General features: G+C 44.8%; 1 protein-coding gene across 10 annotated transcripts; it reads left to right on the forward strand.

Moving 5' to 3' along the window:
- Positions 1-5,922: 5,922 nt before the first annotated feature.
- LOC308368325 (pleckstrin homology domain-containing family A member 5-like) lies at positions 5,923-118,561 on the forward strand. Of its 10 annotated transcripts, XM_080842478.1 has the most exons (29): positions 5,937-6,029; positions 6,137-6,213; positions 7,249-7,306; positions 77,814-77,897; positions 84,568-84,691; positions 85,032-85,136; positions 87,086-87,158; positions 90,294-90,394; positions 91,921-92,036; positions 94,012-94,587; positions 96,007-96,517; positions 96,967-97,050; positions 98,973-99,092; positions 100,504-100,557; positions 101,609-101,689; positions 104,747-104,812; positions 105,110-105,190; positions 105,987-106,136; positions 106,358-106,459; positions 107,658-107,769; positions 108,946-108,989; positions 110,854-110,974; positions 111,226-111,341; positions 112,291-112,515; positions 112,782-112,955; positions 113,184-113,317; positions 114,210-114,352; positions 116,239-116,346; positions 117,541-118,561. In XM_080842478.1, the coding sequence occupies exons 1-28, from the start codon at positions 5,938-5,940 to the stop codon at positions 116,331-116,333; spliced, it is 3,819 nt and encodes a 1,272-aa protein (XP_080698604.1). In that variant the 5' UTR covers position 5,937; the 3' UTR covers positions 116,334-116,346; positions 117,541-118,561. The 10 variants fall into 10 exon arrangements, with proteins under 10 accessions (XP_080698608.1, XP_080698604.1, XP_080698603.1 ...); XM_080842482.1 differs by lacking the exon at positions 101,609-101,689 and having other exon boundaries at positions 5,923-6,029; XM_080842477.1 differs by lacking the exon at positions 101,609-101,689 and having other exon boundaries at positions 104,750-104,812.
- The last annotated feature ends 623 nt before the right edge of the window (positions 118,562-119,184 follow it).

The following is a 119,184-nucleotide window of genomic DNA, read 5'->3' on the forward strand; positions in this document are numbered from 1 at the left end:
CTGGGATCTCCCAGTAACGGTACCATTAGAATGCCAAGCTATTATTAGCTGAACAGCAATCACTACGGTTTGACATGATCCAGAAACCCACATTTACAGTTTTGTACGTAGATTTTGGAGGTAAATGTTTTTATGTATCTGCCAAAAAATGTCGGCATATTTTTGGTTTAATTAGGCAGCTGTCATTGTTAAAGTCTACACGTACAAAATGTCTGGTCTTGTTAGGAACGATATAAAAACAGATAGGAACTGGCACTCAAAAACAAGTCTTTAATTACATCACTTCCACTGTGATCACCTAAGTAGTCCTTAGAGACAAGTGCTCCCTTTCCATGTCCGGGTTTAATGACACCAAGCATCCTGGAGATGAATGAATGCCTGGCAAAAGGGAACACTGGCAGGGTGTGGCCCCGAAATTGAAGGATTTCTTCATTTATAAGAAATTGAAGGATTTCTTCAGTTCTTCACCGAGCACCCACTGTATTGTTACACCATTTTGTTGTTTTCTGGAACACAATTACAGGAGAGGAACATGTCAAAAAAAGCAACGTTAATTGATTAATGTCTCAGATGTATTGAGGCCATGGCTGCTCATATTTTACGAGCGTGGAAACAAACTACGTGACCATTTTATCAGTGCCATTAAAGCAGTAGTGCATTATATACTAGCCTTCTTCAACATTTAATTGTAAGTCATGTCAGGGAGGTAGAGAGTTTGAAGGGTTCATAGTTACCCCTGCAGTGACATAATCACCATGCTTTCATTTCAAGAATTTTGATATATGTGGTGTACATTGAATACAAGATTTTAAGGTTATTTTGACTGCGTTGAAGTTTCAGTTACAAACTAAAGAGCCCAGGAGAGCACTAGGGACATTTCCTCTTGAACACTATCAGAGTGTAGCCAGCTATCGTAAGTTTTACAAACAGGTGCTCTAATACTGTATTATTTCTTATGCTTGAATGCCCTAACGCACACAGTGTGTTGTTTATTGATGACACACAGTATAACAGGGGATTAGGTACTGACAAAAGAACGTTTTTAGTACAACATTCCTAGCATGCTGATTTAGTGTAACATACCACTGGCTTTTCATATAGGCATTCATAATTTTTCTGAGAACACCTAAAAATCTACAGAGAAAACTGACTGGAAGCTTGAAAGCTTTTGCCTTTTTGGTAAATGAGAACATGCTTTTCTCCATACGTGTGTGTCATCAAGTCATCTTACATAAAAGTCCAACTTCAAAGGCTAATAATATAAACTGTCTTGTGTAGTGGCCTCTTAGGTAGGTGCAGTATAATAGCTGTGGCAAAGAGGCAAATACTGAAAACGCCCAGCCTCCTTAAATTGAATTATGTATGCGCTCCATTCTTGATAGGAGAAACAGCAAAATACAATACAAATTTGCACTTCTAAAACATAACCCTCTGTCTAATCAACAATGTATTACCATATCTCCAATATTACTTGTTAAGTCAGACTCTACGGAGAGCTGGGAGCGCTCCAGTGGCAGGTTTACATTGTCAGCTGGGCAGCAGGGACTGTATATAAGGAGTTTCGTAAACTCTGTCTGGCTGCTGGAAAATATTGTACTGTCACCTCTGAAATGCCCTTTGACAGGTTCCAAACAGAAAGAGAGGGATGCTGAGGATGGAATCATGAGGCTGCCCTACTGAATACTAACCACTCTATTCTGCAAGAATGATGTGAAAAGAACACACTAAAACAGAGTGAGAGAGAATTTGAGAATTTGTTTTAAAGAAGTCATTAAACAGTGTTGTGCTCTAATCAGGAGTGGTGCCCTCGAGTTCTTGCCCTTCTCAGGATGACAGGATTTGCTTGGTGCGAGCCCAGCATTGTGATTGGGCTGCTTTTGGACTCCTATTAAATGAAACTATGAAAGCCTGCACTTGTCTTGTGCTCCCGTGAGCCCAGCGTGTGGAGGGCTACGGGGACCGCTGGGCTGGCACTGCAACAAAGACCTCAGACAGCTGTTTGATAATGTGCAACCATTAATTATGTGTTGACGCCTCAAGTGTGACCCAAGACGATGAAAACAGTATTTTTTGAAAATAGAACTGTGGTTCTATTATATAATGTAGTGTTGAAGAGCCATGAGAGATGCCTTGAAAACTTAATTTCTAATAGCTGATGTACAGAGAAGAGAAAAATACTGGGTAGAGATAACAATTAACAAGCCAGTGTCTGCATGTCTGTGCACGGGTGGTCTGCGTGTGTGTATGTGTATGTGTACACCTGCGCGTGCTATGGCTAGTCTGGTGAAATACAGCATCTTCAGCTGTGTCAAACAAGCCAGCAAACTGGCAGCTTGATTTTGGACCTCAAACTTGATGTTAATAGGCCTTGTAACTCAAGTTGCAAAGAGCAGTGAAGAGAAGAATAGCATTTGGCTAGTATTTTGTTTGTTTTTCCAGCCATGGCTATTTGGGCCATGTGTGAGTGTGAGTGAGGCGTTGACACCGTCATTTATTAGGGCAAAGAAATCTTTGACTACAGGCTTTTTACAGAGGGGATTGAAAAAAAAAAACTCACAAATCACAAAGGGCCAAAAGGTAATAGGTGTCTCTGCCCATCTCCCTTAGTTTTCCTTTGTGAAGAGCCCTTGGACTTGAAGGACATAAAATTGCATTGTTTTATTTGTTGTTGTATTTAAGGGTTTAAATATTTACCACTCTCTCTTTTCACAGTTTTTCTAAGCTTTTTCTTACTACCATAAAGCACATAGTATGTTGAAAAGTACACTTGCATACAGAATTGTGTCCAAAATAGACACAAAAGGTCTATGCAAGGTGTACAAGAGCTGGAGGAACTCCTCACAACCTTAGACATGTCGACATGCTCAAAAACTGAGTGAGGTGAAAGAAGCATTTCATGCAAATTAGAAATAGACCAACTGATCATTGAAAAACATTTGTGGCAGTAAGAGTAACAAGGGATTGGTGGGTTTATTCTATGGCTATCCTCTTAGTATTGAATACAACATAAACCAAGTCCAAGTCAGATCTAATTCAGCTTCAGATTTTGAGATGAGCTGAAGACATACATGAAACACTTAATGCTGCTCTTTAGTGTTTTCCACAAGCTCTTTTACTCTTTCTGACAGGTCTCTTTTTGAACACCTTGAAATGGTTGTCTTAGAAAAGCATCTGTCAAGACAAACTGGGTAAGGCTCCTGGCAGTTTTGATCCAGGGCTTTGTGCTTTGGCTGTTGGGAATGGGGCAGAGAGAGTTTAAACAAATACTTGAGACCTCCCTCAACACCCCTCTCCTATCTTCATCTAGGGCTGCTCTGTGTAGTGACTGCTGGTGGGAGAGGATTGCAAGCACACACTGTTTACCTTGGATATAGCCAGGTAAAGAGGGATCCAAAAGAGAAACCAATATTCCCAGAGTAGAGAAATTTGACTCATGTCAATACGGTGAGAGGAACAGTAAAACTACATGCACAGTTCATTTAACCCCTTAATTTCCCTGTAGAATAGCCCTGGTTGGATACAAAATCAATTGGACAGCTAAATTCATAGGAACATGGATGAACTGGGATCACCTCACTCCCATTGCAGTGCTTGTAAAAAAGCTTAAGTTAATGCACCACACAAACCTCTTAACCACCAAGTCGTTTTTAATGAGGCTAACGATAACAACACAATGTCCCAAAAGGATGTTTTTGTTTTTCACAAAACATTTCTTTATAAATAGTCACTTGTACCACTGGTAAGGGAGAACACATTAAACCTTTGATTCATTCTGTGTCTTTATGTTCTTATTAAGTCTGCTCTCCCTCAATTGGACTCCAGTATATCACAGTTTTCACAAGTGGGTCATTTTCCAAGAAAGGGAAACACGTGAACGTTGTCTACTTGTGACATCATGGACTCTTTAGAGAAGTTATGATAAAATAAATCTGTTGTTGTTTCATGCTAATGTTTTGTATACCATCAATGATATGGACTTGTTTTTCAATACAACATAGTTTAAACCAGCACATTATTTGGAATCTACCGATATTTAATGCTCTGTTTAGCCCAGGGGACCTCATATGTGACCACCTATGTGAGCCTCCAATGAGCTGCAGAGGATTATCTGCCCCCCCCCCCCTTCTTTTTTGTGCAAATCAATACAAACCGAGTGAAGACGCTGAGCCAAAATGAACAGGGCATTTAACAGTGTTGACATATTTCTGCTACAGCCAAGTGGCGTAGCCTTGTCTGACCTGCTGTGATCTTCCACTCCTCCTTCCATTTGCTCACTCTCGGCACTGCGTTCCCTCTGCTCTCTTCACTGTGCATTTGCTTCCCTCTTGCTGAAACTTCATCCCACACAAAATTAGCTAACCATACACTGGTGCTTCCTCAAGGGCTAAACTTCTACACAAAAAAATGCCTTGAGATTAATGCATTTTAACAGTTTATCCACTCAGCATGGAAGAAAAGGTAAAGAGAAGATATTGTAGGCTACTGATGTCTGTAATGTTACAACTAACCGCAGACTGTATTTTTGAAAGTATTGTGGCCCCACACACAGAGTCATATTGTGTTAGATCGCTATGACTACATACCCACAGGACTGAATTATTTCATGAAACCTTATTTTAGAAGTCAAAGACAATGACTTTACTTTGGTGCAAAGCTGTGTAGGCATCCTAGGATTGAGTGTTGTTGATGTTTAATCCACATCCCTGAGAATAGAGTGCTGACAAAATTTGATTTTCATTTCAATTTACTTTTCAAACCCATTTGTCTAACCACTGGTATTTATGCTTGGAAGTGCGGCTCAACTGACCCACTGCCTCACAACAATTGCGTTACCTCAAAGGCAGTTCACATCCGATCCAACGGGCTCCTTCAAAAAGCTGGCACCTGTGAAAAAAAAGTGCCTGGTAAGCAAAACGGCACAATGCCACCCGGCACAATGACCCCCCACAAGCTGCGCACAATCACTGTGGTGTTGAATATCTATTGTTAAGGTTGATTGTATAACCACCCTTGTGAAAAGCTGCCTGACACCCAGATCTGAGAGATTAATACAAATATGCATTAATTATATGTTTGGAGGATTACAGGGTCATCCTGGGTAGGGGAAGCTGTTGTTGTGTTCTTCTTGCAAACAAACTATTTTAACCATGCTTTGAGATGCATGACACTTCTTGTTTTTGAAAACAGCTGGTGGAGAATACTACCTTTCTATTATGCACCAAATGCAATGCAACAATGCATGCATTCTTCAGCAGAATATGGTTATGTACACCTGGACACTTAATTCAACCAATGTTTTACACAAAGCACTAAAGACCAGAGGAAAGACCTGCTTCTCATGTTCACACTGAGCAGCAGGGTCAGAAGAGCAACAGGTCGATATTGCCTGAGGTGGGAAGACAAAAATGAAGAAATCACATCACTGGCATCATACATTTTTTATGAATGTGAGTGTAAGGATGTAGTGGCAGAGTTAGCAGAACACCAACTATACTGGCAGAGTAACAGTCCAAGATATATTACTGCTGCAACAGAAACAGACAAAGTAAGGAGCGGAAAACCAGATCACTCATACTTGATGGGATTAAATATTAATCATTTCACACAATGCACAGGCAAGGGAAGAGAGTTAACACAGGAGTGCCAGCTAGGCCCACCTTTCAAACTCAAAACAACTGTAAGAACAGTGATGTCTTCATAGGATGTGATTGTGTAGCTCTATTGTCGGTGGCGTAGGCCTACTGTTTGGTCGTGAAAACCTTCTCAGTTCCACTTAGACCCGAACGAAGGATAAAAAAAAAAAAAACACCCTCTCTTCGGAGTGCTCCCGCCCCCCAGAGGTTCCTCTACTTGGATTTTCACTCTCTCGTTGCCAGGGTTTCCGTGTACGCGCGGCTCGAGCGGAGACGCGCAGCTCAAATCCGTGAATAGCCAGACATGGCGGCGGATCTAAACACGGACTGGATCTCCTGTCTCCCTTCTTCGTGGAGTTATGGGGTTACTCGGGACGGACGTATTTTCTTTAACAAGTAATTATCTACTGGATACACAGCCTGGATGTATTGACCATTCTTTCGACAGTAATTTTTACTCGATTTCCCCTCTCATGTTCACCTTTCCCGTTTCTTATCAACAGTGAAGAAGCAAAGAGTACAACCTGGCTACATCCAGTCAGTGGTGAGGCCGTCATCACAGGGCATAGGAAAACTCCAGGTAAGTGTCCACCTTATTAAAGTTTCCAGTGTTTCAGCTAGACTTGGGCTGTTTTAACACCAGTCATCTTTAAAGTATCAAACTCATACATGATCTCAGTTCCAACAGGGTAACGTGGTCGTAGTAACGTTAAGTTAACGTTACTGTTTTCATTTGAGCTGTGTCAAATTAACCACACATTCTTAATATTAACCGCGAGTCCGCTAATGTTAGCTTAATTTACCAGCTTCAGTTGTGCCAGCAGCCGTTAAAGTGGACACGTTAAACTGCTAGTCATTTTTAGGTGAGGTTAGTTTCGTTAGCAAGCGTTGCTGAGGTTGTCACAGAACCACCTGGCACTGCAGGTCGCGAATTTCATTACATTTAGAGACATCTCTGTTTGAATACAGATGTTGTATTGAATCAACGGCTGCCGTTATAATTATCCCGCGAAGTTGGAGCCTGTCAGCGCTAGAACACACACTGCGGTTTTTGAATTTAAAGCCCTGCGCGCGGTGATTGACAACCATGCAGCTCATTAGTGAGAGTTATGTGCTCCTCAACGTGATGAGCTAGCAAGCTACTCTGCGTTGAACTAGACCATACGGCGGGATCAGATAGCTTCAGCAGCACCACTGTATAATCAAATAAATGTGCACATTACATAATGTACTACTCTATAAGGTTGCTGCGCTCTTCTGTTGGCAAAACAGGAGACACTACTTATACAAGCAACATAAAGACTTTTCTAATTGACTTACAATGAAATAACAATAGGTAACATTTTGTGAGTACATAAGCTGATTTTGATGCAGCAACGAGCAGCATAGATTCTAGTAACACTGACGTCTACCTTGCTGCAGGAGGTCGGACAGATCAAACGGCTGGCAGCACCGTTTGTGTGACCATTTAGGAAGTGGTAGTGCAGACTCCACACTAATAACATGTAAGCCTTTAAGGGGTCTGAAGTTCAAACTTGATGGCCATAACCCCAGAACACAGGTCATTACATTCATGCTGATCTATGCTACTCTCTCTTTGTCCCTTACAATCCAGATTTACCAACTGGATGGGAGGAGGGATATACATTCGAGGGAGCCCGATGCTTCATCAAGTGAGTCAGTTATTCAAATCTGCAGGGCAGTCGGAAAGTTTTCAGACCCTTTCAAGATTTCCACATTTTGTTACGTTTCAGACTCTTAAAATGAATTGATTCAATTAATTTTCTTCCCTCATCAGTCTGCCCACAATACTCCAGAACGACAGAGTAAAAACAGGTGTTTGTAGTGCTTTGCTAATTTATTTTAAATTAAAGACTGAAATATAGAATTTACAAGTATTCAGACTCCTCAATTAGGACTTGGTTTAAGCATCTCTGGCAGAAATGACAGCCTCAAGTCTTCTTGGGAATGATCATACAAGCTTGGTGCATCGTTCTTTTAAAAGTTTCTCCCATTCTTCAGAATTCTTCAAGCTCAACCAGTTTGGATGGAGAGCGTCGGTGCACAGCCACTTTTAGGTCTCTCCAGAGATGCTCTATTGGGTTCAGGTCCAGACTTTGGCTCAACCACTCCAGGACTTTCAGAGTTTTCCCTGAACCCGCTCTTGTTTTCTTGGCAGTATGCTTCGAGTTGTTTTCTTGTTAAAAGGTAAACCTTTGTCTCAGCCTGAGATCCTGATCACTCTTGAAATGGGTTTTCACTCGGGATTGCTGTGTTTTTCTGCATCCATCTTTCCCTCTATCCTGACTCGTCTCCCAGTCCCTGACACAGAAAAGCATCCCCACAACATGATGCAGCCACCACCTTATTCGACTGTAGGGATGGTGTCACTGAGGTGATGCTCAGTGCCTCCTTTCCTCCATACATTGGGACTTGTGGCCAAATCATTCTATCTTAGTTTCATCAGACCAGAGGATTTTTGCTGCTGATGGCCGTTCAGGTGCTTTTTTGGCAAAGCCCCAATGTGCTAAATTCCTGGAGCCTTTCCTAATTATGTCCAATGAATTCAGTTAGGCACAGGTGGAGTCCAATCAAGTGGTACAAGCATCTCAAGAAGTAGGATGCACCAGAGCTCAATCGAACTATCAAGGGTTTGAATACTTACGTAGATGGGATAATTTGTCTTTATTTTTAATAAATGATCAAAACACTCATAGTTTTGCTATGTCATTGTGGTGTATTGTGTGTAGATTGATGAGAGAACATCAATTTAATCCATTTTATGATGAGTCTGAAATGTGCCAAAATGTGGAAACCCTGAAAGGGTCTGAAAGCTTTCAGAATTTGCACTGTATCTTCTTCTTGCCCTTCTCTGTCTCTTACCAAAAGCTGACAGCGAAGACCTAACACATGATGGAGATTGTCTGTCCTGGATTTTGGATGATGGACATGCTGGATGTTCAGTCCTGAATACTGACACACCCTGCCATCACTGTCATTGGATTGGACATGGCTGTCAGATATTGACGGGGGCAGGGTTTCTGGAGAGCTATATAATAAAGCAATAAATAACACTGTCACCAGACCATACAGATGGCTCTCAAACATTAAGTACTATAATACATAGTTATCTCGGAGCAGATGAAGTGTATGAGGTAAGATTGGTGAACACCTTTGCCAAGTGTAACTGAATGAAAATGGGGGAAAAGGAAGGGTGGGACTGGACACAGCTCACATGGACAACTCTGAGTCCAGCACATGGTTACATGGGAACCTTTACTCTTTTGTTTGCATGTTATATCTGCAGAGTTAATCATTACCACTCCACATGATTGCCCAGAGTGACAATATTGCTGTGGATTGTCCAGTGAGAGCAGTGTGTTGAATATTTTGAATTCAACTTCCTTGTTTGTCCTTTACCAAGGCCCTCCTTCCATGTTTAAATAAGCAGCCGTTAATGACATCACACTTTATGTTTATGCTCAAAATACTCCGTTAGCATTCTGTATGAAAGTAATTGGAAAAAGAGCCATGTGAGCCCTCCATACAATCAGGTGTTTAGAAATGCAGTTCTGCGGCAGAAGCTGTGTACTGTCTCTGTTTGAGATCAGTACTGAATGCAGTGACACTTGTGATCTTGGGCTCATAGAGGTCATGCTCATATTACTTGCTGTTCTAGGCACAGCATTTGTTGACTGACAGGTTTCTGTCATTTGTGCGTTCTCTCACACACACACACACACACACACACATAACACACACACAATATTCCTCTCTCTTGTACTCTGTCTTGCTTTATCTGTCTGGATGTAGAATCTGTAGTGTCAGCCACAGCTCAATTCTCTTCTACTGAAATGATTGTCAGCCCCAGGGGGCCATGCCAGCTTTGGCCCTGGTCCTCCTTTTCCCTGCCATGCCAGGAGGCTGCGTCGGTGCTGAGACTGGCTGTGTTGCACGGCGGCAGAGTAGACAGAGGGAATTGGTGGCACCAGTCTGTAATAAGCTCAACTACTGTTTGCAAGGAGTTTGGTTGAAGGAAGTGAGGCAGGAGAGAAGTCGCAGCTGCTACAAAACCTCCAAACAACGTCATGAAACATTCATGGAGGAGAGCTGCTTTACTTGTTTTGCTCCAACACCCCCCCCCCTTCTCTTTCTCTCTCTCTCTCTCTCTCTCTCTCTCTCCCTTTGCCCCTTTTTGTCATTTTTAGTCTCATATTACATGCGAGACAGATGGCAGATTGCCAGAGATCTGAGCTGAGAGGCAGCCGTTTAGTGCTGGGGCACTTGTGTCGAGGCCCTGGCCAGCCGGCGTGATGTAGATGACAGAGAGAGCCTTTTTATCAGCTGGCTGAAGTTTCCAGAGGTTCTTAATAAGGGCCTTCCATTCATCCTGAATAATGCAAGAGTGTGTGAAGGAGAGCTCTGACAGAGGGGTGGCCACTGGGGACCTCGACATTTGGCTCAGTTGGACTGGATGGTCAAAGATCCAACACTATGGCCACCAAATGCGCCGTATGCAAAACTCTACCCTCTCAGTTCTTTTTATTGGGAATGCTAAGCCAGGTCTTGATCTACTTTTGCCCTCTGGGTTCCCATTTTTCTGGCCTGGAAGGGGCTGGTGCGTGGCTCTCTGATCCCTGCAGCTCACACCTCTGAGCCCGTGGGGAGGGAGGGAGGGTGGTTGCGCCTCAGCTGTAACCTGCTAATGAGCACGTCAGCTCGGTGCCCGAGACGACAGCCACCGCAGGCCCTGTCACCACGAGCTGCATGGCAATTACAAGAGATTTTCATTGTAAAATGGTGAGGACTGGAACGACCTCAAAGGTTCGCAGGCTAGTTGAGAGGGTCTTGGGAGGAATTACTTGCGAGCACCCAGAGGTATCTCAGCTTTGAGGGAATGGTGTGAGGTTAGGTTAGGTTTGGTTGCTTTAAGGGGAGACAGGCACCAGAGGGAATATTAGTGGGCTGTGGTTGTGATGTATACATTCTTTTTGATCTTGGCTAGGAAGCCCCTGCCGCCCCCCCCCCCCCCACCCACCCAACCCCCCCACATCAGTTAACTGTCTCGGAAGATTTTAAGGCTTTGCCCATGGCATAATGCTGGCTTTCCTGATGCCTCAAAGAGACCTTTCAAGAGGTCAGTTGGCCAAGGTTGGAGGTGTTTTCTTTCACTCTGATGAAAAGAGGCATTTGTTATGGAGAGCCAGTGGGAGTGGCCAGTGAGGTTAACTCAGAGCCAGGGGAGAGTGATGTTGACGGCTGCCTGGGTTGAGGATCATCAGGACACGTGAACCTGCGGTGACAGGTCCCTGTCTCAGCTGCCTGGCCATGTTTCATCTCTCCCTCCATATCCCTGTCTTAGCCTGGCTCTTTCTTTTAAACCATGGTTTGTGGCTGTGGTGAGGTTGATACACAAGCTCCAAGAAGAATTGTTATTTGTTGTAAACTGAAACCCAAATTACTACCCTAACAGAAGCAAGAGCATACGGTTAGAAAAACACCATACGCACTGTCGCACAGTCTGTATATTTTCCCTGAGACCTGACTTAATTTTCAGAAACATAATTATGGTTTTGGCCAAGTTTTTCTCCTTGCTGGGAAGGAACTGCTTTGATCCATTTTTGGTTAACTTTGTGAGGGTGAAGAGTGGGTATAGGGCTTCATTTCTGATTTCATTATTTTTCTGTTGTTCCCTCCATGCCACTCTGTGTCTGTCTGTCTATAATTATCAGAAGTTATAGATAAGACTCTCTTATTGGAGCATCTGTTCAAACAGTTTCAAACTATTAATTACAAGAAGTTATTTGCGTGTTAGACAACTGAAATATTGAATCTTCCATTAATAGTTTTCAAGTTAATGAAAGAATTTAGGGATTTGACTCTGTCCCTAGTGTGACTCATTCTCTGTGAAACGAGACTTAATAAAGATGTCACAGTGTTGCGATCAAAAAGGCTAAATTAACTAAATTGGTTAAGTGCCATTTTGGGAGGAGGGAGACACTCAGGGCATGGCTGCTCTGAAAGACCGTGTCAAGGCTGGCGACCTCACAGCAGGCCCTATTAAAAAAGATATTGGTGCAGACGATGCCGACCCTTTGATGGAGTGAGCAATAGAGAAGAGGATGGGGTACTGAGGTCCTTACTGTGATAGTGTGTGATCGTGAGGGGTGACTTGGTTTGTTTCTTGAGTCTTAGCCTAAATGAGCAAAGCTCACCTGCGAATGGTAATCACGTAACTGGGCCAAGTATTCAGCGGGCCAGCCGATGCCAGAACACCTGAGCAGCCTTTTGCTTCTCCAGAGAGCGTGCAGCTTCAACTGACCCTATATGAAATGGGTGGGTAGTTACTTTAGTATGGAGACCGCTCTCATGGCTGTTATGGATTTGCCTCTTTCAGACAGAACTCTCACCTTGTGATGCACATAGAACATAAAAAATGCTGTCTAAAAGATCATCATCATGTCATCTCTGTAGTTTATGAGGCCTAAGCCCTTAGTCACACAATTATTACATTATCTGCCCTTTTTTCTTCCCCTGGTGATTCACAGGTGGTGTAATCTGTCCCATAATCTTGTCCTGTAATCTGAACCGATATAAAAGGCACACCTTTTGGGGGAGGGATGTGGGGAAGTGAGAAGCAGCTGTTTGGTGATTCAGGTTGTGTTCCATGAGTATCTCTCCTCTCTTTCGCTCCCTCTCTCTCTCTCTCTCTGAGATGGAGAGAGACAGACCCTCAGTCATTCTCTCAGTGTGGAGCCAACTTGAGATAGTTACGCTCAGTGAACCCTGTTATCACTGGGAGCCTCCGCAACCCGGCCCGCCTGTCTCCGCTCAGCGCCCCCGCTGTGAGAGCCGTGCTCTGAGTGAGCTGTGCTCTGAGTGAGCTCTCCACCATGCCACGGTGGTTAGGTAGAGGGAGCCATGAGTGGCACTGAGATAAGTTTAGGTGAGGTTGAAGAGACACGCCCCGGTACTCTTTCCCTGTGTGTGCTGCATGCAAAGCTGAGTCTGGTTTCCTTCTTACTGTCTCCCTACTACAGTTCATATCCGTCCTGTTTTGATTGTGTATTTGTAACTGCTTTGTTGACCGTTACAAGCAGGACAGGAAAGCAAATGGTTTAGAAACATAAGCGACTTCTTGCCCAGACCTTACAGTACTTTTGAGATCAGAAATACTTGGAATGCAGTATAGAATTTTACATATAGTACCAGGGAGTGATAGAGACTTAAACAAGTCAGTAAACAAGTCAAACTAGGCGATCAGAGGGCATACGGGGAAAGGCTCTGTGTACACACGGTTCATCCTCATAAGCACAAATACTGCACAGGAGAGGTCATCGTATTTCCCTCTCCTCCCTCCCTCCCTCCCTCCCTCCCTCTCTCTCCCTCCCTCCTGCTGAAGCATCAGCATGCCTCGCACCATTGCTCGTTGTGCTCCTGCACTGTCTGACTTGCACACACAGCGTTCTGCGTTGGGTAATTGATGACCTCATCCAGAGAAATACTATAGTGGCAAACCAGAAGAGCGATGTCAACTGATCCTGTCCCATCAGCGCACCTAAGTGCCTCCATGATCACGCAAAGAAACCCTGCCAGAGGGTGGCGGTGTCTGTTTTTGTTATTATTGTCAAGATTATTGCATCAACAGGCCCTCCCGACATGCTCAGACGATCCGTTCAGACAGATTTAGATCACATTCCTGCTGGCTCTTTTAGCTCTGTCTGTTCACACTAGATCTGATGAGAACTCTGCTGGAAATAAGGACATAGTCTAGAGTGTGTGTGTGTGTATGTGTGTGTGTGTTGAGTGGATTCCCCCCCCACACACACACATACACACAATCAGATGATCCCGAGCTTCCTCTGGGCAGCAGGCCCTTCTGGCAGCAGAGGCCGTGAATCTCTCAGCAGAAGGGCTTTATGGGTCCTGCTGTGGCGCTCCCAGCTAATGGGATAATCCAGATATCAGTGAATCAGCCTCCTCGCTTTTTCAAGCGCGCACTTTCCCTGTCTCTCACACACACACACACACACACACACACACACACACACACACACACACACAAACCTGTCTCTGCTTTGCGCTCACTAAAACTCACAAACATACACACAGACACACATAATCTGTCTTTTTCCAACTCCAGTCATACACAAACACACGCACACACACCATCCTGTTGTTCACCTCTCTCTCTTGCTCTCTCTCTCGCCTTCAGCACCACTCCCCCTCCTGTAGCTGAGCTGGAAGACTAATCACTTATCGAACATGCCTACCATCCCTGTGCAGGCTTTCTACAGATCAATGGCACATAGCCCAATCCTCTCCACCAGGAGCGACACACACTGATTTATGTCCCAAGCCACGTTGACTAATCTCATTCTTTTCTTTCAGGTCTACCGTGCGCTTTGAGTATTATTTTCTAGGCTGTATATTTTCTTTAAAAAGCCACAAACAGTCCGGAGAACACCAAAAAAGCATTGCAGTTTCTTATTGGGATTAATTATGCTTTGTATTTCTGTTAGACCTCAGCTTTCTTCTTCATTTACCTTCATGACTATTTATTTCCTACAGAGTGTAATTCATTCAGTGGTCTTATTAAAAGAGTTATGCCTCAACCAGTCATGATTAGAAGTTGGCAATGAAAGCCATTATGTTGCAAAGAAAGTCTAGTGTATGCCTCAGGTGCATTGTGTTTTGTGTTACATACCAAGGTACTCTTCCAGCTGGTTACATATAAGAAATACTCAAATTAATGAAAGGAGGGCAATAACGAATGTGCGTGCGTCCGTGCGTGCGTGCGCGTATGGATGGAGTTAAAAAGACAGAGATGGACAACGACAGAATATGTCTTTGTTTGTAACACAGGGTGGCCGCGGGTCATTTAAAAGTCTTAAAAAGTCGTAAATCAATTTTCATCAAAATAAGGCCTTAAAAAGTATTAAATTGTCTTAAATTCAGATTGCATTGGTCTTAAATATTTTTGTGCCATGTCAGTGCGAAAATGCAGGCAATTTGTTCTGCCAGGTCAAATATTATTTTTCCGGTAGCCGGTGCGCTGCGTTGTCTATGGTTAAGTCAGTGCGTAGACTACTGCGCTCAGCTAAACATACAAGTGACTAGATAGCCTACTAGCTGGCTAGCTTGCTAACTAGCTCTCTAGTCCTGTCAGTGCTATTTCCACACACTACACCACGCCCGCTAGCAATGTATTAATTTTACCTTACAACGAACTAACAGTTTATGGAAATTAAACGGAGGTCACATATTTATCACAGTGTGAGACGGCAAAAAAACACTTATTAGCCAGCTGTGCTGTAATCTGCAGTTGCTCTGATTTTGGGAGGTGGTCTACCTGTTGCTTTGATCGCTAACTTGCCAAGTGGCATCAAAACAGGTGATTGTGTCCTTGTAACCTACGAGGGCAAGAAGTCCAGGAGGGAATATGTAGGCCTTGTCACAGACCACGACCAACATGGAGTGGAAGTTCAGTTTTTGAGAAAAAATGATGAGCTGGGCTTTGTCTACATCATGCCAACAAAGGAGGACAAGTCATGGGTGGTGAGGAACCAAATTATTAGGCGCCTCAATCCTTTGGTGGACAACAGAGGCAGGCACCACTTCAATGAGGCTGTGCAGGCGGAGTAAGGGGGAAGAAAGATCCTACACTTCTTCATTGTCTACAATACTTTTGACAAACAAACATGTGAATAAATTATTTATTTATTGATCTTACCTCATGTCATTGTCAATGTTTATTATAATTGTAACACAAAATCTAAAGTGAACTGTGATTATGTAACAGACAGACGTTTACGCTGAAATCCATGCTGTTTTGCAGCCATCTTGCAAATCTTATTTATGAACTTAAAGATTTTAACTGATATTCTCTTAAAGATTTTAACTGATATTCTGAGGAATTTTTGGTATGATCAAAGGGCTATGATGTTTAAATTGTTGATTTCCCACACAGATGCCATGTGTATTTCAGACGCGTCACATCCATAACGGAATTACGTCACATCCATAACGCTGTTTTTTCCTTCTAAAACTCCACATGAAATATAAAATATTTAAAACACAGCTGTTTTTATGTTCAATGTGGACCCCTTTATCAAATGGATATCTTCATTTTGATATTGGTCTTAAATGTTCACAGAGTTTAATGAAAATGTATAATCACCCAAAAAGCGCTGTAATTTTCTGTCACATCCATAACGCACGTCTTTTTTGGCATTTTCTTAAACCTTAAACCTTATATGGGAAAACTGTTTTTTTTCTATCAATTATCCAAGATAGGAAGCCCTGAAAATATGCATCACCTCTTTAAATATTGAAAGAGAAAAAAATCTAACTAGGTCATTACAGTTGTCATTTTGAGTTCAAATGTCACGTCCATAACGCTGGAATTGCTACACTGTAACTCAATCCCTGGAATGCTTTGAGTAGTAGAACACGAACAATGGCCTATGTTTCCATTGTGCACTTTATTTGCAAATGTTATTTTCTTGCTGTCGTTCAAATGATCGGAACTTCTTGCTTTGTTTAGGGCTGAATCTCGTAGCCTAGACTTGAGGGGATAACCCCACCCCCCGGATTGCGCCACAGCCAGGGCTCCTGTTTATTGGTTTATCATCGTAGCCAGGGCTCCAGCCTGTTCCTTTATAGATTTTGGCGTTTTTTAATTTATTTACTTGATTTTATAAGCATGGCTCTCAAGTGTCACGCATTGAGCGTGACAGCCACTCATTTCGGTCTTTAGCCACGCACTCCCGCCACACATCGTATTTCTCACGCTCAAAAAAAAACCTCTAGGCTGTTTAATGTCCTGTAGCGCGCAAACATGACCTGGCCATGGAGGAATCAAGCACGTCTCCCCGAATCCCCTCGAGTTCTGCCGTAAGGTGGACAATAGCCAATCAAAAAAATATGTATCTTTTGTATCTGGGTAAGATTTAATCCAGGAACCAATGGAAATAAAGCATCATGGAATGACTTGACTGCAGTTAGAGAATATTTCCCAGATAATTAGCAAGAGCTTTTAATGAGTGTTTGTAGCCAACACAGTTTTAGGCTACAGTCTGCCTTTTTACTATAGCTTTGACTCCTAACTTCGAAGAAACAGTGAAGGAGATGGCTAGAACAAAAGGGAGAAAAGTCCAGGAGCAGCCACCTACAAGACCTCTTTTGATAGTGAATGGACCTCTAAATGGCCTTACTGTAGGAAGCACCAGTTCATAATACTGGTGTTCTATCTGCCGCCAAGAGAACTCCTGTGCCCATCAAGGTGTGTGGGATGTCATAATTCTCTCTCTCTCTCTCGCTCTCTAAGTGTGGACACATGTGTCCAATTTCCGATTTCAGTCCGATTTAAATTGGATATTGGACACATGTGTCTCCCCAGAACTAGATTCATTGTGTCCGACTTGAGTCCGACTGGACTCCGATGTAAACCCCTGGACACACGATTCGATTCCGCTGGTAATTGGACTGGGCGCGCATGTGTCTCTCGTATCTGATTCAAATTGGACAACAACAACTTTTGCACGTGCTTGAGATCGTGCCCACAGACATATACATGCATCATATATAATGTATATGATATGATAAACGCTGCTAGACGCTCAGTTCTTGTGCTTCCTCTCATTCACGTTGAAATACTGAAAGCGAAAGTGAAACTTTGAAACTGGAACGCAACTGTTTGGGACAGAACGCTAATTCAGTGAACAAATATTTTCATATTACTTTCCACCAGTTGTTAGTCATGTAATCCATTCATATCGATGTGAATCAATCAATACTAATACAACTTTAACTGTGGTGTGTTTTTGTTTAATTTCACAACGTATTTACTGTATAATCAACGGTAGCAGATGTGAACATTCCGCATTTGATTTGAACTGACACGGCCAAGATCTAGATTGGTCACTGCCATGTGCTTTGAGATAGAGCAGTTAACCCCCCATGGAGACCCCATGGAGAGAATTGGATGGGATCGGAGTGCTGCCATCATGTGCCCGCACTGTGTCTCTCTCAAATCGAATACATACTTTGTAATTGGTCGAATTGTAAGTGCCATGTGTCAAATCTTTCCTGCAAGTCTGAGCAATTATTATTAACAACAACAAAACACTAATAATAATATGGGGGGGGGGGCCTGGTCTGTGGGCATATGGAATACAGCATATGGAATAAAACTTGAGAGCCCTGCAGCATTTGTTTATGGGACCTAAATGCTCTGAAAATTGAGGACTGATGACATTTTTGTGTTATCTTTTCGCATTACACACATTTAGCCGGTGTTCTTAAACTCAACCGGTTATTATCAGACATCAGTGTGTTTACTTGGAAAGATTACTGTATTTTTCAACTTTTGATTTGTTTTTCCATCGTAAGTTTGGTCTTAAATTTCATTTAGAAGTGGTATTAAAAAGTCAATTCAAAAGTCAAAAGTGTAATTTGTTTATACCTGTAGACAGACACCCTGGTAAGAGATAGGTAGGATGTCTGTCAGTTCATATTCTAATTTATCTCTGTGAAGTTTGTTAGAGCTTTGCTGCCTAAATTTGCAGATGTTTGTCTGTCTGTAAACAGGAATATGCAAAAACTACTGGCTTGATTCGCATGAAACGGAAAAGGTGTAGCAGGGGCCAAGGAAAACCCCATTTGATTTTGGAGCAGATCCGATTTGCAGGGCTGTTCCAACTTCCATGAATTCAGTTTCACTTTCACTAATGTTACGGGATGCACGGATTTAGCCCTCACCGGTTCCTCATAATTGCATTTAAAGGGATAGCCCAGCTCTACTGAGGGACTGTCAGCTGACCGCAGCAGGTACCAGTTATTCATTAAACAAAGATAAACAAAATATAAATTAATGTACTTGTACTTGTGTGTGTATACTTGTACGTAGCAGTTGTACCTTTAGTGCTAATCTGGAGGGTCATATAATCCCACCATCCATCCCATATGTAATCTCACTCTCACCAGGTAGTAAAAAGGAAGAGATCTGGGGCCAGGAAGACGAAGATAATTACCCCGACCTGTGAGCGTCAGTGTTAGAGTAGAGGTTGGGACAGAACCTAAGTACTCTTCATAGAAATGAATGCTCTTTCTTAGTTCAGGGGTCATTTATTCTGTTACATGGACTACTGCACTTTGTCAGACTTCTCTTGCCTTCCTTGTCAGTTGCATGTCCATTGTCGCTTGCAGTGCTTGATCGTGCCTCCATGAGCCTCCATCACCGTGGGCCAGCTAGGGAAATCTGGTGTTTGAGTTGGTGTCAAGGTGAAGGGTGGGCTTACTGGAGCCAGAGAAGAGAAGGTGGTCAGCACATGAAATTGCTTAAATGCAAATCTAATTTGTTCCTGTGACTTAAAGCCTGTGGTAAAGGGCACGGATCTCCCTGGCTCACACTGGCCCGATAGTGTAAATGCAGCTATTCACAACCTGCTGAAAGTCCTGGCTGGCTGGCTGGAGCCGTAATGAGAAACCAGCGAGGGGAGTGCTGAGAACCTGCTGGGCTGCTATTGAGCTAATGAAGCGTGTGCCCGTGAGAGTATTAGGGAGAGCCCCTGTTTTAGAAAAGGGCTTAGCGGGATTTGTTGAATTAAGAGCCCGGTCAAGCTGGGAAATGCGATGACATGGGAAGTGTTTGCAGTAGAAAGGCCAGTGAATTTCAACACCAAGCAATCTCCACCTCCTTCCACTGCCCGACCCCCCCCCCCCCCCTAGTTTCCCCCCCTCCTTAAACCAACAAAGACAGTTTCCTTAATGCATCAATAATTTCCATCCACTCCAGTCTATCCATGCCATCCTTAATTTTAAAATACTGAAGTATAGTGCTAGGCTAGCTAGTTCAGCTGGTGCATAGTTGGCTTAATCAGTGACTAAAAATGAGTGCCTATAGTGATAACTGCTGGATTGTTTACTGGAGTAGGGTAATGAACCAACCAGAGACTTGAAGGCTACATAAATGAAGATCCTGAGGTGGACCACTCTAAACCTCACTGTTAGTTAAAGCATTTGCATGAGAAGAAGTTGTTTCCTACAGTAGTGCCATGCTAGCCTGGATACCAGCCTGAACTCCGCCCACAACATTTTTGGTCTGGGAGATTCAGTCTGGAGTCGAGCTAGTTGGGAGGGATTAAACGTTTCAGAAAAGTTGAGAAAGCAATCTAAACCAATCAAATTGTAAGGGCGGGCCTTATACGTTGATGGACAGATATAGATAGAATATACATCGAACAAAGATGGCGCCGTCTCGGGAGCTTAGTGGGACATATTTTATATGATTTAAGCTATCTACACGACTTTTCTTATGTCTACATTGACTCGGTTAGTTGTGTATACGCAACGCGAATGTTGCCGAGGATTGTAGGTCTTAACTGAAGCACTCTAGACCATTATTGATAGGTTATGCTAACTCATAGACAAAAAAAACATTGAAACAAATGGTAGCTTCTAGCCTTGAGTGCTAATTAAGTAACGTGAGCAGGCATATCTCAACAGATATTGACAGCGCATTCATTTTGAAAGAGGAACAGAGAAACGCGATCAAGACATTTGTCGATTGAAAAGATGTTTTTGCCGTCCTTCCTACGGGATCAGGTAAAAGTTTAATCTATCAGATGGTAATAGCCTACTACGTTGCTCTGGTTCTAGGTATCCAATTCAGCAAAGAGGAATTGTCTTTCCTGGTTCGTTGAAACACGCCCCATAATCACATCCCAATGGTTCGGTCTCAGACTCATATTCTGACTAGAATTGAAGTGTTTGTTTTAGTGAGTTCCATCCAGCCATGTTTTCTTGGAGGTGATAGCAGGCCAGCACTCAGTGACCAGTCTTGCACAGTTTAATGTTTATATTAGGGCCGGGACTTTAACGCGTTAATTTAGATTAATTAATTACACAAAAATTAACGCGTAAAAAAAATTGATGCATTTTCACTGCAGCACATCGAGTATCACCTCAATGCAAAGCCTGACTCCGGGTACAATCCACACACAACCAACACTCCACCAGAGATGTTTTCTAACAGTCTAACAATATTCTGAATGTACTTGAAAGTATTGTGTTTTACTTAAAAACCCCAAAGTATTATAGTCTACAGAAGGTCTACCTATCTATAGGCTACCTGAATTTCTGAAATGTAGCCTACTACATTTCTAAATGTGGTATTGCTACACTTAATGGCAAAAATTGCACTGGTCTGTTGGACTTCAACAAAAATAAACAATATTTTTGTTGCTTAAGCTTATGTATTCAGTCATTATTCAATGGTATACTAAAAATCCATGTGAAAAAAATTACTTCTCACTGTTCTCAGGTCAAATATTTATATGCGATTAAAATGCGATTAATTTCGATTAATTAATTACAAAGCCTCTAATTAATTCGATTAATTTTTTTAATCGAGTCCCGGCCCTAGTTTATATGCTTATATGGGCCATTCTACCGAATTGATGCAAAGTCATGTCGGATATATTTTGAATTTTTTTATGGTTTATTCCCAAAACTTTGTCCGTATGTATATTGTACCATATCTAAAGTACACATATCTAGTAAAAGAACAGTCAAGTTTTATATTGTATTTTCAGAATGTGTTGGAATGTTTTTCCTCTTCCAAAAATTGTCACTACCGAAACATCACATTTACTATAGTAAAAAAGTATTATTATTGACCTGTTCGGATTGTGTTTCCTTCCCTTCTCTGAAGAGTATTTTTACAAATATTTCTTGAAGGTTTTCACAATGAAATCCATAGAAATACATTTTTTACCAAATTTTCAAGTTCAATTTATCTGTTTCGGTAGTGACTGCACTGTTTCGGTAGTGACTGCACTGTTGGATGGATGTTCATTTCTCTCCCAAAATCATCCAAAAGGTGCTCTGGGCCGCCCTTTAGTCCACACAACACATTTATTTAAAAATTATGGGATTGAACTACTTACCATTTCATTTTGTCACTACCAAAATCATCTGGTCACTACCATATGTTTCGGTAGTGACTGTTTCGGTAGTGACAATTCTAGCTAACTTTAAGCATAAATAAAGAATTCTAGCAAGCACACGGCTTGCAAACACATCTTTGAAGAGGTTAACACACATACAAACATAAGAGTTTCCATGAAACCCCAAAAGATTTACTTAATTGAAGAAAACATGCGTTTCGGTAGTGACAATTCTTAAGGTTACACGTCGATTTTCAGACTTTGGAACACATTTATATAAAAACTGTGGGATTTAGCTACTTACCATTCAACCATGAGGGACAGAGATGCAGTGTCACTGCATGGTCAAAAATGCAGAGTCGTGGCTAAAACACAGGCTCAGCCAATGGACTAAAACTCTTGTGTTTCGGTAGTGACATGTAAACTAGGGACATGATTTTTTGAGTATAGTAAATTGATTTAAAAATTAAACCCACAATAAATCTAAATATTCCAAGTTCTGTTTCAACCCAATCATAAAGATCTTTGAAATTAAATCATTGAAAAAAATCTAAATAAATTGAAAAGTGTTATTTTAAGGCATTGAAATTTAGATGTCAGGGTTGGGGACAGCTACTTCCCAATAGAAAGTACCCTATAAATGATGATTTTGTATATATTTAGCTTATCACTATCTCATGTAATGCATTGGGTTTATATAGACCATAACATTTTCTAATTAAATATCTATGCCTAAATACCTAATTGTTTTGTAAATAGTTTTTATTGTTGAGGGACTGCATATTACACGAATTCGGTAGAATGGCCCATATACTGTATCTGATATATTTTTGAATGTATTTTTAATACCCGTTGATAGTCATCTGGAGGAATGACCTCACCTCCTATCTTTGTGGGAACGCTTAGCTCTTCTTGTGTAAACTGGGGCCTCCTGCAAATCTAAATATTTGGCTAGTCTGAGCCAGCTACCACATAATTTCTGTCCTTGAATAATTCATAGCACGGTAACCAAACACAGCTTGCCAACCAGAATTTTGGTGGTCTGTGTTTGTATTTGCTTTCTCCTGTGGTGATGACTGTAAATCTTCATCCCTGACTGCAATTTGGAAAGCCGCAAATGTGTTTTTTCTGCCAGTAGTCCAGATCTCTCTAGTCAGAGTAGATTGCTGATGGATGCTTTTAGGGGTACTTGATGAAAACAGTATCGGGTGGATGTAATCAAATGATTTGAATTGGCAGTTTTCGCTATCTTCCACCAGACTTCCACGCTATAAGGATTCACTTTTCATTCCCTTAATGAGCAAACGTGAAGATCGAGCAGGGATGCCTGTCTGTCTGTGTAAATGTTTGATTGTAATACAGCAGGACCAGTGTTGAAATTGTACTTGCTGATTACAGCCTAGGAGAGTTCCAGAGACTTTTTTTCTCCCTCAGACCATCTTCTTTTGTGATGGATATCAGTATATGAAGCCAGCTGGCTTAGCCTAAGTATTCCAAAAAAGGATTGATTCCTGCAGCTTTGATACTGATATTAGGCCTGCACATCACTTGAATAATAACGATTCTCTTTTTGCATTAGGACGAGAACAGAATTCATTCCACTTTTGGTATCTGTAGCCCTCATTTGTGGTATAAGATATTCCATGGACATACTTGTATCTTGTGTTTAGACCATAATGCAGTTTTGTCTGAGATGTCTCTTTCCTGAAGGTGGTAATTATTACTTCATGTTCTTGTCCTCTGTTAGTCTCCCATCTGTCTTTTCCTCTCTGTCAGTGTGATTTGCCTTATGTACTTTCATATTGTGGGTTAGTTTTTTTTTCTTTCTACCTTTCTCTCTCTTTTTAACGCTTCATGTCTATTTTTTGCCATTATGCAATCTCTCCCTTTCTCACTCTTGAGTTTAATTCTGTCTCCCTCACTTTCTTTTTTCCTCTGCTTCTTCGTTATTCCCCTTGTCTGCCTCTGTCTCTCTTTGTGAAGTGCGTTTCTGAAGTTAGATCTCGGGCTGTAAAGTGCATAAGCTCTTATCTGTGCTTGGTAGGCAGAGAGCATGGCTCAGCACCAACGTGGAGGATTTGGGTTTCATTTAGATGAGTGACATGCACTCCCAAGTCGGGGGGGCGGGGGGGGACATAATCTTCCCTTCAGACAGTAGAGGCACTTGTAGAAGACGACCTGTAGAACCCGGGCAGCAGCAGCCGATCTCATTTCATTTCACTTAGCCCAGAGGGGCGCTCCAGAGGGAGGCCGTGCCAGGCCTCTCAGGGCACCGCTGATGTGTGCCTGGTATCTGGAGCTCCGCAGGACAGGGAGAGAGTCAGAATTAAGCTGACGGGTTTAGGTTCTTCTTTTCTCTCTCTCTCTCTCTCTGTTTCTCTCTCTCTCTCTCTCTCTCTGTCCCTCTGTCTCTCTTCTATAAGTACCTGAGAGTCATGGGTAGGAGGGCCGCTTGCACGTAGACAGGATTATGCAATAGTTTCACTTAGATCTGCCTCACAGATCTGAAGGGATTTGAGATAAGGTGAGGTGTGGGAAGAGGCAGGAGGAGAGCAGGTAAAAACAGAAGAGCTCTGATGAGGCATGCTGTGTCTTTCTCTCCTTGGTAGGCTTCAAGACGCTTCCCTGTTTTGGCCTGTGGATGGAAACTCCCATTTTCTGCATTTGTCAGCTTATGTTATTAGGGGAAGTTTAGAATTGAGCAACTGTCCAAAATCCCATCGTCCTTTAGGAGGCCATAAGTGGAAGTGATGCATATCCTTCTAGCACTGAAGTGAAAAAGGAGTGCTTTCCCCTTTATCACTGCTGATGCATCCAGATTTGTGTTGAGTCACACTGTAGCAATGAGTCTGTAAATGGGCAGAATGTGTTTTTCGTTTATGGCCATTCATTACCTTACATCATCAGTTTTTTGTTTGGATCTTTCCCTGTGAACGAGTCTCACTGGGGTCTCAGCCATCTGGCGTACGGGTAAAGAGCGTGTGTGTGTGTTTGAGTGAGTGAAGAGCGAGTGACTGTGCGTGCTCCATCCTATTTGCAGATTCTCATGACATCAGTTGGTATCTCAGTGAGAAGCCAAGTCTGATGATGCCCTCTTTATGTTTTATATCATGTTGTCTCTCTGCAGCAGAATGACCTGCAGTAATACGGAACAGTCAGTCGGCCTGCCTGATTCATTTTGCCCTCTGAGTGTCGTCTTAATCGTCTCCTGCTGGTGATATTTCATCTGACACTCCTTAACAGCTCACTGTTGGAGTGGAGGTTTGGGGGGGGGGAGGTGGTAGTGGGGAGTTACACAATCAGAAACAATAGTAACTATGTACTGTAGACTACACGTGAACATTAAAGGCTGAGGTACACTTCTGCACTGCAAAAATTGCCCCTCTAGATTTAAGACAAATGATAACATATTTAAGCCCTTGGCAAGGTCATCAGTGGGTTATTGCTGACTGCCAGAAGCACATTTTTGGAGTCGATGAAGAGGACAGGACTACTTAAAGGCCATTTACGCAAGAAGACCTCTGATGGCTGAAAGCAACAAATTGCTGTGGTGGATTTACCAAAGTTGATGTGCTGAATTGACAAGCAGGCCTCACCTGCCATCACCTCTACGATCAACAGAGAGTCCAGACTTCTGTTCAGCCCTAATGTATAACCTAATTGTGTGTGAGGAGGATCTGCTGATGTGGCTCTTCCTCATGAATGTTCTCACCCTGACACTCTCTTGGGAGCACCAACTCACTGGGGCCTCAGCAGGCTGCTGTTCTCCCAATGGATCACATTTCATCAGAGGAGCGTAATTGCATTTGCCAGATTTAATGGACTAGACTTAGTAACAGAGATTGCAGTAATGATACAGGACCTGGTGGCTTCTGCTGACGTGGGATGGTGCTGTATGCTATGGCTGTCCTTTGCTGACCTTAGCAGAACCATAGATCACTCAGACAGTTAGGGGGAGATGGTAGTTGAGGGGGGAGGTGGGTGGTCAGGGTCCATTTGTGTGAGATGGAGGTCCGCTAATGCTGTTTGTTGCCTACCTGTGAAATCTCATGTGGTGGGGATCTAGTGGCAATACGTTAGGAAACCTGGTGAAAATTGAGCTCCTCCAACATTAGGTGACCATCTTGTTGCCAGATTGAAGATTAATCCCAGCCTTCTTCTAGCCTTTTACGTTTAGAATGAAGATCCTACATTCAACCAAATATACAGAGAACTCTGGTATTTCTTAATCCTATTTTCACATCTTTTTGGGTCCACATTTTTACTAGGGACAAAAACAATTGGTGAAGTATTGAGTTTGACCAGAAGAAGAGAAATGTAAACTGATGACTGTAGACACAATCATTTTCTACAGCTTCTTTACATTAATTAAGGGAAACAGACATGTCTTATAATAACATTATTATAACAACATTATGAACCTATCAGTGGCAAAAACAAGTGGTTCACCTTGACGCTGATGCTTGACCCATAAGATTACATTATATAGCCATTTTGTAGTTGTAGTTATAGCGTTCTATCTCTATAATGGACCAATTTTGATTATCTTTGTCCCTAGTAAAAATGTGAAAAGATGGGAAAATAGAGCTCAGTTTAAGGAATACTGGAGTTTTCCTTTATTCCCTGTCTCAGGCAGACACCTCTTTGGTTAATGAGTTCTGCCAGGCTTGATCACAAACAGGAAGGCTTGAGTTTGCGTGGGGAGCTCATTTTGCACCTCCTTTACATTTGGAAGAGGCTGCTTTTCTTAAAGCCTTCTCTGGCGTGCCTGTGACCACTCTCGCAGACTCTCGGCTCCCATTGATGCCAGATTTTGAGCCTGTAAGGTTTGGAGGCAGGCCAGCATTCATGGTTTTCTTAATGATAATTCTTTGACTGTAGTCTCACCCTCTGAACAGCCATCATTTGAGGAGTCGTGTTTGGAGTAGGAGACATCTACATGGAGCTGCATGTAGAAGACTAAACAAGCTTTGTCTCCACTTTTCCCAACCCGGCCAGGGTTAAGTGATAGATAATTGACAGCTACGAAGCCTCTTAATCTGAGTATCTACTGTAGTTGACTGAACCCCATGAGGCCTGGTGCTTAACGCTAATCTCTGACATCATGTAGCTTGTCTAAATTAAGGATCATCAGTGATGATCTTAGTTGGGGTGTTGGCTGGGGTTTCTGGCTGAGCGCTTTCAACTAAAAAATCAAGAACCTGGTACAATGGATTTGATCGGCAGTGCGAAGTTGGGGGTGCTCTAATTATGATTCAGTGGACAAGGTTGAACCCCCAGGGGGTCACTTCATCCAGATTGCCTGGGCCATGGTAACCAGGGCATGTCATAGGAAGCCTCCCAATGCCCCTGTGAGCCTGACTCAATTTTCTTCAAGCTCTTTCTGTCATGATTGAGCCGACAGGTTTCATTTCAGCTCCGCTTTGCACAGAAGCTGCCATGTTGTTTATGTAATGAAAGCAGGCCCTAATGAGCAATGATGTGCCCTGCGTTATGGCCTTCGCTGCTGTGCACTGACACATTGTAATTGCTTAGCCGTTATTATTTTCCCTGTGGCAGTGACTCGTGGCTTGACTCGGCCCATCAGGCAATGGGCACTAGCCGCATTTATTGCTCTGAAGACGCTCAACAGCACCATTAGGATGTCAGAAACTCTACCTCTGTTCTCATTAGGGACGTTTCTGTATGTTGAAGAGATGCTGATTACTCTTTTATCAATTCACAGGGGTGTCCTTAGGAATAGCAACTAAACACTTTTCTAACAAGCTATATGCAGACATGTAGCTGACACAAGTGTTCTTTAAGTTGTTTTTGAAATCAAGGGAAGGTTGTGGTTTTAAGGGAATGTGTGACATTTCTGTTGGATATTCCAAGGCTTTGATGAGGTGTTTGCTGTTTGCTGCAGCAGGCTGAGTTCTGTGAGGCTATAATTGTGGACAAGCAGGCGGGGGGGGGGGGGGGGGGGGTCATGGGTTGTTTACAGAGCTGATGACACCATCTTAAGAGGAAACTTTGGCCAGCCCTGTTCTCAATGCCAAACAAGCAGAGGATCAGCTGGTTTCTTCCAGCACAGCTTGCATGGGGCCTAATCAGTGATACTCAGGTGTGTGTGTGTCTCTCTCTCTCTCTCTCTCTCTCTCTCTCTCTCTCTCTCTCTCTCTCTCTCTCTCTCTCTCTCTCTCTCTCTCTCTCTCTCTCTCTCTCTCTCTCTCTCTCTCTCTCTCTCTCTCTCTTTCTTGCTCCTCCTAGGTCTTTTTGAACAGGAAATTAGTCTCCCTTTGTGCAAAGGTCTCAAGATGCCTTTTCTTCTCTCTTCAGCTTCCTGGAGGTTTTTAATCTTCAAAAAAAAACGTTTTTTTTCCATGTACTTTTTTTAGTCCTAACCCTGCTCCTGTCCCCCTCCATTTCCCAGTGAGGCATTGGTCTTGATGAGTAGCCAAGAGCCCACTTTGTTGGTGGGTCCCAGTCATTATGAGGCCTGTAATGGGCCTGCCTAATGAGACCACCCCCTCCAGCCTCTCCACCTTATCCACCTTCTCCCAAGGGAGGTGCGGGACTGAACACCTCCACAGGGAGGCTGGCCGGACTGCAGTAAGAGCTGTGGGGCCTGTGCCTCTCATTAGGGTGAGAAACCCAACTTGTTGCAGCTTATTAAATCTCCCCACAGCTTTGGCCCACTCATTGGTCCCCGCAAAGCACAGCAAAGGGTATGTGGTGCTAAACTGTAAAAAGTTGTATGATCATTTTCTCTCTTTCTCTCTCTCACACACACACACACACACACACACACACACACACACACACACACACACTTTGTATCATTCTCTCTCAGTCCATTGAACATTGCCAGCCAGTTGCACTCCAGATGGGTCCGGATGATTTGGGCTTTTGGAGAGCTTCGCTCCACAAATTCTTAACAGCTGGGCATTTTTGTAGCTTTGTAGTGCAGTGCCAGTGCTGAGCAGGCTCTGTACGAGTTACGCATGAGAGGCCTGAAAGCACAAGACGAGTTCCCTTACTGCAGGCAGCTTCGTCTGATGTCATTTTGAACGGCTGTTGGTGTTTTTCTCTCTCCACACTGAACATAAAGACAATATGTTTTTTTGCTGTTCGGTGTAAACACAAGAGTCAAGCCAATCAACAGATATTGCAGGACAGAGCCAGAGTGACAAAGGGTGTGCAGAGTACAGCGCATGCAGACACAGTTTGTTCAGAATGGCCTTTTGTGTCTGTGCTTTTTCATTCCCCAGTCTAAGGCGAGATGGTATACACGCTGTGAGGTTTTCAATTTAGTGGGAAGGGAGGAATTTAGTTCCACTCGGTGGTGTGCTGAAGTGCCTCATACCCTCCCCTCTAGATGCTCATCTCTTTGGCCCTCTGGCCTCAGACCTTTCTGTGTCCTGTCCAACCTACACTGTGTGGCAGCCTGTCCTTTACCCCACTGTCTCTGAACTCTCACCTCTGACCTCCACCAATTTAACCCTACCCTCTCCTCAGGGCAGGAGGGCAGTGGTGCATATTTAGTTCTGTTGTCTCATGGTCAAATTACACATGTAGTCTTTGGAAAACACCAAATACTCAGTGATATCATAGCCTGTTTTATCGTTCTGACATTATCATTGTATCAAACAAGATACGCTCCCTGTTATGATGGTTGCCGATGCAGTCCCTCTGTTGTCCTGTACATCAGCAGAGCCCTTAACCTAAGGTGTATCTTTGCAGGAGGAAACAAACCCTGATCGTTGTATCTCGTGCAATCCTCTGCTTGTTGCATTTCAGGGATCTGGTCAGAGACCTGGGAAAGCCTGATCTTCTAGAATGACCTTTTCTGGTGTAGCATGATTTGTAGGCCAGGGCTGAGGCATCAGTTCTGGGCCTTCTCCACTATCAAACAAGCTGCTTTTAAAGCTCCATTCATCTTGCATACCACACACACTCTCCCAAAGCTCTCTGCTGACATCCCAATCAGCAAATAAAACCCAGGTGTCTTCATGCTCTTATGGGTGGAGTACTTGAAGGGCTCCTGAGGTCAACCAGCTAATAACTGCAATAGCTCGCTGCCTGAGGGAAGTCTGTCTTTTGCTTGTGTGTGTGTGTGTGTGTGTGTGTGTGTGTGTGTGTGGCTTTATAGTAGCAAATGCAGTTGTAGGACTGCCCGTGTGTGTGTGTTTGAGTTTTTCTTGTCTCTGAAGTTTAGTACTTTACAGACAAGTAACCGGAGCAGTTGAACACACAACCACTTGAAGAGTTTCCAGATGTCAACAGTGAGATTATATCCAGGGAAACAATTTGTCACCATGACTGTGTTCCTGCATCCCTGAGGTGAAGGGAACTCTGCTTCACTCATTTGCTATGCTGTTACCTCGACATAAGATAACATCAGACAGTTCCTCCCCCTGTAGGGGTTTACCTTTCAGATTCCTAAAGGGTTTGGTGTGTGTGTGTGTGTGTGTGTGTGTGTGGTCCTCTTAGCCTCCCTGTCATGTCAGAATGAGAGAAGACCACACATTTAGAGGGTGTCCACATAACACATAACATTACAATGGTAAAAACTAAAAAGAGTTTTTGCGTCCACACAACAACAATGTTTTCGATGCTCGAAAACGGTCTCCAGAGACTTTTCAAAACACAACCCTTACTCTGCTGTGAAGATGTGAAAACGATGACGGCACGGCCCCAACTTTATCCAGTCACCTTTCATTCTCAGTGAAGCTTCAGGCTGAGCACTGCTCTCTAAAGCCTCCACCCCGTTCTCAGTAGCAATGAATAGAAGGAATATTTTAGATTGTCAGATGCATCATGGTTGTCAGTCAAGTTTTGCTGATGTTGAGGATGTCGAAACGATTTAAAGTGTAGGAGCCATTTCGGTATTTATTTGATATGTTATTTTAATGTTTCTATTTTCCGAGGATTTGTGCCCTCTACAGATCAGAAGGACAATAAAAAGGAGAGTGACCTGTGGGAGGGGCGGCTGATTGGGAGCACAAAGCTTTTTGACCTTGCAACGGTGATATCTTTGGCGAGGATAGGCCTCGTTGCTTTGTGCCTTAAACTTTATTTATTTATTTTACAACAAGTTGTACCATCTTTTGTTGTTAATAGATCAATCAACTTGGAAATTTACACGGACCTCGTTGGATTTAATTTCTTTCACAAAACAAGCGTCAAAAATAACCTAATCAACGCCAACAACAAAGGGACTCTCAGGATAAATGGTCACTATATAAAGGATTTATCTAATTTAGTAGTGTCATTGCTCTGATAATAATCGTGTAGGCTATAACATGCAGCATAGACTATGCTAGAAGTGTGATTTTCATACGACCTAGCTAGCAACACATTTTCACTTGTTTTTGTGAGTCCGTGTGGACGAGAACCGAGCTCTCAAAACGTTGTGTGAATGTGAATCTTTTTGAAAACACAGGAAAAACATTGGTTGTAACGTGGACGGCATCTTGGAGACATCAATTGAGTAGTGGTGTTTGTGGTCAGACCTGAGGTTGACCAAACTTTGTGTTTAGTCCTGCTAACGGTTGGGAATCTCAGACACATGATGCCATGGCTTCAATTTTCTCCCCACTCCTTTTGCTAAAGCTCCCCACACCATACAGTACCAGGACAGCCAAGACTGCAGATGAAGCATTTAGCATCACTCAGAGATATGACTGAGCTGTGGCGTGTTTTGCATTTGTTTGTTTGTTTGCGTGTGAGTGCGTGTGTATTTGTGTGCCTGTTTGTCTGTATATGCATGCCTGTGTGCCTATGTGAAGGTAAGGGCTGTGTGATTTCATTAACCATGGTTAGTGCCATTGAATTTGAGACAAACTTGTTTCTGTTAATTGCCCTCTCCTGTGAGGTGTGTACATGGAGTGATCAGGCATCTGGGTTACATAAAGACCTCATGTTCCCCCTTCACCCAGTCTGTAATAGCACCCCAACTACAGGGACAAAACCTGGCAGCTCCTCAAGCCCCTAAAACTACAGGGAAAGAAACTAAGATGGAAAGGGAGAGGAACTGAGTGAGAAAGAGAGGAAGACGGAATATGAGGTGAATCTCTCGCAACCCCTTTCAGTCGTGGTTTAAAGGGGACTCGGAGAGAAAAATGGTAGTACAGAGTGTGGCTGAGAGGTTTCAGGCTCCCTGTTTCTGCCTCTGGAGTGTAGCTGCTGAACTGTAATTGCATAATTGTGGAAGTGCAGGTAAGGACAGACACTGTGTTCCCTTACCCAGTCCTCCACACACTCTCGGAAGAAGAGCCAGAGTTAGCACCTTTTAAGAGCTCTCTGGCTTGGTTCCAAAGAGACAATCATAAAGGATTTACCTAGAATCCTCAGGTGAGGGGTTAATTTAAACTCTTTTTGAAGGATCTTTGGCTATAATCTTTGCAGCTGCTCTGCCCTTTTTAGCTGTCATGGGGATCTTGGTGTGAAAACATCTTTACAGAACCTTTTTAAAGAACTTAAACCATTTTAAACCTAGGCTAAAGGCCAATGCCCATTGGCGGAAACATTCAGCAAACAAAAAAACATTCAGCGTTGCGGAATGCACCTACCATTCTATTACACCCAGTAACAGTGATCCGGTCAAAAGGGACACAACACTTTATTAAGAGAAAACAACAATGGCAGAAACACAGGGTTTTAGTGTAATTCAAATTTACAATGGCTAGAAATGCCATACTAATCATCTTTATTAGATAACTTCTTCCTATAAGCTGGGTTACATTAGTTTTGTTTACTGGCAATGGTTGCTAAAGAAAAGAAGACTTCTGCTTTAAACCCACAGTGACATAAAAATTGGCTGAAATTGAAAATCAAGCCATTTCTATGGACCTGATACTAAAGAAATAGAACCTTGTTCAAAACTCTGACATCGACCCACATCAGATACTGCAAACGGGTGTTGCCCATTTAAAAAACTCTGGCGGCTCTTGGCCTTGTTGGGCATTGGTTTTAAGACTCTCTGGCTGCAGTCAGGTAGTCCATCCTATTGTCTTTTCCTAACCACTTTTCCTTGACCTCGATGGGTAAAATTCATAGGAACAGGACAAGACACAGTGGTATGAGATCCAACTGCCCTTACACTAGGCTACTAATTATGCAAAGATGGATGGTATTTACGTGGGTCACGTTGATCGGTTGTTGATGTTGTTGTTGCTGTCGCAAGGAATTATGGGGCGGTACTGTACTTTCTCCTTTCCTTTCTAGTTCTCCTCACTCCTAATTCCCAGAAGGGTCCGCTCCTTTTGGGGTGTTTTTGTCATCAAGTAGTTTCCAAGGAGAACCAGACGAACAGGTTTAGGGGGTGCCCACCCTCCCTTACCTACCCTGGTTGCTTTAGTAGCCTAGGCTTCTCTTGCGGTGACAGCCTGGCAAGCTGCCTCCCAGGGCATGTATGAGTTGCGTGCTCAAACTTGTGTCCCCGGCTCATTACGTTCGGGTTCACCCCTGCTGAGATATTGGGTGCTTTGTCTCAGTGCAAACAAAGCAGGAGGGCTCCCCTCCCCTCTTCTGAGTGTCAGGTGTGGAAACATTCCTCCACCTGCATGTCTACGTCTATGAAACTGTACCAGACTCGTCTCTGTTTACTTCCTCAAAAAAAAATAGAGATTCCTATCTGGGCTAGATGATATAGTGGAATGACAATCTTTTTTTCATTCCATGACACTCAAAGCCTTGGGCAAACGTTTGACATGCGTGAACATCACCCGCTGCAGTTTTGTTTTGTTGCGAGTGGTGTATTTTGTTCTGTTTTTTTTTTTTTTGGGGGGTGGAACAGTTTTACCTTGAAGGTCTTGCCTAAAAGTAGTTTTGTGTGTTTAAAGGCGCAGTCCTTTATTATAATCCAATACACTTTTAGTCAATTTTCAATCACGGTCCTTTAGGTATTCAATCTGTGTGTGTGCTCAAAAAATAGCTGCTGTCTTGGACCCAAAAATATACTATTCCAGACCATCACCAACCTTGCTTCATGAGCACTAAAGGGAGGAATGCATTTAAATGGCTGTTGAGTTGAAATATCAACAATCTTTTACTGGAGTTGATGACTGCACATTTAAGTGTCGCACGACAGAAAAGGCTGTAAAATCATTGTGTCTGCAGGCTGTTGCATACCTTGTCGTATGCATCTTAAAATGTGTCACTCACTCTGTTTCTTGCTAACTGCAAGTGCATGCTGTAAATTTCACATTTAATAAATATTGACTTAATAAACTGAGAGAGATAATTTCTATAACTGGACCATGCATTTTAAAGGGATGTGACTGATGTGGCCAATACAGTTCCGAACAAGTCAACTGATTTTATTTAGCCAGGTAGCTGAGTTGCCTTAGAAATGAAACATTCTGTTCTGAGCCAGTTTGTCATTGGTGAGTATGAAAGCCCACAGGACCTGTTCCATATCCCAGACCTTCTTTGTTTTTGTTGAGTGCCGACTGGACTTTAAATTGGCCTTAACATGAGGAATGCATTCTGGGCTCCAGAGAGAGCAGATGGCAAAACATGGGTTGATGGTCGTGGCTGCCCAAAGACACCCTCTCCTCTGAGGTGATCATCAAGTCATTTTTGGCGTCCCACTGAGAATATGTCACATCTGCTCACTACGCCTCTGTTGGTGCTACTTGGATGATCCCCAATGGTTTAGTAACTTCTTATAGTCCTGGATCCAAATTATATTTAGCTGGTTATTGCAGGTAATAGCAGGTGCAGTGTAAAAGGCAGTGGATTTGTTGTTCCTTGCTCTGAAGGCTAAGTAATATTAGCGTCAGCTGGTGTCTCTTGGTGTATTAAGACTTGCTGTCAGTTTCAGGTTCAGGGACAGTGTCAGTGTCTGGGCCGAGGCTCTCCTACGCAGAGATGTTACTGATGTTGACTTACGCCTACAGTCATGTCATGTGACCCTGCTTCATGTGCTTCCCATAGACGCCATTGTTTACAGTTAGTCAGCCGTGTGTGCCGTGCACCAGGAACCAGAGCATGAAATGGAAAGATTCAGGTTAGGTTATATAAAGCATAAGACATATGTGTAGGTTAATATAATGTGCAGTATGCTATCAGGATGTACATAAAAATATATGCCAACATTGTTTTTTAAAGGCTTTTAGTTTGGTCAGTCCGAGCCCTGGATACTGAGACTGGTGTTTTCAGGTTTGTTCAGGAGTTATCAGGATGTTCATTCTCTGAAAGATGGTTGTGTAGTTAGTTTATTACCATTTTCGTGTACATTTTTAACTTCCCTCTGGTCTACCTTCCTGCGTTAATCATCTGTCCAGTTATGGAGGTTTCTGACTGTGTTTTCATTGGTGGAATAGGAACCCACTACCCCATTGTGAAACCTGTGACTGGTGGTGTGTGTGTGCGTGTGTGTGAGTGTGTGTTTTAGAAAATTACTGGCAGTCCTGCTGGCTAACGAGGCTGTCCAGATCTAGCTAAAGCCCCTGTATGCAGGCACAGCCAAGAGGAAAAGAGGGGGGATTGCCTGTCTCAAAATGAATTTGCCAAGCTTAAAGGATGGGATTTACAGAGGCTAAATCCTGTCCTCTTCCCCTCCATACTGGCTGCCTGCTCACCGCACTCATGCCCATGAGAACGGTGATTCCCCTGTGAGTTCGCCATGAGCTCTTGTGAGAGCATTTCCTGCTACACGATCCGTGGACGAGCTCACCCTGCCTCCCGGAAGCTTCTGCTACAGTGGCATGGAGGGCAATTGTATTGTATTCTTTGTGTGTGTGTGTGTGTGTGTGTGTGTGTGTGTGTGTGTGTGTGTGTGTGTGTGTGTGTGTGTGTGTGTGTGTGTGTGTGTGTGTGTGTGTGTGTGTGTGTGTGTGTGTGTGGCAAGCAAGAAGAACTGAAGGCTGACATGTCCCCCATCACAAGTAGAGCGTCTAATGCCATCATAGACAGGCGTAGGGAGCCTGGAGCTCAGGCCTCAGAGCCCCCAGCTGGCTCTGATTTGTTGTGTGCTTTATGACAATTACTCAGAACAGCGCAGCACTGGCCCTGTTCCATCACAGTACACACACACACACACACACACACACACACACACACACACACACACACACACAATCAAGAGCACTCGCACTCTGGTGCTGTCAAGACTCCACTGCTGCACCAGATGCACGCATCCAGACTCTCATTCACACACTCCCTTATATTCCCTCTCCTTCACAAACACACACACACACACACACACACACACACACTATACACCTGTACAGAATCTGTGCACAGCTGTTCCCTCTGCTTCTCATGTGATGTTTTGTACAGTGAAGTGTAGGCTTCTTGATGGACAGGACTAATAACTTTGAACCTTTTTACTGTAGAGGCTTTTAAATTAAACAATTTACTCATAATTGTGGCTTCTTTTAGTCTCTTCACTAGAAGCGGAGTGGTTTCATTCAGGACCATATGCCATTTGTTACGCACATAGATCTGTTTACCCAGTTTGAAAGATTTGATGATTTGAACGCTCTCGAGGTTTTCAGGGGAAAGCAAAAGGCGTCTTATCACCTTCAATTTAAAATTAAACCAAAGAAGCAAAGAAACCTTGCACTTTGTTTTAACACAGGGCTCTTTTGCTTGCGTGAGTGCGAACATAAGTGCATGATTACCTACACACAGCACTGAGCAGCCTTGTTCCCTCTCTTCCATCTTTCTGCCTGCCCCGCTCTCCTCTCTCTCTCTCTCTCTCTCTCTCTCTCTCTCTCTCTCGCTCTCTCTCTCTCCTGTGTGCTCCTCTCTGGTCTCATGCCCTCCCCTGTGCACCCTCTTCCTGCCCCCCAGGGCTGTGTCCGTCTGTTCCTGGATCAGCTGACGCACAGAGAATAGCTGACTTGAATGGAGACGTGCCCAGGTCTCTCATGCTTCTGTTGTTGGAATGAAGATAATGTAACATGCAGTCTGTTCAATGCACCAGTCATGAACCTGCAGCAACACACACACACACACAAACACACACACACACACACACACACACACACACACACACACATACACACACACACACGCACATTTACATCCAGTGCAGTGTTCATGCAAGAGCAGTACCATGCTACAGTGATGAGTCCTTTCACCTGTGTCCAGTTGTCCTCTGCAGCAGAGCTGGCTGCAATAATGACCTGCACAAGAGCACTTTGTATGCATGCTCAGATGGTGTTTGTGTGCAGGAGCGTGTGTATGCCTGTGTGTGTATCCCCGTGTGTGGATGCCTGTGTGTGTCTCTGTGTGTGTGTTTGTTAGTGTTTGTGCCTTGATACCTATGTGTGTTTGTGTATTCATGTGTGTTGTGTATGTGTGTTAGCACGCAGTTGCCTTTTGTATGTGTTTGTGTATGCATTCATGTGGAATTGATTGATTCCTGTGTGTGTGTGTGTGTGCGTGTGCGTCTGTGGGACTTTGAGAGGATTTTAGAGTGAGTCAGAACCCAAGTAGTGAGGAGGAACAGTGACAGTGCCTCAGAGTAACAGAAGGAGACTCACCCGCCTGTCCTCGCTGGATTCACGGCGGATGTACGAGTCATTTTCATTACGGGCCCCATCTTTCTCCATCTCCTCGCCGCTTTTTCAGGTTGAACAGCAGATGAAGCATTTTTTTTTTGCCCCGAGCCATGTGAGCCACTATGTTCTTCTGGGGCCAAGACGTTAATCAGACTATTTGTAAACCAACAATAGTATACAGTGTATAGTGTAGTGCATAGTCTAGAAATACCACTTTAACAACACATTCAGAACTTGTTGGCTGATTTGCGGCACCAGTGTAGTGTTGAAGCCACTCTCTAGCCTCCACTCCCGTTTTAGTTTGCAAACCCTCATCATCCCATCTTGTCATGCATACCATGTCACCCATCCCTATTGCCTATAGCCTATACGCCCACACTCTATATATTTTATCTTGTATCTAATCTAATGTAGAATCAAGATGGCTCCCGATACCCTCTAGCAGATATCAGGCATGAGAATCACTCACCTTTCAGCGAAATTCGCCGTTTTGAAATCAAAATAGGTGACCTACGTGAATCGTGTAGATTCGATGAGTTTTTATTTTTGTGGGGGGGGGGGGGCACATATTCAGTGAACTGCGAACACGCAGACCTGTCAACCTGCACGTATTTTGTGTACCCACCCCCTCCCCCGCGACAGAGTTTTTGGACATCTTTTTCATATTCAGATGACATGTACTATTGCAGGCATGCACCTAGTGGTGGTAAAGATAATTAATTATATCTGGCAACACTGGGAAAGCAGTTGATCAATGACTGTCTGTCTACAGTCAGAGCTCGCGCAAGAAGGAAAGAAAGATATCCTTTCCAAAACGTGTATAGACGTAATAACTAATTTGTGAAACCGTAATGTTACCGCAATGTTAGCATATAAAACGTTAAAACATGTGTTCGGTAACTTAACGAGATGATTCATTTCAAGGGGTATAACCAGGGTGTGATTTGTCCAAAAACCAGAGGGGGGGATGTTGTTTTTTTTTTTTTATCATGAAAAAAAAAAACAAGCAATACATAGGCCTAATTCTCTTTATGCATCATATATGTCTATGACATGATAATCGCTGCTAGACGCTCAATTCTTGTGCTCCCTCTCATTCACGTCGAAATACTGAAACCGAAATTGAAAGTGAAACGCAACTGTTTTGGACAGAACTCGCTAATTCAGTGAACAAATAGGCTATTTTCATATTCATTGTACAGTAAGGAAAGCCAGCGAGTTCTGAGAATGCCGACAGTTCGGGTAAGGTGAACGTTAGTGTCAGCGATGTAAGCAAGTGTAAGAAAACGCTGTCACAACCTGTCTGTTTTTCTTTGTTTTTTTAATAATTGAGGGTTATCCCCCCCATGTATGAAATTCATCCAGCTGAGGTGGGGATGTAAAAACCAGAGGGGGGGTAAATCCCCCCCCATCCCCCCCGGCAAATCGCACCCTGGGTATAACCTTCAGATACATTTGTATTAAAAAGTTAGCCGTAGTAGCAAGCATATGATGTGATTAGCCTGGTTACGAGACGGCTACGGTGTGAATAACTGATGGAGTAGGCTAATTTAGCTGCAGAAACGTTAACTCAAACGCCACGGAGACTCCCTGTTCTAACTTTGAATCGCTCTGTTGGGGCAAAGTGACCATTGCAATAGTCTTTGCTAACGTAGCAACTAATTCCTACTATTGCAGCCAGTCAACCTACAAGCCTTGCAGGTATAAAACAAATCATGACGTCAAATGACGATTTTCAGTCTTGTTACCATAAACAAGACCCTATACAGAGCAACCCTGAGCACTGACATGATAAGCACTTTGGTGACAAAGGTGAGCATGGCTGCAAAGTCACATGGAATGCTTCAGTGGTGCTCTGCTCAATATATATAGGCCTATATATATGTATATATTACATATACAGTACCAGTCAAAAGTTTGGACACAACTTCTTATGTTTAGTGCATCATTCCATATGTGTTCTTTCGTAGTTTAAATGTATTCAGTATTAATCAACAATGTAGAAAATAATAAAAGTAAAGACAACATTTCTCAAAATAATTAAAGGTGTGTCAAAACTTTTGACTGGTACTGTATACACTGTATATATTCTTGAGAAGTGCTTAATGATGCCAAATGTAAAGATCTCTTTTCATTTATGGAATTCTTGTCAAGAAAATATGATTGTATTGTTTTCTTCGCTGCTGATTTATTTTGTTGAATAACTGGATGATATGGCTGTGAGTGGGGAATTGACCACGTGCAAAGCACCTGCCAAACAGAACGCAAAGGGCCTTGCCAAAAAAATGTATTGAAATCATAACATTGTATTGGCTGTCAATCATGATGAAAGAGTAGACCAGTTAACTTACAGCATGTCCAACATCGCTTGTGGGGGTTATGCATTAAGCCATTTGTGGTGCTTATACCACATTGTGCCTCATATAATGTAAATGTTAGACCCAGTGACAGGCTGGCATGAAATGGCTTGCATAATACTTAGTAAGGAGGCCATAATCATTTTTGACTCAAGGCTGAAGTTAAGTTTCTCCAGCTCTCCCCAGGTTGGAAAAACAGCATCTCAAAATGCATCCGATTGATGCTTTAAAATATGGAATATTAAAATTTTGCTTACGGGGGAGCATGCCCCCGGACCCGCCTAGAGGGGTAATATCCTCCTCACCTTTTTCACCCCTTACCCGTTTTCATGCCTGAGATATGATGAACAGGATGTCAGTTGCCATTTTGATTATTGCGAGTATGTTGTCCAGTGGTTGCCATTTCCAATAGATGAGATGGGCTAAACACAGGAGGGAAGGAGCGGGGAGGATGATGGACAGGGTACTGATGAATTGGGGGGGGGGGGGGGGGGTCAAAGAAAATGAGAAAAAGAAAGGGTAAGAACGTTGAATGGAAGCTAAAGAAGATGCAGGTGGAGAGGCAGTATTGCGAGGGTGCAGAAAATGAGCTAGCAGAACAAACGTAGACCGTATTGAAAGAGAGAGATTGTGGGGGAGATAGAGAGGGAGAGGAGGAGGAGGAGTAGGAGGAGGAGCGTGTTGAAATGGAGTGTGATGAGCTGTAATGATGGTGGGCACAGCTGAGCAGCCAGGACAGCCAGCTCTCAGAGTGACCCAGAGACAGCACACTCACACGGACTGCTGAGTTCAGGCCTCCATAGCAGCTGTGTGTGTGTGTGTGTGTGTGTGTGTGTGTGTGTGTGTGTGTGTGTGTGTGTGTGTGTGTGTGTGTGTGTGTGTGTGTGTGTGTGTGTGTGTGTGTGTGTGTGTGTGTGTGTGTGTGTGTGTGTTTGTGTGTACGCAATATAAGGCAGACAATTTGTCCGTTGTGTCTCCATCATCATGCCAGGAAAGTTGCAGAGAATTTCTACTGCTTGATGAAATCTCTCCCATGCGATTCACAAAGATGACTTGATATGATGTGAAACTGCTCAGCATGAAGGCAAATCCTCCTGTACGCCTGAGTGAACTAAGGCGTAGCCACACAACAGGAGTGGGTGACTTCAGAGAGGGATAGAGGGGGGAGAGCAAGAGACATATCAAGGGAATTATCAATGATGTACTTTTTGATTGTGATTTTTATTTTTACCATTTTCTTGGAGAACATGCATTTCCTTGTATATAAATGGTGACTTCTGACTACTAATTGAAATGTGAATTGAAGAAGGAGAGAGAGAACTACTTAACGGCCCTTCAGTTCCTGTTAGAGGTGGGAAGCTGCAGACACCACTAACTGTTGAAGCTGGATGAGAGGAGGTGGTAACCATGGTGTGCAGCAGTGGGTCTTTTCCTTGCACTCAGAAGAAAAGCCACTCAGGCCCACAGGAGAGAACTTTTACATTAAAAAGTTCCTCGTTCTTCGCCTGCTGTAATGCTGTGGGTCGACACATCCTGTTCTTTCTTCATAATGGATGTCTCTCCCATCCGCCTGGCTAAGGAGGGGTTTGTGTGTGGATGTGTGTGTGTGCTTCTCCATGTCTCCATGCTGGTAGCGAATGCAGGAACTTTCCTTTAGCTTCTAGCAGACTTCTAAGACATCAGACTCTCCAGGGTGCGATCTCCATGTCTACGTGTGAATGAGGGAAGAAACTTGAGAACCTGGTTTAATTTTAGACGCCATGGATAAATAAAGCTCCCCAGTTTCTGTGCTATGAGGAGAATACACATCAACCCCCCCCCCCCTCTCTCACTCACACACACACACACACACACACACACATTTGCTCACTGACACGTTCTGTCTATCACTTGCTCCTCTCCTTCTGCCCCCCTTACCTTCGTCTTACTGTGTTGTAATAACTCCGTGTGAGGGATGAGTGGAGCACATCTCCTCTCCCTGTTTGATGGATCACACTCTCGGGCTGGGCAGTTCCCCTGTCCTGTCCGAGCACAGACACACATACACACACTCCATTAAATCATGATGATGATGATGGGACAGCAATGACTCCTCTATGCAGATGAAGTCAGACCCCCAAACCAGACCCACACCAGACACGAATGCTCACTGCCCTCTGCTGGTGGCTGGCTGAACCGTTGTTTTTTGTTGTTGTTTTGGAGTTTTCCCTCTCTCTCCCCCACCGTTTGTGTTCAGGGATTTCTGCTGTTTTAACAGGAGGTTTTGTTAGATGCGGAGGTGTGTTTCTGGTAGTGCCTCCCCCTTTTCTCAACCTTGACTGTGTTTTGCTGTGCTGGGAATTTCTGTTTTTCCCCTTATGGGATGTTGTTTTTTTGGGATCCTCAGCAGGTGTTATACAAGGCCAATGAGCTCTGTGTGTATGAGAGAGACTGAGAGAGCGTGAGAGAGACAGTGTGAGAGAGACAGCCTGACAGAGTGAGAGACAGCGTGAAAGATTGAGAGACAGCGTGAGAGACGGCGTGAGAGAGTGAGAGACAGCCTGAGAGACAGCGTGAGAGAGTGAGAGACAGCCTGAGAGACAGCGTGAGAGAGTGAGAGACAGCCTGAGAGACAGTGTGAGAGAGTGAGAGACAGTGTGAGAGAGTAAGAGACAGCATGAGAGTGAGGGACAGTGTGAGAGACAGTGTGAGAGACAGCGTGAGAGACAGCGTGAGAGACAGCGTGAAGGTGAGAGACAGCGTGAGAGACAGCGTGAGAGTGAGAGACAGCCTGAGACGGCGTGAGTGTGAGAGACAGCGTGAGAGAGTGAGAAAGACGGCCTGAGAGTGTGTGTGAGAAAGTTGGTGTCTGAGAGTGTGTGAGAGAGAGTGTGAGATGGATAGGGTTGCGGTTGGACTGCTGGTGATGAGAGGTTTGAGTGATGCTTTAGGGCATTGCCTTGTTTCAGAGTTCTGGGAAGGGCTGTAACCATTCAGTTTGGTGATTCACAGGTCTGCTATTTGCTAAAAGGTTCAGAAGGTTAATGGAAGACTGATTTTATGGTGTACCAAGATGTGTGATTTTGTTTGTGTGTGTGACAAACAGTTAAAAAGTGCTGTACTCTCCCACATGACAGCCTCAACTGTAAATTATCTGCTGATGTGTGTGAATGACATGTTGATTTGCTACACACTCAGTGAACTATTCTTGGCATTTTCCAAAGGCTCACTCACAGACAGCAATCCAGTAGCGATTGGTTTTAGACCCACCTCTCCGTCTGTCTGTTTACTCTCAGTCTGTCCGTCTGCCTTTCTTCCCATCTCTCTCGCTTTCTAGTTGTCTCTTTCTCTGTTTGCTGTGATGTAACGATGTACCGAACAGCTGTTTCTTTGCTTGATGACGCAAGGACACACACACACACACACACACACACACACACACACAGACACACGCAGACTTTTCTCCCTGTCCTGCCATGTCTCAGGAAGTCACTGTAGGCTCACAAGCTCTAGCACACATGTTCATCTGTTCAACTGGAGCTCAGTGTGGACTACAAATCTTCAAAATCTTCACAACATTACTGTGAATGATATATAGATAGAGATACTTTATTAATCCCGAGGGAAATTTAGGATTCAATGTCTGCGGTGTTGCGACAGTTACATGTCTCAAATCCATTCATATCCTGCACGTCAAAAACAAGCCAAGCCCCATTGTCCTCAGGCTTTGGCCAACATTTCTAACTAGCAAACATATGACCCTCATCAAGTGAGTGAGAGATACAAAGTTTCATCAGCCCTGAAGACTGTGGGTTCGGTCTTCTCCCATGGTGCAGTTTGGCCAGGTTGAACGTCCTGAGCCTGACCTCAGCCTGGTCTCCATCACTGTCCGCTTGATGAGGACAGAATGATGGAGGTGGACCCTTGGCCTGAGGCCCAGTGAACTTGGCTGCCTTGTAGTCTTGAGCTCCTGTCTTCGAGCAGAAGCAGCGCAGGAAGTGTCCAAACAGATGACCCCCTCCCTGCAACCCCGCTCTGGCTGTACTATATCTGGTGTGGCACGGGACAAGGCTGTTTACTCATTATCACCCCCAAACTTGATTCCCCAGCGCCCCTCCATTCCACACCCACAAAACTCTCCAGCATGTGTCTTGCCACATCTGTCTGGAATTACAGCTTTTTATTACGTTGTGGAAAAATAGGAGGCGAGATTCATTTGACGAAAAGCACGTTGGAGTGGTTGTCCAATGGGACCCATGTGGAGTGGTTGTGCTGCTCAACAAGGTTGCTTAGATCCTTCTGCTACATCAGCGGGTATGAAAGCCCACTTCAAGCAACGCTAGAAACTGGAGTGGCTTTTCTCAGGAAAATCACATTAATTACTCTGAAATAGACTGATTGTGTGTGTTTGGCCCCTCGGCCATCTCTGCACTTTGTGATAACCACAACTGTGGTAAAGAAAACACTGACATCTGGACAAACAGGGAGAATGTTTTTAAGCCATTTGGCTCGTCTGTGAAAGTCCTTCACAAAAATAATCACAAATTTGCCAGTCAAACAGAAACATTAAGAGAAGGGGAAGGATGTTGTTGTTGTTGTTGTTGTTTTTGTTATATTGGAGTCCAAAATAACAGCTAGTTTGCAAGAATCAATTTCACATGGTTGAGTCATGCTTAATTCTTGTACTTGCCTACATTTTCCAGTCAAATATAGAGGAATTTAATCTCATGCATCATTTGTACCTGCGGAAACTGCCCTGGTCAGCATAACTGGGTTTTTGAGTGCTCTGCTGGTTAGTTACCTCCAGCAAGGAGGTAATTTTTTTGTCCGTCTGTTTGTCTGTCTGTCTGTCTGTCTGTCTGTGGACAAGATTTCTCAGAAACTACTGGGCGGATCTTTCTGAAATTTTCACAAGAGGTGGATTAAAATTTCAGGATGATCCGGATTCTGGATCCGGATCTTTGTTTTCACACCTAAAGTGACATTTCTCGAAAACCAATGACCGGATTTTAATGAAATTTACAATGAATGTAGACTTTGGGCTATTGTTCAGATGAACGTTTTAGATCTTGCTTTACTATCAACGTCAACCCTTGCTGGAGGTCAGAAATCTCGGATTGCTCTTTTTCTTCATATTTTCGGTTCCACTTTGTTTCCCTTTTTTCTCATGAGAAAGTTCTACACTTAACTCATTTTGATTTGCCAGATTGCCACTTCTTGGAGACCCTGTATCATCTCCGAGAGATGAGCCCCAAGGTTCATTTCATGTCATGTTCAGATGTGCACGTTCAGTCATTTCAAATAGATTATCACCCACTAAAGGTGTCAAGGGAGGTGTCAGACTGCTTGGCCACCTCCATAACACATCTGAGATGAGTTTATGCTGCCAAAAATGGCATGTTATGGAGGAGAAAAAGTTTCCTTGCTGACTTTATTTAACAGCATCAGCTTACATTTCTTCATAATTATTATTCCAGGAACTCACTGTCAAACATAGTTTAACAGATTGTTTTTTGCAACAGAAACTGAACTGGTTATACCGATGGTATTTTATCAGCTGCCCATAACATTTTTATACCTTTACATTGTAAATAAAAAGGCCCACCTATTTCAGCTTCATTTGTAATCAGGCTTGGTGTCCATTATACACACATGAAATGAGGCCCATCAAAAAGGTGTGCATCAACTGAGGCTTCCAGTACATATAAAACTCTGTGATTGGGGAACTTATTTGGAGAGGTGGGACGGGCAGTTAGACTTCAAGATTTCCGTTGCCAAGAGGCAAATCTCTGTCCTCTACCGCTTAGCAAGTTGGTGTTGGATATCACCTGGTGTCCCCTCCTATCCCAGAATACTCCTGAATTAAATTCAGCGGATGTAAGCCATTCTCTCTCGTTCTAGTATGCCATGCTGAGATGAAAGCAGTTGCTGCTGCTTTGATCTCTGTGAGGTTTGAGGTGTAGGCTACTGCTTTGATTGTCGAGTTGAGTCATTACTGGACGTGTGCGTGACACTTTCAGGTGGATTCTTTGATTAAAAGTGTTTGTGTTGTTAGGCTAAATGCACCCTAATGATGTGAAATGTTTGTTTTTTATTGTTGTGTCATCATGTCACAACAAGTTTAAGAATTCATCCATTTGTACTGCTGAAGGCTATTTCATTAAATCTAAGCAGTCTGTCAAGAATTTATATGTTGGCATTTGACATTGAAATTAACAATACATGGAGTCTAGCTCTTGCTTGTCCATACTGAACCTTGCAGGTGCATGTGCATGTGCATGGGAAGAAAATGACTGTATGTTCACCCCAATCTTTTATTGCTTCTTCTCTTGGAGTGTGTGATGTGTGTGCACAGATAGACTTCCAGCTGTTTTTTGCCCATAAATGAACCCATTTAAATGAACCCATCTTTCTGGTTGACTGTGTCTTTGTCTCTCCGCTGCGGTGGAGCACACGGGAGGAGGCAAGGCCACTGGTGTTGCCTGGCAGCCTCTGCAGCATGTGCACACCAGTCCCACTCTCACACCTGTCCTTTGGGCAAAACAGAACACAATCAGTAGAGCCCTCCCTTGCCTTGCGATGTCTTTCACACAGAAATAGACTCTGTGGGAATTCCCATTGTGTTGTCAGCTCACATAGTTCTGGCTTTCTTTAAGTGTTAGCCTATATTGTTTTGAGTGTTGAGGATTGAATGCTGAGGCAGTTAGAGGGTTTGAAAGGATTGATTCTAGGCCTGTTGAAATGATAAAAGGCTCATGTGCTCATGACTCGTACTTAGGAAATGTCACTCTTTAGTCGGTTATGTCCCAAATGTTCCTTGTGTTACTGGGTGTGACCATGTCTGTGAGCCAGCAGATGGCAGTACAAAATAGTCATACTTCAACCCACAGAAATTCAATCAAGAAATCATTGGCCTGATTAAGTCATTGGCAGGAGTTAGCACCTTTTCTTGAAATCTAGACCTATTCCTGAGGGCCTTGAACATGAACTGGATATCTGTCAACATGTAGGGGCCGATTGTGGATTTGACACAGTAGTGCACTTTTGTGAAATATTCCAGCGCAGTGTTGTGGAGTTTTGAAAGCCTAGCTATGGGTTACGGTGAAAGGTTCCACATCCACCAAAATATGTGCCCTGCAATCTTGGAATGAAATTTGACATGAATCAATCTGTATTTGTTCATCACATATTGCAAAAGGCAAAAGCTTCCCCAGTGTGTCTGGCCAGACAGGCTCAAGTCATTAGAGTTAATCACCACATGAGGGCAGTGTTAACCAACATCTGCAGACAGCAATCTATCGGTCTCATTTACTATGTGCTCTATGAGAGAAATATGTTGATTTGACTGAATTGAATGTGTCCATCAGAAGCAGGTCGACACATTGTGCTGCTTTCATAAGCCTGCAGGGAACTGATGTTAAAATATTTATTTAATCTTAAAATTGCTAATTTTTCTAACTTTTCTTTCTCTCTTTCTCTCTCCTCCCTCGCATCTTGCTGTGCTGGCCCTGGTTTTTCTCTGACACAGGTAAGTTGTTATTACTTGCGTATTTCTTTTCTTGTGTTTCTGATGACTGTTCTTTGAAGAGGTTCCACTGCACTCTCCCTGACCCTTGGCTGCCGGGAGACGCAGGGAGGAATGATGAAAGCAAAGCCATGCTAGGAGAGCAAGTCCGTCTCCAAGGCATCTGACTTTGTTGGAGTGGAGACCTTTGCAGCCAGGGTGTTTCTCTGTCTCTCTCTCTCTCTGTCTCTCTCTCTCTGCCTCTCAGTATGCTTAAGGCTGTGTCTCTGATGTGCCACTCCATGCGGTGTGTTTTGAGGTGTGCTATTAGGCTACTCATAAGCACGGCTATCAGGAGGCCATAGCTTAGGCTCTTTATTAGCTTTCTACAAGAACTCTAGAATTGACATTTATATGTTTATTTGAACTGGATCACACTGAAGTACATAGGCGAGAAGGATAAGCACACTTTATAGCATGAGCGCTAGACTTGCTCAGCAGCTAAAAGAATAAGATCTCTGCTAAATAAAAGCAGAAGAATTTGCTCAAGACCTGATTTTCTGTAGATATTGGCCCTCTGGTCAGGATTGGGGACACAAAATCTGACTGACTAAACAAATACACACACCCACACTGAAGAACTATTCTGTGTGTGTGCGTGTGTGTGTGTGTGTGTGCGTGTGTGTGTGCGTGTGCGTGTGAGTCTGTGTGTGCGTGTGCGTGTGCGTGTGTGTGTGTGTGCGTGTGAGTCTGTGTGTGAGCGAGAGAGAGAGGTGAGCGCCCCTCTTCTCGTCCTTCAGCAGAGGTGTATTGATTTTTCCAGCCTCTCAGCCTTTCTGTGGGCCTGCCCTTCATGCCTACAGGATGCTGCAGCCTCCATTACCTCACAGCCATAGATACCGTTTGGAAAAGGAAGGCAGAAGCCAACTTCACGCCAGTGTGTGATAAAGCTGTAGGCATTGGTGCTTTGAGTGAAGCACCTGAGAAATGACATGGTTGCAGAATGTGCACTGAAGCTTTTCGAATAAACACTTCCTCATAGACTGAGGAAAACTTAGGGGTGAACTTTATGGAAGTGCTTTATACTCTGTGTGTGTGTGAGCACAGGTGTGCTTGTGTTCGCCTGCATACTTGCTTGTGTGGGTGTGCGCACGCCTGTGCATATGTGTAATGCATAAGACTGTTGCTGTGATGAGTTCTTGGTGAGGACAGCTGGTTGTCTTTGGTATCTCCAAGGGCCACAGCTGCGTGCGTGTGTGCGTGTGTGTGTGCGTGCGTGTGATGGGCCTGGACGAGGCCAGCTGTATGTGACCAGTTAAGCCTGAGGGTCCACTGGAGCCCTACAACATTCTTAGTTCAGAATGAGCTTCTGATCTAAAACTCGGGAGTAGGTGGAAATAAGGTTTTGTATGGATTGTATTTTTTTATTTGTTAGCTGTTTATTACCTGTAAGTGTAGAGAGGACCATTACAAAGCAAAACGGACACCTTTCCCATTGATGACATTGTCTTTTTGGTTACCTGTATCATATTAATTTAATATCTCCAGAAATCCCAATAGGTCTTCCTGCCAGTAATCTGCCTGTTTGCACATCACGATTCCCTCTGTCTTCTCTTCCCCCTTGCTGAAACTACAGCTCTAAGCATGGCCTTTATGTGGGTCAGTCCACTGACAGTGGACTGTCCCTCATGCAAGGGTAAACCAGAGACCAATTTGTGCTTATTTGCTTTTTATTATCAGATCTCTTCATTGCAGCTTTTTCTCTCCTCTGGTTTCCATCCCACTTCTATGTAGGGTGGGTCTGACCCCTGGGAACCAGGACACTGGACATTGTCACGATGGCTCTATGTGCTGGTTCTTCATGGGTGGCTAACCATAATGGTAATCAATAGCTGTCAGTAAGGGGAGTGTAGCTGTGTGTGTGTGTGTGTGTGTGTGTGTGTGTGTGGGGCCCATGTGCTGATGAGGACCTCGTAACTGGATTTATTATAAGTAGGCCACAGCATGAGAGAGCTGAAGGATTCCGAACTTTAGCCTACATGTCTATGTCTCTTGCTTTCTCTCTCTCTCTCTCGGTTTCTCCTTTTCCTCTCTACTGAGCATGCACCATGCTGGCTGCTCCTCAATTCTGCCTCCACCAGCATCCAGCTGGCACTACTAGACCCATATTCTATGTCTCTCTCTCTCTCTCTCACTCACACACACACACACACACACTCTCTCTCTCTCTCACTGACTCTCTCACTGACACTCACTGACTCTCTGTCTTGCTCTGTCTCTCTCTCGCACACGTGTGCACACACACACACACACACACACACACACACACACACTCACTCACACTCTGGCTTGCTCTGTCTCTATCTCTCACTCACACACACACACACACACACACCGACTCTCTGGCTCTCTCTTTATCTCTCTCACACACACACACAGACACCAACTCTCTTGCTTGCTCACTCCTTCCATTGCTTTGATTCTCTAGCACTTTTCTCCCTGTGGCCCACAACTTCTCTCATCAACAACTCTGTCTTTTACCCATATCTCTGTATCCCTATCTCATGCCTGCCTGTCTGTTTGTTTCTCTCTCTCTATCTCTCTCTGTCTATGTCTGTGTGTACACATCCACTCACCCACTCTCTTCTGTGAGCTCACTCTGAGGGCAGACGGGCAGTCAGCCTGTGTTCTCTCAGGCTGAGCTGGACCAGGACATTGTGAAGTGTTTGGCTACTGGGGAAAGAATTCTGGAACTAGAGCAAACGGTGCCTTGGCTGATTTTTTTTCTGTCAGTCTTTCACTGGTAAGGAGCAGACATTTTTCAAAGGGGAAATGTATGCATTAGCCTTTGTATTTCCCTGATTGTGTGGTTGAATGGGCACTGCATGTGGTTAAATCACGGGTTTTTTAGTGATGCATTTCATAGACCGTGCACGGTATGATAACATTGTGATATTCCACCGGTTATTTTGCCGCCTGTGAGTGTCTTTGAAGTGTTTGACCACTGGTTTTGGAAATACCGTTTGTGCTGCTTTTTCTTTGGGTGGTGGGGTGGTATTTTCTTCCAGTAGTGCCCCTCTGATTTCACTGTTTTTGTGAAGCCTTAAACAGGCCACCACTGTGAGAGCTCTGCATGCCTGTTCAGGCTCCTCCAGCCAGGGCTATTGGATTTCTCTGTAAATGAGTTATAGGCCAGAGCTGGGAGGGCTCCACAGCCCAGAGATGCTGAAGCATTGCTCTGAGACTCTCCCTACCTCCCAGCACATTCAGACATCATTTAACATGCCTGCTCTCTCTCTCTCTCTGTCTGTCTGTCTCTCTCCTTCTATCATCTCATCCCATCTATCAGTGTGCCTGCTGGGGAGTTGGGGGTGGAAGGATAGATTAAGAAAAAGGAGTCTGGGGTGACTGCTTTATGAATTATGTGAGTGATGTAACCCGCTAGTTGTTATTACTTGTTCAGTGAGAACCCACACCTCTTTTCGTAGGACTGGAGAGATGTCTACGAGGCATGTTTTTTTTTATTATATATATATTTATATCTTCACCTCCAGCCATTAAACCAGCATCACCCCTCTCAGAGGACCTTAGCAGTCAATTAAGGCAAAATGAGAGAACAAAGTTGAAAATGGTTCCAGAGAAAACAGTCTAGAACAGCGTGGGTAGATGAGGATCGAGCATTGGGACCAGTATGTGGGATGATTGATCCCAAATGCAGGTTGGCTGCTTCACTGGCGTCTCTGTTTCTCCAACGTGTGCTAACTCTGATGTAGTATGGAAGAACTCAAAATCCTGGGAGGTGTTGAGAAAAGCCTTGAGGGCCTGCCCAGAGACGCTTTCGTTTGAAGTTTTGCTGTTAATACTGCAGAACGAAGGGCAGCACATTGTCTTTTAGCAAAAACTTCCTTTACAATTCTGCTGAGGGAGCCTTAATTCCTGCACATTATGCTTAAATAGGATATCCATTCACTTCCTGGACTATCAATGGAGGCTTAAGTAGTAATACTTTAAAGTGGGACTAGCAGTAGAGTCCTGTTGTATTTGTTGATCCCAACTATATGGTTCATTACCAGAATGGAAAATCTGTCTTTGGTAGCATTAGCATAGCACTAAGAACCATGGAATAGGATGAGTTAAAAACTGTCCCAGAAATGGACCTCTCTCTCATCATGTGTTTTCTTTCAGTGCTGAAATGTGATGTGCATTTGACCCCTGACCCCTGCTCACTTACCCTCTGACCCCTCTCTCCGTTTCACATGCCTTTAATTCCTCGCACACCCCTCCTTTGCTCTCAAGAGAGCCACCCATCTGCCTGTCCTTTAGGAGTGGATCTCCCTGCACGGGTGCCAAGGGGGTGGATTTCAGGCCATAAACATCACTGTGAGTGACCACACCTCGCTTGTCTCATCGCCAGTCCAGTAAAAGACATGATAACATTTCCAATAAGCTTGTGTGTTGGAGAATTGTGTTAGCTTAACAGTTACACCATTTCTTTTTCCTATAAGCATTCAAAGCTCGAGACGAGTTGGTACAAAGTGGTAAGACAGCTGGACACACCACATCTGTCCCCTCATTCTCACCATGCTTCGTGCATACCAGTCCTATTCCCTCAGTCCCTGCTGGGTTGCTTGGTCTCACTGTGCACAACCAGCAGGCAGTTTGACCTACCATCTTCATGGAGAAAGCTGGAGAAATGTAGTATGGGACTGCTTCTCTGTATACTGCATGGAGATGGTGCTTTCATAACTCCACCCTTTCATGCATTGGTAAGTTGACGGTGGATGCCAGGTGTTCTTTGAGACAGAGGATATGTACTGCTGATGCTTCTCCTGTCCCAGTGCTTCTCTGATGATGCTCTCTTTTTCATTCTTTCTCTCCTAGTTCTTCTCGCGACTCTCTGTCTATCTCTCCGACTCCTACAGCGTGTTCTTTTTATTATTAATCCTCGTGCTGTTTTGTTTCGTTTTTTTCTTTTTTCTTTTCTCTAAAGTGGCTGCCTTGGCTTCTCCTTCATGCCTCTGTCCTCATTACACCCCCTGCCCCCCTCGCCTTCTTGTTTTTCCCATCATGCACCTGGGTGCTCTCTCTGGAACTGGCCCTGCCTACCTCCCGGTGCAGCAGAGGCACTCGCCTCTCAAACATTCCTGGATCAGGAAGAGCATACCTTTCCCCTCCTCTCTCTCACTCAGCTTGCCCAGGAGTCTTAATCTGGCACAGATCTGGCTCCAGCCAGACGTACCAGGATCCAGGCACCTTGAGGAGCCCGAAAGCCTTTCAGCCATCGTGAGAAAAAGGACGAGGAGCAGGGAGAGCTGGACGATTTCTTCTCCTCCAGTAATTCCCTCAATCTCCCTCTCTTTCCTCCCCTTGTCAGTTTGATGAGTGTCAGGGGGTTAGGGGGGCTTAGCGTGGAGGGCAGTCAGAGGCCACTGATTAATGATCACATTTTTTCTGCGTGACCAAGCGGACGCTCCCGTGCTCGACCTCAATTGGGTTAGCCTATTTTCCTTGACCACCCCCTAGACACCACCCCCCCCTCACTTACACTACCAGCTCCTCTTGACAACGTTAGTCTTCAGCTCTCTTCAGCTCTCTCTGTGCCTCCTTTAGATTCCACAGGCATTCTGCACTGTGGGCACAGCCAGGTGGAGACTGCAGAATGACAATGGCAAATTACGCAAGTAGTCATTTCACAGGACAGCTCAGTCCCCGCTTTAAAGGTCTGGGGGAATTTTATTGGCAGGAGCCGGTGTGCCGCTGCGTGGCGTTGCGTGGCGACGACAAGCCCATGTGTAGGTGAGAGAGAGCCGGGCGATTCCCTGGTAATTAGCACATTAAAAGACACGCAGCCTCCCACATGCCATATTCATGGGCAAGCAGGCAGGCAGAGGAAATTGCCTTGATTTCCTGCCACGATCATGTGCCAGCATTGATATCCCAGACTCACCCAGAGATTGCATCAGCTTTCCTAGCTTGACTTGCCATGGTGTGCATTCCTTGTCCTCAAGAAAGGAAATGCAATATATGGCTAGGAGACTGTCTGCTAGAGAGATGGCCTAGTGCTGCATAATAGTTAGATCATCTCACTCTCTTCTCACGTTCCCCTTTGTAGCACTGAGCAGTGGGAGTTATGTAATGGGCATGCAGCAGGCTGCAGGCAAAGTAGGTGAAACCCTCTGGCACTCGTGGCCATCTGACCCAGAGAACTGGACTTGGTAATCCTGCTCTGGGCTTCTCTCTCTCTGTCTCTCTGTCTCTGTGTGTGTGTGTGTGTGTGTGTGTGTGTGTGTGTGTGTGTGTGTGTGTGTGTGTGTGTGTGGTGCATGGATGGACAAGGAGAGGAGATTGCTGTGGAATTGGCACGCCTGAGTGCCTCACCAGTGAAGTTTTGACTTGCAGACGTTTGGAATTCCTGTCATGTCAAAGAGCCGCTGGGGGCCTCCCCACACAGAAAAAGCACGGGAGGCAGCTGAGCGTATCTCTTCTCCCCCTGCCTTTGTTCTTTCGTAACCAGCCCTCCTGTGCGTCTTTTTCACAAAACATCTCCAGCTATTTTCGGGTGTGTCAGCTCCTGAGGTGGGAGCTCGGGTGAGATCCGCCGAGAGTGTAGCGGAAAAACAGTGGGTTGTCAAAGTTTACAGCTCTCAGTCGCCACTCCTTCCCCAAGTACCGCTGGTTAACCCCTTTGCATTAGCCCCAACCCCCGTCACCAATTAGAAAGTCTACTCTAGCATTAAACGAATTTCCGTGCCGGGCTATTGACTTTCAATGTCTAATTAGTGCTGTGACACATTGGCAAGCCAGGCGTGCTACACTGACAGTCTGGGAAGTTTGATCTGCACGTGCACGCTTGTAGACTTCCTGACACTGATTTAGAGGCCGGATAGGGGAAGCAGCTCTACTGCAAGCCTCGGGGAAAATGTATAGATCTCAATCACTGCAGCAGCTTAGGGCGAACTCGTCCCCAGGAGTTTGACATGAACACAAACTTCAGAAAGCTTGCTTCAACATGCCTAAGCTGTGAGGTAACAGAATGCTTGGAGAGCACGCTCACAGTAGGGGATTTGTTTGCCGATGTTTTGGCAGATAACATTCATGACTCTTTTTGAGATTGTTGCCATCTAGCAATGATCGGATGGAAGCAAACCAACCTGCTTTGTCAGGAATCGGGGAGGGGGGTAAATATAACATTTGCAGCTTTACCATCCATTACTAAGTTATGATTCCCCATTTAACATTTTGATTCACTGTTTTAATGTTTAAAAAAATTATTGTTTGAGAACTTCAATAAAGTATGGGCAGATTTCTTCTGGGTGGTCACTGTTCAACTCTATTCCATATACTTTTCCTCTGACCCCTTCACTTGTCTTTATCTTGATGTGAGAAGGGACAAGGAGTGTGTAGCCCCTTATACATGCGTCAATGTAAAGCGGTTACATTGCGCCTACCACGATAGAAACTCGCGAGCGTGTTACAATTGCCTCATGTATAAGGGGTCTAGATGTAAACCGTTAGTTTTTCCGCCGATCGTCTGAGCCTTTCGAGAGAGGTGGTTTACCACGTTAATTCGTCTTACAAAAGGGCGTGTCAAATCAGGCCGATGTGTCATGGGGGAGGCCGTGCGTGACTGGGGGGAGACGGTGACAGGAGGCTAGAAAGTTCACTCCATCATCTCTTTGAAATTCCTTATTCCATGAGTGGTAGGCTACAATGACTGGCTGTTTTAAAATATAACTAATAGCCTAACGAAACAAAATAACCCAGGAAGTTTCATCTTCGACGTTAAGGCTTCTTCCAATACTGACAGCTGACTCATAGCTTGCAGGTTTGCGGGAGACGCGACATTTGAGGGATGTCACTTAATTTAAACCTTTTTTGCTTCCGTTAGTGTGTGTGTGTGTGTGTGTGTGATAGAGACAGAGAGGACTTAGTAAAACATCAGAAAACACCGTGTCTCGTAAGCCTTAAACTATCAATCACCCCCACAATGAAATATGCCATTACAGTCGCGACAAACTTCTTGGCATTGTGGTGCGCCCAAAACGCAAGCTATAAACGTAGCCATCCTAATGTAACCAAAATATACCTCTGCTGATATGCCTAACCTTCGTTCTATTTAGAATTTGTCTTAGCACTATGCAGGAATAAAATAGCATCTACAGTGTCAGGATTCAGGCGCTCTCGCCTGGCTTCTATAACGCGCCCTGCTGCACTGAAGGAGCGCTCACTCGCAGCACCTGTTGCTGGAACGCATATAATTCGTTTTGCAAGGTGCTGTAGTCGTGGGAACGACTGGCCTGGTTTCTCCCAAAAGGAAAGTAGATTTTCCTCTGCTGATCCCGCGTCTGTATGGAAGTTTGTAGAGAGATTGCCGGGGAGTAAAATGCTCCCTTTCCGTTACGTCTGCTGCTGGCTAGTAATACAGACAGCCGGAAAGGTTAATAAACGGAATGAAATAGCTACACATTACACACGCTATGTTTTAATAAAAGCCACGTTACTCACATACTGGTTAACACTGTTTGTTACAGCACATAAATGTTTGTCGCTACATCCAAACTGCGTCACCGTTGTCCCTCCCTGTGCTCCAGCCGCACCATTTTGCTTGCAATGTGAATCATTTAATTGAAATATGCTTATTGGCATTTGTTGCACCTTAATCATTTTCTACAAACATGATATGCTATGTATGGTGTAGTAGACTGAGACTCTATTCACTACTGCACAAAAACTAGGCACGTTTGAAAAACTAGACGTTTGCAATGAAGTAGGTTAACTTTCGCCAATATCTCCGTAAGGGAGATGGGTTATGTGCTCAAAGTTCCTGGGATCAAAGAAGACGTTAGTATTCATGTGCAAACTAAAAATCACGTCTCAGGATTGCTGCGCATGCAAGTTATTTCGGGTGTCTCAACTGTAACTAATACCACTGTCATATAATTATGAGTCCAGTAAAAGACGGAGCAAACACAGTTTTCTACCGTTGTTGAAACACATCCACGCGTAGACTCGTTTTCTTTCCATCCGAGAGTGGTTATTCAAAGAAAATATTAAGCACTATATGCTGATAGAAAGAAGGGAACTTTAAGCCACTACACTGCCTGTGCCCGATGCAGATCCACGTTGATGTTGTTAGTAAACAAACCAGGTGGGAGCACATCTCCGTGGTCTTTGCGCATGCCCGAGGCAATGTAACCGCTTTACATTTTGCACATGTATAAAGGTAACGACAAGAGCCGTTTCCCTTGAAAATCTTCACACCTACACGCGAATACGATACGATAAACTGATCTGATCTCAGTGGCACATGTATAAGGCCCTTGTGTGAGAGAGAGAGAGGGGAGGGGGAGCTCTGGTTAGAGCCATCCTAAGCAGCCTTCAAGTCTGCTTCTCTCTTTGGTCTTTTATATCCTGGGCGTCTTCCGGGCCTGTGCCCCCCCCCCCCCCCCCCCCCCCCATCCCCCCTCGCGCTGCAGATTAATGCTTAATCCTATCCAGCGCGACCCTCATCATGCGGCGCCGGACTGAAGCCGCTCTCTCACAGGAAGCCTCCCCAGCTCCCCTCTGTCCCTGGCCTCCATCACCCCCGAGCTGCAGCCAGCGCGTGTAGCTGACTTCAGTAGTGCAGTGTGTCTACGCAAACCCCTTTAATTGCGGCTTCTGTTCTCTTTTACTTGCCCGTCCTAATTGGCACAGCAGTGACACACTGCTCTGTCAGGAGAGCTATTTTTGTTACCCTGTCAGTCATTGGATGCCCTCCCTATCCCCTCTTCTCTCTCTCTGCCACACTCTCCCTCTGGCTTCAGGAAGAGAAGTGAAGTGTTTGTCACTGGACTCTCCAGCCTCATGGTCTAATCCACACTGAGGTTAGCTGGCTATGTTTCAAGTCCACTGGGTTAGATTGGAGAGAGCGTGCTGCTGTGTGCACAGTGGTCAGGCCGGCCTGAGAGGAGATCTGAAGGCTTAATGAGAGGAAATGAGGGAACGCAGGAACTACACAAATTCTCCCATCACTGCGGAAATGATTTCTCAACATGGAAATGAAAAACAATGAAAAGGATGGGGGTTATCGGTTATCTTGTCCTTCATCAGTGTATGTCTCCTTAAGTTGGTGTTCAGTCAGTTTCCCTGATGAGATGACACTAGTGTCCCATCTGTCTGTCTATTGCACTCACACACACACACACACACACACACACACACAATGTGTCTCTCTCTCTCTCTCTCTTTCTCTCTCTCACTCAGTCATTCTTTTGCGCACAAACACACACACACACACACTCTCTCGCACTCATTCATTCATTCATTCATTCATTCATTCATTCACACACACACACATACATTTGGAGTCCCTGGCTTTACCCAGGCAGGAGAGGAATGCCATGTTGTGTTTCGAACCCTCCGCTCCGCGCTGCATGAAAAGGAGCATCCAGGCCTGAGGGCAATATTCCTGTTCCCCCGCAGCGGATGTCCCATTGTCTGTGTGTGTCCGCAGAGTTGCCAGATGATGGGCTCTTCTTCAACGTGCCGGATTCTTTCAGCATCACTCACTGGAACAGAGGCTGGCGCAGGCCACAGGCGCACACACACACACACACACACACACACACACACACACACACACACACACACACACACACACATTCACAAATAGTCATTGATGACGCTGTGTTTCCGTTTGTGTCCTGGGCTGGCTGCTGGCCCTCTGCGCTCTTTAAGCTCACTGTCACTGTGTGAGGAGCCCACGCTGATCCTTTTCATAACTGTGATCTGGCCTCTCATTACATACTTTTCATCAAGCTGGAGAGACTAAACCACTCGTGGTGTAATGCTCGCACACTCACACTCACACACATACACACTCACACACACTCGTGCACGCAGACTCGCACACAAACACGTACTCACACCCCAAGTGTTGTGTGAGACGGTGTGCGGCTTCACACTCTTAAGGTGTTAAAAGTCATGATCTGAAGCTGTTTTGGCACAAGATTTGTTATTCCGTTCAAAGAACGCAGGAGGGAGGCTTGAAACTGTCATCAGAGAAGAAACGGGGCATTCAATGGAGAAAAGTAAATGCAACCATGTTGTTAATTAATAATATTATATTATTATTCATATAATTGGTACCTTAAAAATCACTCCAGCTGTCTTATTGCTGGTATTCTCCTCCTCTGCTGAAGGATCTGTATCTCAGGTATCCAGACAGGTATACACAGGAGTCACTCGAGTTCACTGTAGAGGAATAAATAACACGTCACGTAAATCTCACTTGTCAAACCGTTAACAAGGTTTGTGCGCTATAAGCCTATAAGTAACCCCATCTCTGAAGCTTTTCATTGCGTTCCTCTTTCTCCAATACAATCTGATCCCTCTCACAAGAATGTTTGACCGGCAGAACCCAGATTGTCATCGCAGCATCCGAGGCATTATGTCCATCTGTCCAGCTGGAGCTGTGAACGGTGTGAGCATACTGCTTCAGATGAGTGCAGCTATCAACATCAGTTTATCACAGACCTGGATCCATGCCAGGATGGGATGATATCAGTGTGCAGACCTGGTGTCATCTCAAGAATCGTTACATTCCCGAAGAGACACTCATCAGTGCTAGATCGTAATCCCAAATTGTGGGCGTCTTCAGTCACCGCAACAAACACAGGCATCAAATATTAATGTCCGTAACCAAAAAACAGATGAACAGGAAGTCATTGAAGGTGAACGAGAGAGAAAGAGGGAGGATAAGGTGGAGGATAGAACAGCTATCCTGGCAGGGGGTTAGTTATGATGAGTATGTGAACTGAACTGTCTGGCGCTTTTTAACAGCTGGGTGCAGACCCCGGGGCCTCAGGCTTTTCCTAAAGAGCGCCCTGCGATCTCCTCTGCTCTCCGGAGAAAGAGCAGTTTGAACAGGAGCCATGCGCTAACTCTGTGTGGGACCTGGAGTGGTGCCATCTGAAAAACCATCATGAGTAAATCTACCTGCCAGCTAAAGGCCAGCTGTGCGCTTTGTGCTCATCTGCCTCTCACTGCAGGGAGAGAGAAGCCTCCCCAGCCAAGAAGCCAGAGGAGGCCCATGAGGCATGAGATAACAATGTTTACCATCTAAGGGGGTGAGAGTGAAACCTCTGTTTAGATTGATGAGCAAGAGGAGGTTGCAACATGTGATGGGAAGGTGGCACTTTCAGAGGATTCGTCATTAGTGCTTACCCATGACATGGTTTTCAGACCTTTGCCTCAAGGTGGGGGAAAAGTTAGGACATTCTTGTAATACCTGGTCAAGTATCACAATGTATTTCTATCATGGCACATGTAATTATAACATTTAGTGGGCTATCTGGGTATGCAGTTAAATGTAAATGACAGGTATTTAGCAGGTACATTTGTCCAAAGCGACTGAAATTGGCAGGTAATCGGTGGACTACTTTAAAGGCAGCAATGCTTTTCACTGTACAACCAATAATGTTGTTATTATGGGAGATCATTCATGGGACAACTGTGGACAAGATTTATTTGGGAGGCTTTAATTGGTCTGTATGGTTTGACACCTTTTCCTACCTCTCATTGTCTGTCTCTCTCTCACACACACACACACACACACACACAAACACACCTGACCCGTGTTAGACTGAAATTGTCCCTTTATAGGTAGGAGCCATTCCAGCTCTTTTCGTGCGCTGCCACAGGTAATCCCAGCCTAATTAATGAATGCCCCCTGATGCTCGGTTTAACAGATGCAGGAATTGGAGTGACAGCAGGTCAAACGCTGGGCGTGGTTTTTTTTTAGTGCCAGGTTTTTTTTTCAATGATGAGAGATCACATGCGGCCACCTAGATTAAAAGCGTTGCACCCAGTGTCTCTACAGAGCACTATGCCTTTCGTGTCTGGCCCCTACGCGCACTTTTACTTTAAAGAAATCTCGAAACCTTTCAGAAAGGTGCTGGTGTCGTCACTGTCAGCACGTTTCTGTCAAACAAAAATGCTGTATGAACACACAACCTTAATCTGAGAAAAGACAGAACTATCAGAAGAGTTTTTGCTTCCTTTCTTTATCTCGGCTCAAATATTTTGATTACTTGCAGGCCTGGTTCCAAAATGAGATGATGTGCGTGCATTATTTAGAATTATGTTCCTGACATGATTTGTAGTGGCTTATATAACTGCTGGCATGCTCACACAAGCATACACCTTCACTCACACACACACACACACACACACACACACTTACACACACACACACAAACACACACACAAACAAACACATAGATGACCAGCTGTAGCTCTGAAGCTGGACACTCAGCCTGTGTGTGTGGGTGAAGGGAGACAAAGGTGCCCACTTGTTGAGAGCAGCGCCCACACACACACACAGAAAGCACACGGCTGGGCTTAGTGCTCTTGCCTCTCTCGGGCCTGTCTGTGTGCTCTGGCACAGTTTTGCCCTGAGGACCAAAAGACAGCAACAAGGGCGCTGTGAGCAGCCAGGGTTACACAGCTCTGATTTGTTTCCTGATCTACTTTCTCAGCCTGGTGCTAGATGGTGCTTGGATGTCCTTGCCAACATTTTGCTTGCTGTGCAAAGTAGCATGACTGATGGACCCAGAGTTTAGGTTATACTCTGTCTTTCTCTTTTGCTGGTTTATCTTCAAGGCTGTCTCACAAACACCCAAACACAAGACCAGAGCTCTCCCTCACTCTCCCAAGGGCAGGGAGGAGTGACTGCACAGGCCATCCCACATGGTTGCTCTGCTATTGATGTATGCAGAAATCCTGCCCCAGTTCTAGTGCAATATTATTGGCTGTCCCATTTCAGGTTTAACATTGTCAGGCATAGCAAAGGGTATGTTTGCCTGATTTTCATGCAGTGCATGAATGATTAGAGACAAATGACCAAGCTCATAATAGGTTTTGATTAGAAATGCCAAGCTTACCTAATTACAGCTCCTCCTTTTGTTTTGGGGCTTTCTCTTACCAATGACGGACTCTGTGTGACTTTTTGTCAACTGTTTAGGCTTTGTAAATGTCAAACCTTTCTATTTCATTCTCTCTTTACTTCTTTCGCCAGTCAGCCCCTTGCCTCTCCCTCAGCAGAGCTGTTGGGTTGTGTGAATTGTTGGTGTTCATCACTGGGTAACAGCTCCAGACAGGAACACACAGTGGTGTTTGCTGTCGCCACCACTGCTGCTGTCATTGGCCTGTGGGACAGTCCTGAGCAGACAGTCGTCTCTGGCTGGGCAGGGTTTTGGCAACCCCCTCACTGGAACAGTGTCATTTAAGGATCTATAGGTTGATGGCCCCGTTATTTTGCTAGCCCCAGGCAAACGCTTATTGACTGTGTAAACTCACTCTGCCTCTCATTTAAAAGCCAAAGAGCATCATTCCCACAGCCGGGACGCTGTGGCCTTGGTTCACTGGGTAGTGAGAGATCTGTTTGGGTTGAGTTACACCAGGCAGATCAGGCTCTGTTTGACCTGAGGGGCGGTAAGGCTTTCTGCTCCCCTTGTAAAAATGTGAGCTCAGAAGGCTTTGAAGTCTCCCACTCAGAGAGGCCTGGTCTTCTGTGTTCCTTGCACCACCATCTTACTCCCCTTACTGTGCTTTAGCCCTGGGTGTAGTCAGAGACCGTCCTCCCATTTTAATGGGTTTTTTACACACACACACACACACACACACACACACACACACACACACACACACACACACACACACACACACACACACACACACAGCCTGTCTCTTCATCCTTAACACTCGCACAAGCAGTGTCTATCCTTCTTGCTCACTTCCCCCAGTAGACAAACTAATGGACACAAACACAGTGTCACTGGATTTGGAAAGGGTGGTATTATAAGACTGTGATTCAGCATGTTTGCTTTAAAATGGCCAGGGATGAATTTGTGCAGTTATTGGCCTAACTTAGTAACACATTTAGGCGTATTCCTGTCTTTTTCAAAAATAGGGAACCTACTTTTTCTGCTCTAAATAATGACTAATACTCCAGTACTGGGTCACCCCTTAAAAAAAGGTAGCCATACCTCTTTCTCCTTGAAAGACATTAGTTCCTCCATTTTTATTCTATTTTTTCACAAGGAGAAAAGGGTAGAGGAGAGGCAGAGTCTTGTTGATTAATGCATGGCTAGTTCCTGTAGCAGAAGGCCTAGTGAGCATCTGTCAGGTATTCAAACTCGGTCCTCCAGGGATTGCTAAAAAGACCTGAATAAAAAGCCTCACTCAGTTCCTCTTGGTTGAGTGGGTATATCGGGTCCTGTTAATAGGCTGCATTCACACGAGTGTAAAACCTGCCCTTTGCAGGGAAGAGGCAGGGTGACAACACACTGACAAGACAGCTCTAACTTCATCTCATGGTTCCGCTGGCTGAGCTCAGGTCAGTGAGCGATGGATTGACGCACAAGGGAAAGGAGCAAAGATCCCTCTTAGCAGTAGGGCCAATAGTTTTCCGCGAAAACGGAAAACGGACGGAATACGCGGAATGGACCATCTGAAACGGAATGGACCACTGAAAACGGAATTGCAACTTTTCAAACGGAAATATCTTTTTGTGCATCAAAATCGCCCAAAACCCCCTGTATTTCACCCTGTAAGACTGAATTTCTTTCAAATAAACACAACAAAGATCGCAACAATGAACAAACATTAATTAAAGAACAAAAGCAGTCAGAAAATGTCACGTCTGCGCTGAACTCTGCTCCGGCCACGCCCCCCTTTTCAACGGTAGTCACGCACTCACGTTCATTTGCTCATCTTCCCAATCGCATTAAAAACTAAAATGTTAAGTCTTCTGTTGTGTTGATGGCTGTCAAACAACAATCTAAGAAGGGCACGTATTATTCACTGAGTTACCAAGCAGTCTAATTTATGGGGACTAATTAGCACTGCACTGAATTACATTACCATGAGTTACTTCTACACAATAACAATTACACAACTAATATTACTAGATACATATAATAGTGGACATTACACTAGGCAACATGGATCTCATTCATATCTCATCCAGTCGAAATCTTAACAGGATTGAACCCATCTTTATTACAGCGTATCAACATAAGAACAGAACATAGCTAAATCTCCGCTTAGCATCATGCTAATCACTACTAATAGCACGAGCAGGTAGCCCAAAATTTGGTATTTAATACACGATATATCACAGAAGCAACTTCATGAAAACCCTTACTTTCATTAAGTATGCACATAATGCCTCACATACAGGTCGAACAATGATGATTTACGCATTGGAAATGTATAAGGCACAGTATGGTCAACTACTTAGCGACAAACTGAACTTGAGGGTGCTGCACACGCACGCGAAAACAGCGTTGCTAGGCAACATCACTATCAACAGAGTTTTTCATACAGTTAACGTGCGGAAAGGCATTATACGGCTGTTTTTTTTTTTTGACGCGGAATCACGGAATTACCAAAAACGTGACACGGAATTTGCTTTTTTTTGACGCGGAAAACTATTGGCCCTATAGCAGCCTGGACTGCAGCACAACGGATCAATAGTTATTCGCTAACGATATGCTAGCAGCTAAAACTAACGAAATCTCTTGAAATGTGCTGACTTTGACATTATGACAAACTAGTTATTCAACAACTGTCCTTACACAGTCAAACATCAAGCAAGTGCAACACAAGACAAAGCAAGACGGCAAATAAGCTACTTACTAGTTCGGCAGACATAAGAAAGCCGGGCGGCCGCAGGCAAAACTACAGGACGAAGTTATATGCCTATGGACCCTGGTATGGCAATGGCATGGAGGCGATTCTCCATATTAAAAGTCATTGTAGCGCCCCAATTTTTTTCAAGCTGTTATTTTAAGGTTAAACTGCTTATCCTAACCCTAATCCTCAAGTATAATTGTTGCATTGTGTGACTAAATTACCTTGAAACATTAATGGTAATCTTCTGACATGGAACTTCTCCCCACTTCACAGCCTGATGTTGGTTTAATGTCTATGTGAAGTCATTTAACATCATCCACAAGTGGTTATCATCACTTTGAACCCAACTCAAGACTGCTAATTATTGGTGAGCGGATTTTGAGAAATTAAACCTTGGTTCAGGCTGTACAGCAAACAGTGTTTCCCGATTGCTACGGTTACCTAGTTGCTATATAGCCGTGCGTGCGTGTGTACAGTAGAATGAGACAGAAGGAGAAAGGGAGATGTGTGACTGCTGGCCTGTCACTGTCCTGTAGCCATAGGGAACCAGAGTACACACACATGCACACACATACTCCTCTGTCCACACCAGTTGTCCAGAAGCCTGTCTCCAGGAAACGTTTGCCCATTGTGATCTTCCTCTGGCAGTCCACACACACAGCTGTTGCTGCATGTGTATGTCTGACGGAGTCTGTATCCAGAGCAGGTCTGGGTGACAGAGGGTTACTTATAGTTGTTTGCAGCTAAGAGGGTTTTTGTATTTGGGAGAGGACATTTCACCATGTGACCCACAACTATATTTAGCTAGTAAATAACATCCGGGATATTAAATTAGATTCATGTTACAGTTTTCCAGCCGTGCTGCATCCCCGGATCTTCTCTGCAGTATTTCATGTTGAGGCGTACTACTTTTGGACCGCCAAGCTCTGTTTCCATACATAGATTCCACTGAGTCATGCATCTCATGAATGATTGATCACAGGACATCAGCAGCTTGAAATAGTGTGCTTATTTTTTGGGCATGACAATCTAACCGAAACTGCTACAAAAAACAGCAACTAAAAGCCTGGTAAAACATAAACAACAGCTTTCATCTCCCCAGGGTTCACAGTATTGTGGGCTACATGATCTTTTGCTATTACATTTTATTTTGTATTCTTTTATATTCTTTATAGAGTCTTACGACCAACTTTTGGGGAAACTGTATGGATATTTCATTTCATGCAATAGACAGTTTTGTACCATTTGTAGGCCTGCCATCAGAACTGAAGGAAAGTGAATACTCCTGGGGAGACAGGTGACCTCCCTCAAGCCTCGTGTCTTAGTCTGTGTCTGGGGCTGTTGGTCCCTTGGAAAAGTTGGTTTACCGTGACACTAAATATCTTCAGCTGTCATAATGGTGTGTGTGCTATAGCTGCACCTGTTCTGCAACAATCTGCCTTCTTGACACGGTAATATGTCAAAGGGGGGGTATTTCGTATTGGTAACACAGTTCCTATAGCCTATATGATTGGGGAACTGTGTTTTAGCCCCCTAAAGCTCCCATTTTGCTCTAGAACACACATTGGAAAACATAAAATGTTTGTGTGTGTTTACTATCTGCAAAAAGTTTTTTTTCCAAAGATGTGCCTAATCCCATTTCATATTTACTTAGCTGCTTAGTTTGTATACATTCTAACTAGACTCTATGAAACCATTGCCCAATGGAGCTCCAGGTGGTTTGCTTGTCTTCTGGATGGGCTCTTTGCAAAGAGCATGTGTCCCTCAGCGGACGCAGAAGCCCCAAGGGGTTGGGTTTTTGGCAGACAGTAGCTGTGATGCCTCCATCATGCATTATTTAGGGCTTACAACAAACAACACAACACAGATGGTGCCGGCAACTCATTAATGTTGTTAAATAGCTGTTAAAGACTTGCCTTTTCCTCATTTCTCAGGGATTTTATTCAGCCAGATAACAAATAGCAAGTGCTATCTCTAACTTGAGGACCAACTAAAAAAAAAAGTGTCTTTGTGTCTTTATAAACCAGTCTTTTGAAAATTGTATCTCTTACCATGACATTCACCATGGGAAGCTGGAGTTCGGATGGCTTACTGGCCAGTGCCCCCCATGGAACCATTGAAGCTAATAGTAGTGAGGTCTTCCGCACTTTTGTCGGTGCCATCAGCACGTCAGGATTGCTCAGTGCCTACGCAACTATTGTTTGGTGTTATCTGGAACTACCCATTTGAACTTTTGAACCTGACCCCCTGGAGTTCATTCAAATTCAGCTTACTGGTTAAAAAGTTAAGGTGCATTAGTGGAGACATATGGTATATAAACACAATACATCTAAGATATTTATTTAAATGGTGTTGTTGTTCTTTAGGGAGAAGGTATCATAGACAACACGAGGGCACCTCAGCAGGGTATTCGCTCTGTTGGACGCATTTATCACTGCACACGTTTGTCGAGCAGTCGAGCTGCGGCGGGACAGCAGCCTGCTTAGAACACCGTTTGTAGCATTCGACCATTCGACTGCATTCAGCTCCCACACGTCCACTCTCGTAGATCCTCGTCACTAATAGTGCACCTTTCCGTTGTACTAGACGGTGTGTATTTCTCCTGCTTTGTGTCTGTCCTTTGTTCACGCCCGTTGATGCTGAGAGGACAGCGCACCGTGTGTTACATCACGCAAGGCTCGAATTTCACGCGTTTCTCTCCAGGCAGAAACACGAGGGGAGGCTGACAGCTGGGATGCTTTATTTGCTCGCGAGCTCGGCTATCGGAGCGCACTTCTGAGCGACGCTTTCAAAGGAGTGGGGTCCGCTCTGTGAAGCAGACCGCTGCCACTAGCAGATTTTCCGCATCTGGAGAAACAGTTAAAATTATTACCCTACATCGACGGATTTTATCGCCTGTTTGGCCGCTCGAATTTTCACGTGGGAGTTGAAAGCTGTAAGTTTACTCTACATTGTTATATTGCCTTTCTGATCAACAATTGTAATTTGTTACGCTGTCTGGCAATACAGTTTTAGCCCATGAATCGAAAATAAGTCAGTTGTGATGTGCCTTTACTGTTGACATATTGAGTCTACGGATTGCGTTCGTGGTTACACTGAATAGATATTATTTAACTATTGGAAAGATTGGACTCATCCTATTACATTATTGTATGCATGCAGCGCGCATGCTTGAAATGGATATACGGCAAATTGGGTACTTTGCAGGAAAAGACTGCTGCACTTCTGAGTTGCATTCTTTGTTATAGTTAAGTGCAAGTCTGACGAACTTAAAAATGTGTTTTAATAAAAAAAAATATTTCGAGATTCGAGTATGTGATTGGCATAGGGCTGTTATGTTGTAGTCAGTTTACTGCGTAACAATGTCCCTGGTTTCTCTGATCCAGGTACATTTGAGTATTGTCCTTTGTGTGGTTTGGTGCACAGGAGTGTCCAGGAACTCCTCGAATGGTGACTTATTCAGTTTTCCTTTCAGCACTTCTCAGTTAGCCCTTCCTGTGGTGAGGTGTTTAAAACAACTACCCCTTTTCAAGCTGTGCTTTTAATCCCTTATTATGGGGTAATTTCCTCATTGTTAGAAGACAACAGAGAGACAGGACCCTTCCTCCTCTCAGTTAAATCAATGAAAGTTCACCTCCATTGTTTTCTTGATGTGTCCTGTTGGAGTGGATGATAAGATACAGTAGGGGGCAGTTGCTTTGACTTTATTTATTACACAGGATTATTGGCTCTTTTGGTTTAGTTAGTCCAGTAATTAGTTGAGAAGTATTGATTCTCTTTCCCCATAGTATAGCATACAAAAATACAATTCACAGAATCTCTGGCTCCAACAATAGCTTATGAAGCTGTTTAAAAGGCTATGACTTTTCTCATTGGAGATTGTCTTTCCCACCTTGTGTTCTTCCTTTTGAGATGGGAAACTATTGAGACTTGAGTGTCTCTGTCGTTCACAGTTCATTTAGCTGTAATTGCCCACCCACTCCCCCATGCTTCACAGCACTGACCAAGGCAAAGAATTCTCTTATGGCTTATTTGCTCACCTGAAGGCAACAAGTGCCTCCCTGTCTTCCCTAAATCTCTTTTGTCTACTCTCTCATCTTAAATCGGAGTAAGAGCTTGCTTTTCTTGGCTCTCCAAAAAAGGGCATGTTTGGAAACCAAAAGAGATTCTTTTGACTCTTTTAGAATGTGAGAAACCTATAATTTGTTTGTGTGAGAAAGAGAGAGAGTCTGTGATCTTTGCTAGGGTGTTTTTTTTCCAAAGAAATGTTAAATAGTTATAACCGCAATGTAATTTGATATATTTTCTGTCCTTTAATAATTGGGGTTGTCATGCTTGAAAGCAAATGGTTTTCTGTCGCTGTGTGTGTGTGTGTGTGTGTGTGTGTGTGTGTGTTTGTGTGTGTGTGTGTGTGTGTATCGTTTGTTTGTGTCCGTGCGTGTGCGCGTGTGCATGCGTGCTTCTAAGACAGACGGACCGAAGGCGCCTATGCAGAAAGGGCTCCTCCATTATTAGACTGTGGTATTGGCATTGCTTTTGAGTTTTGGAATGGCTGGCATGAGTGTTCACCTCACCACTCTGACTCTCTTTTCCAAACTATGAATCATTTTACTATCACACAGTTGTTTTCTTTCCACTGTGGTTATTGCCTTAACAAGTCAAGGAAGGAACAAAACCAAGTGTGCTGCTTCTGAAGTATCAGTGTTTTGTGTTCTCTTTCTGAAGAACTATTTTTGAGGAATCAACATACCCTTATGACCTGTATGCAATTTTTGCATCTTGGTGACGGAACCTATTGCTCGTTAAATGATATAGTTACCCTTTAGCTTGATGACAGGCTGGAGACGTGTGTGTGTGTGTGTGTGTGTGTGTGTGTGTGTGTGTGTGTGTGTGTGTTTATTTTAGGGTTAATATGCCAGATACTTTACTTCCCATTTCCATCTGAAGATAAAGAGAAAACCAGTCGACAGTTCATGTGGTTGCCTTTGTCGTAGTTCTTTAGAGAAACTGGAAGACCAACAACCTTGAGGAGAACCATTTAGTTGTTGCAGTACTTTTATGGCCAGTTGAGGAGGGGGAAGGCCATTTAGAAGATCCAGAGAATATAAGCTCAGTGGGTAGGAATATACTGAAAGACATAGCCGCAGGACATGAAGCATTCACAACAATCATCTGTGAATTACAGAACCGTCTCCAAATGAGAAGCGGAAGACATCAGCCTGTTTTTGTCTTCAGCTCATTTCTTTTTAGCAGTCAAATGAGCCAATCTCATTAAAATCATTCAGAACGTCTGGTAGAGTCCCACATTTTTAAATGATGAGAGTCTTAAATTATGAATCCCCCTGCCTGTCTGCTAATCACTCGCCTGTCCTGCTTGGTGAAGAATTAGCATTTGACTATTTCATGATGGGGTCTTTCGAGCTCATCCACTAAGCTTTCCAAAATTACTCTTCTTGGTCATGAGGAGTAGGCCTAATTGGTCTCCTCTTTGAAAAATATGCACAATTTTTACAGCATAGTTTTTGCTCCACTTGTGATATGCACATCGTAGACCCCACTCCTCCTGCACTGTTACTGACTTGAGCTGTTTGCCCCCTCGTCTCACTCAATGTCACATCACCTGGGGTTTGATATTGGTTAGTCTACTGTTAATCACTGTGACAAAATAAGAGGATCTCTGGTAAATGTCTGGGAGAAGGAGAAGTCTAAATGTCAAGAAGGAAATGTAGAAAGGCGTCATGGATACGTGTCTCCCTTCAACCCCACCGGCTGTGTTGTCAAGCCCGTGCGTGGATGGCTGTCACTGGCTGTGGTGCGTCCGCTCCTCTCCAGAGGTGATGAGTGGGCTGAGAGGAAGCACTCAGGATCTCAACAGCTTCAGCAGAGTTGGTCAGGAGAGCCCTCTGACTGAGCACACTGAGCAAATGCAGAAGTTGATTTAGCCCCCATTGCTGTCTTTTCATTTCCTTTGGACAATGAGTTACCACTGGAGCTGCCCTACAGTCTCCTTGTTTTTTCCCCCCACTAATTCTTGTGAGATCGCTCGGACTGAAGTTAGAGCAGCTTTGTGATTGTGTTTTTTCTTATCTAATCTAATCCACAGAGAGAAAAGCGCCTTTTTTCACCCCGTTTCTGTTACGAATGTTAAAGCAACATCTGTCGTAGTCATTCATTGGTATTGCTGGAGGAAAACTGTCTCTTGCATTGTTGTTAGTGTTTGTATTGAAGCCATCACATCACATGAAGAAACATAAGAATGAAATGGCTGATGGAAGATTTTCCACCTTCAAAATACCAACATTAGTGAGATGGTGATGCCTTAATGCCGTGTTGATACTTGATGAGATGACATCGATTTGGATAGATTCTGTTTAGTTTACATTACATATGTTTTGCCCATATATGGGACTTTCAAGGAGTCAATACTTTTTTCCTAGCTGTTTGACTGTTGATGTGACACAAACAGGAAATGCGTGTTCCTTGAGGATGCAGGATGCTGTTGATGTGAATTGATGGGCAAGTTGATCCCACTGACTGCCTCAGACCTCTTTTTGGGTTATAAATGGAAGAGAAAAAAAAGATGGGCAACCCAAGTATTGTCGTTAATGATGCCTGAAATTGCATGCTGTTTGTTAAGAGGAAAATTTGGTTGGATGTAATTGCTAAAGATATGGAAAAAAGGAGTTCTGTGGTGTTTCACTTCTGTGGTGACGAAAGAAGGAAGCTGGATATTCTGAACTGAACTTGATTTCAGTCTTCTTTGAACACTTAAATATAACCCTGGTTAGATTGGTCTCCCCTGTATGATTACGTCCAAGCTCCCTCAGCCGCAAATCATTTTCCGCTTCTGGTGCCTTCGGAACGGAAACGGTTTATTTGCTCTCGGCGTCGTTGCCATGGCTGCATAATCTCGCTCAATCATTCGCCGGGCCAGTGAATGACCTTCACACTCATTGAGGATTGAGGCGACACAATCACATGTAAAATCTTGCGTCCAGAATCAAGGATCAAAATCCTCAGTGAGTGAAATCCCACAAAGCGTGTGAAACACGCCTTTGTTCCCTCTGCCTGAGCTCTATAGGGTGAGAAGAGGGAAGAGATCCGTGTTTTCCAGCCGCTCTCAGAACAGAAGGCCGGTTGAGTGCAACCCCTGACCCACACCTGCATCTGGATTTGCATCAGAGGAGATTACGCCCACTCCCTCTGCAGGTGCCTGCCTCCTGCAGAGCCATGCCTGCTCGGCTAAACTCAGAATGGATAATTACCTTTAGCTCTCTCGGATTCCTTTCACCATTGAGATTAATGTTGTAACATTAATACTTATTTGTCCATTTTAAGGTAGTTTTATTGTTTTTGCTAAGGTTTTCTTTTTTTGTATTTTCTTTTCCTTTTTATTTCTTCTTTGGGAAGAATTTGCACCCTTGAGCATTGTTCCACAGCTGCACACAGGGCCTTCCCCCTCCTGCTTTTGGCTCACATTTGAAAGAGCTACTGGCCCTGTTGTTCTCTCCTCTTCAATCCCTATTTTATCTGATTAACACCCCCACCCACCCACACTCTCGCCCTTGTTCTCTCCTCCACACACCACCAGCAGTGACCATCCGGCATTCAGGTTTCAGCCATAGGCTACAGAACACAGCCCCGCCTCTCCTTTGCAGTGCATCCTGGGATATGATGAGCTCATTAGCAGTGTTGCAGACACACCATTCACCTCGCAGAACCCCCCAGCTCAGGAATGCGATGCACCTTATTACCGCCTCAGGCCCTTGCTTTTGTGGGCTTGCCGCTTACTCCACATTGATAGTCGGGGGACGTGAAATCCACAACCAAACCCGACAATTTGGACCACAATGAGTCATATTGTGCTTTTTTATTGCAAGGCTTTATGCAGTTTAAGGAAATGGATGCAAATGGCAGCTTATGAATCAGCATGGCTGTAGAATCTGATCAAGCAATTAAGATTGCACTAACCAACATGTACGATTCTGGCTCTAAGTCCCTTTGGCTGCTTTGGCTTAACAGATTCAGTCATTTGTAGGCGATGTGATTCTACTGCTGCTTAATAGGCTTTCAATTAAAACAAATCAAAATCAATTCTGCTTGGCACGGAACTGCATATTTAACTGCTAGATGTGGTTTGGGCTGAGCCTGAAGGAAGAAGTGTGCCCCTGACCGCGGGCAAAAAGATGACTGTCACCACAACACGTGTGTCACAACATACAACATACATTCTCTCCTTTGGAGCAGCAATGGCACAATGAAAGTGTCACATGATACCCTAAGCGTCCCTTCTTATCTGAGACGTGTATGGGACAGCTTAGATGCCAGTGGCCTCAGGCATCCTGACATTTCTTTTGCGATTTATCAGGGTCTGTTGTTGGTCACACTATCAGATGTTTCGTTGAGATACAGTAGTTCGTAATGATGGCTGAAAGAAAGGCATTTTCAATTTCAAACTTTGTCAAGTTCAAGCAAGACCCTCAGACGAGTCACTGTGTAACTGTCAGTCACAGTCTAAGAGGAAAGGATCTTTTTCTTTGCTTCTTCCACATGTCTAGAAGCATTTTTCAAAGATGAAGCTTATTCAGTGTGCTCAATGCTTCGCTTATTTCAATGGACTTTCAGACTTTTGACACACTTGCTATTTGCATTTCTTTCACATTCTCCTTTCATTGTTAGTTGACCTCTTAACGTTTTTAATTTTTCTCCTAGGGCTTTTCCAGATGACCTGTGTTTTATAAGTAGCTAATCAGTGGTCTTCTAATGCCGTTTTAGTTGCTGTTGGCAGCTACTGAATGCATCTGGAGATTCCAGTTGTTTTAGAAATCTTAATATAAAACAGGCTAATAGACTACAAATATTTAAAACCATTCCTTTTAATTAATGTTTGTTTACAGTAGTTCAGCTGCCAAGGTCAGGACAGGCAAATCTGATCCAGTATTTGGACAACTGCTTTCCAGCTGCAGGAGCGGAGGGAGTCTAAATATGTTTTAAAATGAGTTAAAAACGGCACACTACCACATGTATGCATATTACCAAATCAGGCTTTCAATTAAAGGATGTTTGACAAAATGCTCAATGAAACAAAAACAGAAACATAGGGGTGTATGTGTCCTTTGAGAGGGGTAAAAAGACCTTAATGCTTAAGACACTAGTCAGGCTAAACAGCCGTTACTGCTGATGTTGGAGATCAACATGATTAATTGTGCTAATGATTTTCCATGTAACTCTTTCTCCCTCTGTCAGCACTGGTGAGTTTGTGATGAAAACGTGAACTAGAGAAAAGGGGCCATTTAAATGTTAATTACTACAGTTCTGAAACCGCGTGATGCAGCAACCGCCTCTCCCCTCTTCTCTCTCAGGATGCATTACTGCCATTCGCCTCACCACACAGCAGAGGCTTGGCCTGTTTGAAACTCCCCCTAAAGCCCCAGTCGGGTTCAGCAGCGGCATGAAGAACGAATGAAGACGGAAAGGCGAAACAGAGCAGAACTTCTGTCCTGTATTAGGGGGGAAAACGCTAGCACATGTGTTCACTACTGTGCTGTGTGTGCGGCTTCATCCAAGCAGTGCCCATTTTTATTGCTGCAACCACCAACCGCATTCTTCAAAGCCTGTTGAGTGCTATTTTAAAGTGAGAGGAAAACAAAGAGGGAGAATGGGGGAGATGATCTGCTTTTCAGTCTCCCCAATTAAATCTATCCTCAGTTTTCCCAGTGGGTAAACCAGGGTGGCATTTGGAGAGCTAGCCTGACAGACCTTGTGCGGAGAGAACTAACCTTGAATTTAATACCTCAGAGATTATACGTTTTGTGCCCCACCTTACTTTTAAAGGCTGTTTTTAGTTCCCCTCTTTCTAATTTAAGAAAACTACAGCTTTGCCCTCAATCCCCTTTTTATTTTACAGCTGGTAGGTCTAGTGAAATGTCAGCATACAGTCTCTGAAGTTTTGCAAATATCGTACATGAGTGTTTGGTTTCACTTTGTCTATTTTTACAATCAGTATGGACAGTTTGGGCTCCAGCTCTGGTGATCACTACCATATATAGCGTCCGGTCGTGTTTACCTCCAAATGTCTTGTGAAAGCTTGAAAAGACTCTTCATAGTGTCAGCCATGTGATTTTGGTTTGCAGTATGTAGCCTTAGATAGGCTATTAGTTATAACTGCTGTGCAAACTGTGACACATACCACTGCCTCAGGTGTGGGAGGGAGATGCTTGTGTTTGACACTCTTTTTTTCTCCCTTTTCTTCCCCTCTTCAGCCTGAAGTTTCTTCAAGTGTTGCTGGAGTCATACACCCCCACCTGCCTTCCCCCTAGCCCTTAAAAATCTGCTTGCTTTGTGCCTAGCCATGATAAAGACCCCAAAGCGTAGGCTACTGTTGTATTGCCAACTCATTCAAAAATGGACAACATTAATGACGATGTGCAGTTGTCTGTGGACACATCTGTAATTGCTTAGCATTAGAGGGCCCAGCATTGTTTATGCAGTGTCACAGGGCAGGCTTGAAAGAGCTCTTGTGTTGAACACAAGCTGTGGCAGCTGTGTTTTTGGCTAAAGACCGTAAGGGCTTTATGACACGTCTGTCAGAATGATGTACTCCGCTGCTCCTCCTCATGGGCCCCACGCCACCCTCTCCAGCACTTCAAGACCTCTGGCCTCTTGAGCTGCTCAAATTCCCTTTGAACTTAACACATACCCACACACACACGCAGACACACAATAATAAACTAACAAATGATAGGCTCTCGGGCTGCTTGGTGTGAAGCACAGGGCCGTGCCATTTCTTCCCATGTATGAAGTTTGTTTCCATGTGAGTCGGAGTCACATGCCCCTACACAATTACCAATGTGCTGCTCAGTAAATCCTCATCAATAACTTCTCCCCGCATCTTCGAGACCTTGGGCTCTGTGTGTTTTTCCTCCCGCAATCATGCTCTGCAAGTTCACCACATGTTGTGGTTCCAGAAGAACCGTGTGGAGTTTAATGCTCTGATTTATAGCCTGTGGGAAGCAGGCCAGACTGATGGATTGAGGAAGCTGGTAGGTTTTAACAGAGGCATTAGTGTACCCTGAAGTGAGGGGATAATATAGTGTTTCCAAAGCAAGAACTGACCCCAGAGTACTTTCTGGCGCACTGCAGTAGTTAGCAGGCAGCTCGGAGACTTGCTGGATATCTGATACATTCTTGTCTCGTGAAACATTGATGAGAATATGTGCAGGGGGACAGTGAGACACTTGGTAGGGTTTGATGTTGGTTGAGTATGCTGCGATGCGTGGGGACAACGGGGGAAGTTTAGTCAGTTTGCCAATTTGATTGGACTATATTGTTATCCTTATTTCATTGTTATCATAAGCATGGCTCAATCTTCTCTGATTTTTATTTATGCACCAGCCTGCTTTCATCTGCTAATTTTGTCAGTCAGGCCTGTCCGCTTCTCCATAGATGGACAGCTGGAGACGGTGGATGGCCAGACCCTGGATTGCTATCTGGTGCACAGCAGCAGTAAGCAGGCAGCTCAGAGACTTATTGGGCTTCCTCATCGGCTTTTGGTGGATATCTGATACATCCCTGCCTCTGTGGAGCAGTAATGAATATATACATACAGGGGGAGGGTGAGACTTTTAGGGGCATTTTATTTTGGTTGTGTATGCTGAGACACTATTCATTATTATCACTAGCATTGCCCATTCTCCTCTGAGATTCACTTGAGCACCAGCCTGCGTTCATCTGTTAATTTCGTCAGTCGGGGCTGTCCCCTTCTCCATACATGGACAGCTTGAAGCTGTGCATGGCCAGACCTCAGCCTGCTTGCATGGGGTCAGTCAGTGTAGACGTTTGTGAAGGCGTACTGAAAACAGACGGTGCCGTGAGTCTGCCACAAGACCACACCAGTTCCTCTCCTGCCAACAGTGCCCACATTAATTACAGACTGAAGCTGTGGCTTGGGCCTCTCGCCAGGCCGAGGTTGTAACTCGACCCACACACCCACCCACCCACCTACTCCCCATCTGCACGCTGCTCCACTCGACTAGTCATTATTATTTTTGGGTCACCCCTTGTGTGGGTGGAGCAGACCCTTTCCATATTGACTTAAATTCGATCGAGGTATTCGGCTGCCTCTCCTGATCCTTTAACATTTCAGATTAGACCTCGATTACGATCACCAAGCCTCCGCTGCGTTCTTCATTCTCTGGTGTTAATGTGCAGTGGACCCAAGACAGTCACAGTGTGTCACCTTATCAGGAGAGAGGAATGAAGAGCTCGTTACGTGCGGTATCCCTGCTTCCCTTCCCCCCACTGTCTGTGTGGTCGGCCCCTCTCATGCCACCAGCAGTAATTGTTGCTGTAAGTTTAATGACTACCATGGGAGGCTGTAATTGGGGCCCGGCCTAGCTTGCTGAGTGGGTGGATGCTTCCTTGTCCATGTGACGGGAGGTATGACTGAAGCAGGCAGCTCCGTCTCAGATACGCGCTGCAGCTGCAACTCTTCCACTGGTAGCACTGTTGCTGCCGGCTTGCTCAGTTGGTCGCACCACCACATGATTTTGTCACACTTTTTTTTTTCTTGGCACAGAAGGGTGTTAATGACCTTCCATGCTGATAAAAAGTTTTCCTAATTTGCACACTCTAGTTTTGCAACAATTTACACTTTGACAGTGATTTGATATTGCCTGAAGTTTAAAATTCAGTTTTTAAATCTGTTTTAATTTGGACCTCTCGTTGGCCTTCTCCACCAGCCTCCTCCCCTCTCTCCTCATGTGTTTTTGAAAATAAAGCGAAAGACCACATCAACTTTGGAACAGAGTTACAGTGAAATGGACTGCGTTACGCATTTTATCATCAGTGCACTTGTACATAAATGAAATGAAAGTGCAGGCAGAAAGAGTGTGTGCAAGGAGAGACTGACTGAGCCACAATGGCTACTTTCAACCACAATGGCTAACGCAGTACATGTGCCGGAGGGGCACCAAAACAGCCTCATGGTCATCATGCACTTGAACAATGGGACAATGTAGATTTTGTATTTACTTTTACTCTCACAAAAAAATCGTCGCATGTACCACACTTCTGGTCACAGTCTCGAGCCCTACACCTGGAGCACAGCTGGTGGCCGTGACGAGTCGCGTGACCTACTCTTCCATCAGGAGAGGAGAGGGATGCTGATGTTTTTACCATGTATTCCTCCAGGTCTGTGGATCCCTGAAGTGTGTAGTCCCTGAATTGTGAAGTTATTTTTCTATAAAACCTCGAGGTAGCTGAACTCTGAACCAGCGTTGCTGTTGAAGTAGTCTTGAGCTCCTGAGCTTGAGGGTGGCCGCCCTCAGGTAACGCACAGCAGATTAGATTTAGCCCAGTGATTGCTCTGTCTTTCTCTCTTGTCTGTAGGTTATGATTGGTTTCGCTCTGGTTAACTTTGCTGCCCTCGGAGGGGGAATGGGTTGGAGGCACTCAGTGAGAGAAAAGTTGCAGTTGCTTTTTTTTTTTCAGCATTTGATCCAATGTGGTTGAAGGCTCTCTATCAGTCAGTGAGGCAGACCTCTATATCATATCATCCAGATGAATGCAGCTGCAAACGGCCATCAGTCATGTTTATGAAGCAGAATCATCCAGATCATTGGACATGCCTTCAAATAAATCTTGGATTTATGAGGTTAAAGCATTGGAATATTTAATTGGTCAACAAAAGCATTTCTTATGTGTATGTCCGTGTTATGACCAAGTGTTTTCTTAGGTGGCTGGTATTGCACACATGAAATGGTTTATGTTTGTCTGGGTCTACACATTACGTCATTCGACGAATAAGGCAAATAGCTGGGGTGCACACAGCCAATAAAGGAACAAAACAAACTGTTGATCTTAAGTTGACTTCGCATTTTGGAGAGAAGGCAGCACTGACTTTTTAGGTGCCTAATAGAGACTTTTTTTAGAGTGCGACTCAGTCGGGTCCTGGGTGTGGTGGAGCGGAGGGGAGGGGAGGGTGAGACACCTTCCCTCAGTGTGGAATCTGACAGCCACTTGTGTAATATTTACCTCCATGCTACTTGCCAACCCCAAGAGTACAGCTAAAAACAGTGACAATCTCTACTGACAGGCCAGCGATTACTCTGATGATAGATCCTGACATTCTGAATTTTTTCTCTTTCCCTCTGCCTCCCTCTCTCTCCCTCCCCCTCTTTATTCCTCTCTCTCTTCTGTCTATCTCTTCACAGCCACAATGAGCGCAAGGTGACCTGCAAGCACCCTGTCACAGGCTCTCCCTCTCAAGACAACTGCATCTTTGTCGTCAACGAACAGTAAGTCTCTTCACTTACCTCAACAGTGGGGAATGTTACCGGGTGGCATTTTTTCATAATTTCAGCAATGACACTCACTTCCTGTTCGCCAAAGGATTGTGTCAAAACATCTCTGTTTGAGAACAGTTGACACCATGACTCTAGGGTATCAATGCTTCTCTTATTTGGACAAGTGAGTTGGGGTTTGGATGAAGCTGGAATGCCTAGTCTGTCATAGCTTTCAACTTATGCTGCTCTCTGTTTTCCAGTTTCTGAGTTCTAGTTTCATTGTTTCTATAAACGTGTTTTGATGTTCCAGTGAATGAATATGTCGTATTTACTGAAATTATTGAGGTCATAAAAGGACCACTTGAGAAAAATGTCTCTGTTGCTGGTCAGATGTTTTTCTCCCCAGCAGCATCGGGTCTGAGATAACGTTTCTGGGAAGACTTCATGAACTGAAGAGGCAGAACAGAAAGCCATTGTACTGCAGGGGTCTGGTGATGGGGAGAAAGTGGACTTTTTCCCATTCCCCTGGTCGTCCTTTTGAGGACTGTTGCTTTACAACTCTCCCATCTCTTCCACACCTCCAGTCACTGGCTATGAGTGCCCTGGCTAAATATATTAGTCTGCATTTTCACCAGACTCCCCTGTTCTACCTCTCTAATTAAGGGAGCTATTGAGAGAACCATGAGATCTATAGCATCTCGGCACAGCCAGGCACCAAACTTTAGGAATCGTTGTCCCTCGCCCCGTAATAGATATTTTGTTCCGCCTCTTAGATTCACAAGGGCTGTAAATCTGTTAAATTAGGCGATTTGTCCACATGACAGGCTGCACTCCTCCCTCACCAAAAGCCTCTCCCCTCCAACAACTAGCACCGCGCTAACTTTGAGTCCCCTTGCCAAAAAGATCTTTGCCTGTGTCTGCAGCAGTTGCTCGTCACGCCCAGTGGAGAGGGAGTTTTGGGAGATGAGTATGTGCTTCAGACTCTTTCTGCCTCCTTCACAGTTTCACCTTTCCTGCCAACTTCTGCCAGCCTCTCCTGATGAATTGCCCTAAATGAGGGCCACTAGAAGAGGAAGGGAACTGTGGGTTTCGTTGTCTCTTCCATATTGCTGCAAGAAGTAACTCTGGCCATACTTACAAACTAACTATTTGCCGGCCTATATAGCAGGAAAGTCATGAAACTATTTTTACTATCCACTCAGATGAACAACTTTTATTTCACTGCTGTTTGAAATGGATTTACTGAGATTTCTGAAGGTGTCCCCTTGGGGAGTGCCCATTATGTGGCCCTGTAAGAATGCAGTGTTTCTTTAACTGAGTTATGAAATCACAATCCTATATTTTGCCTTTGTGGCCTTTCCAAAACTTTATTTGTCATAGTTGATGCGGATAAATCGGCTTTGTTTTGAATTCCAAGCCAGTAGGGCAAAATGTACAAGTGACACATGGTCTCTGTCCTAGCCACATTCTTCAGCTCGCACTCAATAAGCTGTTTCTGTTCTTCTGAGGAAGTCTGTGCCAGAAGGCAGCCTTAAATCTGGGTAGAGCATAGTAATGGCACAGTGGAGCCTGGCCTGCAGACCAAGCAATCCAATAGGTCTATTCTCTGAATAGGAATACCCAGCCGGAAAATGCAGAGTTACCGTTAACATAGCCCTACCTATATCTAAACCAAACCTGCCTTGTTAATGGGACACATACTTAAGCATGGTGCAGTTCTTTCCCCAGAAGTCCCTGTCTTCATTCTCTACACTTTCCTCCTCAGTTGCTGCTGTTTTTGTGTGTTGTTTCTTAGAAGACTCTCTAGTTGGGAATGCAGTATTTCAGCTGAGGTGTGGATAACATAGTTGTCCTTCCCTTGTTAACAGATCCCATCTAGTCTAGCCTGGCCACCCGCAACCGATTGCTTAGTTTCACGTGGACTGTTCATATTTTCAGGGCAGTCCCTGACTGAGTGTGTGGAAAGCTTATAAAGGCTTATTGGCAGATTCATGCTAAAGGTTTACTGTTTCTCCCTTTTGCTCTGTTTTGCTTTTAGCTTGAATTGTGGGAAAATCGTTCGCCCTATCTTACACAGGTAATGCCTGTATGTCTTTGCAGTGGGTTGCTTTGATATCACACCCAGTTTTTATGTTTTTTTAAGTTGGCCATTTTGTATACTTCAACATCCCATGTTCCATCAAACAAATTCATTTTCAGAGATAAAGTTGTGGGGTCCAGTGTTTTGTATAATAATTTAAATCTGAACCCAGATTATGTTAACTCTCATTTGTTAGATGGTTAAATGAATACAAATTACAATACAACATAGTGAGGGTGAGTCTGTTCACATGGAAAGGCAATCGGTCTGCAAACGAAAATATGATATTTACACTAGGCTTCCACACAGCGAAACACCTCGCTAATTTTGCTTATCACTTTTCTGGGGGTGTTGTGGCGAAAACAGCAAGTGTAATTAGTGCATAGCTAGCCAGCCAGCTTGAAAGTTCAAGTTCAAGATTTACAGGGCTCTATTTGCCTCGACTTAGTGGATGTTACATATTTATAAACAACAATTTGTGTTGATGGAGACAATGTTTCGATGCTAATGTTACAGTATGCCTTGCTGGCTGGCAAAAGTTCAAGTTCAAGATTTACAGGGCTCTATTTGCCTCGACTTAGTGGATGTTACATATTTATAAACAACAATTTGTGTTGATGGAGACAATGTTTCGATGCTAATGTTACAGTATGCCTTGCTGGCTGGCAAAAGTTCAAGTTCAAGATTTACAGGGCTCTATTTGCCTCGACTTAGTGGATGTTACATATTTATAAACAACAATTTGTGTTGATGGAGACAACGTTTCGATGCTAATGTTACAGTATGCCTTGCTATGCTGGAGTTACAACAATATGTAGTTGTGGTGTCTGAAAACGTTAGGGGTTAGCTTGTCAGCTAGCTCTAAAGTTTGAGTGCTTAAATTGAGATCTATAGTGGTCTGTTTGCCTGACTAAGTTCATGTTACATCAACATGTAAACAACAGTATGTGTGAATGTAGAAACTAATGGTTGCCTTTTAATCATATTAATGCTTTCATGCTACATGTGGCTTTAAGCCAGAGATTTTGTGATGCCCGCCTCTCTAGAGAGCATTACAAATCAAACACATCACACACTGAAACTCATTGGTTCTCACATGGTTTTCATTTGCATAAAGTTAGTGACTGAGTGAGAGATGATCTCAGTTTAGCTTGCTTCGCCAGATTCACACCAATTCTGCCCAATCAGAGCTTATTTTCGGCCCATACAACCTGAAAGAGAATAAAAGGAAATTCGCTGTGTAATGGAAGCCTATTACTAGCCTACCATCCATTTCAGAAATGTGTGAAATTTTTACTGCCGTCAGTATAGTGTGTTTGGGGAAGGGGTCAGATGATGTAGTTGAAGACTAAATTACTTCACAGTTCAGGCTCAACAGCCCTAGAGTGAGACATGTAACACCTTCTTCCATCAGCATTACACAGGACTTACACTGCAAGCAGTGTCTGAAACAGCAACATGGTCATCTTGACATCCTAAGAATGTTTCTCATATTTCCTTTTTTCTGTTGTTTTTTGTTTACCTGCAGGATACACAGGTAAGACAAATTGTTCTGCTGTGGCGTTATGAAATGAGAGAACATGGTGTTTGTGTGGTGGGCCTAGAAAAACACGTCTGTCTTTGGTCTGTTTCCATCCCTGTTTCGTGTTTGTATGTGGGGTCGGGTGGATCAGCCCCATGGTGAAAGCCAAGGGTTGGCCCCTTAAGACAAAAGGACCCAAAGCTGTCAGCCATTGACACTGCCGACTGCTGAGTGGCCATGTCCAAAAACTGCTGAGCCACCCGTCTGTCCAGGTCTTCCTCTGTGTTTGGCCTCAGGGCCCCCTTTGAGCTTTTCTCTCTGGCCACTGAGCGACCAGGCTGGCTGGCAGGCTGGCTGGCTGGCTGCACACATAAGAGACTGCTGATGCAGGAGTGGATCTTTTTTTTTGTCTCTGCATGTATGCCCATTAGCCCTGCTATCACTGGCTACACGTGGGCCTCCTTTACTCTGTGTTCTTCAATGATTGACCCTGGGTGTCAATTTAACACAACACTCTGAATACTGTGCAGCTTATAGGCTAAGCTAAGTTGAGGCATAAACAAAGCTCGGGCCAGCTGGCATTGGCAATATACCTTTGCCTTGGCATGTTTTCCTAATGTAATAACTATAATCCAGAGATATAACTCTAATCCAGTAAACCTGTTAGGTATTTACTTAAGAGTGTGGCTTGATATGCTCAATGACTTGAAGCATTACAGGATGCTAAGCCTGTAGAAATCACTGCACTGGTATACAGCACAGACCGTATGGTAAAAATGTGATGAGCACAACACATTTCCAAAAAATGTGTTGCTCCTTATTGCGCTCACGCACACACACACACAAACAGTGGTGGTGTGAAGCAGCTGTTCTGCAGAGTCCTGCCTTTCACCAACCTCTGCCCCAATACCCTCCAAACAGATTGAGCTGAACCTTCTCTTCCCGGTGGCTGTCTTAACGACCAGAGACTCTCGATGCCTCCCAATTAGTTTGGGGCCCCGCTCATTGTCATGCTGGTGTGATTCAGAAGATCAGCATTGGGACGCCACAGTGAGTCAGAGTCCTCAACCATCTGCAATCTGCTTTCAGCCCGCAGTCAGGCACCCCAATCCAGCCCTCCACGTCGGTGGGACGGCAGGCAATTTGACACGTTCACAGCCACAGATTTCAGACGTGCGTGACAATCATGGGACTGCTGTTAATTAGCAACAGCATGCGTGCGTGCATACACACACGCGCTCACTTGGGTAGGCGCTAACCCATTGAGTATGAGGCTCTGAGAGACACTCTAATCAGCCCTGGGGGAAACAATGAAGCAAGCTTGCTATGGCACTGTCGGCTACTGTGAATCACAAAGTGATGCAGTATTGATTTTACTTGGAAATCAGATCCAGGTCAATGATTGGGTTTGCTGTCTCTGCAGAACTAAAGCAGGGCCAGGAAGACCATAAGCCCTGATTCGATACTTTCTTAGTTAGTTAAGTGTTACTTAAGTGGTGGCCTTTACACGGCAACCACTATAAAATATATGGCGATTTAAACGTGTTGTAAAGATATGAAGTCGTTGTATTCTTAGAAAAGGCTTAGACTTACCATACCATTTTTGCATACTCATTATAGAGAGTCTAGTTTGTCTTTAAATGTTGTTTTCTTTGTCCATTTTGTCCTTTGTTCAGTGACATGTGATCACATTTGTGTATGTTATAGACGTAATAGGGCCTATGTGTGTGTGGTATCCCACCTTTGTGTGGGTATGTCTGTGAGTGTCTTTTTGTCCAAGTAGTGTCCTGCACGGGAATGCAAAGTTGTTAAATGTTGGATGTTTTTAACTGATTGCTACCTTGTTGTACAGAGGTGATCTATGTGGACCCATATGCTTGCTGTCCATGGTGTTGAGCAAATTTGCCATGTGAATTGTGTGAAGCATGTCTGTGACTTAATGAACTATCTGCTCTAAATGAAGAGAAGTGGGTAGAAATGCTTAATCGGGTGAAGTGGTAGGAGGCAGATATTTTGGTTGTTTACTGTTTCTGTTGTCATTTGGTTTCCTGCTGTTCTGCTATTGTACTCCGAGGGGGTGGGGGGGGGGGATGGATACAGATGGATACATGTATCAGGATGAAAACATATTCGCATACTTGCACCATATGTAGACGATATGATCCCATGTAACATAAAAAGGTATATGATGCATTCAGAATTAATAGTGGATAAAATGGAGAGAGTAGAAAGTATTGGGTGTAGAACAGCTTGGTGGGTATACAGTGTCATCATAAGGTTACTATATTAAGGATAAGCAAAGCAATGAAGCGGAAAACTAAGTCAGTGATGGCATACATTTACTGTATATCAGGGGTCAATAGGCTGGCACACAGTACATGTATCATAAGCAGAGTAGAGTCTGTGTATAACAGTCTGGTTGGAATGCTCTTGAGTAGGAGGGGAAGAAAAGAGACAATGTGAGTGAGCATAGACATAACATAAAAACTGGGACACAAACCCTGATCCCCGTAGCCTCTCGAAGAGGACAACAAGTAATATAGTTCTTGAATGCACTATACAATCCTGCTGCTGTTTAATTTATGAAAGGAAAACTTTGGGGCCAATTTAAAGTGCAGTGACACAAAGGACTTTATCTGTAGCTTAATGACATGAGGGAAGTAATTGGCTTGATTCATATAGTGAACTTTGCCTTTCCTCCTCCTCCTCCCCTCTTTTTATCTGGGTTCCCTAAATGAGCAATGCTGAGACGCAGAGATAAAGAGAAAATAGAGGGAGAGAGAGAGAGAGAGTCTCATTAAGGGTAAAAGTTTGGAGCCGCGGTGGTTTGGACAGAATGAGCTAAAGTGAGCTCAGCCAAGGATCAGTCAGGTCTGCAGGGACGTATTTAAGTTGCGCCATCTCACCACAATCAGCCGTGAACCCCAGGCCTGCCCTCAACCTCTCTAGGTTAGGCTCTGTGCCAGGTCTGCACCGGATGCTCTGTGATGCTTCTCTTCATCTCAAACCCCCCTTTTATCTCTCTCTCTCTCTCTCTCCCTGTCTCTCTCTTTCTGTTTCTCTGTCTTTTGTCTATTCAGGCCCGCACCCAAACCGCCAGCGAATGAGAAGAAGGACCGGCCACTGAGCACCATGAGCGAAACGTCCAACTACGGTGGCTCCGGCGACTATGCCACCTATCCCAGCAGCCCTGCAGGCACGCGAGTAAGGGGACAGACACACATACTTACATGCACGTGCACACACGCTATATTCTAAGTTTGGCATCCTTTCATGGTCAAAGATATTATCTAAATGGTTCATAGGTTCTCAATATCCCTGGGCCATTCTACATTATGAAGTATTCCATTTCTACTATAGCGTAAGAATATAACATAAAATTGAAGTTTTACCTGATATTTAATTATCCCATACTTGTATTATTTTATATCGTTATTGACATTCAAATTAAAGGATGAATTAAATGGTGATCTGCATTCTGAAGGAACCTTGAGTTTTTGTGTCTGTTTAAGTAAGTGCTCTCTTTATATTTTGTACTTTTCAGCCATCAAGACCCTCTAAAAAAATTCATAATTTTGGAAAGAGGTCAAACTCCATAAAGAGAAACCCCAATGCTCCAGTTACTAAAAGTAACTGGCTTTACAAACAGGTGAGTGTCCCTTTTCTTTTGGCCTTGCTCTTTACAAGCAGGTGAGTGTCTTTTGTCCTTGCTGTTTTGTTCTTGCCATTTTAATTCACATCAGCCCGTAAACAGTAAAAACAACAACAATATAATCGTTTAAATAATTTTTTGTTCTTGCCAAAAACACCCTCATCCTTTTTAAGAGCGGTAACATTGATAGCAGAGAGACCCTGAGAATGTTTGCACACTCATTTCATTTGGCCTTGGTTTAGCTTTTCTCTCCCTCAATGTGATGCATAATGGAGGAGTCTCACAAAGCCTCCAGATCTGATCAAAGTGTTGAGGCTTAGCGGTGTGTGCTCTGAATGCCCCCCCCCCCCCCCCCCCCCCTTGCTTTGTGTCTCTCAGCGACCATGCTGGTCAAGCGGCGCTCAAAAGAATAGCCCCGCCCCACAGCTCACCAAACCTCTGTGAACAGGGTAGAGCCGGCCTCTCCCTCCTTCTGTCTTTTTCACCTCTCGCTCATTCTCTCTTCCTGTCTCTGTTTCGGTCACTCTCTCTCTCTCCCTCTGCAGTGCTGTCTGTCCAGAGAGCACACACCTTTCTTTCTTTCAGGCTTTGTTTCCTTCTTTGTCACTCTTCTGTTGTGCTCTTGCTCTCTCCTTTTCATCCTTCTTTCTCTCTATCTGCCTCTCCTCTTCTCCCCAGCGGTAGTCCCACTGTTTGAGGGGAACAGTTTCTCTCACTCTCTCTCTATCTCTCTCTCTCTCTTCTCTTCTCCTTTCAATAAGGGACTCTGCGGTGGTCTTAAAAAGAACCTCCCCACCCAATCGCATCCTTCCTCCACCTCAGCAGTTTGTTACCCCCCAACGCGTTGATGACTTAATTACCTATGATATCATCCGTGGAGGGGGAAGCCGCAAGGTCCTTTCTCCTGCACTTTTGGGCTAGGGAGGTTTGGCCGCGGGCCACCATCTTTGAGAGTGAGCCAGGCGTTCCTCCTCCATCAGGCCTGAGGTGGGGAGGAGAGGTCCTCCTGTGAGCACTCAATGCCCTTCAACTCCCCACCGTCCAACCAACTAAACACTGGTCTGATTTAGGAGACTTTCATTTTCTTCCTTTTTGTTATTGTGTATCGCTGCTCTCAACCCAAGAGAAACTTTTGCACAGCATGATCCTGAGAGATGAAAATTGGCAGACCAATTAAAAATCATCCCTACTGATTCTGACTCCAGATTGAAAGCACCACCTGATCAAAGGGATCAAAGAAAAAGTAGATTGGAGTCAGGAGGCTGTGGAATGCTCTTCCTATATCAAGTCTTTTACTTTAAATGAACTCTATTGATCAGCACTCTTTGTAATTTTATAACTTGTAGCAGATTCATGTAGCAGGGCAAGGATTACATAAATGAATTACAGTCTCTCATCTTGAATGGGGTTCGTGTTCCTCTTGGTCTGATTCTGAAATATGTCTGTTTGTGAATCTGTACTTTCATTTCCAAATCCAGTGATACTGTGTATGTGTCGATTTGTTTGTCTACTGGGGGAAGTCAGCAAGAAGGATAGCTACTTGAGATAGCTGTGTGAGTGTTAAGGATGAAGAGTGTGTGTGTGTGTGTGTGTGTGTGTGTGTGTGTGTGTGTGTGTGTGTGTGTGTGTGAGTGAGCCTGCAAGTGCCGTGGCCCTGTCCATGTAATGCCAACAGACAGGCCACCAGTGACCTTCCCCTGAGGTGTTGTTAAGGGTTTTAAATAGCATGCCTGGACGTCCTTGGAAGGCGACATCACTGGATTGAGACGGCCGTGTATTGTTCCCAGAGAGAGCAGGAGTTTGAACTGTGGAGATAACATCGCTCGCAGATATCACATGCCTGCCCCCACCCCCACCCGTCGCCTCTTTGTCACTGTTCACTGTCAGAAATAAGCGCTCTGCCCTGACCGACCATGTCTCTCTCCCCCCCGCCTATGTCTCTGCAGGACAGCACAGGGATGAAGCTGTGGAAAAAGAGGTGGTTCGTGCTGTCTGACATGTGCCTCTTCTACTACAGAGGTGAGTGCTCTACGCCCCCGCGCACACACACACACACACACACACACACACCTTGCTTGTCTGTCAGTGGTGCTGAGTGGAAACAGGCTCTTGTTAATGGGGGACGAGGTTGTCCGTCACAAGCGTTATCACCCCTCCTCCATCCCCGACGCACCAGTGATTTATAGCCACGCTGTTATCACCCCCAAAACCAACTCTACCCTCCAGTTAATTGTAAGGCTCAAAAGGCTTGACGATCCACAGTTCTGCTCAGCATCTTGCAGACTCCCATATGGCGCCTCAGTGATAAACAACAAGCCATCGGCCCATGGTGTTATTAGCCCGAGTGTCTTGAACTCTGCATGCCAAAAGTGAAGTTAAATGCGTTGTTAAGTGTTAAGTGTGTTTATGTTTGGTTTGGTATGCTCTAGGCTAAACATGAAGTGTGTTGGAGGGTGCTTTGAACCATCAAGGCATTATCACCTCGCCCATATGACCTCAGGGCCACACAAGGCCTTATGGGTAATTGAGTGCAGCATTCACAAATAATATCTTTGTTGATGCACTATCATTATGAAATATTGAGGACACAATCAGACAGACAGTTATCCTATCAACTTCAAGATTCTGATTTAATAACGGCTGTATGAACCACTAGAGTGCTAGAGCATGGCCATTAGATCAGATTGTCCCTTCATTATTCCTGGAAGAGGTGTGATTGGTGTGCCTATCCATTTATCTTCCTCTGAATCTGGACAGACCGTGTTAATTGTTTAAAAAAGATCAGACATTTTAGTTGTTGCTTTGGTATTCTTTTTTAAACACGGCGCACCATCATGTGTAATACAAGGGCTGTTTAGCTAATGATACATTGCTTTGTATTCATCATTGGCTGTTATCAGCACTGATTTTCCATGCTTAATGTGAAATACGACAAAGTCGAGTAAATCAGATGGAAACATCTGATCCAATAGCAATGACCCCAGGTGTACAAGCAGCACTTGCGAGCAGCACAGAGAAGCCTGGCACTCGTTCCAGCCAGCTCCATATATAAATCGGGGCTGGACATTGACAGGGCTTATTTTGGCCGACTGCCCTCCGCCACAAATTTCAGACGGGTTGTGACAAGAGCAAACACAAAACTAAAGGCCATTTGGACCAGGCGAGAGCGTGAAGGTCATGAACTACACTCAAATAACCCATTCCTGCTTAGTTTATTCAACTCCAGCGAGAGCTATGAGCTATGCGTTAGAGAGAGAGAGAGAGAGAGAGAGAAAAAAATCTATTCAATTTGACATACCCATTCGGATCTGGCTCAAAATATTCCAAACAATTATTGAACCAATCGCATTATACGGCAGTGAAGTGTGGGGTCCTCCTATGCACAATGGATTTGAAAAATGGGAAAAAACACCAAATCGAAACCCTGCATGCAGAGTTCTGTAAAAGTATACTCAAAGTACAGAGGAACACACCTAACAATGCATGCAGGGCTGAATTGGGCCAATACCCTTTATTAATTAAAATAGAAAAAAGAGCCATCAAATTCTTTGAACACCTCAAAAGGAGCGACCCCAACTCTTATTGTTACAAAGCCCTAAAAAGCCAAATGATGAGTGCAAAAACAAGCCCCCTCATCCAGCTAGTCCTGAGACTCACACGTACTAATAGTACAAATAACCAAACTAATAGTCAGCCTCAGGACCTCGCCACCCTTTCTCAAACAATTCGGCCTAACCAAATTATCAATGCAGAAAAACTAAATTACTTATCATACTGGACTGAAACAACAAAAAGACAAAATAAACTTCAATGTTATTTGGCCCTAAACAGAGAGTATACTGTGGCAGACTACCTATTCACAGTCACTGACACCAGGCAGAGAAAAACCTTGACCAGGTACAGGCTTAGTAACCACAGTCTGGCCATCGAAAAGGGCAGACACAGGCAAACCTGGCTGCCCAGAGAGGACAGGCTGTGTACCAACTGCAACCAAGGTGTAATTGAAACAGAGCTTCACTTCCTGGCAGAATGCTGTCAATGGAAAGAAATTAGGGAGGGAGGGAGGGAGGGAGGGAGAGAGGGAGAGAGAGAGAGAGAGAGAGAGAGAGAGAGAGAGAGAGAGAGAGAGAGAGAGAGGGAGCCATTGCCAAAGTGTCAGTCAACCACATTTCAGACGTCTGTCCTTTGCACAGCTGCAAATGTCTCTCTGCTCACATTCTCTGTTGGGTTTCAAGGGCACTCTCTAGGGTCTATTGTCATGAAATATTATTGTGTTTCAAGCCACCTCATGAGTATTTATTTATTTATTCATGTTATTCCTTACATAATGTCTGGGCATTTTCTGTTTAGGTTTGCTATCAAATTCACAGTAAGTTGCCCATAAAATTCAAGCATTATAGTGTAGCATAATAACTCAAGTATTACAGTGTAGCATAATAGCTCAAGTAGTATAGTGTAGCATAATAGCTCAAGTAGTAGAGTGTAGCATAATAGCTCAATAGCCTCCCATGCCATCTTTTTCACTCGCCCTTTCTCTGCGATTTTCTCTCTCTGTTGTCACACTGTGAGCACGGGAGCTACAGATGGTTTGTATCAAATAGGGGAAATAAATATAGTTCCCGTGCAAGCGCTCAAGCTAATCCAAGCCTGTCGGAACATGGCTGAGTTCCTTCCACTGCCAGTATAACAGGACTTTGACTGAGACATTAGTGCTTATGTCTGATCGGCAGCCATACTCATTCCTCCAGATCTAGCCTATATCCTTCCAGAGCTTACCAGAGCCAATGAAAGCATCTCAATTCGTCCTTAGTTGTGTGTAAATGTGTGTGTGTGTGTGTGTGTGTGTGTGTGTGTTTCTAATGTTTTGCTGAGGGACTGAGCGCCTTGAGCGAATAAATGTTTTGAAGGGAATGATCCTGATCAGTGCTGCGGGGGAAAACAGGGTACAGATTCCTAAACAGAAGCCTGAGACAGAGCTTGAGGATTGCTTGCATACATAAACAACACACTTCTGCTGCATGCAGGGAATTCTACACCACCCTTTACACACACACACACACACACCCGTGCGGTTTGCTTTTCATTTTGTTGTGTTGTCCTCTCCTTCCTTTTCTGATTTGTCTAGTTTGACTGTTTTTGTTTTTCTCTCGGCAGATGAGAAGGAAGAAGGGATCCTCGGCAGCATTCTTCTGCCCAGTTTTCATATTTCTCTGCTGTCTGTGGATGACCACATCAACAGAAAGTACGCTTTCAAGGTCAGTACCGTCTGTTTTTCAGCATGCTGGTGGCGTGGGTGGCTCCTGTGGTTGGGGCTGGGGTAGGGGTAGGGTAGTTGGGGAGGGGGGGGGGTCTCTTGTTTTTCTTAAAATGATGATAGGCCGCGGAGCACTGTGTGAAAGGCTGAATTACAGGGAGAGACGTGGAGGATGGAAACCAAATGGGCAAGAGCAGGTCAAGGATGACTTTCAGGCCAAGTATCGCTGTCCTGGAGCAGAGAGGGTCAGTCAGGGAGAGAGCGAGAACCCAGAGAAGGAAGGAGGGGCAAGTGGTTTTGGTGCTGGTGCTGCTGGTAGTCTGGCAGGAGTGCCAGGTTTGAGTCAGCGCTTTGGCCAGGCGTACGTGTGCCAAGGCATCTCCGAGGGTCTTTCACCTCAACGGTTCAGGTTCGGGGCCTGGAAACTGCACACTGTAAAAACAGAGGAGCAGAGCTGGCCATTGCCAATGACAGCCACAAACTCAGACACCAAGGAGTCTGCAGAAGGACAGGCTTGACCACAGAGCCCAGAGAGAGAGGGAGAGTGGGAGAGGGAGAGATTGGGGAGGAGAGTGATTGAATAAACAGTTTGAGGTAGAGGGCTTGGCATCTGTCTGGCAAACTCATAGCACTGATGACAATAAAATCTCAGTAAAATCTCAGAGAGGGTAGGAATTGAAATGACGCAGGACCTTTGCAGTGCACAATCTTTCATGAACTCTCGTGCACCTCCTCTTGTGGTGACCGAGGCCCCAGTCAAAGGGCCCCTCCCCCTCCTTCCCCCAACCAACTCAATTGTCTCTTGTCTCCCCTGAGGACTGTTTGAAATGAGAGACGGCCTGAGCTCATTTGGAATGGAACTTGGTAAACAGGATATTGTGTGGACTTACTCAACCTGTTCTGTGTTTTGGTTGTTTTTTGCCTAATGCAACGCACTCACTCTCATGTTCACCCCTTGCGCTCTCTCACAATGACCTGTGTGTGCCTTCGCGGTGGGAGACGGACCTGACCAAAAGCGGCATTGCGGTTTTTGGAGCCTGTGGTACTGCAATTAGGTAAGGCAAGCTTCATTCTTCTCTATCAAAGCCATCAGCCAGGCCTCTGTGCTGGAGAATTGTATCGCTCGTATCCTTTTCCCATCCCTCAGCAGTTGTGTCCTGTTGAGGTGACTTTGCATTGCAGCCTCAACCATGTAAGCAAATGGCTTTGTCTTTGCTCTTGGCTGTCCGCAGAGCCCTGACAATGTTCTAGTGACTTCTGTGTTGCCTGTGTTGCTGTTGTCTGATTTTCCATTTTTAATGTTAATGTTATTCTGAACCTTTTCCCCCATAAAAGGTTATGGATCAAGACGCCCTAATAACAATCCATTCTCCTTTCTTTTTTCCTGTTTTTTATCCTTCTTTATTTCTCTCACTCCCTCTGTTTTTCTTTCTCTCATTCTCTCTATTTCCCCCCTTTTTTGGCTTCTTCTTTCTTTCTTTTTCTGCAGGTTGCCTTTGCTTTGACACTCTCCTTTCACCAAACCAGGCTGCACACCCAAATATGCGCACCTACTACTTCTGCACCGACACGGCCAAAGACATGGAGTCCTGGATGAAGGTGATGAACGACGCGACACTGGTGCACGCCAACCTAATCAAGAGGTGTGTGTGTGTGTGTGTGTGTGTGCTTGTGTGTTTGTGTGTTTGTGTTGGAATTGGAGTGTCTGTGTAAGGCTGACAAAACGTCTTAGTATAAGTCCTCAGTCAGCCAAGCTAGTCACCAGTTACCTATCAAGTGCATCTGTGCATTTGAAGTGTTGAGCCGTGTCGATGGTCTGTCAGGAGTATTCTGTGGGTATTGCATCAGACTTGAGTTGTAATGAAAGGTCCATGACACCTAATCAGCTTCCAGCTCATTCTTATGGAAGGCTTACTCACTCACTTCAGAGAAAATGGGAGTCCGGATATACCAGACTCCATGACTCTACTCTTATTTTAACCTTGATTCGAGAGATCAGCATTAAGTCAACACCCCCCCTTCGCCCAACTCTTCACGCCGTAGTGAAACGCGCCTTCGAGCCAAAGCATTTAATTTAGCTCCCTTCTCTCTCGTTTGAGCGGGCCCTGTACTGTTGGCTCGCCTGTGCAATTGACGATGCCAAGAGCTGTTTTAATGCAAGCTCATTGACTTCAGCATATTTCACTCTCGGGGGTGCCTGAGAAACGCTTACACTTCACAGTTACATAAGCGGCGGTGTTGTGCTAGCCTTTAAAAGGTGTAAATAATGCATAGTGGGACTGCGCTGGTGGAGGGGGGTGCTGAGTGGAGCGAGTGCAGGATTGCCAGGTAACGGGGAAGGATGCCAGAGTATGCAGATATGTCATCTGTGAAAAAGGAGACTGGAGCGGAACGATGGTCACCTGGCAACCGCCGTGTCATACTGTGTCTCTCTCTTTCTCTCACAATTTCTGTCCATGGATTTTCTTTCAATCTCAGTCTCTCTGTTTTCCTTCGGTCTCAGTCTCTCGTTCTTCACTTTCCCCCCTTCCTTTCCTCTCTCTTTCTTTTTCTCTCTCTATCTCACTTCCTTTCCCTCTGTCTCTCAGTCTGTCTGTTTCTCTCTCCCCCTGTCTCTCCATTCCTCGGTCTCATTCCCTTTCTCATCTCGCTCCACTGTCATGAAATCCGAAGGGATAATTGTCACTGGAAGCTTAGAGAGGACTGATAGTCTGGCTCCCTGCTGGAAACGCTTGTAATTGCCCGGCGGTGCGAGCGCAGCTCAGCGAGCGCCCATGAGCTCATGCGGGTCTGAGGTTTCACAAGGCCCCAGTGTGTCTTTTACTGCCCACTGAGACACATGGGAAATCCATTACCCTCAGCCCTGCACATGAAACAGCCCAGAGACATGCGGAAGGACTGGGGGGGGGTGTGTCCGCCACACACCCCAGGTCAGTCTCAAAGCCTGTGCCTTTTAAAGGCCACTGTTTCAGTCTGTTTAGAAACAGTAATAGGAAGCACGATGCATCAAATGTATGGGCTGTGTAAAGAATACGGCTGGTGACAGAGCCACTGTTAATGATTGCTGGGTAAAAAGAGAGAAAGGGTGAGGCTTGGAGAAAAGGAAAGGGAAAAAGAGACAGAGTGTGTGGGTCTGTTAAAGAGCAGAGGCAGGAGGAGAGCAGAAAGTGTTGATGAGAGAGTGGGCTTTATTTGCAGAGCCTCCTGTCCTGTGCTTATGGTAAATAGTGACAGGTGGAGGGCCACTGGGTCTCCCCTCCAGGGGATCAGGTTGCAGTGTCTCGCCGTCCTGTTGTCTCCAGCAGCACAAGAAGACGGTTGGGGGACGGCAGCTCAAGCAAACCCCTCCCCCCAGCGCCCTTCTAGTGGTTACCTAAATGAAAAAGCAGCTGAGACATGGCCCCTGTGAGAAGTGTCTTTAAGAAAAGCTGCTGTCTGAGGGATGGCGTCCAGCGTGTTTTATTGAGCTTAAATCCTAGTGGCTGCCAAGGTTTCACGGCCCCTCTCTTTCCCACGAGTGGCTTGATGTCTTTCTTTCAGTAATTGATCAGTTCCTTCTTTCTTTGATCCCCACCCCCACTCCTTTCCTTCATCACCCCCTCCCCACACGTCTTTCAGACTGGACCGGCTGAAAGTGGAGCAGTGCGGCCCACAGGACGTGCTGAACAACGGACCCAACCACCACCCCCCACAGCAACCCCAGCCCCAATCCCAGCAGCAGGCCCAGCAGCAGCAGCCCCAGCAACAGCCCCAACCCCAGCAGCCTGAGCAGCCCCCTTCCCAGCCACAGTGCACAGACCAAGTGAGTGACAGCGGGAGCCTTGAGCGAGAGCGTCCTCCGCTGGAAGAGGACCAGCGACACCGCGACGCTGAGCGCTACGGCTTCCAGACGGATGGCGGCGACCGGGATCGACCACTTACCAAGATCACCGGCGCACGCATGCAGTACCAGCAGCCGGCCAACGGGGGACCCAACCAGGCCCTCCATTACAGTCCGGCCCAGCTCAACGGCACTGGTGTGTTAGAACGGGGAAGCCCTGGAGAAGAATTGGGCAACGGGCCCACCCAGAGGGTGGGCGCTGAGACGCCGGTGCCCGAGCCTCAGAGGGCCCTGCAGAGGACCAACTCCATGCAGCAGCTGGAACAGTGGGTCCGCTCGCAAAGAGGGCGCGGCCAGGACGACGACACTAGGAGGTGAGGCAAGGCAGGACTGTGTGAACCACGCAGCCCTCAGTTTTTGTGCTCTTACATGTTAAAGGGCTTTAGGTAGTTTATGCAACTGTCATACTGTTGCTTTAAAGCAGCAGTAAGGTGTTTTGGTCTAAAGTAGCACGCTAACTAGCTACGTAAAATTAATAAACAACCTTTTTTATATTTACGTTTCGGCCGACAGAACCACATAGTAAAAAGCCTGGGTGGTTAGTGGGAAAGATGGGTAACGTTTATCGGCCCATCACATGACCATAACAGAGGATTTTTTTGTTTGTTTGTTTTGGAAAAAGGATGTGAGAAAAGTTCTGCTTTCATTTCCCTTTAGTTTATCCCATATTCTATTCAAGACATCAGACAGCATGTGATAGTCCAGAAAGGCTTTCATGCATGCTTGAGGTGCAGACATAATAAGTGAAGACAGTGCTCAGTAAATTCTTTCTCATTCTGCAGATTGAACTGACTGGCTGTTGAGAGACAGACATAAGCTGTTTTATATTCAGTTCATTCGTTCTGTCTCTCAATGTGCTTTGCAAAATGTGGTGTAGAGAGCATTTTTATTTTATATTTGTCTTTAGAAACTCAACTCTTGAGAGTATCACCTTGTGTTTCTGGTAGACCTTGGTGCAGCATTTTTTTAAGGAAGATTTGTTTTGTTGCAGTTGTTCCTACAAAATATTTTTTTTTCCTGTCTCTTGAAGTAATGAAGTGAAATGTTCTGCATAGGGAGTTTTCACATAGCGTTAGATTCATGGCATTCGTTTTAAACTTTCCTTTGCAGTATGCACTGTGCTCATTCTCTTCCAGCCTATTTTCCCTCCTTGTTCAAATCTGATTCGTCTTTGTTTGTCCTACAACCCTCAGCATTATGTCCTACATCGTTATGCTTTGCCACAGCATACTACCAATCATTCCTCCGATGATTTCTAGATCTTATTCAGGAGTCTAAATCAGATTTCAAATGCTGACCCTCACCTACAACCCGCTCTGGCCGATTTGGCACCCTTGTTTTGAATAATTAGCCGGCTGCCAGGGTGAGTAATGGAGACGATGGCAGAGGCAAAATGTACCGTTCAGTAAGCTTCGGTGCAAAAGCGTGTGGCAAGCGAGACTAAAAGGAAGTAAACACCCGGAGGTGATTATTCCAGTGACTGCTCACATCACTGAATCACTCCTTCCCAAATTATTCTGAGGAGTTATTATTCAGGGGAGCAGCAGCAGCGGCGCTCATTGTAATTCAATGACTGACAGTCCTTCATGTCACCTTGTTCCAGTTCAAATAAATAATACATAAAGGTGTCTGTGTATGAATAATCATCACTTTGCTAAGGCGAAGACACGTTGTTTCTCTTAAGCACTGTTTCTTTCTTGTCTTCTTCTTTTTCAACCTGCTTGGCTTCTCAGCATCTCCTCCTACCAGACGCTGCCCAGGAACATGCCCAGCCATCGGCCGCCGGTGGGGATGCCCCTCTACGCTGACGGCTACCGCACGCTCCCGCGCAACAGCCTGGCGCGGCCCGACAGCGTGTGCAGCATCTCGCCCTCGCTCTACGACCGCGTGCTGGGCCCCATGCCTCACTCTGCCCCCGGAGGCATGGAGAAGCGCCGCTCCATGCGTGACGACACCATGTGGCAGCTGCATGAGTGGCAACAGCGGCAGGCCTACACCCGGCCGCCACACCAGCGGCCGCACCAGCCTTACGGCGCCATGCCCAGTCCTAAGACCATGATCAACCTGTCCGAGCACACCGGGCCCTACATCCCGCCCTCGCCCTCCCATGGCTCGCTCTACCAGGCTGGCTACTCGCCGATGCACGGCTACCACGGCGGCAGCTCGCGCTCGGAGCTCTCTTCGCCCGTTTATTCCCGCGGGGACCTCAGCATCGACCGCCGTCACCGCGGGCAGCCTACCCAGGTAGGGGCTCCAGCCAGCCACCCTCCCCTGCCATTCTTGAGAGACACGGCCATGTTTAAGATTGTGGCTTTCGGAATCTGGATGTTGTATAAAAACTGTGGTTTATAAACACCGATCAGATGTCTTTCTGGAAGAGTCACGTTTGCTAAATGCACGGATGAATTTGCAGATAAGATGACAGCAGTTTATAAATGATGAGTTTGCAGTCAGTTTTTTAATAATAGCTAGAACCACAGAGATTTAAACTGGTTTAATCTAATGTTTCGTGTGGTGGGGCCACAATGCAACTATTTTCCATTCACCCTGAATGCTGTGTTTCAGGACAGCTGAAATGCTATGTGCTAAATAAGCATTTCTGAATATCTGACATATTCTTATTTTCTCAACTTCTTTCTTTTTTGTCTCTCTCTCTCTTTATTTTCTCTCTCTCTCCCCCTCTCTCTCTGCAGTATGGTTATCCACCTGATCGTAGATCCATGCCAACAGGAATCCCAATCCAGACCATTACTCCTCAGACACTACAAGGGAAAACGGTGAGCTACCTCCTTCCCTCCTTTTCTTCTCTTCCCTTCTCTCTCTCTCTCTCTCTTTCTTTTTCTGACGCCCTTCCTTCCTCCCCCCCTCTCTGCCCCTCAGTTTATCCTCGTCTGCCTCTGGCCTCACTGCAGCAAATGTTTGATATACCACCCTGTAATTTCATGCTTGGGTTGGGCACAGATTTCCATTTGGGTTTAATGGGGCTCTTTCCAAGACAAACCCCCTGCCTGTCCTTCCCTCAAGCTCTCTCACTCTGTCTGTCTATCTATCTGTCTCTCTCACACTAACCATGTTTCCTTTCTCTCTCCTACTTTCTTTCTGTTTCTTTCTCTTCCTCTCTCTCTCTCTCTCTCTCTCTCTCTCTCCCCCCTACCTCAGTTGACTTGTCTGTTATCCATGGAGCCGTAGCAGTAGGGTGTCTTCAGTGGCAGATTGAGGGAGGGCTTGCACAGTTGTGGTCCGGGGCCTGTCCCATGTGGAAGGAATTAAAATGTGTTTACTCCATAAGCTCTCTTGCACTATTCACAGTTACCCAAAGCTGCTCTGTATGTCCAAAGGCACACTCCGTTTCTTTTACTTAATGGCTCATAGGCACAGTTAAAATTAATTAAAGTGCGTCCCATAGTTAGATCAGTGTCATTAATTTTGGTCATGAATGTTACCAGCATGTGTATTTGCTTGTGTCAGCCATTTTTAGATTGAGATTATTTACTGCTCTTTGCTGGGATCGACCCTCAATCTGCACTCCATGTGCAAGCTCCCAAATACTCCTAAAATTGCCACCTGTAAAATAAAAACACATTCTCCTGAACTCAGGCTTATCATTTAAAGTTAGGCTAGTTGTTGCCCCTTTAAGGAGACAAGACTGAGACTTTGAACACTGTGATATGGAGAGGCAGAGAGGGAGGACTGACCGTGATCTCCCTCCCCCCTGATCCTGCTGAGCTGATGACAATGGAAAACTGCCGGAATGATGGCGTGCAAGTCACAGAGACCTTAGCAGTGTTTACTATAACTGCAGTAGGCTTTTTGAAGAAGGAAATTTGCTACACTTGGGGTAAAAGTTGGTGTGGCTGCCAGCTGGTCATCTGAGATTCCCTACTTTTGAATACGTTTGAACTGTTGATAGAAGTGGTTAGACAAAATATTATGTTTTCGGTGTGGTGGCTTGATATTCATGAAAGTTAGTGGCCAGGTGTAGTACGGGCCAGGGAAGAACCCATAAAATATTGGAGCAGAACTGAATTACAGGGCGGATTCAATAATATACTATCATATTCGCTAATGTTGCGAGATAGGTCGTTTGGCCTTGGCTGAGGTCGGCACTTCTAGTTGTTTCATGTATACGTTTAGCGTACAGTTAAAACGCCTTTTACAAGACAAGAGTAGCAGCTCAAAATAGAATTTGGTTTACAAATTGGCTTCATCACCTTACAGCTCACAAACATTTAGAGACAGATACCAGAATCTGAACATCTTCATTTTCAATGTAGAGAGTTAATGTTTATCCACTTTTGCAGTTTATGCAGCTGTTGATTTGATCCATTATTAGGTGTTGTAGAGGAACTGTGAGGTAATACTGGTTGCATGCTGCCAGTTGGTCTGCAGAATCTGTTCACCTACAATGTTGCCATTCACTGAGCCATTCCGACTGCACCTTCAGGGAAGAATATTACATGTGTCCCGTAGATTTTTCAGCACATTTGAAGTTTTCTCACCAAGATCGACTCTATGATCCAAATCTATCACTGTACGTAGATACACCATGCTGTTGTGTGAAGGGTGGATGTGGTCGTGTGATGCAGTGGTGTTTGGGGCACAGGGGTTTGGTTGATTGTCATGTTGTGTGGTGACGTGACCTGACGTGCCGTGCCGCGTCCTGCTCTAACCCCGAGTCCCTGCCCCTGTGTGGCCGCAGCCGGAGGAGCTGACCCTGCTGCTGATCAAACTGCGACGGCAGCAGGCCGAGCTCACCAACATCCGGGAGCACACGCTAGCGCAACTCATGGAGCTAAACCTCGACACCGGCAACCCAAAGGTCAGCCTGCCTGTAGGGGGTGCTCACCCCCACTGCACTGTCCCCCCTAGGACAAAGATGCTCGTATTTGTTTACTTACTTGTTTTTAATTTAATTCCACGTTTTTTCATTTTTTGTTATAAGTTGCTTTATAACAGAGAGCTTGATGCTTGGGGTTGATACTTGTCACATTTTTTGCACCAAGATAACCAAGCTGGCCTTTGTGGCTCCGTTTTGTTTCATTGGCTGGCTCTGCTTGGTTTGTTCTTGACTGGTTCTTGCACGTTGCGACTGCAGTTGCAAGTGGGGAAAACATCATTGTGAACCAGATTTATCTGGTTTCATTGCACTGCTGATTTCGTTAACCCTTGGGTAGATAGTCTCAGTCACAAAGCCACGATTGACTTGGTCTGTGGGTCAAAGTAGTTCGCCGTCAAAATCCAGGAGCAGGCACTCATTTGGTCTTCATACTGAGTGAGATTTGCTGACAATAACAGGCAGCAGTAAGAGCCGAGATGTGAAGCAGCTTACATTGGGGTCAAGAAATCTCACCAGATGTTTAGAGGGAAATCCGAGCGGGATAGCCATGAAGGCAATGTGTGCGAGGGGTGGGGGCCAGGCTTAACTCCATGGCCCCAGTCCTAATGAATGTCATTTCAGGATTTCTTCCTCTAAGCACTCTCTTAAGTCTGTAGACTATACGTGATTTGTCTGTGGGAATGTAGGACACTCAGGCTGAGACGCAAAAAAGTGTTCAAGGGTTAACGGTATCAACAGCATGAAGCAACTAATGGCAACGCAGGTCTCATTTTGACATGCTCATATCTCATGTCATTGTTTTCTTTCGGTTATATTCACTGGAGATATTTTAGCATGTTTGTGTAGGTTGACTTTTCACTTGAATTGGTTTTCATCAGATTTGTGTCTTCCATGTGTGTTGCCAAGATGTTTTGGGTGTATATTTGTTCCGATTGTGCCAGGCGTTTGTGATGCTAACGCTAAGCCTGCACAGTGCCTTTATCTTCATGTCACATCTTGTGGATTTACTGTTCACCATTTTTGTATTTTGGGAATCTACCAGACTGACAGCAGCACAATGTTCATGTTAATATGTAACTAACTCAAGCATAACCACTGGTCTTGTCTCACAGGTGGCAGTAACTACATACTGACTCATGGTTCTTTGTTGCATCTTTGCTATTTATTCAGGCTTGTCAGCCACACATTTACATTCTACTGGGTCTCACACCTGTGTCCACCTCTGTGTCTTTTAGTTGTTGCCTGTCTACCTGTACGTGTTTTCCTCTCTGCCACTGTATGGTATTTCTGTGGTTTTGTGCTTGTGTCTATTCATCTAGCCTGATCTCTTAGTCTGTGTTTTTCCTCCTCACTCTTCCTCTCATCTCTTCTTTTCTTCTGCTGCTGATGCCAGAACGACATTTTGTCACACCACCTCCAAAGGAACCTCATGTATCTGGACGAGCAGGTGGGAGTTCCCAGAATCCTTTGCAGGCCTGTGCCATGCATGATTGTGCGATTTCTTTGTGTGCCTACCAAGAGGACAACTAACATTTAACTTTGCTCTCATGTGTTTATGGTTCCCACTACCAAAGAAAGTCTAATGGAACAATGTGCCTCTTTAAAAAAAATCTGACAGCATATCTGTTAAAGAAGAAGCATGACCGTGCAAAAATCTGCCCACTAATCTGTGAAAGAAAAAGCATGACAGTGCAAAAATCTGCCCGCTTATCTGAAATAAGAAGCATGACAGCAATGCACAGTCCCTCATTATTGAGCTGTATGGAAGAGGTTTTAAAGCGAACATATTGTGACTGAGAGTTGCAGCTGTAGACTAATTACAATCCAGAGAACTTAAAAGGAATGAGTTATGCGATCTAAGACATGGGCAGGTTTTTGATGGGGCCAAAGAGTCCTCCTCTGAATCTTTCAAAGCTTTCTGATGTGTGATTCTTTTACAGGTTCAGCAGTACTCTCAACCTTTTTAATATTTGCTCCCTCCTCTACCTCTACCTCTACCACCCTGCCTTTGGCTTTATTACTGTGCCTATGATCAGAATCTCTTTAAAACCGTAAAAGCATTGACAGGATTGTCAAGTCCAATCACAGACTCTGCATTCTTGTCTATTTCTGTAAGGGGCCGCTGACTGTCTTTGCCATGCAGCTAATTATTCAGTTGCCTTGCTGTGAAAAGGTCACACAGTGCCAACAGTCCTGCAGTGAGAGGCAAAGATCATCAGATTGCAAAGATCTTCAGCTCTTCATTGACTGTGTCCTTTGAAGTATTTTAAATAAATCATGAAACAGCAATTCCAGCCTGCTAAATCAAACCTTTAGCTTCTTGTCTTGATTTTTAATAGCTGGCCTTACAGATCAAGCAACTTGCGAGTTCATATTTTTGAGTTCATCTAAAGAGCAATCTCATGTCACTGACACTGCTGTCTCTGAACTCCGGCTGTACAGTGAAAACTGACTCACTATGTTGCTCCCTTCCCCCCCACTTTCTCACGTGGAACTAGATGAAGGAAAATGATCCCTTAATCCTCACCATTCACACAATGATTGAGAACTCGGCCCCGAGGCCGCAACTCTACCAGCAAGTAAGGTCTCGGCCAGCCGATGGCATTGCTTCTGTCTCTACCCCCCACCCCCACCCCAACCCCAACCCCAACCTCACCACGCCCTCATTTTGGCAGACGCTCCCCAGACGTCCAGTCCTCATCTCCCCCTTCCTTAGACCTTGGCCTTGTGTGTACATCTCATCCATTTTGCTTTAATTATTTGTTTTTCCTGTTGGGACCTGCTGTGCAGATGTGAGCATGGTTGCTGTGGTGTGGTGTAGTGTGATGTAGTGCACCGTCTGAGCTCAACAGTGAGGGAGGGCTGATGGAACTTGCTGATGGAGTGTGCGCTGGTAGCTCTGTTGATCCCTGTTCTCTGATGCTCATGGTGAAGCTATGTCAGAGAGAACGCAGCAGCCAAGCGAGAGCCAATTCTGGATTCAGATCCCTGCCCTAACCAAGGTCCAAGAATTTTTGTTCTTCATTTTAGTTAGTAGTTCAGGTGCTACTTAATTGTATGTATGAGGTATGAGAAGGTTAAGAGGCATAACGCTGTAGGACGTCTGTCATTGGTCAGTCAGTGGTGAGTTAAAGAAGCTGCTGCGATGGGGGTGCCCTAGCCCTCTGATGCTACTGTATTGGACTGCCTGTGATCTCCCCTCCAAGCTCAGAAGGCCAAAACACTTGCACTTCTTTTTGCTCAGGGCCATCTCTCCCCTCTACTTGCACTCCTTCATAGTTTCTCTCCGCCTTTTTGTTTTTCTGGCGTTCATTGTTGTAGCCCAGCCAGTGGACGTGAATTAAAGCGGAGCATAAATGTTTCATGGTCGCCGGACTGCCAGGAACCGCAAGAGATGAAAAGACCGCCTTGTCTCAGAAGAACCACTCTTAAAAAGCGAGCTACTTGGCAACTAGAAGAACTTTCCCGCCGTTTATTTGTGGTGCTAGAAGTGTGGCCACAAAGGGATATATTTTATTTAAACCATGTGTTCTGGGTGCAGTGCATACATTGTTAATGATCAAAGGATGTTTTTATCTGCTGTTTTTGAAACTCTGTCCCCTTAAAATTGATCAGAGGAGATGTGGATGGTCAGATGAGTTTGTTTTTAACCTGGTTCAAAGTACTTTGCTGTGGCTTGCATAATCATTTTAGAGGGCTGTGGATGACCCTGCTCTCTGCTGAAGGTTAGTGTGCGGTGTTTCTGAGACAATCACTTGGGAGTCAGTGGCCCTCAAAGCATTCATGGGACCAGCAGAAGTACCCAGCAGCTGTTTGTTTGTTTGTGTTTGTTTGTTTGTTTGTGACATTACTTCCTGCCACTTTTGTAACCATGAGTGCCGGGTGTAAAAGTGCTGCTGTTCGCTCCACTCCTCCTCCACCTTCTCCTTTATCCCCTCTTCTCCATTGGCACGGCGACGGCTGCATCTCCATCCACAGGAAGTGTGTGTCCCTTTGCTCTCTCTCTATCTCTCTCTCTCGCTCACTTCCGTTCACACAACGCTCTTGCACCCACAGAGCATCTGCATGCTCAGTGTGGAATGGCTCTCTTGCGACACACTGCATCCTTGCTGTGGTGGAGACTGCGCGCAACGTCAGTGTCCATTAGCCCAGTATATATGAGCACTCTCTGTAAGTGCGTGTGTGTCTGTCTGTGTGTGTGTGTGTGTGTGTGTGTGTGTGTGTGTGTGTGTGTGTGTGTGTGTGTGTGTGTGTGTGTGTGTGTGTACACATATACATGATTGCAAATTACTTTTGCGTGTCTGTCTGTGTGATTCTGAAGTTGGTGATGTTTCGAAACCAACATGTTTACAAAACCCTAATTCAAGTGCAGTTTCTAATGGCGGCCGCACACACGCTGAGCCGCTTTGTCGTTTGGGCACACACGCGTCGCCTCTCCTGGATCTAATGGTACTGAAGGATAAGTGCTTCGTTAATGGCCGCCGAAAGGGGCTGATGCTAATGGGTTTGGAGACGTCTGGCAGCGAAGGAAGCGCCACAGAACTCGACCAGGCCGCCACGTAAATTACTGAATGGGGTTTGGTGGGGGGGGGGGGGGGGGGGGGGGGGGTTATGGGTGGTGTGTGGTGCAGGTGAATACTCTAAAAGCTTTTCGCAACAAGGGACTTGTTTCTCACACCCCCTCACTGCTATCCATTTCAGAGAATCCATGCTCCTCATTGTGATTCACAGGCCTAGGCTATACGTACTCATTTAGAAAGCTTGCCTTAGAACAAGGGATAGGGCTGAGATGGTGATCGTCTTTGCCATTTTGTTGTTGTGCTGCCAACACCATAATGGCTGAGGTTTATTCTTTTTTTTTCCCTTGTCCTGATGTACCCTCTGAAATAAATGTTTAAATGAGCCACCAGCCATCAGCTGTCCTTAAGCCACCCTGCAGATGGGCCTGTAAGCAGATTTTCTGATGTGCCAAACAGCCGGTCGTGAACCACTCTGACCGTGCCGCCGAGGGGAACTTGGGAAAATGAAATGCTGAAACGGTTGAACGCTGAAAGCGGTTTAGTGAAACGTCAGCAGCCTCGCATGTCTGAGAGACCCAGTTTCTCTGTCGTTTTGTTCAGAAGGCATATCTGGCATGCCCTCATGCCTGTGTTCCCTTTAGAGGGTAAATGCCACTGTTATCGTCTACGAAATCTGCTTTAGTCAGCCACTGATTATGTTTTGGTCTGTTGGTGTTTAGTCATGATAGTAAGTGAGTGTTGATGTTCAGGAGGGTTAATTAGTTGTGTTAGTATTAGTACGCAGTAAGCTTTTGTTTTGCTCCCATATTCTACTGTGGACAGATCTGTGCAATACCTCTGCAGAGTTAAAATGCTAATGTTTGATGAGAGAATCTGAGTCATCGCATGCAGGTGGAATAGGTCAGGTAGCTACAGGACATTGGTTGGCTTGAGCCCACCTTGGATCTGGAGTCTGCCAGAGAAACTGCATTAGATATACAATCTGCAGTGTGTGTGTGTGTGTGTGTGTGTTTCTTTCTGTGTGTGTGTGTGTGTGTCTCTGAGAGCACGCGCTTGTGACTGGAACAAGATAATGTTTTTTCTTTCCTATCTCTTACCCTTTTGTCTCTCTTCCAGCAGATGAGCCCAGATGACTATAGAGAACATGTCTATATGTACAGACCAGAGGAGCATGACATTGATGTGAGTATTACACCTCATAAAGCAATTTTTCTCATCTGTCACACACACACACACACACACACACACACACACACACACACACACACTCTCTCTCTTTGAAACACGCACCACACACTTTTCCCTTATATCCTTTCCCACCATTGTTTGCACACTTTTCTCATTTACCCCCACTCCTTCGGTCACATCTTGGTTTGTGTGGTTTTTTTTCTGAGGGGTTTTAACTGCTCAGTATAGTATGATTGCATCATTACATTGCACAGACCTCCTCACAACTTTGGTGATGTTTGGTGTTTGCAGACTAAGTTGAGCAGGCTGTGTGAACAGGACAAATTGGTTCGCACCCAAGACGACAAGCTGCAGCAGCTCCACAGAGAGAAGGTAAACATCTCTGCCTCCACCGTCACTCCTATTACTAGTATCAACCCATCAGCATTTGGAAACTTTAATGTTAGTATTAAAGCTTCGTCCTTCCAGTGGTAGAGATGCCTTTACGAAAAGAGCACTCTCCCTTCCACTGTTCTGAGACCAGCCTATGGGGGTAGTCATTACCGGCCTCCAGGGGGCAGATAGGCCCCCTCTTATGTGCCGTGGTTCGGTTTAAGGTTTCTTTCTGATAAACAGGGAGTTTTTCCTTGCCCCTGTTCGCCATTGTGCTTGCTCTTGGGGGGTTCAGGCCCTGGACTTTGTAAAGCGCCTTGAGACGATTTGTATTGCTCTTGCGCTTTATAAATAAAATGTAATTGAATTATGCAGAGAGCCCTCTCACCACCTCTGTTCTGAGATCAGCCCTGTCTGTTTAGGCTTTGCATCCGTGTGCAAATACCAATCTTATACGTGGAGACTTTTGGAACATCTGGTTGCGGGAGGCGTAATCAGGTCATGTGCAAACAGTCCCGGCAGCTGTGGCATTGAAATATGTTTGATGTCCGACCCTGAGGTGGGGAAGCGGCGACCGTAGCAGTGTGCCCCGCTCCACCAGTCCCTGTCCTGCTGCCAGAACCGTAGGGACACTTGTGTCGTGGTTTGTTCCGTGACAGCCGTGTGAGCAGGAAGCACGTGGTAGTCACCATCTGTGTCTGTCTGTGTCTGTGTCTGTGTGTGATTGTGTGTGTGTGTGTGTGTGTGTGTGTGTGTGTGTGTGTGTGTGTGTGCGTGCGTGCACGTGTGTGTTTAGCACACCCTAGAGACGGCGCTGCTGTCGGCTAGCCAGGAGATTGAGATGAACGCAGAGAATCCGGCGGCCATGCAGAGCGTCATCCAGCAGAGGGACCTGCTCCAGAGTGGCCTGCTCAGCACCTGCCGGGAGCTGTCCCGCGTCAACACCGTGAGTCCCAGCACACACACACTCTCTCTCTCACACACACACACACACACACACACACACTGTCAATGTTCACAGAATTAAAATGTATGTATACTCTCACATAGATTCAATTATATGCTGTGCAGACTGAATCTTTGATAGTACATTTTCTGAGGCTTGGGCAAGGGGATGGGGAAAATAATATCTGTTTCTAATCTGAGGTGATTTGGGTGCTCTCACAGGAACTGGAGCGGTCGTGGAGAGAGTACGACATGCTGGAGGCAGACGTCGCTATAGCCAAGAGCAACCTCCTGGAACAGCTGGAGGCACTGGGAAGCCCTCAGGTACCAGCCCTCCTCTATAACCCAGAACACCCCTGTAAGACCTGTGGCTCAGATGACCTGCATGGGTGAGATGGTTGTATTTCTTCAGTGAATAGCTAGCAAAGTATGGCCCTCTGCCATGATACCAAAATACCAATAACGCAAACACGCCCAAAATACAAACTCACCCAGGATCTACATCAAACAAGTCGTTCCAACCTCCTCTCTCTCTCTTCCCTTTACCCCCACCCCCCCATCTCTCACCCCCTCTCTCCCTCACCATCACTCTCACACGCTCACTTTCACACACTCTCTCCCTCTGCTGGGTTGAAGTTATTGAAGCATCAGCCCTCGTTTAGCTCCAGAGGGGAAATGGCCATGAAGGTGATTGATTAGCGCAGCAGAGTGCATAGGGAACCCTGGGCTTTAATGAGAGCAAATGGCCTGCTTTTTTTTTTGCCCCTTTTCCCTCTCTCTCTCTCTCCCACTCCCTTTCATTTAATTCCTCTTCCTCTTCCTCTATCTTTCTCTTTCATGTCGCCCTCTCTGGCCTCTCATTTTGTCCATTTAGCCACAGGCTTTTGGCCACTGCACAGGCCTGTTTGGCCCATTAGTGAGTGTGAGAGAGTGAGAGAGGCAGCTGTGTTCTCTGACTTACCTTTTATTAGAAAACACCCACAGTTACCAGGAGAATGGTAATTGTATCTCTCTCTCTGCCTTCAGGGGAGATAGAATGAATGGGGTATGTTGGTGACTGTGCATAATTACATTTTTTTTTTTTAAATAAAAAATGCAGGCATATTAATCATCACTATTATTTTCATAATGTAGTACATTTCCTTTGTGCAGCGCCTATCAATCACAATACTGGAAGAAAACAAACCTACATATTTACATAAATGCAATGGGGTGTAGGAGAGGTGCCACCTATAGACGTACCCTGTAGCTAAGTGAAAATGAAACACTCCCACACAAATAGAGGCCATTTTGTACAATGGATCTGTACACAGATCAGTTGGCAGAAAGGAGGCACATGGCTTGTAGTTGTCCATGTTAGATATGAACGACAACACTGCTTATACATGTCTGGCATGTCGCACTATACTTTTAGAGGCATGAAGACTAACGGTTTTATAACAAATTAACAATTACTGTGCATACACAATGTCTCTGCCTGAAAGTAACGGCTATTCTGTATGGGGTGTGTGGGTGGGTTTAGACTGAACCCCCCAGCCAGCAGCATGTTCACATTCAGAAGGAGCTGTGGAGGATTCAGGACGTGATGGAGGCTCTGAGCAAGAACAAGCCCCAGAGGAACACAGACGGTTCAGGTGAGACGAGCAGCCCTGCAAGGTCATTTGAAACACACTCACACACCTACACACACACACACCTACACACACACACACACACACACACACACACACACACACACACACACACACACACACACACTAAGTGTTGAAAAATCAAGACTGTGTGTCTCCCCATTAGTCACCATAACAGGGTGATGTAATCACTAAGAGAAATGGAGGACAACTGTTTCTGTACTCAATATGTTCTTGTAAAAGACTTCAGTGGAAATCTGTCTCTAAATGGAGTGCCCAGCTCTTAATTTCTTCTCCTGCCATGCCTGGTCCCTGTTCTTCCCAACTGAGACTTGTCAATTCAATGAACATGCTGCTGTTGCTGCAGGCCGCACAAACAATTTGTTTGGTGGGACGGCAACATCTGTCCATGATTAGGAAGATATTCTGAGTATTCAGTCTGCAGGCACTCCTAACTAGCATTTAATGAAGCTTTGCTAGGTGATTATCAATATCTCTATCAAGTAGCTAGATGACATTTCATAACATGTATAAAGTATTGATGTTCAGGTGAGATGATAACTAATCATGACCTAGTTAACAATATATATATATATATATATATATTATTGTCGCGTATAAGTCAGACTTACTGTGAGTAAACTATGAATAACACATTTAAAAGCTTGGTTTCCAGGCTTTCAATTAAGAGTGTAGTTAGTTGGGCCCACTAACCACAAAGCTGTAATTACTGGGATCTTTACGATTCCATGTTGTGTCTCTTATTTTGGGGTGAGGCTGTTCTTAGCTTTAGTCAAGGTATTGGTGTTCATATCAAACTTCTGTCACAAGCGCACACACACATCTCCTCCCTTTCCCCCCTCTCTTTCTATCCTTCTCCCACATATTGTGTTCAGATGGCTGGGATGCACTATTTTCAGCCTATTTAGCAGCCTCTGAAAAATGGTCTCCACATATTGAAATCATTTTCCATTAGACACCCCTACACACGCGGTTTGTTTGTGTGCCGTGACGCCGCAACCTAATGTAGCCCTGCCGCGCTCTGCACTACAAGACTGATGTACATGCAGTGCGTCCAGATGGAGGTGTTGCTATTTGTGCAGAAAGGCCCAGTGTGTGCCTGATTTCGCCCTCTGCCCCAGTCTAATTACAGTGTGGCTGTTTGTTTTCCATTTTCAGGCTACTTCACCTCCACGCCGATCTCCAACCGTCAGAAGAGCGAGGTAGGTCACATGATGCCCGTGATGCTACGCCATGCTGTGTTGTTTGTTGTTGTCATTGTTATTTATTATAACCAATGCCCTTAGCTGGTGTGGTAGCAATCAACGAGTGTCTCTGGGACGTGCAATATTTGGAAAATGGATGTCATCTGACACATACTAGCTATACACCTATAATCAGTGATCAGAAAAATAGAGTCGACCCTCCCCTTTTAATGACAACACTGATGTCTTTTGGGCCCCAATAATAGCTGCCACACATTGTGAAAGTCAAGCAACAAGCATCCTGTAGATAAAGCTGACCATGCAGGGTGTTGCACGTAGAACAGCTTCCCAGAGATGCTTTGTCCATCCTGAAGATGTGTGATGGGATTGATATCAAGAGCGTCAGAGCGTCTTCATGTTGGGGAGTGCCTGTTTCTGTGAAGCTTCATGACTTGATGACTCCCTCTGTTGTGGTGTTAAGGAATGCTCTGTAATCAAGGCATCTTGTGGTTTTAAACCAAGCATTCATGAACCCATGAACAGGTGACTGAATGCCTGTACACCAGGTCACTACTCCTTACAGCCTGTTTAGTAATGAGCCTGCATTGTGGTGTGTTGTTTATGGCACAACCTGAATGGCCATCATGGTTCAGGGCAGAACTCATCAAACCAAACAACCTTTTTCAGACAGTCCAATCCTGATGGCAGTTTGTCACTCTTGGCCAGTCTGGAAGTCGTGTTTTCTCCAAAGTCTGTTTTGAAAATCCCAAAACAATTTCCTGTTCATGTAGTCACTTGCATGTGCATTGCAAGGAAGGGCCCAGTTTTTCTACAGGCTCTATGTCTCTGGGGCGTCTTCTAATGATTGAGCTGAAATTGGAACATCAAGAACAGGAGCATACAAAAGGAGGTGGAAATATTTGAAGTTGAAGTTTGGGCCGATGAATTGAGTATGTATGCTTAAGCAAGTACAGTATTTGTTGGGATAGGGCTTGAAGCATTTCCCAATACTGGTCTGTAGAAACCTCTGTAGGCAGAAATAGTCACCACAGTCGCCTCCCTCTGCCTACTCCCCCCTCCATCACACACATGCGTGTGGCCCCCAGGATGACTCGGTGCCCCCGCGGCCCCCCTTGCCAACGTCCTACAACCCCAGCGAGCGACCCCCAGTCGTGCCCCCCCTGCCTTCGCCGGCTGGCGTCCGCACCACGCCACATCGGCCCGAGGACCGCAAGGCGGCCCAGAGGAACGGAACGCACACCGTAAGCGGCCGTTGCCACAGCAACCCCCTCCTTCATCTCAAACGCCATTCCTCACTGCCAGCTCCTCAGTTCTGTTTCAACACCGGATTTGTTTTTGTTTATTTGCTTCTTTGTTTATAAGTTTGATTTTTTTTTTTTTTTTTTGCCTCCTACCTCCCAAGGTCAACTTTCCATTGACTTGTCATGGTCATTGTGTTCATGCATCACCATGGTTTTAGTTTCTAGAGTTCATGGCATGCTTATTGTATTATTTTGAATCTACTCATTCAACATTTATCTCAGTCTCCTGAACCTGGCATTGTTTGCTGTCAGTGCTTCATTTGAGATGGATGACTTGGACCAAAACACCTTTGTTGGGATATGATGCATTATAAGGAATTGGACATTTTAAAGAAAGTTCATATGAACATTTGACGTAATATTTTGAAATACTTGGTAACTAAGGGTGTTTTGGAATGAAATGCAAATCCACAATTATTTTCCCATTCGTTGCCACGTGTTCGTGTCGGTTTCATTTTGTTTGTGTGTGCATCTCTGTGTGTTTTTTGCTTTCATAATCTTGCATCTGTATATGGAAGTGTGAGTTGAGTGTAATCTGGACTGCCATGCCCATTCTGCAGGGCCCAGACTACCGGCTGTATAAGAGTGAGCCAGAGCTGACCACTGTGGCTGAGGTGGACGAGAGTAACGGAGAGGACCGCTCCGAGCACGCTACAGAGAGAGACGCCTCCGGTGCCAGAGGTACCATGCAGTCCAAACTCACTTCCTGCCAACATCTCAGATTTCTGCATAGGTTGCTGTATGTTTTTAGCAGCTATAGAACTCAACTACTCCAGAACTACTCATGAGTTTAGTTAGTCTTTTTTCAGTGCTGAAGGCTAATTGGAGAAGCACTGACACTACTAGGGATAAAAGCTGTGTTTCTTTTTTTAGTACAGAGCTGTCAGTTGGGTCCCTCTTTATTTGCTCATCTGGTTTGATGTGCATTGCAGGCATGTCCTACCCTGTTGGAATAGTGCCTCCCAGAACCAAATCACCCATGCCTGAGTCCTCCTCTATCGCTTCATACGTGACCCTGAGGAAGAACAAGAAGCCCGACCCCAGAGCGGTAAGAGTTTCCAACAGCTCCTCAAACCTCAGCCTCTTCACCAGTTAGAATCGGAGTGAGGTTTTAGTGGAAGTTTATCCAAACATTAATCCTGGCATCATTGAGTTCGGCTGTTTTAAAAATAGATTTTAATACAGTAGAGTGTGCCACATCAGCAAGGGCGAAAGATGCACGGGTGTCAAGGGCAACCTCACAACAGTTGAGAATTTAACAGCGCAAACAAACATCTGGGGTTGGCTGCTTTCATTGTATTCCTATGTAACAGTCGCATGTCAATACGGTGGCCTGGATATGGGCTTGTTAAACTAGCCGTGGTAGCTAATTGTGGCGCGACTGGTGGCACATGGAGAGAGTGCGAGTGCTTTGAGTCACCCTCTCTGCTGCTGTTTATCGTGGTGCCTGGGTGGATGTGGCGGCACGGCGCTCTGCACACCCTTCTGTGGTGGCAGCGTGTATTTCTGGAGTGGAACTTGTGTGTTTCAGTCTGTTGACGTGTGGGAGGCAGAAATAACCACTCCACATACGTCTGCTGGGTGACTCATCCTCTCCAAAGCAATTACTTTTTTCATTTCTTTTTTCTTTTTTTAAGAAAGGGAACTGCCCTTCACTTTGGAACTCCATAACGTGTCATTAGGCGGTCTGAAGCACAAGCACCCTGGGATCGCCATGCACTCAGCATGCCTCCATTTCAGTCTTTTTTATTTATCATTTTTTACTCAGAATGCTGTATGTACACCTTCAAGTTTTCCATGTCTTTGGGGATTTGTATGCCCTTACAGCCATAGGGAGTACCATCTTTTTGCCTCCTTACTGATGGGCTGCAAAAGCTGTCTCCTCAGGGCTGTAGCTCTCCCCTACACTGAACCTAGGAACCATCCAGTGAAATGGCCCTAGATAATGATTGTTTACTCTCAGGAGTTCAATTATTGTGTGTGTGGTGTGTATGCAGGAGCGTCCACGCAGCGCGGTGGAGCAGCTATGTGCGACAGAGACGGCCGCGCGGCCACGCATGAGCGTGGAGGAGCAGATGGAGCGTATCCGGCGGCACCAGCAGGGGGCGCTGCGGGACAAGAAGAAGAGTCTGGCCGTGCTGGGAGGAGGCTCAGGCAGCCAGGAGAACTCGCCCTCACGCAGCCCCTCCTTCTCCAAAGAAAACCCCTTCCGGGCCATGCAGGTACACCAACAGATCAGAGAATCTTTTGAGACCCTAAAGTGAACATTACAACCGTGTGTTGTATGAAGCTTCTGTGTCTGCTCTCACCATTTCTAAACACGAGTGAATCTGTTTGTTGGTTTAACATTTTCTTAAGCTATGGCATTATGTATTTGCAGCTCCCTCTTAGATGTGAACCACTGAACACAAAATCACCCTGGATCTACAACACAAAATCACCCTGGATCTACAACAAGTGACTGTTTTTCTCACTCTCTCTCTCTCAGCAAACACCGTCCGCCCAGAGTCGTCGGAGGAATGAGGGCTTCTGCTTTGACCTGCAGGAGCTGGAGGCTTCGCTGAGGGATCAGGAGGTGGTGCAGGAGCACGAGAGTCCAGCCGAGGAGATCGCCCGACTAAAAGAGTCCGTGGACACAGAGCACTTCAACATGGACCGCGAGGTAAGAACCCTTCTCTCTCTTGCTCTCTCTTTACATCTCTCACTCACTCACTCTCTCTCTCTCTCCATCTCTCACTCTCACTCTCTCTCTCTTGTTCTCTCTTTCCATCTCTCACTCTTTCTATCTCTCTCTCTCCATCTCTCACTCTCTCTCTCTTGCTCTCTCTCTCCATCTCTCACTCACTCCATATCTTCCTCTCTCTGTTTCTGGTGTGCCTCCCTCCTGTAGCTGTCCAAGCCAGAGAAGGTGGTGATTCCAGAGCGCTACATGGAGGCTGAGCCGGAGGAGGCCCTGAGTCCTGAGGAGGAGGCCGACAAGCGGAAAAAAGTGGACCGCATCAAGGCCCTCATCGCCAAAAACAGGTGAGCCCTTCCCCTACCACTGCGTCCACACAGATGCATAAGAAAAACATCACGCCACCGTGAGCACACTTCCCTATCAGGCCATTACAGTGTCACATCATGTATAGATCTTACATACAGAGAAGGTGGTTTGCCCCTGACCGCGCTGAATGACAGGCCTGTCCGTTAAGCTCCCACCCCCAGGCCTTGATCACCATCAAACAGGCAGGGGCAGATGGTCCAGCAGCCTTGACTCCAGCAGAGGCCTCATTAACTCAGGCTGGGGGTGATGACTCTGAGCAGGCAGCAGAGCCATGCAGAGAACCTATATGAAGCGGACAGCCGTGACAACGCAAGTGTGAGGGAGCGAGAGATGGTGTTTGGGTGGAGGATGCTAATGGTGGAGGATGAAAAGACAAGGATGGAAGGAGCGAGAGAGAGAGAGATGGAGAATGCTCTCTCCTCTCCCAGCGAGGCTTTGCCTGCAGATTCGAAGTTGGACGTGACTCCTGTGTTGGGGCCCAGAGCGAGCGCTGGAGGACATGTCACCATGACATTTACATGGGCAGTCTGAATGTCAGAAGAGAAAGTGGAGCTTCTTGAAGGCGACTTTGAAAGCTTGACCGATATAATTGCGAGCACTGCATTTGCTGAGTGTCTGAAATGTTAGATTTGATTGTCTTGTGACGACACATTGCTGTCACACATGGAACCCACACACACACACTCTGTCTAACACACACACTCAAGGTGGGATACATTGGAGTCCGCATAGTGTGTTAATAGTCTTCCTGTTTTACTACTTAATAGAATATGTCTTATGTTGTTAATGCAAGGGGAGGTATTTTTGTACGGACTGTGTGTGTGCGTGTGTGTGTGTGTGCGCTTAATTGCCTGTTGTCTGTGTTGTCAGCATGCAGAACATGCTCCCAGGGGTGGCTCTGAGCCCAGAGGAGGAGGCTGAGGAGGAGGCCACGGCCCAGACGCAGGAGAAGATCATTAACATCTCCTACGAGCTGGCAGCAGAGGCCTCCAAACGCTCCAAACTGGTGGCCGGTAAGAGAAGAGAGCACAGCACAGCACACACCAGTGGGGAATGGAGGGGAAGGATGATGATATGTTTCTGTGCTAATGACCAGGTTTTTTTTTGGTTTGTTTGTTTAGAATAAATATTCCATATTAGTTCATCTTAGGCCAGTTCCACACAACTGGTTTAAAAAAATATATATATATATATATATTGAAATTCCCATCTTGTAATTCAGGGTAAAAAGCGTTTGTTACGGATTCTCGCCATTGTCGCAGCCATTTTTTCCCTCCTATTAAAGGCCCCTTGAATGTCTATAAAGGCATCGTTAACCAAGCTGAAATTCATTAGACTTCATAGGTTTTCATTTCCGCTCCTTCATCCCTCCAAATCCCCTCTTCTTTTAGCGCTTGGTCAACCTTCATTAAAGTCTCAAATAATCCTCAGTGTACTCTCTCGCTGTCTTTTGGACACCATCCTACTCCTTCTCTCTTTTGTATCTTCTTCTCTCTCTCGACTCTCACACTCAACACACAAACAAATCTTTATTCTGATGGAGTTCAGTGGAGCCTCATTACTGTGTACACAGATGTAACTAACTGAATGTTGCATTGGACATCAGTGGCGTATCGTGGGGTGTGTGGGGTGTGCGGACCGAACAGGGCGGCCAATTAAAAGGGGGCGGCCAATACTATAATTTGATTACTTTCTTTTGATTTTTTAGTTTGTCATTTTTTGATAATTGTCGTTTCCCAAATGGCCAAATTTAGAATATAGTGTTGTTTTGAAGTGGCGCGGTCTCCCTAGCGTCCACTTTGCAATGTATTAGTTCGACTGTTTAAAAAAAAAAATCTCCCGCGACCTGCGCGTGTGGTGGAACGTCTTTGTGTTCAATTTTACTCCAGGACTGCATTCTGCAACATTATCAAGCAGGGTATCTTACGTTTATGAAGAACATTATATACATAGATTTTTCTTCTGGTTGTTTTCATATTTCATATCAGCATTCTTTACGCACAAATAGGTAAGGTTATACATGCGCTGAACTCATGTAAATATGTGTCAATATGAACTCATGAATATGAACTCGTTCATACAAAGTGGCACAGGCACCCTGAGGGTTTCTACCTTTACCCTTTATAATTTGATCAGTTAAATCGAGGAGACTTTAACATCAGCTTAACTAGCTATCATTTTATGTAAATGGAACTCTTCCATTTAAATTGTTTAATGTTAGATCCTTAGTTATCCTTAATAACTTAACTAGTTAGCTAGCATAACTAGGTGACCATAGCAACTAGCTCAAAGTGGCTACGTTTGTCCTCACCGCCTTCTTTACCATGCATTTAACATATGAATAGCCAAAAGTGCTTATTTGTATTATTTTTCGAACTGTATATATCTGTAAAGAAGATTTGAGGTTTATGGGGATGTAGTTTTTATGACGCTAGGACAAAAAAATCGCGGAGCTTCAAAGGCATATTGACAACAATAACAAAACTTCGCACCAGTAGGAAATCCTCCTTGAAGGGGGGGGGGGGGAATTTGGCTACCGTACAGGTCGGCCAAAACCCCCGCTACGCCACTGTTGCACATCAGTATTCATTGCTTTTTCTTAGGTGTGCATTGAACTGCCAAGTCATTTTCTTTTTTTTCCGAACGAATACTCACAAAGTTTTCGGGAATGAGTTGTCTTGCCCAATGAGATGGATGTGTTAATGTTAATGTTTTGCCGTGATTGTCATCCCTGTGTTGTCTTAATCCTGGTCCTGTTCTAGCTGTGTCTGTGTCAGTCAGCAACACACTCATTTACCCTACTTCAGCACCTTGTTACGTTTGCAACTCCAGTCGGAGGAAAACATTGACATTGCTGACTGCCTGTCTGTGTATGTGTCTTGCTTTGTGTCGTTTGCAGCAAAAAGTGTCCCATCCTCCCCCCAGTCCCCTGTGCCCCCTGCATCACACAATCCCCTGCAGCTCACTGACGGAACACACTTCATGTGTGTGTAGTGCCCTTACCACAGTAAGCCTCTCCTCTCCTCTCCTCTCCTCTCCTCATTTCCCCTCTACACTTCTCCATCACAACACAACCTTCTGCTCTGCCATTTTGTTCATTCCTGTCCTGGGGTCTGTTCTAATACTAGTGTGTGTGTGTGTGTGCGCGCGTGTGTGTGTGTGTGTGTGTGTGTGTGTGTGTGTGTGTGTGTGCGTGTGTGTGCGTGTGTGTGTGTGTTTCCTTCCCAAGTGTGTGTCCCTTTTCAAATTGTTAATCAAGTATAAAGGGTGTCTTTCTTTTGTGTTCATGCACGACTGCTCTGATGTGCTGTTTGGGTCCCTTGTGCATGGAGTTAACAGTTCAACACTATTCTTCCCTGTAATCTATTTATCAGCATAATTGCTAGCATTTCAATTATTTCAATGGCTCCGTGAAGAGAAACATCTCCAGGGCAAACAAATGCATGTAAACACGTAAATACTTCAGTTCGCAAAAGAAAATGCCTTCCGGCTGAGAAACCAAAAGAGCTTTGGAAAAAATGAATGGGTTTATATTCAGAGCAGGGAAGAAACGGTACTGGCTCTGTGCAGCGCCAGGGCATACCAGGACAACTCCTCTATCACAGCTCATCACAGTGTGTCAGCACTCCTGTGTCGAAAAGATCCTAACATTCGTTGCTGCATGCCAATGCATGCCTACCTAAATGGTTTGAAATTCTACACCATTGTTCATGGTCGGAAGTCCAGAGGGAGAATGCTCACATTGAAATAGTTGGGCTGGAGTGTGGAGCTGGTGTGGCAGCCGTAAGGGTATGCTCTGTTCCTACTCTCACAGCCAGGCAGGCAGGCAAGCAGGTGCGTGCACTTCATGCAGGGCGAAGGCATGCAAGCTGTTACTCTCAACTGAGGCACTCTGGCTTTTAAAAGCCACTCTGTCACAGCAGCTCCCCCACACAAACGACACAGGATGTTATTCATGTCCTCTGTGTACCACAAGGTGACCCATTGACTTGCATTAGGGTAGAATCCATTTTATCAGTTTACGTTCATAGTTGACAGTTGACATGTCCGTTATATGCCTGAGAGATCATAAAAGTAGTAAGCAACTTCAGATTGTCAGGTCTAATATTTTGCCCCAAAACTAATGTGTGTGTGTTTCTTGGAATGAATTGATGCCTGTTGCCCCAGCCTGCTGTCCTCACTGCCTTTTGTTTGTCCCCAGCACAAGCCCTGGCCTCAGTGAAGACCTACACATGAGACATGGGGACTTGGAGAGTGACCCAACAGCACATTGTGTCCCGACCAGCCAGACTGCTACTCTCAAGACTTTAAATACTCCAAACATTTCTGCACTGTGACATCTCGTCCCCCCCCATCCCTCTCTTCTAGTGGTCTAGATGTTATTATTCTTCACCAGTGCATTGGGCCTTCCACACACACTGCACTTGCCATGCAGTTCACCTGTGAGTGTGTGGGCCTCGTATACAGCAAACACATACACACCAAAATAAACAGTTAAATGCCAATGTTCACTACAATGAGCTCAAAGGATAGCTTGCAGAAGCAGGACTACTTTGAGACTTGTTTTTAAATCGTTTTATTATGTTCAGTTAAATTATTTTGTGATTTAAACAAAAAAAAACAAAAAAAAGTTAGCTGTTTTATTCATTTTAATCTCATATCTTTTACACTACACAGCACTGCATTCTACAGTATTTAAGTGCATAAAACCCACATTGTTTTAATATGTAAAGATATATATGATAGATATATCCAGTAGATGATTTACAAATCCATAAGGTGCCAATTTATTGCTGCAGTTGGAGAGAATATTTTTTTCCTTGGGTCGTAATTATTTATGTCTGATCGCGTTCAGTTCATGTCACAGTTGCCGACACACACATGAATGTTCTGGCTTTAAATATACGTCATGTCTTTTTTTTAAATGATATTTAAATAGAAGAGTTTTCTGGGATTCAGTTTATTTTCCTGGTTGGTTTGGAATCCTGGACTTAGAGAAGGGACTAGCACATGTAAAAAAGCAATAAGTAAAGTTTGTTAATCCAGGATTGCAGAGTATTTTTTGTATAAAATGTAATTAAAAGAGGATCCTTGTGTATATAATGTACACAGCGAAGTGGACAGAGCGGGTGTATAGAAAACCATTTACTGGAGTCAATATGCAAATGTTCATATCTCATCTGATTTATATCATGTTAAATAAATGTTGATGTTCTTACCAAGTTGTTGTGTGTGCTGAACTTGAGCTACCTCACCCAGAATCAGTCTTGACTCAGTTTGGCTCCTTAGTTGGGGCCCAAATGACTGCTTATATTTGTCCAACTGACTTTACTAGAGAATAGAACCTAAAGCCTAGTCTTACCTTTTCCTGCCCAGTGCACTGTAATTGCAAATGCTCTGGGTGTGTTGCAAGACCTACCAGCGCCCACAGTCAAGGCATTTGACATGTAGCTTCAGTTTTACTCGGCATGAACTCAACATGAGACCAATGGTGAAGGTAAGGAAAGTGCATCAGCTGCAGACTGGTACATGCATGAAATATCTGGAGGAAATGTGTATGCACTAAATGGACACTCTTCAAATTAGGCTTTTCTATGATTAGTGTGTCTGAAAATGCAATTGAAATACTTTAAATAGAATTGCATACCCATTCACTAGTAGTGCCAAGTTGCTTTGAGTCAATAGTGCTGGTGAGGAATGTGGAATATTTTTTAATTCAAGGCCATTTTAAGTTAAAGAGGAAGGTTTAATGATGTTGCTACCATCGCATATTACCTGTACATGGGTAACAGCATACATGTCGCAGTAATTCATTTAGAAAACCCTCTTGTTCTAGCAAGTTCAT

The sequence above is a fragment of the Sprattus sprattus genome (assembly GCF_963457725.1).
Source record: "Sprattus sprattus genome assembly, chromosome: 7".
NCBI classification, from domain to species: domain Eukaryota; kingdom Metazoa; phylum Chordata; class Actinopteri; order Clupeiformes; family Clupeidae; genus Sprattus; species Sprattus sprattus.

Excerpts from the sequence above, each read along its gene's own strand:
- LOC308368325 (XM_080842478.1), top strand. The coding sequence starts at position 5,938 with ATGGCGGCGGATCTAAACACGGACTGGATCTCCTGTCTCCCTTCTTCG. Across the intron at positions 87,159-90,293 it reads GTGCCTCTTCTACTACAGAG|ATGAGAAGGAAGAAGGGATC; the intron begins GTGAGTGCTCTA and ends TTCTCTCGGCAG. Across the intron at positions 101,690-104,746 it reads GGCCGCAACTCTACCAGCAA|CAGATGAGCCCAGATGACTA; the intron begins GTAAGGTCTCGG and ends TCTCTCTTCCAG.